The 135,348-nt window shown below is 31.8% G+C and overlaps 11 protein-coding genes and 2 pseudogenes across 21 annotated transcripts; 8 read left to right on the top strand and 5 right to left on the bottom strand.

Annotated features, from left to right (window-relative positions):
• The first annotated feature begins 2,898 nt into the window (after positions 1-2,898).
• On the top strand, positions 2,899-7,351 carry LOC118057208 (ubiquitin-conjugating enzyme E2 10). The gene is made up of 5 exons (XM_035069711.2): positions 2,899-3,056; positions 3,194-3,293; positions 3,738-3,865; positions 4,989-5,093; positions 7,065-7,351. The coding sequence occupies exons 2-5, from the start codon at positions 3,224-3,226 to the stop codon at positions 7,206-7,208; spliced, it is 447 nt and encodes a 148-aa protein (XP_034925602.1). The 5' UTR covers positions 2,899-3,056; positions 3,194-3,223; the 3' UTR covers positions 7,209-7,351.
• A 12,709-nt stretch (positions 7,352-20,060) lies between these two features.
• LOC118057218 (ethylene-responsive transcription factor CRF4) lies at positions 20,061-21,970 on the top strand. The gene has a single exon (XM_035069724.2). The coding sequence runs from the start codon at positions 20,629-20,631 to the stop codon at positions 21,715-21,717; it is 1,089 nt and encodes a 362-aa protein (XP_034925615.1). The 5' UTR covers positions 20,061-20,628; the 3' UTR covers positions 21,718-21,970.
• A 16,059-nt stretch (positions 21,971-38,029) lies between these two features.
• Positions 38,030-44,435, bottom strand: LOC118057220 (plastid division protein PDV1). Of its 3 annotated transcripts, XM_035069728.2 has the most exons (9): positions 44,013-44,435; positions 42,393-42,909; positions 41,681-41,730; positions 41,446-41,579; positions 41,076-41,331; positions 40,908-40,944; positions 39,815-39,932; positions 39,401-39,511; positions 38,030-38,365 (listed from the first exon to the last, which is right to left on the bottom strand). In XM_035069728.2, exons 4-9 carry the CDS (start codon positions 41,515-41,517, stop codon positions 38,228-38,230), a joined length of 732 nt encoding a protein of 243 aa, XP_034925619.1. In that variant the 5' UTR covers positions 41,518-41,579; positions 41,681-41,730; positions 42,393-42,909; positions 44,013-44,435; the 3' UTR covers positions 38,030-38,227. The 3 variants fall into 3 exon arrangements, with proteins under 3 accessions (XP_034925619.1, XP_034925620.1, XP_034925618.1); XM_035069729.2 differs by lacking the exon at positions 41,681-41,730 and having other exon boundaries at positions 44,013-44,434; XM_035069727.2 differs by lacking the exons at positions 38,030-38,365; positions 39,401-39,511; positions 39,815-39,932; ... (2 more) ...; positions 41,446-41,579; positions 41,681-41,730 and having other exon boundaries at positions 42,133-42,909; positions 44,013-44,431.
• Positions 44,436-46,224: 1,789 nt separating this feature from the next.
• On the top strand, positions 46,225-47,716 carry LOC118057172 (low affinity inorganic phosphate transporter 4-like; annotated as a pseudogene).
• A 3,100-nt stretch (positions 47,717-50,816) lies between these two features.
• On the top strand, positions 50,817-55,338 carry LOC118057213 (mitochondrial carrier protein MTM1). Of its 3 annotated transcripts, XM_073404898.1 has the most exons (12): positions 50,917-50,931; positions 51,048-51,114; positions 51,189-51,323; positions 51,723-51,812; positions 51,938-52,066; positions 52,400-52,459; positions 52,575-52,745; positions 53,535-53,631; positions 53,981-54,072; positions 54,196-54,345; positions 54,652-54,710; positions 54,892-55,338. In XM_073404898.1, exons 4-12 carry the CDS (start codon positions 51,789-51,791, stop codon positions 55,025-55,027), a joined length of 918 nt encoding a protein of 305 aa, XP_073260999.1. In that variant the 5' UTR covers positions 50,917-50,931; positions 51,048-51,114; positions 51,189-51,323; positions 51,723-51,788; the 3' UTR covers positions 55,028-55,338. The 3 variants fall into 3 exon arrangements, with proteins under 3 accessions (XP_034925607.1, XP_073260999.1, XP_034925608.1); XM_035069716.2 differs by having other exon boundaries at positions 50,817-50,931; positions 51,048-51,323; XM_035069717.2 differs by lacking the exon at positions 50,917-50,931 and having other exon boundaries at positions 50,997-51,114.
• Positions 55,339-55,525: 187 nt separating this feature from the next.
• LOC118057214 (arabinogalactan protein 41-like) lies at positions 55,526-56,191 on the bottom strand. The gene is made up of 2 exons (XM_035069718.2): positions 56,083-56,191; positions 55,526-55,742 (listed from the first exon to the last, which is right to left on the bottom strand). The coding sequence occupies exons 1-2, from the start codon at positions 56,189-56,191 to the stop codon at positions 55,669-55,671; spliced, it is 183 nt and encodes a 60-aa protein (XP_034925609.1). The 3' UTR covers positions 55,526-55,668.
• A 2,243-nt stretch (positions 56,192-58,434) lies between these two features.
• On the bottom strand, positions 58,435-61,822 carry LOC118057215 (uncharacterized). 4 transcript variants are annotated; one of them, XM_035069719.2, is made up of 4 exons: positions 61,687-61,822; positions 61,020-61,469; positions 59,396-60,494; positions 58,435-59,040 (listed from the first exon to the last, which is right to left on the bottom strand). In XM_035069719.2, the coding sequence occupies exons 2-4, from the start codon at positions 61,465-61,467 to the stop codon at positions 58,839-58,841; spliced, it is 1,749 nt and encodes a 582-aa protein (XP_034925610.1). In that variant the 5' UTR covers positions 61,468-61,469; positions 61,687-61,822; the 3' UTR covers positions 58,435-58,838. The 4 variants fall into 4 exon arrangements, with proteins under 4 accessions (XP_034925610.1, XP_034925611.1, XP_034925612.1 ...); XM_035069720.2 differs by having other exon boundaries at positions 61,020-61,561; positions 61,687-61,808; XM_035069721.2 differs by having other exon boundaries at positions 61,020-61,575; positions 61,687-61,785.
• Positions 61,823-66,261: 4,439 nt separating this feature from the next.
• Positions 66,262-71,606, top strand: LOC118057223 (dihydrofolate synthetase). 2 transcript variants are annotated; one of them, XM_035069736.2, is made up of 11 exons: positions 66,262-66,662; positions 66,848-66,945; positions 67,083-67,233; positions 67,666-67,728; positions 67,972-68,133; positions 69,089-69,280; positions 69,443-69,542; positions 69,973-70,104; positions 70,325-70,456; positions 70,841-71,086; positions 71,240-71,606. In XM_035069736.2, the coding sequence occupies exons 1-11, from the start codon at positions 66,393-66,395 to the stop codon at positions 71,371-71,373; spliced, it is 1,680 nt and encodes a 559-aa protein (XP_034925627.1). In that variant the 5' UTR covers positions 66,262-66,392; the 3' UTR covers positions 71,374-71,606. The 2 variants fall into 2 exon arrangements, with proteins under 2 accessions (XP_034925627.1, XP_034925629.1); XM_035069738.2 differs by lacking the exon at positions 71,240-71,606 and having other exon boundaries at positions 66,263-66,662; positions 70,841-71,235.
• A 3,587-nt stretch (positions 71,607-75,193) lies between these two features.
• Positions 75,194-75,714, bottom strand: LOC118057171 (tRNA-splicing endonuclease subunit Sen2-2-like; annotated as a pseudogene).
• A 6,652-nt stretch (positions 75,715-82,366) lies between these two features.
• Positions 82,367-84,527, top strand: LOC118057212 (transcription factor SPEECHLESS). Its single transcript, XM_035069715.2, has 3 exons — positions 82,367-82,807; positions 82,927-83,460; positions 84,232-84,527. The coding sequence occupies exons 1-3, from the start codon at positions 82,370-82,372 to the stop codon at positions 84,295-84,297; spliced, it is 1,038 nt and encodes a 345-aa protein (XP_034925606.1). The 5' UTR covers positions 82,367-82,369; the 3' UTR covers positions 84,298-84,527.
• A 13,344-nt stretch (positions 84,528-97,871) lies between these two features.
• On the top strand, positions 97,872-101,529 carry LOC118057239 (RNA polymerase sigma factor sigE, chloroplastic/mitochondrial). Its single transcript, XM_035069755.2, has 6 exons — positions 97,872-98,023; positions 98,652-99,410; positions 99,521-99,667; positions 99,842-100,078; positions 100,569-100,826; positions 101,104-101,529. Exons 2-6 carry the CDS (start codon positions 98,712-98,714, stop codon positions 101,299-101,301), a joined length of 1,539 nt encoding a protein of 512 aa, XP_034925646.1. The 5' UTR covers positions 97,872-98,023; positions 98,652-98,711; the 3' UTR covers positions 101,302-101,529.
• Positions 101,530-102,839: 1,310 nt separating this feature from the next.
• On the bottom strand, positions 102,840-109,423 carry LOC118057262 (MYB-like transcription factor ETC3). The gene is made up of 4 exons (XM_035069779.2): positions 109,265-109,423; positions 103,832-103,993; positions 103,577-103,664; positions 102,840-103,088 (listed from the first exon to the last, which is right to left on the bottom strand). Exons 2-4 carry the CDS (start codon positions 103,893-103,895, stop codon positions 102,953-102,955), a joined length of 288 nt encoding a protein of 95 aa, XP_034925670.1. The 5' UTR covers positions 103,896-103,993; positions 109,265-109,423; the 3' UTR covers positions 102,840-102,952.
• A 13,552-nt stretch (positions 109,424-122,975) lies between these two features.
• LOC118057222 (bidirectional sugar transporter SWEET3) lies at positions 122,976-124,965 on the top strand. 3 transcript variants are annotated; one of them, XM_035069731.2, is made up of 7 exons: positions 122,976-123,108; positions 123,230-123,266; positions 123,363-123,585; positions 123,833-123,994; positions 124,210-124,329; positions 124,432-124,617; positions 124,764-124,965. In XM_035069731.2, the coding sequence occupies exons 1-6, from the start codon at positions 123,072-123,074 to the stop codon at positions 124,606-124,608; spliced, it is 756 nt and encodes a 251-aa protein (XP_034925622.1). In that variant the 5' UTR covers positions 122,976-123,071; the 3' UTR covers positions 124,609-124,617; positions 124,764-124,965. The 3 variants fall into 3 exon arrangements, with proteins under 3 accessions (XP_034925622.1, XP_034925623.1, XP_034925624.1); XM_035069732.2 differs by having other exon boundaries at positions 124,432-124,630; XM_035069733.2 differs by lacking the exon at positions 124,210-124,329.
• Positions 124,966-135,348: the final 10,383 nt, after the last annotated feature.

Here is a 135,348-nt window from a genome sequence, read left to right as displayed (position 1 = left end):
CCGCCAGTCGGCCGAAAACACTTAAGAGCTGCTTCTCCCCCTGTCGCGTCTATGCAGAGTGAATTAATTCACCTTATCACTATTCACTTCAAGAAGTGAGCATTGCTGAGGTGAATTAATTCACTTGGCATTGTTCGTGTGAACAATGTTTTCACTGTTTCTTGGACCATGTCCGATCCGGTAAAAAAAATTATTTTTTTAAATCGTGTTTTACTCGAAAAACTAGTATTTAATATTATTTAATAACACTACATAAATTAGAAGGAGATCATATGATGACATAGTATTTGTGAAATTTGATCGCAATTCCAATTTTATTTCTGATAATATTTTATCTGATTTTGTTGCACGCTCAAAAAACCATGAAAACTAAGAGTCCTTGTCGAATAAATTTCATATGTGATGAAATTATAGACAAGTTAATGGAACAATAAAAATATTTGATATAAAGTATTATTTATTTAATGATATAATAATGGTAGTTAAATCTACAATATTTAAATTAAAAACCATCAATATTAATATATATCTTTTTTAGTTATTTTATAATTTCAATTTGAAAAGCATGTTTAATTAAACATATTAAACTATTTTTTATTCAACCTCAATTTCAACCACAACTTTAACCAAACATATATAAATACCAAACCAATCTCAACAAAAAATACTTTTTATAAAACAACTTTTTTCAAATCATAACTACAAAAACTACCATAATACTAAACATACTTTTATAGTGCTAAACAAACCAAAGAGAATTCTACATTGAGGTGCTAGGATCACTATAGGAAACCTATGGATTATATTATTTTAGTTCTTTTATTTATTTTATTTTAATATACATTTAGTTACATTTAAATAAATAACGTAACTTCATATACTCAACACATTAATCATCAAAACACAACAAATAACATATTTATCAAGCTTTTAAAATAACATCTCAAATATTTCTTGTAACAAATGCAAAGTTGAATGATAATTTTTTAGGAAGATGAAAAATTTTAATTCTTTTTGTTTCTATTTGACAGAGAAACTTTTATTAAAAAACATATAGAAAAACCCTTTTCAACCACTTAATAGAATTATGAAGCCCAAATACACATTTATTATACATAAGCTTTAAGAAAGAAAATAGATAAAAGTAAATTATAATAACCTATTATTATGAATAATACATGGATTTGAGGTCATCTCAATAGATTAAGAGAATATTAATGTCAACTATATGGATGATGGGTAACCACTACAAAGCCTATTAAAGAGTGTCCAATAATAAACTTTAAAGGATGTAATTTTATTAGTTAGGTCTCAGGCTTGCTCCCAACGAGCCTTTGATTCAAATATGAAAGTATCGATTCATGTTGTTGAATGATGATTAAGGGTACATAAATTGACCTTTGTGTTTGCACATGTCAGGTAGCCAAAAATATTTGAACCCTACCCTTCTAAGAAATTGCAAAGAATTCTAGCAAAAATCACATTAATACAAGATCAAAGAATGCTATTGTATGGCAAGTCTTTTATGTTCTACTCATCTAACGAAGTGATATTCAATGTTAACGCTAAATGATGTAGCTTAATTGGTCAAGCTTTAGGTTTGCTTTCTAAAGGTTGCTAGTTTGAGTCTTACAAACCTCAAGGGCACTGAAGGTTTACATGATCGTTAATTTAAGGGCCTGTGAGATTAGTCGAAATGCACGCAAGCTGACCCGATCACCCACATTAATAATAAAAAAAGAGTGTTCAATAGTGAAACATGAGGGGTGTAGCTCAATTGGTCAGGTTTTGAGTTTGCTACCTAAAGGTCACTAATTCGAGTGCTACAAATCTTATGATTACTGGGAACTTATTTGGTTGTTAACTTTAGAATCTTGAGGGATTAGTTGAGGTGCTCGTAAGCTGGCTCGGACACTCATGGTTACAAAAAAAAGAGTGTCCAATAGTGTATTAACTTTTATTTTTGTAAGTGTTATGAAAGTATATTTTTCTTAAAAAAAACATCAAAATTATTATATTATTTTTTTTTATTATTTTGATGTACTGGTATAAAAATTAAAAAATAGATATAAAAAAAAATTTAAATATTTTTAAATAAAAAATATTTTAAAAAACATTTCACACCATGATACCAAATAACACATGAAGACTACAAGTAATAGAATAATTTAAGTTTTGAGCAAGAGTAGTCAAAACTCCAAAACTCTCTGAAAAGAAAACTTATACTTTAATAGAGTTCCATTTAGAAAAGACTAGTAAAATTTTCATAACCTTTCTTTTATTGGCAAGATAGAGATACCCATTTGAAAAAATGAGGTAAATTACTCTTTAAAAAAACATTTGAGATTTCTTTTAAAGTAAATCAAAAGGTAGAGATAAAAAAAAAATTTAAAGTAGAAAAAAATGCTAATTCTTATTAATAGGAAACTTGAATATTGATTTCTTGCAATCTTGGTGGTACATTTGCAAAGAATCTTTAGTTGGATGACCAATTTAAAATATTCATCATATTAAGAGGACCAACATGTAATAACAATAAAAAAAACAAAAACAAAAAGGCAAGATTATATTCGGCGGCTACTTTCGGCGAAGAATAGAGGGCAAGGTAACGTATAAAGAACGCGAAGTACAATAGTAGCATGGGACCATCCCCATCCGCGGTTTGGGTGTTTCAAATAGTTTTTTCCTGAATTTTAAATTTTTTATTTTAAATTATTTTTAAATATTTTAATAGGCTAATATTAAAAAAAATAATTTTTTCAAATAATAAAAATATATTTTTAATATATTTTCAAATAAAAATATATTTTTAAAAATAATCATTACTACGCCTTTACACAGTACGATCACAATGTACACGCACCTTATTTATTAATTAATATTAAGAATAAAAAAAAGGACGGTCCACAAATTAATATAAAGGCCTCTACCCTGCAGAATCCTTAAATTTCATTCTTTCATTTTCTTCTCTCTATCTCTATTTTTCCTCTGAACAACCAAATCTCATAAATTATTTTTAAAAAAAACCGTTGTTTTCCAGAAGGAGGATCAATCCGGTGCGCCTCTATTCAATTTTTTTTTTTTTAATCTTATGGTGATGATGGTGGTTTAGAGAGGATCGATCTTGAGTTGAGAGATTTCATTTGTTGTTGATGATGATGGTGATGAATTGTGTTGTTTTTTTTTTTTGTAGGTTTTTGCAGGTGAAGAAGAAGAAGAAGAGATGGCATCGAAACGGATCTTGAAGGAATTGAAAGATTTACAAAAGGACCCTCCTACTTCATGCAGCGCCGGTATTTCAACTTTTTTCGCATCTATATATTTTTCTTTATTTTGTGTTTTTTAGCGTTTTGGTTGATCTGATCTCTTCGTTGCGTGTTAGTTTTTTGTATATATATTTTTTTTTTCTGGAATTTATGACGATGATGATTTTGTTGATAGTCCAAGCATGCGTGCAATTGAATAATATTGGCGATGATTAATTCTGACCGATAAGCTTAAGTATTTAAGGCTAAAATCGATGCTTTTAAGGGAAAGCCAAAAATAATGTTGAAATTTGGTTGATTTTTAATAATTATGGTTGAAAACCGCAGGGTAAAACATGAAGATACATATTATATGTTTGATTTGCTTTTTCAAGGTGTATGAGTATGAAGAATTAAAAGCTAAATTGATTGATTATTTTCACTTTATGCTTTTTTGTTGATTTGTTTGCTTTAATTATGGGAATGTTGAAGGTCCTGTTGCTGAAGACATGTTCCATTGGCAAGCAACAATTATGGGTCCTCCAGATAGCCCTTATGCTGGTGGTGTTTTCCTAGTTACTATTCATTTTCCTCCAGACTATCCATTTAAGCCTCCCAAGGTAAGTTTTTGCTTGCTACGTGCAAGGCATAATGTTTTTCGTCTGAAGAAGTTCTTTACTTGTCTACATAATAAAGTTCATGCACATTTAAAATATACTTGAAATTGCTGATCCGTGTAAACTTGAATTACTTTCGTTGTCCCTCTGCTTTTTCCTTAATTACTTGAATTACTTGAATTCCTAGTGTCCCACAATCATGCTTGATGCTTCATTGGCACCGATTTCCCCCTCTACCTTGCAAGATGTCTCGGGTTCCAGCTTCCCCTTTGTATAAGAAAAGGTGTCATGCAGTCGTGGAATAACTATCTCCTTGTTTCCTCCCTCACCTCTTTTCTTTCCCCCCATCATCTCTTACTCAATTTGCAACAAAATTGAAGAAGGATTAGTATTGAATTTATTCTCATCAGAAGCTGATTCATTTTGACACTAAGGCATCTCGTGTGTGAATATTTGCAATAGGTCAAATTTTTTATTTTTCTTAAATCAGCAGCAGAAACAGAGGGGGCTAGATGAACTATAAGCATGGAAACCTGATTTCACAGTATAAGCATGAGCCAGTTTAATAGGACCTAACTAAAGACATGATACAATTCTATGCCAGGTCCTCATAAAATGAGATAAGATGTGAAGTTTATGTTAAATGATACAGCTCTTGCATCAAAGGCTTGTGTATCAAATCTCGACTTTTAATGTGATTTCAGAAAAAAACAGGTCTTGTTTTTTAATCGCCCATGAAGGAATTCTAGCATTAATGAGGGTATATCACCCAAGCTCAAGTCAGCTAAATATGAAATAAATGATATTTACATAAAAAGGTTGAAGATATAAACTGCCCTGATTGAATGGTTGTGCCTCTGGTAACCCTCCCTTCCATGCACAATATGAAATTTAACTTTAAGTTACTTCTGTTTGTTTGGTGACTTAACCTTTGGAGTTTATATGACATTCCATTTGTTGGTATTTGCTGAGTAGTTTGAGCTTCCTTCTTTTTGTGAACGCCTCTTGGTTCCTGTTTATGCATCTCATTCTATGCTAACTATGACTTCTGCGTAAGCAATTGAGAAGTCAATCGTATCCAGTTCTCTATATGTGTGTGATTTTGTTACATGTATGCATCTTGTAGGTAGCATTCAGAACAAAGGTATTCCACCCAAATATAAATAGCAATGGAAGCATTTGCCTGGACATTTTGAAGGAGCAATGGAGCCCTGCTCTAACCATATCCAAGGTTCGAATTCTATAACCCTTAAAGCATCTTGGAGTTGAGAAGAAAGCGTCATTATTATAACATGTTTGTTTTTACGTTCAAAAAGTGCTTTTGAAAATTTTATGATTTTTTTTTGTTTTAAATTATATATTTTTTAATGATTTTAGATTTTTTTGATGTGCTGATATTAAAAATAAATTTTAAAAAAATAAAATTTTTTTTAATGTATTTTCAAGAAAAATTTACTTTGAAAAACAATCATTATTATAATCCTAAACACTATCTTAATGGATTTGTGTAAGACCAACATCATTTTTGTGCAAGAAATGGACAATTGTTTCTTACCAACCATTGATGCGTTAATGTATTAAAAAAATCCATCACAATAAATAGAGATAAGAGGAATGCTATCACAACATTCTCTTTTTGGGTGTTTATTTTGTTATTACTTTCTAATATTAGAAGTCTATCCTATTGGTTGTATGGGTTGTAATTTAGTCTTTTTTATTATGCAAAACTATAAAAATTGCGTGAAAAACATTGTGCACACAAACACAATTCATGCTCTCACAATTTACTTTAGACTCGTTGTGCAAAATTTTTCCTTTTCTTTTAATTTGGGTCCTCAAATTTTTCTTTTGCACGATTGTATATTTTTTGAGCCAAATTAAAGGACAATTGAATTAAATTTGTTGACGAAGACCAAAATTGAAAAAAGATGCCAAAGTAGAAAAGACAAATACAAACGAGTAATGATTTCAAAGTTCTCACAAAAGTTTAATTTAGTCCTCAAACTTTTTAAATTATACTTGTTCAGTCCATTAATATTTTTGCAATTCAATTTAGGTATGAAAGCTTGTTTTTATTATTTTTAGTTCTTAATTTGAGAGAGAGAGAGAGTGGCAGAGATAGAAAATAAATATTGATATCAATTTTAGTCATCAAAATAATTGATTTTAATGTTAATGAGTTATATTTGATGATGAGAGTTTCATCTAAGTATTTTTCATCTTGAAATTACCTAAAAATTCAGATATAAGCTCCATAATTTTTTTTTTCCAAGTTGATTTTGGTTTTGCGTGGTTTTTTAAGGCTATTTATGGGTTTGTTAAGATGTTTAAGCTCTTTTCTAGATATTTTTTGTCAAAATAGGTTGAAAAACATGTTTTTATAAAAAAAAATGAATCTTTATTTTGGTGGATGGAGTATGGGAAAATACAAAGTGTCATCGCTTTTATTTATTTTTTTTTGAAATATTTCTGGGCCCATTAGCTTTAGGGCTACTATGTGCGGGTCTTTTCTAAATGGGTCATGCGTGTTGGCCTTTTTTATATATATATATATATTTTCTATTTTTACTTTTTTTAAAAAAAATGATATTTTTTATAAGTTTTTTTAAATATTTTTTTAATTTACATTTCAATCAAGGTTTTTTCTTTTGTTTATTTAGGTTTTTATAAATAGAGATTATTCTAATTCATTTATGAATTTTGTTTTTGTTTATACATATGAATTTTATTTTTAAAAATAAAAAGTACTTATTTTAAAAATAAAAAGTACTTACATTTCAATCAAGGTTTTTAATACAATACGTGCATTATTGCATAATATTTTTTTATTCAATTAATGTTATACGGATCTATTATTTGATTTATAAAAAAATAATTTTAATAAATAAATTCATTAAATATATCTGGATAAATGGTTTGTTTGTTTTAAGATTAAATATTTTATTTGTTTTTTTGATTTTTTCAATAATATTTTTAGTTATCATTTATGAATTTTTTTCATTTATTAACTTAAATGATTCTTGATATATATATTTTGATGCATGCATAGGCTTTTCATATTTAGGATTACAAGCCTGCCCATTCTAGTTGCAATTTAATCTTTGTTTAAAACCCCCACTTTTTTTTTTTTTTTGTCTTTTGACTTTTGAATTGCTAGTTCTTATTGGTGATGATGCTAAGCGTGTTGTCTTTCCGTGTGTAGGTGTTGCTCTCAATCTGTTCTTTGTTGACGGATCCTAACCCCGATGATCCACTGGTGCCGGAGATTGCTCACATGTACAAGACCGACAGGAACAAGTACGAGACAACTGCAAGAAGCTGGACCCAGAAGTATGCAATGGGCTAAACGGACCTATGATGTGTGCAATGGAGAGCCCCCCTCCCCTTCTCTTTGTTTCTTTTCCCTATGTATCAATGCTTGCTGCTTGTTCTCTCTTCATTCTAAACGGGGCAAAACTGGCCCTCAACAACGTCCCAAATTAAAGAAGAAACGACTGTGTTTCTTTCCGTCCCATGGATTAATCTGACACCATGAATCGTGTCTCTAATTTAGTGTGTCTCCCTGTAACCTCTAAAATCTTAGTGGGTTCTCCTGTTTGTATGATTATTTCCTTTCTTCTTTTGTTTTGCCTCCTGACATGCCCGCATCCATCGCTTTGGTGGGTTTTTCTATTTGCTTGTCTTGGCTCCGATTCACGGCGGACCGTGGCTGAATCCAAGTGGCGTTGATGCCACCACTTGGCGTCCATCGGCATGCGCTGGAGGTTTCAGAAAATAGGCTTTATACCTTACCCTCAATTGGGCCTCCGGCGTGCCTGACATTGGTTGTTGAGTTAATTCACGGGTTATTAGCTCAACTCATATATATATATATATATATATAGACTTTGGATCACAACGTTTGAGTTAAAAATTCTTTATAAGAGTTAACCTATTTCACCAAAAGCCTGACTGTATAAAATGAGTTTTACTAAAGAGTTTTAATTCAACTTGAAGAATTATATGTGTGGTGGTAGTTATTTTTTAAAATATTTTTATTTAAAAAATATTAAAATAATATTTTTTTTTTTTAAAAAATTATTTTTAAAATTAACGTTATTTGATATAAAAAAATATTTTTAAAATTACTTTGAAATATAAAAATAAATATCCCGTTTAATATTTTACGTATTAAATTCCGAAGAGAGTTAATATCAGTAAATTTTAAAATGTTAGCTTGCATAATTCAAGAAAATGTTTGGCGCAGGCGCGGGTACAAATCAATGTTCTTTCCATCATATCCTACATTAATAAATGTTGTCTCTCCCATGCTCATATAATATAGTTGGTGCATGGAATAAATTTACCATTTTACAAAACAGTACACGCTTTTTAATAAAATTGTAACGGCTCTAGTCAAAGACAAACCTACAGGCAGCATTAATGACATTTTCTTGGCTTTTAAACCCTTTTAAAGGGCACTTAACCTTACATCTGTTTTTATATTTTAAAAACGATTTTACAAATTTTTGTAATTTTGTAATTTTTTATTTTAAATTAATATATTTTTTATGTTTTTAGATCATTTTGATACTTTGATATCAAAAATAATTTTTAAAAAATAAAAAAAATTATTTTAATATATTTCTTAGTAAAAAATACTTTAAAAATTAATAATAATCACATTCTCAAAGAGGCTTATATCTTATTGGCTCTTAACCTTCTCTTTTGAGTCCTACAAACTTTGTTAAATCTATACAAAACTTTGTTAAATCTATGTGGCTAGCATTGATCGATGAGGTATATATATATATATATCCCTCTTTTTTTTTTCTTACTCTTTATATAATTAACAATAAATCTTCTTCCAAAGTTGTCTATCATGTAACTAGTTGAATATTTTTTATTATTTATTTATAGTGATATTTTATTAGTGTTATTAAATGTATTATATATCCTTTTAAAGAACTCATAAAATTTTCATGCATTGTGAAATCTTGAAGTACATTAACTCTTAATTAAAAATAGATATATAGATAGATTGACCCAACATCTATCATAGAAAATCACTTCTTTATCACACTGCATGAATTTAAAAACTAATAAATTTAACAAAGTCAATATTCTTTCTTCTTCTTCTTCTTTTTAGAATAAATATCAATAAATATGATCTTGAGTAATCTACATCGAGTTCTTCAGTGAACTTTCATCTAATGCAGATGCATGATTTTCTAAGATTGTATTTATGATTCTTGTCCTTACAATAATAAGTGGATGATATCGAAAGGCCAAGGTCAAATTCTGGCACGTAATTAAGATGGAATATACCAAGTTGTTCCTTCTTCACTGTGCATGCATATCATCACCAGAGATCTTCATCTTTTTGAAGATCTTGCAAGTAAAAACGAATGCTGGATCTTGAATTGTTTTCGTTAATCAATTCAAGATTTGACTAACTAAAACTCATACTTATAAATTAAGATTTTGCTACGCCAAGGAATACTGTAAGAAAAAGAAGAAAAAAGAAAGAGAGAATTATTATAAATTAAACCACATATAATTAATTTAACACCATATATATGAACTGTATAACCCATGTCAGCTAGCGGTCATAAGCAAGTCCAGAAGGTAAGAACTGAAAAACAATGCTTTGGAATTAAAAAAAAAAACCAATATATATATATATATAAATATTATATGTTCTTGTTCCCCATAAAAGACCAACCCCATATAACTTTAGGGTTTTTTTAAGCTAGGTCTCGTAGGACATGGTGATCCATGTCGTTTATTATATGTTTGTATGCATTGTTTTATATTATCAAATTATAATACGTGTCAGGTCTTCAGAACAGACAAAAATGAAAAATCTTAGTCCAAAGTCCAGCTCTAGCAAGCTATAGAGAAGATTAAAATAATTCCTCCATGTAGGTCGTGCCCACGAGTGGGAGAGAGCATGGCCCCTGGAAATCTGGTTTTATTGAATATAATTTTAATCAAATCTGAGTTTGAAGAGACCAAAAGAATAGAAAACAGGAAGAGGTATCTGAGTTTCCATGTACTTAGAGATTTTTCTCTAGTGAAGACAAGGCACAGAGCTGAAAATCATATATAATCTAATATCCCACTAAAAAAGTTTTTGGCTGTGGAAATGTTTTCAGCGTCAGATTATGAACTTAATATATACTTTGGTTGCAAAGAATCTTTAATTTAGCTTCTAATTAGAGTTCAGGTGAGTAATCACTCACTAATTATTGTCTAAAAGTTTTCAGAATGTTCGGTGAGCAGAACATTATGGCTTATAAATTATAATAAAATGCTAACTAGATTATGACACATTATTTGTAGAATATAAGAGGCTTTAAAGCAAAAGCCATGACATTTTTAGTCTAACTGACCCACTCTTTACGATGATTAGTAGAAGTTCATAAAGAAGTTTAAGAAAACATTATTTACCAAAATGGAAGTTCAAAACATAACTAAAAAGTTGGACTCTCTTGACCAATCCAACCACTCCCTATTTTTAGGGCTTTTTGGATATTTAAACTATTAATTATCATCAACCCAACATTTATTCTCTAATCTCTTAATTGTTGTAATTAGAACTTCAAAAGAAAAGAGCGAGCATGCATAACAAATATATTAAAATAAGTGCATTTTAATTTTTACAAATTCCTTAATTTTGGATGATCAGTCCTAACCAAACTTATTAAATTTGACTAAATTTAAATGTTAAATCACAGGTAGAAGGTTAATTCAGAATTATATTATTTCAATATTAAAAATATATTAAAATGATATTGTTTTGAAGATTTTTTTTTAAATCAAACTATATTTAAACTAGGTTGATTAAATTATAAGTTAATCTATTAGATCAATTGAATTGAATCAACTAGATCAATTATAATTTGAATTTTTAAAACCAATTCTAAAACAAATTCATGTTTAAAAGTTACAAAACTAGAATACATTTTTTTATAACTTTAGTCCCGACAAATTACCAAAAAGTGCAACTTTACTAATGTAAGCTAATAGGCATAAATAAAGTATGTTTTTTTATTTAATTATGTTGGGTATAACTTAATTGATTAGGTACTGAGTTTACTTCTTAGAGGTAATCAATTTAAGTCCCATAAATCTTAGTGCTACTGGATGTTTACATAGTCGTTAACTTCAAGGTAGATGAGATTAGTCAAGGTACGCGCAAGTTGACCCGGACATTCACATTAATAATAATAATAATAATAATAATAATAAAAATAAAATATATCTTTTTAAATAATTTTTATATAATTGATAGTAATAAATAATAATAATAACATTCATAGTTCCAAAACTAGAGCCAGGACACCCCACATTGGCAAGCAGACGTGCCTCTCTTTGGTCTTCGAGTGAAGGCTTAAACGGAGCCGGTCACCGGTTATTCAATAGTGTCAACGTCGGTCTAGCTATTATCATTGATTCTCGAGACACCTCCACACAAAAGCTTATAAATACATATATTTACCATAGCTATATCTTATTTCTATGTTTCTGCTCCCAGACTATCAGTACAAAATCTTGGACTCATTGGTGATGGATTGAAAAGGTTATTATTTTTCTCCTTTTTTAATTAAATACAAACATTTAATACGCTGACCACGCACTTGATAAAGAATATAACACCCACATATATTTAGAAGGATCGGGTAATATAAAGAATTAGATAATACTATACATTGGTGAATTCTTGAAAATCAGCTAAACAAAATATGGTAAGGAGGTGTATATATCGGTTGATTAATTTAATTTTGTGCAATGAATCTTGTAAATGTTCTATCTATGCATGAACAAGCATATTGATAGCCTCCAATATCTTTTAAGAACACGATGCTACCACTTACTTTATAAAGAAGTGGGGAACTTATATTATTATATTTTGGAGTTATTTTGTGTTTCTTCTTCTTCTTCTTCATGGTTACTCAAAACCAAGAAAGAAGAGCACGTGAGTTTCACTTTTGACTCTCTCTTCTTTTTTTTTATTTAAATTTATTTATTGGCATTGCTGGCTGGCCTGGAATCATCAGAATGTATAAATATATGTTTGTGTAACAAAAGATGTTTAATTTAAAGATCAGTCATGCCATACGTCGACATAGTTTTCTTTTCTTGGTCCCATTATATTTTTAATAATCAAGTGGTTTTAATCTTGTTTGGTGACTCTTGCGGGAAATTTTATGTTCTATCAACCAAGTAGATGATACCATATTATATTGTTAATTTCTTTGATTTCGATGTAATTAACTAGTTCTGCATATTATATTAATTAATTTTTTTTTGCATTTTTCAAGCTAGATGAAATCATATATCGTTTCTTGGATTTTCTTGAATATTTAGTTTTCAGACCCGAGTCAGATAATTTTTTAAATTGATGCCTTTTTATTGCATGAAAAAAAAAATACATAAAAGAAGCTTTTTTCCGCCGTATGCATAGGCGTAGCAACACCAATTTTTAGCCAGATACATTTCTCTATATTTATCGTCACCGTATCTCGATCCACACACAACATACAAAGGCTCTTCCATTCTTTTGATTTGCCATAAAGTCTCACCTTTTGAATTAAAGGCACAATCTTTTACCTACACAGAAGAAGAAATTAAGAAATTAATTAAGAAAGAAACTCTAGAAATTTGACTGAGAAATTGACCCATCTAGTGCTCGATCACCTAGCTAAAATCAAGCAAGAAGCTTTCATGTGATTCTTCTTTCTGCTAACTCGCAAGCTAAAAACTCATGTGATATCTTCTCTTAAAGGGTAATTAATGATGATAATAAAGGATTTTCATGCGTTTAATTAAGATAAAACTAGTTTTTTTAATAATATAATGGACTTTCTTCAATCATCACACGTTAGGGTTGGAAAGCATGCACAAGCATGGCAAAACGTGGCGAAGGGAAAGAAAAAGACCAACATTTCTTGCTTCAAATGGAAGCTTGCATGACGAGAGAGAGATCAGTCGCTTCACTCTGAAGATTGTTTCCACTTCAGACATTAATATTTTAATATGGGTTCTGATACCAACTAATTTCGAGTTTAAATTGTTTGTATTAATAAATCACAAGCTTAAGACAGACATGGTAATAAAGCTTCTGTGGTGTGGGAGGTGGCCCATCTTTTTAGAATGGATCTTGTTCCTGCTTCTTATTTTATATTAATTAATTTCTAGGGTTTAATTTTTCAGAAACTTGGGGATTAAGATATGGTTCTCCTCCCGCAAATCCAATCCTTTTTTTTTTTCAAGATAAAGAATTTTGTTTTTGTAAAAAAACTCAACTAATCATTCCGCATTCTGATTATTTGAAATTATTATTTATTTGAATAAAAAATGAATTTTAAAATTTGATTTCTAAACAAAAAAACAAGATCAGAGTCTATCTTTTATTTCCTCCGATTTTTAAGCAATCAATATCTTTTAGCCTCTTTTGAAAAAAAACATTTTAATATTTTGTTTCAACGTGGATTTTCTCTTGCTGCATACCAATGAGTAGTGAAGTCTTGCATCATAAGGGGCAAAAAAAAAAAAAAAAAAAAAAAAACAGTGCAAGCTTCCATTTGAAATTCAAATACCGTTTAATTACTATTTCATAATAAAAAAGTATAAAAATAATTAGGATAAGAGATATTCAACAAATGATAAAAATTTTCTTTAAAAATATTCTAGAAATAAATTTATTGTTACGTATTCATTTATTTTTTAAAACAAATAAGTTTTAATTTTTTCTGTATTAACGGACATTAAATATGCAAGTTTGTTTTATTTTTTTTTAATCACTCGTAGCTAGTCAAAAAAGCATGATAGGAACTTTCTCTTGATTTTTTTTTTCTTTTCCTGTTGCATGTCAATTTACATACAGTAAAATAAATAGAAGCCTAGCAAAAAAAAAAAAAAGGGGGGGGGGAGGAAGATAAGAAATCTGAAGACAGACACAAATTTGCCACGAGGAAAGATAATAATTTGTCTCATTGTTGACTTTTTGTGAATGCATGACCTTTTGTTTACTTTTATTTATAGCTTGGCATTTAGTTGTATACATATATACATCTTCATCCCGTGACAAATCCTGGCTTCAATTCTTGTCAACAGATGATTGGAATAAAAGCTCCCTTTCTTCCCCAATATATATATATATTAATTTACATTATTATAATTAGTTCTTTATAATTTGAAATGGATCGTGTTAATTTATCTTAGAAATTAAGTGATGCAAGTGGAAGCACATATAAAATAGCAAAAATCACATAAAAGTTTATTTGATTGATTATTTTTTTTTATAAAAAAAATGAATATTTTGTTTTTGATCGACCTTTTAGAGAAGTTTTTAATATTTATTTATTTAACTATTTATATAGATTATTATTAAATATTTGGATAATTTTTTTGATTCATATTTTGAATTTTTTGAAATAAAAAGATATAAAAATAGTCTGTATACTTGTAATTTTCTAAAAACAATTTATGATCCACGAAAAAACACAAATTAAATAGCTAATAAGCATAAATACCGGTTGCCCTCGAAACAAGGGTTTCTAGGGCGGAGCTGATTAACGTACCCATGATTAAAGACTAAATAATAGAGTACGTATATGTAGAGAGCACCAAGCAAGGATCTTGGACTTGATGCTCATTGACTCGTGTTCTTCCCTAGCTAGCCGTCTTTCGTTCGCTTGGCTCGATGGAGGGGCCAATGTCCAAGAAGTTTGCTCAACTTTGATGTTCGTCTTTGCTAATCCATATAGTTTTCGCTTTCTAAACCATCAATGGGATCTTTAAACATCTATTGTACGTCTCTACAGAACATACACAATTGTAAATTAGGCCTTAATTGTTTTGTTAATCCATCTAAACCTTGATGACAAATGAACCGGCCGGGTTGATCATGCCGTTTCGTTTCAGATACCAAGTATTAATAATAAGCTCAATGGATTCTAATGGATGATTGAGCAACGATCATCTTTATATACAATGTTTTTTTTTGCCTAATAGGACTTTATAAATTTACTAACTATAACCGTTACCATCATATTCCACTCAAATCACAAGATCTTGGTTCATGAATTTATCAAATAAAATGAAATTATTTTTAAAAAAAAATTCATGAAATTAACCCAATCATGTCTCACTTGGATTTAGTTAAGTTAACTTAATCTACTTGATTTGATTGAGTCAATTTGTGTTTGATCAAATCAATTTTCAGATCAATTTGAAATAAAATTCAACCTAAATTAGATTTTGAGTTAATAAATTACTGAGTTGGATTGAGTTTAACAAAAATAAATCTAATTCTTAATTTCAGATTTTAGTACCAACCAAATTAAAGCACAAGTTTAACTTCCTAATTAATTAAAAAAAACAGCATTACAATTTAGTTTGCATTTGATTTCTGTGATGCAGATCCCTTGGATAATAATACATCATAAGTGAGCTTATTAATTAAAAAAAGATGATCACTTATCCACCAAAGCTATTCCCACTTGTGTGCTAGCTAGGTGCAATATCATTCAACTCCTTGTCCTTAATCCACCATTTATTGTAAAAGACAACCATCAAACGACATCGTAGGAACTCTACAGCATATAGAACCCACACACACACACACACATTTTTTTTCTATGCTTTATTTATTACCAGAAAAAATAAGGTTCAAATTCCCTAAGCAAAAAAAGAAGGAATTATTTTGATTTAAGTTAAAAAAACTCGTCAACATTGATCTTTCACCACTTGATTAATCTCTTAAACGATGAATTTATAATTAATAATTAATAATCACTAGTTTTACCTTTCTTGGGACAGAAGTCCCTCGTGCTTACATGTTTTAGATCAACAAACATTACCTAATAATAAGATCCAAACATATGCAATTAAATCCTTGAACCTCCAAAAAATATCCAACATGTTGTGCTCCAAAGAAGAAAGAATTCATGTGAACATATGCATATAACTAGTACAGAACATCAACATCCTCATGTGAGGGCACCTTCTTCCCATGATTAGTGCCATATAGCCTCTCAAATTATTGGTAATATTGCTACCAACCTGTGACCGTGGGGGCTTAACAACGAATCATTGGCCAACACAGCAGCAAATTAAGACATTACATAGCTATGAGGGCCAGGTCGCCACATTTTTTGGGTACAAATTGAGTGATTGTTCTTCAAAGTTTGAATTATAATTGGGATTGTAAGCTTCTAAACATATGGCTGAATTAATTGTAAGGTACGGCGAGCAAGGAAATTAATTAAAGTCTTTAATTGGGTCAGAAGAAACAAAAATAGTCGGCCTTTTTGTTTGATGTAGTGTAGAATTTCAAGTTATACAAACAAATTATTCTTTCATTTTCAAACTCTTCAATCATTTGTTACTTTCTTGGCTCTTTAGGGTCTTGCTTAAGAGTCAAAAGCTTTTTATTTTTTTTTTATTTTTTATGAAATCAATCCTGTCTTCTTTGTTGTAGCCAAGAAAATAACGTAAATTTTATTGTTTTTTATTTGTTAATTTCTTGGCTGTTTTGGGGGTTTTGCTTAGGAGTCAAAAACTTCTTTTATGGGAGAAATCCTTTCTTCTTTATTGTAGCCAAGAAAATATAATAAATGTTATCATTCTTCTTTTGGTCACTTCCTTAATTAGTCATCGGATCTTTACATGGAGACTCGATGTGTGGTGACAAAATGATGGAATTAACCTGGCAAATATTAGTATGATTAGTTGCTAATGATCAGACAAAGGGAAAAAAAATAATTCGATAAATGACATGATTAATTATATCTAGGATGGAGGATGCACCAAAATGAATTATTTTAGTTGCATGAAATTGCTTCTTCTTCTTATTAATTTTTATTTTAGCTTTTCTATACATGGAAAAACTTTAAGATATTTATTTGATTTTTTCTTAATTTAAAGCATTACAATGAGAACTTTTTACAATAAGGTGGAGCTTAAATAAAGATTATTGAGTGAATTACTAGATGCTTAAATCAGAGCTTCCGATATTAATTTGGCATGGATCATGATTCCATATTATTAATAATTAATTAGTTTTAAGACTTGGAGGACTAATTATGGTGGTCCAAAGATACCCACAGTTACCCTAAAACTATATATTAAGTAGATATTATTTAATTAATCAGAAGCACAACATTCAAATATTTAGTATGAATCAAATTAATAATACTGTATTATATATATATATATATATATATATATATATATATATATATATATATATATATATGTTTACATTTTGCGTTTCTCAATATTTACTGTTTCTCCTCTATCTTCTTTTTCTCGTGTTAGCACTATCGTGAAAGCAAGCTTGAAAATCGAATCCTGAGACACTCATAACAACCTTGTTTTTTTCATTTTTTATTATGATCTCCTGTCTTCTTGTTTGTTTTCCGAGAATTTTGAGACAATTTGGTGTTTTTCCCCGGAAAAAGAACCACAAATTGCGCCAATAACAAAGCAAAAGAAACTTCTTTTCTATGTGTGGCCGCACATTGATTTGATTCAAATCTGAAAGCCGCAGTTCATGTTGTTGAATGATGATCAAGGGTACAGAAATTGACCTTTGCGTTTTCACATATCAGGCTGCCAGAAATATTTGGACCCTACCCTTCCAAGAAATTGCAAAAAATTCCAGCAAAAATCACATTAATCCAAGATCAAAGAATGCTATTGTATGGTAAGTCCAAGAACATGCATATATATATATATATATATGAAGTGATATTCAATGTCCATACACCCTCTTGTTTTTTCAAATACAAAAAGGAATGGGGAATTTTATATAAATAGTATTTTAAATCTTAAATCTAACAATTTAAGTTTTAAGTTGATATTTTACTATTCTATTCTATTTAAAAAGAATTAAGTATAAAATAATGTAAATTTATATAAATTTTTAAATTAAAAAACTTTTCATTTAAGACGGGCCTAACCTATCTAGTACTTGTGTATGTATATAATTTCTTTAAGAAAAGGATCTAATTGACCTAATTAATTTTTACTCAGCCATTTATTTTTTTCCTTATATATTTCTTTCTATCTCTTGTGCTAGAAAAGATACTTCTCTTTAATTGCAATTTTCTAAGAACTTGAAACACTCACTAGAGACATTGGAGTAAATTCATGACTCAAAATAAAATTATTTTGGAAAATATGATTTGTATTGGTTAATTTCCCAACTCATTCATTCGTTAAAAATAAAATTCTTTCTATTTTAATATATAATAAAAACAAAACTTCATCATCATCATCATTATAAACATGAATACCCTTTTTAATTATTTTTTTTGTGGTTCCTAGCATAATTGTTAAACTTGGTTTGACATAGGCTGATTTAAAAAAATACATGATAAGTAATTTAATCCAAGTTGAATTTTAAGTTGAATTAGTTTTAATATTGACTAGATCAAACTAACTTTACTAGTTATTTAAATGACTCGTTTAAAATTAATTTAGTTTAGATTTGTTCAAGATAATACTATTTTTTTTATATAAAGAAAATTAAGATATTATTTTAAAAAATAGATTTGAATTCATCCAACTAATCTAATAATGGAGCATATTTATGGGTTGGACAACGAAACAAATGTGACAACTATGGTAGCAAGTAATTACCATACAGGGAGAAATAAAATAAATAATGTGATTAACTATTTTTGAAGCCCCGTGGTTGACACGTACTGCCAGGGAAAGTGAGACAAGCATATCTCGGTTGTGCAAACAGGAAGAGGAGAAAAATGCCCAGAGATGTACAACACAGAATTTATAAAAGGCGGCGAGTTCTAGGTTGCCTGCCACGTTAGTTCTGGCTGTAAAAAAAGTAATTTCCTTTTTTATTTTCTTTTTTAATGCAAATCTCATTAAACAAATAAATAAACTCAGCCTGAAACTTTTTTAAGGGTAAAAAATTAAAAACTCACCTCAAGCAAGCCAGCACAATATAGGCTGTTAGTCATTGGTGTTAAATCTATGTTTAGAAGTATTTTAAGTACATTTGATTTGAAAAAAAATATTTTTAATAAATTTTTTGATAATTTTTATATGTATATGTTAAAAACAAAAATAAATCTAAAAAAATTATTTTAATAAATTTTAAATAAAAATTATATTTGAAAAACATTATAAAAACAAACATAATAGTATACACCATCCTCACATCTTCGCTCTAACATACCAAACCATCCTCACATATTCTTCACATTCTTCACATTAACACCACCACTGATTTTAATTATAAAATTTCTCCTAAGATTTTACAGGTATTTTCTTACGTGTTTTGCCTTGTTTAATTGATAATAATTAATTAACTTTGTTTCATATAAATTGACATCAAATCACATTCATGATTCATACTTAAAATAGAATATATATATTTGATATTTTAGACACTCAAATTTTGAATCATATTCCTATGTTTGGAATATTGATTAATAAATTTGGAATATTAATAAGTGAGTTTAAAATTAAAATCAAGACACCTAATTTCTCGAAGGGCTAACACCCTCAAAAAATAAAATAAATAAATTGCCTTAACAATAAATAAAAAGGCCGATTGAAGAAACATAAAAGAAGAAGAAAAAGTTTAATTCTCATATTTTAATCATGAATTTTAATTTTGTTTTAATTTATTTTTCCAATAATTACCAGAATCAAATATGTGGTCATCACAACCAAATCCAATCAATAAATAATCAAATACCGAAAATCTTTGGTATTAGACAAAAAAAAAAAAAAAAACAATGCCTTCTTTAAATAGTCAAGAATTTGACCACAAACCAAAATTAAACGGACCCGGGTATCTTGGGCCTCACGTGACTGGCATCACACTAACCGAGACAAGACTCGCACCCCCTGATTCAGCACCTAATCTACGTCTCTAATTGGGCCTGAAACTAGTTTAGGCCCACAACACCACGTGTCAGAATCACACACGGTATTGGGGATTTGGCAGGTCGGGCTACTGGGAATCTTATGGCACTCCCCCACCGGTGTCTTATGACCTGCCCCTGGCTACTCACTACCCTGATTAATTAATTATATATATATATATATATTGTTTTAAAAAAAAAAGAAATATAAAATGTGAAAATGAGATATTTTAATAATAAAGTTTTTCCAATTTCGGCTGTTGGATCCTATAAGACAGAGATTTCAGTGTTATAGTCGCCACTGCAACGAAAACTCTGCTTCTCTCATAGTCTGTTGCGTTTACTCATAAACCCACTGTCTCTCTCTCTCTCTCTCTCACTCTCGATATTTTTGGCTTCCAATACCTCAAGAAACCCACCATTTTCTTCTTTGCCTTCCATCTGTTTGATCAATCAAGATTTGATTCCTTTTGCTCTCTTCACAAGAAAGATTGAGGATTTTTCAAGAAATCAGAGTGATTTCTTGTTTTTTCCTATTCTGGTTTTCATTTCTTTGTTAGTTCTGTTGATTCTTGGTTTTTTCCTTTTTTCTAACCCTTGTTGATTTTAAAAGGGTTTCTCTCCTCTTCTTTTATCACAGTTTGTTTTGGGGTTTGAGGCCTATCTCTTAAATTCTTTAAAGGGTTGTTCCTGTGTCTTTTTGACAGATTTCTGAGTCATCCTTGTCTTGGGTCTATCTCTCTACAAGTAGCAATCTTTTCCTTCACAGCTGCTCACCTTTTTCTTTCTCTTTATTTGGCTCTCCTTTTCTCTCTCTATGCAGTTAGGGAGGCTTTGGAAGGGATAATTAGAAGAGAGAAAGGATAAATCCCAGAAAAGATGATAGACCAGAGCATCCTATGTCCCATAAAATACACTGAACACAAAAAAGTTACAAAACAATTCACAAAGCCATCCTTAAAGCCTAGAAAGTTAACCTCCGATGACCGGTGCCGCTTACTAGAACCATCAAAACCACAACCAAGGCTCGTCAGAGTAACAGTTACCGACCATGATGCCACAGACTCTTCTAGTGATGAGGAGGGAGGGTTATTTGGCCGGCAAAGGGTGAAAAGATACGTGAACGAGATTAACATCCAAGCCAGCTGCAAAGAAACTAACGCCATTGTTACTGCTGTTGCCAATAACCGGAAAAGAAGTGTCGGTGATATTCCTCAACGGCCAGCGAAAAAATCTGCTCCTCAATCAACAAACAATGGCAGAAAGTTCCGTGGCGTTCGGCAAAGGCCTTGGGGTAAATGGGCTGCAGAGATTAGAGATCCTGCAAGACGTCAGAGGTTATGGTTAGGGACTTACGACACCGCTGAGGAGGCTGCAAGAGTGTATGATAATGCGGCCATCAAGCTTCGTGGGCCGGATGCTTTAACAAACTTCATCACACCGCCTAGTAGGGAGGAGGAGCAAGAACAAGAGAAAAGTACAGTGGAAGAACGAGAAGGAGAAGAAAAGAAGCCAGAAATCAATGTCGACACAGTTTCTGGCTCCGGTTATGAATCTGCTGATGAGTCTCACTGTCTGTCATCTCCAAAATCTGTGCTCACGTTCAGATTACCTTCGGCTGAATCAAACAAACCACCGGCCCATCCCTTCCAAGAAGTTGAAAAGGAGCCAAGTTATCAAGACAGTCAAGAAGCGTTCGGGGAGAGCAACTCGACTGACTATTTACCACTAGACACGCCGTTTCTTGATGATTTTTTCAATTTTGGAACTTCAGGGCCTACACTCTTTGATGATCAAGTTATGGCGACGGCGACAACATCGGTTTTTGAGGAGAGCTTTCTGTCTAATCAAGATTTTGGTGACATATTTCTTGACCCACTTGAAGAGTTTAGTTCACTATCATCGGTCTGCCAAGAGGATGATGATTTCTTCCATTTCTTAAACTCGGAACCTCTGGCGGCACTTTGAGTTCGTCGCCGTCGGTTAATTACTTACCATTTCACGGCAAATTTTGTACGGTGGTAACTGTTCTGGCCAATTTTGGTGTTAATTAGTATCATTAGTAATATTATATTTATTTATTTAAATATCCCCGTTAAAACTAACGGAGGACCGAGTGAAAGTCTTCCAAGATTTTGTACTCTGTTAAAGAAATAATTAGTGGCTGGTTAAGCGTGTAAAATTTGAGTTAGCAATGGAAAGCTACAAGTTATTTTCCTTATTTGTTTTTGCTATTTATTTTATGTGGTCAATAATTCTTATAACGCCAAAGTGTAGGTTTTTTTCGCCGCATACAAGAGCATGTGTAATTTACACGTGCTGCCGGTCAATCAAGTCAAGTCACCACACGTGGGTGTGCCATCGAGATTAGCTTTAGCAATTTGATTTTATTGCGATTTCGCAGTGGTTATTTTTTAAATATTTTTTTGTTTTAAAATATATATTAATAATATTTTTTTTATATTTTAAAAGTTATTTTTCATATTAATATATTAAAATAACTTGAAAACATTAAAAATATATTAATTTAAAATTAATAAAAAAATAAAAAAATTTTAATTTTTTTTAAAATATTTTTAAAATAACAAAACAAATAAATATTTTAATATCACGTTCAAATAAAGTTGATAATGATATATTTAAAAAAACTCTTTTAGTTATGAAATTTAACGTGGCAAGTTCACTTATTAATATGAAATTTAATATCAGACATCTTTTATATATATATATATATATATATATATATATATGTCAAGAATTAAATGTTTTAGAATTTTTTAGAAAAAAATTTAGTTCTTTTTATTTTTACATTTAAAAAATATTTTTTTTTAAATTTTAAAATATTTTTATTTATTTTAAATTAATATTTTTTAATATTTTCATATTATTTTAATATGTTAATATTAAAAATAATTTTTTTAATACATTAAAAAAATATTTTAAAAAATAATTATTATTATATTTGGATTAATTTTGAACTTTGTTGATACACGACGTAGAGCTGGATATAGTTTAAAAAATATATAATAATGATTATTATTATTAGGTAATGAACATGCATAAGCTTGGCGTATGTGGCTGGTGATTAATTATAGGTAAGTGGGACGTGCAAAATGTGGACCATATAGGGTGCCAACTTTGTTTGCTATTGAAGACAGGTTTAAAAGGCATGTTAATAATTGAGTTGGAGCGGTACTGAGTTGTCCGAGGGGAGATTAGATTAGATTAGATGGAAGGCCTAGTCTCTTAACGGAGGAAAGACAAGAGAGACTAAATTAAAACTAAAATTTCAAAGAGAGTGGCTTTTAGTTTTACGAAAAGTTTGTGTCCATTTTTCTTCTACTTTTTGGAAACTAGAGAGCAAACGAAAGGGATGTCTTGAATTGCTACCTTTTGTTTTTATCATGAATTTTCTACGAATTTCAACGCTTTATAAACTTTCCCATCATATTTAATTGTTTTACTTGATCATTATTTTCTATGGTGATGAAAGAAATCAAAATCAAGGATGGTATCGAATTACCAACGAATTAGAAAATAGTAAAAGAATTACATCACATAATACTTTATAGAAAAAATCTAATCAAAATAGAAATATAATTTGTGACAGATGAAAAAACACGTTACTGTATTTTTTTACATTAAAAGTCCGCCAATAATTCTATCAATATAATAATCTGTCAACAAGATTTTTAACGGGTATAAAATACCCGATAATGATTTAACCAACAATATTATTCTATTTTTATTTAGAATATAATTAATAATTAAAATGCGGATCAATGTCAAGCATAAAACACCGATGAAATATTCTATTTGTGTTTAAGAATTCTCTAGTTGGGTGATTAGACTAATAAACAATCGGGGTCACCTTAATTCAAATGTAATACATATATGAGCACGACTAGTCACATTTGTTGCTGAATATACCAATTAATGCCTTAATTTCTTATATTTCCAACTATATTTGACCGAGGTCTTATTCGAACTTAAAAAACAAGAAGAAGACCTCAATCGTTTTCCTTGCTGGAAAAAATGAAACGACGCCACGATATTGTAATTGGTGTGTATTTATTATGAAGATTCAAATAGAATGTGTGTTGGGGGACCTCATGCTCTCGATGACAAGTAGTTTTACATAGGAGGGAGTCTATTTAAGCGTAGCTACTGCCTTGCTTGACCAATATTCAAAGGGGGAATTCCAATAACATTGCGAAAGGTCGCCATAAATATATACTTCCGAAATGATCATAATATCTTACACATATGCATGCATCTCTTGCCATATATGCCTATATTTCCTCTAAAATAGCAAGTTTCATCGAATTCTAAGACAAGATTTTTTGTTAAGATCAATCAAGTGGTATTAATTAATGGTGGTACTGTAGGTCATTTGTAAGTGGGAAGTATCTATCCATTTGAAGTAATTAGAACGGAGGCAAGACCTGTAACAGTACTGGCTGCTTCACTATAAATCAAATCAAGGAACATTGGAAGGGAATATGCTTGAAGTCCTCATGATTATGTCTGAATCCATGCGTATCTTGAACTCCGACGTCGTGCATTACGCACGTTCAGCGTAGGTCGAGGACAGAGTTTTTCTCAGTTATGTTTGAAATCATCGATCACATGATGGCTGATCTCCATTAGAACGTCAAATCCAGTTCTCGACATGGTGATATATCAGCTACATTCATGCATGAGATGCAATGAACTCAATGATACCTGCAAACAGTGAGTTGACGCGGGGAAAAAAAACCACAGAAAGCAAAATGGATAGCCAGCTCCTCGTTAAAACGGCCCCCTTGCTCCCAATAGAAAACGACATGAACACGCGCTGTAAAAAGCATACAGATAAAGCAATATATGGTCGACAATAATCTATACATCGACACCAAGCATTACTGTTTGCTCAGTAGTCACTGGTGAGGGGTCCTCTCGGTGGCTCGTGCATGCCGTATTTGGGTCAAATAAGTGTCTTGGTTAGGTTACAAGTGTGAACCATCTCACACGGATGCAAGTCCGCGCTTGAATTCTTGCTTGTGGAAAATTCGAACCACGTTTTTGTTCTTCTTTCCTTTCACACCCTGAAAATCAAATAAAACTACTCGAGGGATTTAGATATAAGATGGAACTATTTCATGTGGTTCCCGTCATTCTTCACACATTAATTTAGATATAATTATTAAACTTGGCCTAACTCGTTACTTATTCAATAGATTTTATAAAACTTCATTTATTTATATGGGTTTTTAGTGATTTAATTGACTTAACTAAACTTAATCTAAACATGATTGGATCAATATTTTATTAAAAAAAATAAAATAATATCATTTTAATTAAAATAATCGATTTAGATGGGTATATTTACCTACGAGCAGGACCAGCTTTGTACTAGGGTCAAAATGATGTGTTCAGAATGGTGTTTTTGCACGTATTTTAACCATAAAGAAAGTTTTGGTGCCTTCAAAACTAGAAATCTCCATACACTTGAGAAACTCCAAGATTTCAAGATCATGCCCCTTGCTTCACTTTTTTACTATCAGTAAGTTGGAAACGTGGCTCAAGATTGTCCAGCTTTCCCCTTTTTTCTACCATCATGAAATGACTATGCAAACTCCAATTAGCCACTGAAGATTTGGATTCATTAGAAGGGTAGCCTTTTCCATCGACGCTAGCTGTTTTTATCATAGAGGAAAGTTCGTTGGTACAGTAAAGATCATCATTTATGGTCAATTATTACTTTCTACGAGGAGCAAGTGAAATCTACCGTCGGAAAAGCACAAGAAAGTTCAACAATAACGGCGCAATGTCAAGAAAGAAGCCTTCCATCTGCATAACTAAAATCTTGTCTGCAGATTTTCCCAAGAACACACTGTGTTTTTAATGAAAGACATGTGATGTTGTTTTTGCATTTCAGTGAAGTGGACGTTGCTGATTCTGACTTGTAAATTCTCACTCCATAGCTTAATGAACTTAGCTCAAGAATGGAGGGCTTCATCAATGGACCAGACCTACCTTGATGATACAGCATGTTTCAACGCTTAAAATTTGAGTTTTTCACTGGAAAGTTTTAGGTTTAAATCTCAATTGGTAAAAGATGGAGAATCTAGCGACCAGTGAGAAGGATCTGAGATAAAAGATATGGGATGTTATAACAATTTTAAAGCATTTTTGGGTTTGGGTCGTCCCTGTGACCGCTTTTCGCCTGGCGATGAACAGAGTGGAAGAGATCTGAGATAAAAGCATTTACTTTTACCCACTTGACGCAGTTGTTGGAAAAGATACCGCAGTGAAATGAAATCACTCTCTGCTCGGTGGAAGAGAAGACATCAAGTGTGTGGTGACACGAGGAGGTCTCTACAGACTGGCAAGCTCACAGTGTTGTTGCCTCGGCAAGACAAAAGGGCCATGAAATCATCGCAATATGATTGCAAAAGTGATCTTTATGAATTAAATATTATTATCTTTTTGTGTTTGACTTCCATCAGTGCTTGGTACTATTTTCAATTTTTTTTTTAGGTTAATATTTTTAAATTGTTTTTATTTGTTGAAATTTAAAAACTAAATACAATTATTATTTTTATATTTAATATTTTAAAACATAATTAGTACCAACTTCTCTCCTTCACATGAGATAATAATCTTTAATCTTTCATTTGCCTTCCCTTCCCGTTTCTTTGATGGGTGTTTGGCTTTGTGGGATTAAATTGTACTTTTATAATTTTTTTATTTATTTATTGATATTAAAAATAATTTTTAAAATAAAAATATATTATTTTAATATATTTTTAAATAAAAAATATTTTACAAAATAATCTATTATTTATACATATTGGTGTGATAATTGATAAAAGTTCTTTGTAATAATTGATCAACACAGAAATCTTAAAAAAAAAATCAAAAGATGTTTAAAAATAAATATTTTAAATTAATATAGTGTGTTTTTTAGTAGATTACTATTTTCTTGAATTGTTTCCATTAGGTAAAAATCTAATTTTCAATTTATACTAGTTTAGGACCAAATAATTTTATATTTAGAGTTTGTTTGTTTTACATAAAATGTTTTACATGTAAAATGTTTTTGTTGTAAGATATTTTATATAAAAAACATTTCTCAATGACATTGGAGGAAGAAGAGGTGATGAGATAGTTAAAGTTATTATTAGTGAATTACTATTTATAAAATACTATATAGAATTTTATAAATGAAAATATTTTCAGTAAATAAACTAAATTTAAGATTGATTATAAAATATTTTTAATTGATCAATTTTTTTATAAAATACTTTATGAAAACAAATATTTCTTAGAAACAAACGTGAGATAATTATTGTTGGATTGAATGGTTGTTGGAGAATGCCAATTAATTTAGTTACATGTATAAACATGAATGTGTGATGTTTTCTTTTTGGCCTATGATTATAATTATGATTATACTTAACAAAATAAAAAATAATGTTTATGAAATTTGATTTTATGTATATTTAATATTACGATGCATGATATTTTTTTAATTTTTTTTTAATTGAAAATATATTAAAATAATATATTTTTTTTAATTTTATTTTTAATTTTCGATATAAGCACATCAAAATTATATAAAAAATTTTTAAAAGCATATATTTTTAGGCAAAAATGCAATCTTCTTTGCTATAAATTGGGTATTTAAGGAACTTGCATTATTTCATTATTAGCCACCAACTTATTAAGTACAATAATTAATGTTTTCAAAATTTTAGGCTCTTCAATCTGCATTATTGCTAATAAAATTCCCAACTGATGTTATAAATGCCAGACATTGATGAGCAGCCTGATGGTGTACCAGTGTGGTTGGAGAAGCTATTCATTGAATATGGTGATCTTCTTTTATTATAAATCGGCTATTTATGGTATCTGCTATCATTCGATTTTTATTTTCATGCCCAATTAAGTTGGTGTTAATTACTGTGCAATATCAATGTTTCCAGAATTACTTAATTGCAATCATTAAATTTCTTTTATTTGGTAAAAAAAATGGGTCAACAATCACGCATATCAAGCAAAATATACCAAAAAACAAAGTTATTAAACTCAACTTGAGTAATAAATTGAGTGAATTGACCTAGATTATTTCAATACGATATAATTTTAATAATTATTTTTTTAAAAAAAAGTTAAAATAATATTATTTTAAGAATATTTTGAAATTAAAAAGATTTAAACCAAATTATAAATTAATTTATTAGATTATCTGAGTTAATTTTTATCTATTTTTTTAAAACCTAACCCAAACCAGATTTTAAATTAACTAAATCTCAAATTGACCGTTGAAAGTTAATAGTACTAGAAATAACTTATCCTATTTTGGCTGTAAAATGGACAGCCCCATTTTGTCATTCATGCATAAAACCTTTAATATATTTTTCTAAATCAGAAAAAATTTCACAGAAGAGCCAAAAAGTATAAATTTTTTTGGCTGCTGCCTAAACATCCATTAAAAAAAACAGAGAAAATACAAAGCATGAACACTGAAAACAGTAGAAGCCTATAACAAAATTCTAAATTCTGCTGAATGTATCATGTGCTCTGTAGACACTGTTCACTGTAGAACATTAATGGTGGAAGACCTGAGGGCACACACTCCCTTAACCTCTCACCCCTTAATATTTTTATTTTATTTTAAAGTATGATAGTGATTGCTTTTAAGATATTTTTTTGTTAAAAAATTTAAAGTATATATATTTTGTTATTAAATCATTGTATTTATAAGCAAATGACAAGATAATCTCTTAATTTCAGCTTCAAAAATTGCAACTTAATCCCTTGACCGGAACGGTTAACAAATTTGTTTTTTTTTTTCACGTAAGACCTAAACCGATAGATAACTCACAAAATTGACGAACTTACAAAATTATAAATGAAAATATAGAAATAGAAAACGATGGTTTTTGAACTAAACTACCCAGGGGACTAGGATAATAATCTATTAAGACAATAATTAAGGACTAAGTTATAGTTTAGAATTATTTAGGGTTTAGGCCATGTGGAAAGGTGGCATAAATTAGCTTCTTTTTTCAGTTCAGATCATAAACAGAGGTTGCTGGTTAAGAAGATGAAAGTAGCTAGGTGAAGGGGTTAAGTGGTAGGGTTGCAGGCTTTAAGAGGACTCAGAAGCGAGCTCGCCATCAGAGCCAACTTGCATATATATATATATATATATATATATATATATATATATATATATATATATAGAGAGAGAGAGAGAGAGAGAGAGAGAGAGAGGGAGGGAGGGAGTCTGCAATATGTTGCAAAGAAAATTAATAAACAGTGACAGCACCTCAACCTCTTGTTTTTCACTTGTTCTTGGTTTTGGCTCTCCTCTGTTCTCAACTTTGTATTTCTCCAAAGCTCTGTTTTTTTTTTGGTCCCCATCTTGAGAACATCACTATCCCCTGATACTCTCTTTTTACATGCATTTCCCTAGGCTCCTCCTCTCTTTGCTTTCTTTTTCCCTATTAAAAAAAAAAACGTAATTTTTGTCTGTATTTATACGCTCATGTTATTTTATCCGGCAATGAAGGTGTTTGATCTTTAATGTGGTCTTGTTATTTTCATGTAGTTCTTCATAATTTACTGTTCAGCTTTTTCACTCCCCGGTGGCCATGGGAGGATGTTTTCCCACTTTCACAATTGGATTGACATATTTATTTATTTATTTATTTATTTTTATTTGTCTTCAACTTTTCCTGGGTTCAACCTAGAATGATTACTTATAATGTGGATTAAACTCATGGTTTCTTGAAGACAAAGATTTTGCTATCCGTACATCAGCTTGGATTGATTATTTTTCCCCTCTTTTCAACTCAAAAAAATTAGACGAATCGGAAACAAGATTTTGACGATACGAGAAAAATCCTGGCCTTGGCCCCAAATACGACATTACCCAAATCATGGTCAATTAACAATCACTAATCATTACAATTTAGCTCAGAGATCTCATCAGAGGTTGACCAATCAAGTGGTTGTCGTCCAATCTCGCTTTTGGGACCCGCAAAATCAAGCCTTTGGTTTGCTACCATGAGCCCCCATGCACATGCGAAATCAGACTTTCGGCCATTACGGTGGGCCCTAGACATCTGGCCCAATATAAGGGGTAAGAAAAGAGAAGACAATCGGATGGTGGAACACGTGAAGGGTGTACGGGACGACTGTACCCCATTACAGTCGATTTTTCTTTTTCCACCGCGGCAGTCATGATTCAATGGTCAAACACGGCTAATCATGATACACGTCGCTCCTATCTATTATATACAGTCATAATAATCGTGATGCTAAATTATAATCGAGCAAAATCATTTCTTTTGTTGTAACCATAGTTTTTAAACTCAGTTTGTAGCCGGGTCTAAAATTTGAGTTCTGAATTTTAACTAAATCTCTAGATTTTAAATGGGTTATCGGGTTGTCTGAATTAATATTTATTTTTTTTAAAAAAAATCAAAATGATATTGTTTTAATAAAACAATCACTGGGTAAATCAGTCGAGTCAACCAAGTCACATTGGGTTATGAATTTTTTTATTTTTTCTTTAACCCGGTCTGGTTCCAACTTTGTGTTGGCCGAGTCTTGGGTTAACCTGCCAGGCCGGGCTAGGTTTCAAGGTTATAACTAGATACTTGTACAATTTTAACATGCTAAATTACCATGCTGATATGGAATTTTATTGATTTATAATATGATATATTTTATTTTAATTTAGATGGGAAATTGACTCTATAAAAACCTGGATAAGATCCAATTAGATTAACTCTAAATTTATTTTTAAATTTTTATCAAAATAATATTATTTTATTTTTAATTTATTTTCTAAAACAACACCATTTAATTAAATTATCTTGTAAACATCAAAACCTAATACAATTACTATATATTACAATCGATAGATTCCGAGCAATAATCTCCTAAAATCATGATAATACGGGTTGAAGGCGTGTTTCATTTTCTAGCTAGGTTTATCAACCAATAAAAATTATATAATTATAAATTCACTACCGATTAATCACAATAAGATAAACTTACATATATAAAAGAGGTCTTATAATCATAATCATGATAATTTCTTGGTTTTAGTCTTATATATATATATACACTTAATTTATTCTTACACACGAAATGTTATTGTATTTGATAATGTCATAAAAAATACATTTTATTATTCTTCTATCAAGATATATATAGATAATTTGTTCAGTTTTAATCATGAATGAAAAGCTTTAGTCTCTGTTCACTGAATTTTTCTAATTATACTTGCATGTTCATATATTACATGCAGGTGTATATATCAGAAGACCAAATAAAATCACAAGCTGCTCCTTATTAAAGAATCATTTTAATTAATAGTTTAAGCTGTTAGATGGAGTCTCATAATATGATTTATATTATTTTCTAATACACCTACTCAAATAAAAGTCTTTTGAGCTTGAAACTTGTATATGTTCATATTACTTTGTGTTTAACTTTTACCAAATAAATAGAGATTATAAGATTTGAATTCGTGACCACTCGGTTATCAAGACTATGATATCATGTTAAAAGAATCATTTCAACTCAATAATTTAAATTATTAGATGAGATTTCAAAATATAATTTATATTATTTTTTAAAACCTATAGCAATGAGGATCATCATAGATATCGAACTCCAAGGACGGCCACTGCAAGGTGATCTGGTTATGGGGCCTAAGATGTTCTTATAGTTTTCCATTGACCTGCACCTAACAAGTAGCTGAGCTCGTCGGAGAGGATTTTGAAGATTTTTTCTCCATGGATTTTTCTCACAGCTTTACCATTTGTCCGTGAAGATTTCACTTTATGATGGTGGGAACTCGGAGCATGATTACCAGGTGAGAAGGTCCTACAAAATTGTGAAAAATCAAAATTATTCATGCTCAACGCTGTATGCAAGTTGCATCCTCCGTCTCTTTTCTAAAAAGAATGATTAAAAAGATAAATATTGCAGATAAAAGGGAGAGACGCAACCCCTGGTGCCCACGGTGGGGCTTCCTTGACAGCGGCGCTGTCGATCTATACGCTGTTTTGTCGACCATAAATTAAAAAGGGTTCTTGCCAGCTCGTTTTCCTTTTCCTTTGAAACATAAAATATTATTTAAGAAACGTTATTTTTATGCTGACAATAGTTTATATAAAACCATCAATGAAATTCTATTTAATAGTTTAAATATTTAGTTTATAAAACTCATAAGAATAGAGAAATTAAAATACAAAATTATTATTTTTGTTTAAGAAATTAAAAGGAACGTCCCATTCATAGGATGAGAATCTTGAAAGTACAATTAATCAGTACAAGGAGATTAGTTGTGTGAACAAGAAATAAAATCTTATCCACAAAATTTCGCAACTTCCTAAAGGCTTTACATACTTCCATGTAGATAAGCACGTAATCATATCTAAATATGAACCCAACATTAATTAACTAATTTCCTTGCATTAATATTTTGCACACAAGTATAAATATATAGTGAAAAAAATAAGTTTAATATATGAAATGCTATTTATTTTTACCTTTTAAACTGTTTTGGGTTCGTTTCAAAAGTATATTTAGCTTTAAAAAGTATTAATTTGATATTGTTTAGTGTTTTTTGATGATTTTTATGTATTAATATAAAAAAATTAAAAAATATATATCTTTTTTTATTTTAATTTATTTTTCATTAAAAATACTTATATCGTACTACTAAACATTAATAAAAACAAAATAAATTCAAAACTCACATGCCATCTCACCTCGGACAAGCTAGGAAGACAGGCTGGCTTTGAAGTCAATGAAGATTTGTATCAAATATTTGACACAAATATATTTACATTTTTTTTTTATTATTATTTTTGTGTCAAAATTGACTCAGTTGAAATTCTAGAGCACCAAGAACACACGATATGGGAATGGTAGCATGTCCCACATAGGATTACATGAAAGATTTCGAAGAGGGAGAAAGTAGGACAAAAAAGGGAGCATGTTTTGCTGTTGTCCTCTAAGACTTCGAAAGTGAAATTATTTTTTTCTTCTTCTAAAATGGAGATCTGGATCATGCATCCAATTAGAAGTCAAAGAGAGTGTTTAGGCGACAATCGTCCAAATTATAAGGCTAATTATGTGTTCATACTTTATTTTATTTTTAGTTCTTTGCCTATCAAAAGTGTTTACACAAAACATTACTTTCCGACATTCCTTTTCATTACCGGCTCCTTTGACTTTTGACATCCTATATTTTGCTTCACGGTGTTGACCATGAATTTTAAGAAAGTGCAAGCATGTCGATGTACATGTATTATAGATATCTGGGTCTGTATAATTTTAACTTTGGTGGCTTAAAAATAATATAAATTACAATTCTAGCATCATTTGATATCGAATGAGATGTCGATGTCAAATTTTAGATTTTTAATTTTCAGCGCAATTTGAATCTGTATAGTGTATCCTTAGAGATTATCTAATTTAGTAGATATTTGCTCTAATCAATTATAATCTAGTTTTTTTTAAAAAAAAGTTTGATTTCTAAAACAATTTGGATATATTTTCTAGTTTTTTGCTTAAAATTATACTAAAAAAAGATTTGTTTAACTCATTTTTACATTTTGTATCTTCATAATGCTAATTTATTAGATATAAAACATATATAAAAGGCTAAGAATAACATGCTAAAAATACATAATAATTCGAGTGTGTCAAATTTCCCTACACTTAAATCTTGTATATCTATAAGAATTATAAAAGTCAAAAGATAACAAAATAATAAAACATTATTACTCAAATCTCATATTAAGCTCCTTAATATGAGATTAGATTTGAGCGTGTAAAATTCCCCTACATTTAGATTAACAAAAATTAAACTATTGTTCGATAACATGATAATATTGAAATCTTAATAATAAAAAATTATTATTTTAAATCTCACTATTCTTATCTTCTTTATAATTAAAATTAAATAATAATAAAAAATAATATAATTATGTATAAATTTTAAATTCAATTTTTTTTTACTCTCTATTATAAAAATAATATAATTATATATTAGAGTTTCATCTCATAACTTAAATTTTTATAATAAAATTAACTAAAAAAATCATTCATTGTGATATCAAGAAACTAATCAATAAACATGAATGCTAGCAACTTTCAAATCTAACATTATCTTTTGCCCAAGACACTCGAGTGCCGGGGTGATGGTGGGAATTTTTTTGAATTCTTGCACGACGGCGGCATTCCAATGTCGGAATGTGTGTTAAGCCACTTCAAATTCCAGTTTGACCAGGTCAGGGACGGAGACATAGCTATTAGCCTCCAATCCACGCAATGCATGTTGGGTTGTGAAACGTCGTCATGCTACATGAGCATGTTCTCACTGGGAAATGTCCATGGCCACCGTAGATTGGTCCAATGTGGAAATCAAGTGTCCCTGCCATTGTCACGCCTTCTGAAAGGAACGCTTGGAACTTTCACCCTACAAGGTGGCTTCTCAAGTATTTCCTGCTAAAAGTCTTTTATATAATATTCAACCCAAGAATTGAGTGATTAATATTGATCACCACTGGTAGTTTACCTGAGTTAGCTTTAAGATTTGTAAGAATTAGTTGAGGTGTACATAAGCTAGTCCAAACACCACATTTGAATTAAAAAAAAAAAATTAAGTGGCTAAAACCTCGAGAAGTAGCTTAACTAATCAAGTATTGAGTTTGCTCTCCAATAATTACGAGTTCGAGTTCCTTTAGGGTCACTGAAGGCTTATATGAACTTCAGGTCTTGTGAGATTAGTCGAGATGCATGCAAGCTGGTTCAGATATCCACATAAATAAATAAAAAAAGAAAAAAGAAAAAAGAATTGAGTGGCTAACTTTGAGGCTGGTCCCTTGAATTGAAAGCTGGAAATGCAATGAAACTGCTGGGGAAAGGCCCTCACAGCATCTCTTAAAAGGACCTTTCGAGGCCAGATCGCAATAGTATTAAAAAGTCTGAGTTTGAAACTTTTTTTTATAACAAAAAAATGTGTACAAATATTTTGTAAGACAAAAAAATACAGGTTTTTAAAATATGCTGGATTAGAATTGTTATTTTGATGCAGTAGTAAATTCTTTGATAATTTGTGCTGTATGACCCGGAAACCGGGCTGGACGCTTAGGAGGTCCGATCCTGGGTCATATAATATCTAGCCTGTCATCAACCTGACCCGGGCCAGCGTGCCATAAAGAACAAAGTGGGTGCAGAAATCCATTTATGTTCTTGGGAGAGTCTGGCTGGGAATCCAATCATGATTATGGCGGCCATTTTTGATTTGATGGTAATATTAAAAAATGGTTACAGAAGTGATCATTTCGTGTATGCTTGGCAGTGAAGTGTGCAAAGTTTTTTTCACGGCCAATATAAAATAAAATTCACACAAAAAGTACTTTTAAATCATCCTATTTTCTTCTTCTTCTTTTCATCTCAATAGTTTTCGAAATGTTAGTTTTTGTTCAAAAAATTATTTTATTTATTTTCAATTCTTAAACTTCACAAAAAAAAAGAGTTATTAAAAGACAATAATAAAAAGAGAAAGTCATAGTCAAATCATATTTTATTAGTTAAAAAAAGTCAATCTCGATATTAAAAGGTTTTATTTTGTTTTTTTATTCAATTGATTTTTATTTTTTAAGTAATTTTAGGGTTAATAAATGTCTATAAAGGTTTTTATTGTGTGTTAGTTGAGTATTGAGATAAAAAGAAGCTAAAAATTGGATGCTTGAGTTTAAAAACTTAAATCCTAAGTTTTTCAATCATTAATCAATATTCGTTTATAATAGGTGATAGCTCAGTCATTATTGTAAGCTATATAAGTGACATGTCATTTTTTTCTATAAAAAAAAAACAAAAGTGAACAATGTTGTTCACTAGAGAAAAAAAAAATTAAAACTCGAGCGCAGGTGTGAGCTTTCAAGACCAAATATGACTGAGAATTTTTTTTTATCAAGGCAAAACATGTGGGCTTGATCTATTAGCACTTGAAACCCCCCCCCCCCCTTTATATTATTATTATCCCTTTCAATCATTTGTTTTTATTTAAATATTGATTTATGTCCTTTATCTTATTTTTTAAAAATGATTGAATTTACTTTGTTTTTTAAATAGTAATCAATACTTTTACTATATTTGTTTATCAATATATATATATATATATTAATTTATTTTATTAAATATAAATAATAATTTGTTTTCTCGTTTTTTTTTTTAAATTATGATATCCAAAAATGTATTTGTTATGGTGGCATCTTTTCTTTTTATTAAATATTAACTTGAAATCCTACCAACATAGTTATACGGATTACACGAATAAAAAATATTTAAACCATCTCATATCTTAACTGGCAAATCAATTTAAAAGTAAATTTTATTATATAGGATTAGGTTTTAAGGTTGGTCAGATCATGCTCAACTATAAATTGCTTAATGATGACATCTTATATATGCATCATAACTTGTTCTATGGGTAGTTATAAGAAAAATTAAAAGGCTTGGGGGATTTACCATGCATGATTGCATTATAAATTTCACAAAACACTGTGGATTCCTGTTCTATATGTTTTTTTGTCCATTTTATTTATTTATTTAGCTAGCCCTTATAAGACAAAATTTGTAGGCCAATTTATACTAATTTATTAGGATATGATAAGATTAAAAGAAAAAGAACTAAAAAAAAAAAAAAAAAAAGGAATGAATAACTTTTTAAACTTTGGGAGAAATGTTCATGATAGTTCTCATACTTTTCTAATTATAAATATTGTGTCCCTTCAATTCATTTATTTTTTAAAGTTAATTTTAGTCTAAAACTTTATTTTCTATTTCATTCGTAAGCTTCTAGTTTAAGCAAAAAACGAGAATAGCTTAATTTTAACAGTAGAGAGAGACAATAAGCATTAACACCGATTCCGGCCACTAAATTGGTCGACGAAATCTATTTGGTGATGGGAGTCCCTCTTAGGCATTTTATCACCTTAAAATTGCCTAAAAAACCATGTCTAAGCTTGTGAAGGTTTTTGATTTATGATTGATTTTATGCTTTTATGTGGTTTTGAGGTTGTTTAAAGCTATTGATGGGTTTATTTTGGTGTTTAGGCTCTTTCTATTTGTTTTGTGTAAAAAAATAAGTTAAAAATGAGTTTATATTCCAAAAAATCATGAACCCTGATTGTTTGGCCATCACGATAATCAGAATATAGGAAAAAACAAATGACACCTAGTCTATTTTTATTTTTTTAAAAAAAAAAAGTTTAGGGTAAACGACATGTTATCCATTTCATTAGCATTTTTCTAAAAAGTAAGCGCCCATGCACACAAGTCCTTTCCAACTAGGCTAGCCATACATACCTGATTTTTTTTTTTTTAATCTTTTTTAAATTGATGTTTTTTTTAATATGTATATTTTTTAATATAGTTTTTTAATTTATATTTAAATTAATACCTCTTATTTAAATCAATACCTCTTCTCTCTTAATTTTTATTTTTTTTATTTTTCCTTTTTTAAAAGTGGCTGTTTTTTAATTAATTTTTATGTATTTAATTTTTGAAGAGATTATTATAATTCATATATAGTTTTTTTTTTTGTGTATTTATATATGCATGAAATTTAATGTTTAAAATAAAAAAATATTTATTTTTGGATAGTATTTCTAATAAGTGTAACCTTGCATAGTTTTTTTTTTCTTTGATTTTATTCAATTAATTTATGTCAGTATTTATTTTTATTATTATTTGATCAAATAAAAATATAATTTTAATAAAGAGAGTCATTGAACACAAGCAAGTAAATAATTCATGCCGAGAAATTAAATATTTTGATCTACATCTATTTATTGATTTTTCCAATTACATCTTTAGTTATCGCTAATGATTTTTTTTTTTTCATTTATTGACACATAATTCTCAATCTACATAAGTTTTTTATTTATACTTTTAAGATTTTTTTATATAAAAATACATGTCAAAAAAATCTGCATATTTAATTTTTTTGTTAGAAAAATTCTGACCCATAGGAGCACGGATCAAATAGCTAATAGATGACTAATAAATCTACTACTATCTATTACAAACAATTTTAGTGGTTTTGTTTGGTAAAGTCATACAAGCTGGTTTTGAATTAGGATAAGTTTATATATTAAATAAAGAACTTCTCTATCTTATCCATAGAAAATGAAAAGAAAAAAATCTAATAATCAAGTTTTTAAATACGAGTCCATGTAAAAAACTTGTCAAGTGTGAAAATGTTAAGTCTCAAAAACGTATTATTCATAGCCAAAGCATGAATCTTTAGCAGAGTAAAGCTTGTCACAATCCTTAATTATAATGCAATAATGGTCAACAAGAAGAACTAGTTAACACTCACACAAAATGAAGATCCAAAAAAAAAAAAAAACATGATTATAGCTCTTCTGATCTCTATATCAACATTATTTCAGTTCAATTGGGGCACTATAACATCTTGCAGAGCTACAAGTTGTGCTCGACCACCAAGCTCTTTGGGCAAGACCTCCTCACCAATTTTTTTTACAAACTCGATTCTTGCTTTTTCATCATTCTTCACTATCTCAATCTGCAGTTTCTCGTCACAAATTAAGGTAGCCAAAGTTAATATAATAAGGAAAACGATCTCTGCTCATAGAAATTTAACAGGCTTTTGCATGTTATAAGATTTGATTGGGATGAACATCAGAACATGAGTTGATGATCTTCGTTTCTTCAAAGTGAAATTAATTAGGGAATTCAAGAGAAACTCTGTTTATTTCCTATTATTTGATTTATTGAAATATAAATTGCCATTTGAAATCTATATTATTTTACCCGACCTTACATGTTAAAGTTAGATAATATGAATATTACAAATGATAAAGGGTCAGAAAAATCTAATAAATAGATATTACAGGTTGAAAGGTGGACCTAGATTTTTGAAACCTGACTAAACATGTATATTCTATAATAATAAACGTAATTTGTTGTTATAGGTTCCTTCTTTTAAGTCAATTTATTCAATTGATGTATTGAGTCTAAATTGTTTGTTACAACTTATAGCAAATTTCAACTAATTTATTGAGCTCAAATATTAGTTTTAATTAAGCCCAACTCATAGAAATTAGCAATATAAACCCAACCCATGAAAGTCAATAATATCCACAAAATAGTCAGTCCAACCTGATATATTCAATTCGCTCGGGTTTAAAAAAATTAAATGAGTTAAGTTTAAGATTTATGAAATATCAGAAGTTGGATTGAATATAATTATGGACCAAAACCCAACCCAATTATATCCATGAACACTTCTAAAAAACTCTTGAAATGAGGTGTTGATAATAATAAAAAAAAACGTGTATTTTTTCACTAACTCAATTCAAGTTAAGCTCTAGTTACTGCGTTGACCTACTGAACCAAACCAAGTATTATAACACAACTATTAACTACTAGACTAAGGGGGAAAATATCCACAAAAAAAGTAAAAAATAGCACGAAAACAATTCTGCAATTAAAAAATAGTAACACACACACTCTCTTAAGAAAAAAAAGAAAAAAAGATTAAACTACATCACATGAATAACAGGAGGTCCAATGAGCTAAAAATAAATAAAATCCATACCTTTTCTCTTATTCCTTTGTCGAGGTAGTGGCAAACCATCTTCCAAACACTTTGAAAGAATCGGGGCATGAATAACATGTACAGCTTTTCTAAACGCTCAGGATAGTAAGCCTATATGATTCAGAGTGGCAGATGATGTAAATGTCTTTCTTGGAACACAAGGAAAGCAATTGGAAGGATGAAATTGAAAAATTAAAATGAAACAAAACGCACTTCTTTAACACATGTTATTTTTTAGCAAGTGATTAAGATTAGGTTAAATAGTTTAACAAGTGAATTAATGTTCTTTTGTCAAATACTTTGAATTATCACTAATTAGGTCATGCTTACTTAACAATTTTCCCTTCCCCCCTTCATCACATTAATGGATTTTTCCTTTTTTTGTTTTAAAAAGAAAAATATAAGAATAATTACCTGCAGAAATTGCACAGCATTGATTAATCCGCGAGGATCAAAGTTCTTATATGTTAGTTGCCGAAGATCAATAAGGCAAATGAACTTTTCATTTCCTATTTCATGCTCTTTAATTGCCCTGAAACGGCATCAGCAAATATTCTCTATGAAAAACCAGAAAATGGGCTCTACATTTTACCTTTCTGATCACCAGAAATTACATTGTACGATGAATGGAAACATTTTATATATATATTTGCAATGAAAATGCAATAACGTTTGTAGTTGTCAAGATCAAAATTGAGGAGAATCAGGTTTCAGGGGGTGCAACTCATGAACAAGTTAAACTGAAGATCAGAGGTAAACGAAAGCAGCCAAAGGATACTAATGAATGGATATATCAAATGGATCCCTAAATAGCTTGAACTTATTACATGACGAATCGGTTCGATAGCATTTTCATGTTATCAGGAGATATCACCTTGAAAAATGGAAATGATAAACTCGCGATCACTTAGAGGTTATGGTTTCAAGTCATGATTGTTAAACCCGGTTTGGTTTAGCAAGCTATCCAGGAAAATTCATAACCAGAAGCCTAATCCATACCGAGTTTCAAGTTGAACAAAAAAACATTGACATAGTGAAACCCTACTAACCCAACCAAGTTTTTAGTCATTCAATTGACTATATTAAATCTAGTTTAAACCTAGTCAAATCAATATCAAAGAAATTTCTTTACTAAAAAATAATGAAATTACATTATTTTAATAAAAATAATCAATCCAAGTTGATTCGTTGATTCGGTTAGCCGAGAGTTAACTTATAACTCAATAACCTAGGTCTTTTTTCAAGTCAGTCATGTGCTGGTTTAATATCTATGGTTTTTAAAAGTTTATTTATTTGTTTTTGCATTTCAAAAATGTTTTTGAATCAATTTGAATTTTTTTTATTTGTTTCAAATTATTATTTTGTGTTTTCATATCATTCTAATATATTGATGTCATAAATGAACTTTTTTTTAAAAAAACCTTTATTTTAATATATCTTATCAAAAATTATTTTAAAAAATAATTACTACAACAATAATACAGAATACAGAGTTTACCAATTTCACCTTGCAACAGCTTTGTCCAACATATATACCACAAACCCTGCACCAAAACGAAAGCAGAAGAGGAATCATATGCCTCGTGCTTGTTAGGTAATGTCACATATCACATGAGAGTGACAATACAGAAAAAAGAAAAATTACTAAAATGAGATGGGAATTTTGGATACATACTCTTGCATTGAAGGTGATCCTTGCAGGGAAAATGCCTACTTCCTTTGAAAATTAAAACTGGGTAACCATCTTTTGATAAACCCTGCAAATACGCCTTTCTTGATTCCAATTCATCAGGAATTTGAGATTCAGGAATAAACCCATTTGGAACAAAACTAGCCCTCCATGTCTGCCACTGCACAAACATTTTTGCTGCCTTTTCCGAGTCCATTGATCTTGCCTTCAAGAACCTTGTCAATGTTGGGTCCCCATACCTCTGCCAATAGAACCACCGCGTCAAAAAGAATCAAACCTGAACTCCAATAAATAGGGCACAAAGTTACATTTCTACAGGATATCGCGGTGCATATTGCGTGGAAGACATTCATACCTCAGTAGAGCCACCGAGTTTTTGGACTGATTTTCTCATCCGGGCAAGTGCAATTTCCTCTTTTTTATCCATTTGGCAAGACAGCAAAGCTTGCTCTGTGTTGAGGATGAGGTTGAACGAGAAGGGGTGTTGACCTGTTTAATTTGAAGAACAGTTTTTCTGGGGTTAGAGTAGCGTACAGGTAAAGCAGCAAACATACAGGAACTGATATTTAATAAGAAAGAGAAAACCCTACTTTTCTTTTGATGTGAACGGTCCTGGAATTATGGTGCCCCGACATGGAATCTAACATGGACATTTGCACAGGTTATAGTTATTTTAGTACTGTGATTATCAAATAATTTTTTTAAAAAATTTATTTTTAATATTAACACATCAAAACAATTCAAAATTATTAAAAAAATAATTTAAAATAAAAAAATTCAAAAGGGCTGCAAAAACAATCAAACATGTGTTAATTTTGGAATTTCAACTACAATATTTAGAAAGATGAGATCAGGATTTGGGACAGGGCTAAGCCTGTTGGGCATCCGAGCGAACCAGAAAAGGAACCATATAGCAATGTCTAACGCTTGCTATAACAGGGACTAATCCTATAAATACTTCCCTCGTGGAAAACTGTGATCTACAAAGCAACTTTGACGCGGGAGAAAAGTAAAATAGTAGCGCAAAGGATAGGCATTCATATCAGAAAAACTTGGATGGCATCACGCACTTGAAAGATAAACTTGGTTAGATATTAGGATATACACAATCGAAACAAAGAAATTATCAACAATGAAACTACTAGCTCTATCTCAACAAGAATTGAGCTAGCTCCTTTCTCGACATCTCCAGATTTGCGTGGGAAGAAATCCGCAAAAACAACGAAGCGAAGCTTTTTCAATCACAACAACGACATAGCTTCCACCATTTAACTAACTGCAAGAAAAAAGTCAGCCTTTTACCTCAACCCCTTGCTAACAGCACATCCAAGTGGTTCAAACTACCATTGGATGAAGATCCTTCCAGCCCGGAAACTTTCTTCCCATTTCTATTGCTGTAGAGAAGATCTTCTTGCTTATTGGGATGGTCCTTGTAGGCTACCTGATGCAGATGGAGCATGGCAATCATGCTAACCGTGAATAAAGCAGCATTGCCCAATATGCCACCCATAAGATCCAATTTGAGGGATTTCTTTGCGAATTCAAAACTAGAAAGGAGAACTTTGATCACCGTGTTAGGCCCCTTCCCTTCATGCCTAACCAGGTTCTCACCTGATGGGCTTGTAGGCGAACCATAAAGGTTTTCACGGGACACAAACCGACTTGCATCATTTACATCCCCAACAAATGCCAGAGCTTCTTCAATTACTTTGTACTTCTTACCATGGTGCTCAGCCAATCTCACAGCCAGAATAATCCTACTTTGTTCTAATCGAGCAATTGCAGCATCTCTCTCAGCCCGTTGATGTATTTGTACAGTCTGCATAACAGACAAAATGACATATACATCCAATGATGCGTAAGTTGGAAATGTGAAGCAAATAATTCCACAAACATAAATTGAAGCATGAAAAACAAAGACCAATATAGTTGAAGAGCATCACTATTGGCACCTATAACAACTCAACATAGCATTGCCCCAAACATTCTGTTCATTACAGGACCAGATGACTTCTGTTTACTTTAATCAATCATGTGTGATTGCCAATTCTGTTTCTCTCTGTTCTCTTTGAGACTACCACTTGATACTATGTTGTCCCTAACACCAGCAGGTCTTTATCATATCTAATGACAATCAATCAGATCTGTTTACCCCCTCCTTACTGGTGGTTATAGCAATTTACATAGCACAACTCACCATTCGTGAACTGAAAAGAACTCAGAAAGCTTTATTGTGACCAGGCGCTGCTCAAACAAGTCCTTTTTGTCAAAGCAATCTTAACTGTAAAACAGTTGTATCCGAAGAAGTTGTACACTTGCACTCTACGTGGTCTTATTTAACCTAGAAAGAATCAACAGAATACTTATCCTGTTCCTAAACAACTCACTTCCTCTACTCTTTTGCACAACTTCCAGTCATTAAACACCCCACAATATCTAAGTGTATAAACAATTCACGAGCCTTTCAATCACCTCAATTTCATCTAATTACAATTAAAAGTGGATAACACACTCTTTCAAATTAAGAAGAAAACAAATATCAAAATCGAGTCAGCAAGCGAATTTATCAAACAGGCAAAACAATCAAAATCAATCAAATTAAACCTCCAAGGATAAAAATAATTTCATGAATTCTCTATAAAAAAAGTAGTGACCGAAGAGTCAATAAATAAAAACCCATTTGCTTGTGAAACACACAATTAGCACCTAGTTCACAACAATCTTTCAATTTTTTCACCTACAAACAAACAAATCCTAGATTCAAGATTTCTCTTTCTTCCCATGACTTCACTAACAAATTATTTTATACCATACCCAAAAACGAAAAACCTCAAAAAGTCCCACAAATTCTTCAAAATCAAAACAAAACCCACCAATCAATAAACTAAACAAATCCCATAAACCCGTAGCACCAAAACTCACATGAAAGAACTCCAGCTGATCTTCAAGATTCTCAAGAGCAGCCCGAATAGAGTTAAGACTCTTAGCCTCTTGAATAGCCGACAAGTCATTGTCAAAAACCCCAAAGTCCTTAACAAAAACGAACCCAGAAGCCCTACTGTTGTTGTTCTCTTCAAACCCGACATCGCTTTCGCTGTTCAGTTTCTTGTTGTTGGTTTTAAGGGATTTGATTGAACTGAGGAAGTGAGAGCGTGAAATTGAGTGAATAGCATCGCTTAATTTGTCGTGTAAATCCCATATTTTTTCTAGCACAGCTTCTATTACTTCGACCTCCATCTCTCATTTCATTGAAGAAGATAAGCAAGGTGACACAAAGGAAAGGTGTGAAGATGGAAAATGGCTTTTTGTTCAATTTTGGGTACAATAAGTTTTGGAAAAAAGAAAATTTGCTATTTGGTAAGTTAATATGAAAAATTCGCAATTCAAAGCCTTTTTTTTTTTTTAATGATTTTGATACGTGAAAATTAAATTTAAAAACAATATTTTTTTAAAAAAATACATTTCACCATATTACTAAAAATACACTTAGTCTAGTTGGGTTATTAATCATATAGATTAAGTTTTTAATTTGCTAAAACTTGTTAAGTTTAGTTATTTTTTAATAATCTAAATGACATGGTAAAGTCAAATAAAAACATAGTTATAAAATCTGAGACTTGATTTAAGTCTAAATCATAATTCAATTCAAAATAATATTATTATTTTAAAAAAATTAAAACAATATGGTTTTGGAATATATTTTTTTTTCTGTAATTTTATAGTCAAATCAAATTTCATGTAGGAAGTTAATTTACAAAACTAATTATGTTTGAGTGAATTAATTTTTATTTTATTTAATATAAAACCCAATCCAAGTTTTAAAACACTTTAATTGAAAATGATTCTAAGATTATGAACTATTATAGAAAAAATCTTTAATTTTTTTTTCTCTTTTATTTAACACTTGGCTCGAGATTTACTTGAAACAACATGCAACAATTTTTTCCATGTAAACTTCATAGTGGTGGGATAGATGATTTGCAAGCTTGAAGCATGCCTTTATGCATATAGATTTCATGTTATAGACTTTAGAATTTCATTTTAACAGCAATCTACCTAACAATTATTTTTATATAAGAAGTGATGCCCATGTCTGGATTATTTTTTACTTTTTCTTGTATAAGAAAATAATCATTCTTCCTGATACTTTATACTAGCAATCAATCAAATTATACAGGATTATACAATTATCATCTCATGTCTATAGAATTAATTAAATAATTTTCTATATAATAGCAATCGAACAAACAAAGATAATAATGTTATTTTCATTTCTCTTGTATAAAAAAGCAGCATGTATTGATTTTTTATGCTGATAATCATTATGTTATTTGTCCATGTACCCATCTAGATATCCTAGACGTGATTGAGAGTCTGAGACCCTAATCCTTTTTAAATTAAATAAAAAGTCGTGCAACAATATATTAAAGATTAAAAAAAAGAGAGCTGTACGGATAGTGTAATCACTGCAAAGAAACAAACAGCATGGACAAGCTAATAAATGCTGATCAATTAAAACATTTAGCATGTAGTTTAATTATTATTTTTTAAAAATTATTAATTTGAGTGTTATAAATTTTATAATTATAAGAGATTTGTGTGGTTATTAATTTTAAAATTTTAAGAAATTAATTGAGGATATATATAAATTAATTTAGATATTAAAAATTAAAAATAAATAAAGACACTGAGATGTTTTTAACTATAGCAATTAAGCTTGAAGGGACTAATGCCTAAAGAGAAACATGAGTACCTTAGCTCGTAGCAGCATATATATATATATAGAAAAATAAAGAATATTCGAAGGACATCTGGTCATGGTTTCAGAAGACATTGCTGGATTTCTTGCTAGTTAATTAATTAGCTCCGAAAATACTTAGGAATATCCCAGAACATTAAATTTGACCCTAAGTAGAATGATTAGCATGGAGACGTTGCATATTGATCTCTTTCCTTGAGACAACAGAGAGAGGGACAAATTTCTTTCCTAATATAATTTAATTTGTATCTTCGTTATAACTCATACTTATGAGCAAGAGTGTGTGAAAGCTAGCTTAGCCATACTTGTTTTCAGTCATAATTATTTTTAAAAAAAATTATTTATTTTTCTAAATTAGATTAATTATAATTCCAAATGGGTATATCCTCAATATTCCCTTTCTAATTTCTTGTTATTCTCCCATGGCTTAGTTCATCGAGCTCGACGTGCATTATTTTTTCTCAATCATATTGCTTAAAATACCAATTATATATATATATATAATATATATATATATATCCATGAAATCCTAGGCAAGAAACCCACTCCCGCCAAATTTAGCGGTGCTTGATGCTCTTGACAATGCTAGGATACAATTGTACCATATCACTGCGATTATCATCGCAGGCATGGGATTTTTCACCGATGCTTATGATCTTTTCTGGCATCTCCACCGTGTCGGAACTCCTCGGTCGCCTTTATTACTATGATCCAATCACAGGCAATCCAGGAAAGCTTCCAACAAATGTCAACAACGTGGTTACTGGTGTAGCCCTAGTTGGTAAGCTAAAAATATATTTGACAGTATAATAATGGTTGTTTTTTAAATAATTTTTTATGCTAAAATAAATATTAATTATATTTTTTTTATTTTTAAATATTATTTTTGACATCAATACATCAAAACGATCCAAAATATATAAATTATATTAAATTTTAATAAAAAAAAATTTAAAAACATGATTTACACGATGTTTCCAAACACTTTTTAAGTGACCAACTAGTCTTTATTGGGCTGGTGACAAGCTAGGCCGCAAAAAGGTTTATGGTGTCACTTTGATTATCACGGTCATCTGTGCTATTGGCTCACGCATATCCTTTGGATCATCAGCCAAATCTGTGATTGGCACACTTTGTTTCTTCAGATTTTGGCTAGGGTTTGGCATTGGTGGTGATTATCCACTTTCCGCGACGATAATGTCTGAGTATATGCAAACAAGAAAACTCGTCGGAAATTTATAGCTGCGGTGTTTGCTATGCAAGGAGTAGGAATTATCTTCGCCGGGCTAGTGTCAATGATTCTTTCTAAGATTTTTCTCTCTCGTTATCATGCTGTGCCATTTAGCAAAGATCCTATATATTGTCTGCGCAACCTCAGGCGGATTTTCTTTGGAGAATTGTGCTAATGCTTGGTGCTTTGCCCGCCATGTTAACATTCTATTGGCGGACGAAGATGCCGGAAACCGGTCGTTACACCGCTCTAATTGAAGGGAATGCTAAAAAATCCGCAGTCGATATGGGAAGAGTTCTTGATATTGATATAGCATTCTATAGCCAAAATTTAACACAAAAGGACATATTTCCAGCCATGGGATTAACGAAACAAGCTGCGGATGTTAGTGATTATTTGTATAGTTTTCAGTCAACCCGACTCAGATCAACTGGCCACGCGTTGAGCGCCGCTGCCGGAAAGGCTGGAGCCATGATTGGGGCATTTGTGGTTCAAACATATACTTTGGATCGATGGGGATGTTACCAAAATAAAGCGTGCTTTGTTGGCTCTGCCCTTTACCAATATGCTAGGGGTTTGTTTCACGTTCTTCCTGTCGGAGACCAAAGGGAGGTCTTTGGAGGAGATGTCCGGTGAAGATGGTGGTCAGAATAGGACGAGAACTGCTGCTAGACACTCAGCGAGTTGGCATGGCCAACTTAGGGAAGTTATACGAAGGGATAAATTTGCTTGCCTGCATATATATATATATATAGCTAATAAATGGGGAGAAAAGAAGGTTTTGGCTTGATATTCTTGTTTTTATGCATGTCCTTATAATAAAATTAACATATTGTAATTTTCAAGCCCTAAAAAAATGGCCCCGGAAAAAAGTAAAGAGAAATGTAAACATAAGTGTAAGTAGTAAATATCATTAATTTTGTGCTAATTTGCTTTTATGTTTTCAAAAAAATTAATTTTTTTGTTTGTGTTTAAAATTATTTTTTAATGTCTTAGGATTTTTTTTATGTATTAATATAAAACATAAATTTAAAAAAAATTAAAAAAAATATTATTTTAATATATTTTCAATTAAAAAATATTTTAAAAAACAACAACTAAACATAATATCAAACATACTATTAAAAGATTGCACAGTGCACAGGCCAATTACAAACAATATTCTCCGAGGCTTATTTGACATGTCTTTATTTTTATATCATCGAGATTGAAATATAATTTTATTCACAAATAAATTATTTTTAAAATATTGTTTACTGTTAAATTAAAAAATAATAATAAAAGAAATAAGATACAATGAGATGGTTAAAAAAATTGATACATTTATTAATTACATTTTTTTGTTTTAGTCCAAATTAAATTGAACAAGGTTTAAGTAAAATACTTATAACCTATTGCATCACAAATGTTGTGGTCTCACAAACACCAAGAGAAAGCACTTGACGAAATGCCATGCACTCTCTGAAAGTACCCCATGAGAGCTTCCCTGCCTATTTTAGTGCTGTGACGAACATAATATTATTGTCAGATGACTCAGATTCCATACTTTGTTGATACGAATCAATTATAGGAAATTATACAATATAGTCAATAGGAATTTTTTATATACACATATATATATATGTATATATATTTAAAATAGATAGAATTAAAGATGGAATTTAAAATCCATTCCCTCTTATTTTGTTAAAGCTATCAATACAGTTATTAAATTAAGTTATGTTCATTTCATATCAATTTTATTTATTATTACATAAACATTTAATTTATAATGCAATAGCTTCATTTAAAATCGCATTAAGTGAAGTTTTTATTTGAAAGAATTATTTCAATATTCATATCTCAAAACTATATAATGCCTCATTTGAAAAAATAAAGAGGTTTTTCTTTATGTTGGACATTAGACTGATAGCAATAAAAAAGTGTTTGGGAATGCGATACAAATCGCGTTCTCACTAAATTTGAATTTTTTTTTTCTTAAAATTTAATGTGGTTTGTACTTTTTGGATCGTTTTAATGTGCTGATATCAAAAATAAATTTTAAAAAAATAAAAAAACATCATTAGCATGTATTTCAGCATGAAAAATTATTTGAAAAACAACCGCTATCATACTATCAAACACACTTTAAAACTAATGAGATAATAATTATACAATAATCTAGTGTGTACTTGTCAAAAACGAACATAGAAGTATATCTTAATAAAGAAATAGTTTTTTTTATATAATGAATGAAGAAATTAATTAAGAGATATTTGTTTTGTGTAAATTATTTTATGAATAAAAATATGTCACATGTAAAATCTTTTTTCAAAAATCATCTTACAAGGAAAATATTGCCTATGTCTCTAGAAATTCATATGCAACCCCATGTCTTCCCAATAGTATTTTTATTAGCTTATTCTCCTAATAAATTTGATCATCTATCACAATGCTTCTTATAAAAGAATATATATGTTTGTCAAAATTTAAAAAATAAAAAACGAAAAATGAGTTTTGTCTAAAGAAATATGTTTTTCTACTAAATTCAAATCATTTTAATTTTCATGAATATTTATTTTCATTATTATAATAAAAAAAAAATAGTTATGAAAATTGTCTCGACATCGCGCCATTTGAACAGTATATGCTGAAAGAGCAACAGGGTATAAGTGTCCAGCTGTAACTTCGGTAGCGTTGATTCTAAACGGGAATCGCGCCGCGGCTTGAGGGCCACGGAAGAAACTAGAAAACCCTGGAACTTGTTAAAATTAACGGCGCCCCTGAAGTCTCCAATAAGGCCCTGTTTGTTTCCTCCTTTTTTATTTTCAATACGAAATGCAGTCTTTTTCTTTTCGCATCATTTATCTTTCTTCTTAACTCAGGAAGGCAATTTAGCGAGTTTGTTCGGTTTATGTAACCATTATCGTATTACTATCACAATTTTTTTATTGTATAATTATTATTTATTTTCAAATTGTTTGTGATAACTATTTTTTTCTAATTAATTTGAAAATAAATGTATCTTGTTAAAGGTCTATTTTGAAACATGAGATTTAGAAACTATTATTGTCTAATCATTCTCATGAATGAAATCAAAATCATTTTTTTATTAAAAATAAAATGAACTTCTAATTTATTAGAATATTTATTTTTCACATTATAAAATTTCTAACAATATAGTTAAATTTAAAAACTATAATTAAATGTTCTGAAAAATATAGAATTAAAATGATAATTTTTATCCTCGATCATCAACCAGATGACAAATTGATATTTTATTTATTTATTTTATTTTATATTTTATATAAAATAAAAGTTTTATTTTGATAATTAATTTTATAAAAACTTATTAATACGAGAAATGATGTTCCATCTAATTTTCTTGTATTTATTTTTTTATTGTTATTTTTTCAGATTTTCACTTTCTAAAAGTAAATTATAAAATAATTAATATTAAATTATTAATGTTAAATTAAAGATTCATAAATCTAAAATAAAAACCGAATGAGAAATTATTCTCAAACCTTTATAATTCAAATTAACCAAGGAGACGAATCAATCATTAAAAAAAAAGATTTACCCCAATAATCAATTGAATATTTTGAAGTTAGATCAACTTGTGAAATTTATATCTAATAAACCACAATAAATTAACAATACATTTTGTTTTTCTAAAAAAACTGATATTACAACCGCCAACATTAGAAAAAAAAAAAAAAAAGTCTAAAAACCAAAGGCAAACAAAACCCTAAAATAACGCTTCTTTCGGGAGGAAAAAAGCCGTCTCCAAACGTGGCCTAAGTATAAACACAAACAGGGTTCTCTACAGTCTACCATCTGTGTTCCTTTTCCTGCTCTCCAAGGAAGCGGTAAGAACACAAAAATCTCGAGAAAATGCTCTCTTTAATTAAGATCAAAAGCCCATTATTTTTTTTAGCTATAAACATCTATTTAATCTCTCAAAAATTTTTCTTTTTTTTCTTAGATGATGGGGGCAGAGATAACTCAAAATCAATGGGAGATAAATAACGATAGCAGCAGCAGCGTAAACGGTCATGATTTGTTGGCTCTTGATGGTAATCATGATCATGGAGGATTTTCTGAGAGAGGATTCTGTGATGCGCAGGTGCAACAAGAATCGAATAGTGCATACACAACAACGACGACAGATGTGAGTTTAGGGATTGGAGAAAGAGCTGTGTCTGCTGCTGGTGCGGCTTTTTTGTCTGCTATTATTGTTAACCCTCTTGATGTTGTCAAGGTAATTATTTACGTTTTTTTCTTCTTTTTTTATGGGTTTCAGTTTTTTTTTTTTTTTTTTTTTTTCAGTTTCGGATATTTAGGTTATGTCAATATTGTTTAACATTTTTTTTTATTAGTGTTATATTTGTGCTTCATGTTGATCTTTTTTGGGTTTTTTTATAAATTGAAAATAAGGTGTTCTTTTTGTTTGATTTTGTGATTTTGGGTTGTTAATCTATGCCAATGTTGTTGATAAATGATATGAGTTTTGTCTACAAGATCCATGGGTGTTACTTGAATGCGAGTTTTGATTCATTTTTTTAATGGGATATGATTTCTGTTTTTTATGTTATTTTTAGTGGTTCAAAAATTTAAAAGCATGGTGATTGCTGAATTATTTCATGATCTTTGATTTCAGACAAGGTTGCAAACACAGGCAGCTGGAGTTGCATACTCACACCCCTTAAGTAACATTATAAGTAGAATGGCATATTTTGGGCCAACCATGGTATGGACTTCTCTCTTTTCTTTTCCTTTCCTTCCTTTTCGTTTTTTTTTTTGGATGTAAAGTTGTATAAATTCTTCGCACTGCCAAAGTTTGCAATTAATTGGGGATGTTTGGTGTTGGCTCAGATGTTCACTGATTTAAGGTGTTCGCCATCATGTACACATGCTGGGGTTCATGGAACGGTGTCAATTTGTCCTCCTGATTGTTTTCAGTATAAGGGAACTCTAGATGTTTTCTACAAAATCATACGGCAGGTTGGTGATTTGTTAGTAATTTGTGATAATATAGAATTGTAAATAATTCTATGGTTGAAACAACGAAAAAGAACTGATTGAACAGCAAGCAGCATGATTGGACAGTGAAATGCTTGTATTTGTATTTTGCAGTGGTCATCTCAGATGCTGATATCAAAAGTTTGACATAGTGTTGGGTGAACCAGTTGCAGGCTTGCATATTGATCTTTAGTATTGTGAAAAGATTGTGATTTGCATATTCAACTCTAGGGTTTTATCCATAGTGACTCTGGTTTTGATTTTTCTATGGGCTTGAACCGCTATCAATTGTTTAATTGGAGGAAAATTTTGTAGGAAGGAATTGCGAGGCTATGGAGAGGCACAAATGCTGGTCTGGCTCTGGCTGTACCAACAGTAAGTCCCTCAATCAGCAAGGAAATTTTCAGTTGAGAGATGGTTCTATTGCAAGGTTGAAATATTTTGTAGTATATCAGCTCTTAGTTATGTTTGTTCGTACTCCCTCATGCAGGTTGGGATCTACCTACCATGCTACGATTTATTTCGTAACTGGCTGGAGGATCTAACTGCTCAAAATATTCCTGGTGCCACTCCATATGTACCTTTGGTAGCGGGCTCATTGGCACGTTCGTTAGCTTGTGCAACTTGCTATCCTATCGAACTTGCTAGAACCCGCATGCAGGTAGATAAATGATTTCATATATATATTTCGTCTGTGTTATATTGGGAATGAATCCCCCTGTTGGCATGGTAAAGAAATGATTTCATCTTTTATACATCTCCAGTACCGATACAAGTATCCAGATTCCAAGCTCCCTATCCTACAACTAGTAGTAAACTGTTGATGTCATTGTTTCAACATGATGCTAGAAACGGAACTGTTGATGTCTTTGTTTCAACGTGATACTAGAAACAGAACTGTTGATGTCACCTGTTTAAGTAGATATGATTTACCATGGCATTTTGTAATTTCTCCCTCTCTCTCTTCCTGTATTCTATAATTGTATTTGATCTCTAAGTCACCCAGCGTAGTCTGGACTGGTGCTATCTGTCGGAAACATAGAATTTGAGATGATTTCCATGTCTGTTTTTTGTGTGTTTATGTATATATATAGTGTATGTTCTTTCTTTTCTATGAATTACAATTTGGTGCATGGATCTTTGTTTCCAATTAATTATGCAGATAACAATTTTTTACTCACTGTTCTCCCAAATTCCATAATGCAGTACAACTAACATGATAAGATGTTATTAGCAATCTTCCTTAATACATTAATTTATTTTGTGACAGAACATATTTAACTGGAAATTACACAATTTCAATGATTTAGTATATGTTTTACCACCCTAGACATTGTTTAAAAAACTAAGTTTATAATATGAAATTGTGTTTGCTTTAATACTTGATCCTGGATTGTTGTTTATTTTCAGGGGAGCTTCTTACTTGACTTGTTTGTTTCTTCAACCGTAGGCATTTAAGGCAGCTCAAACTGTTAAACCTCCAGGAGTTTGGAAAACATTAGTCGAGGTCCTCTCCCATGTCAGAAGTACAAACAATGTTCAAAATGGTAAATGGTTCTTTTATCAGTGCATAATTTTGGATCTTCCTTGGATTGGAAATTGAAGGTAGTGGAATATGTATCCTGTTTCATGCCTCATTTGAAATTCACCTACACCAATATTTTCCTGCTGATTGGCATTGGCTCATTAAAATCCATACATACCACCTATAAGAAACCTGTGAAAATATCTCAAATATAAAAGGACAACGTAGAATTCCAGTTGGAAGATAAAAAAAAGGCTGAAAGTGAAGGTCTCCAAAGTCAAAGAGTGTCTCTTTTAATGTATAGTACGGAATAATCAACTTACTGTCTTGGAACGACTTATTGCGATAACTAACACAGTTTCTTGCAACAGTGAGAGGCTATCGCATCTTGTGGACAGGCATGGGAGCACAACTTGCTCGTGATGTTCCATACTCAGCAATTTGTTGGTCAACCCTTGAGCCAGTAAGTAGCCATCTTCTTGCATTTCTACAAAAAAAAAATGGCTAATGGACTTTGGATGTAGTTATTGTCTATATGCTGTATATTTTGCTGAGAAATGGAAAATTCTTTTTTTTGTTGATATAGATCAGGAGAAGGCTTCTAAGTTTGGTTGGTGAGGACCCCAATGCTTTTAAAGTCTTTGGAGCAAACTTTTCTGCTGCTTTTGTAGCAGGAAGTCTTGCTGCTGCTGCTACATGCCCTCTAGATGTTGCAAAAACCCGCCGGCAGATAGAGGTTATTGCTTTCCCCTGCCCTTCTGAATGCAATTTTATGCAGATGTTAGCCTCCAATCATGTGCTAAGGTGTTCCATGTAGAATGTAATTTAGGGCTAATGAATACTGGTTCGGAATCAATATTTTGAAAAACAAATAGAAGTAGACAGTGCAAAGAAATATATATATTTGTCTCATGAAAATCAAATGAGAACAAAAGGAACCAACTGAATTGGATTCCAGATTGTGGCCTGAAAATTGAGTTTTATGCACTGCTATCTTGACCTACAATGTCTGACAAATTTGATATCATCATTTGATTTTCAGAATGATCCTGTTAGAGCATTGAGGATGACTACCCGGCAAACATTGAAGGAGGTTTGGAGGTGCCTTCCTAATTTCATGAATGTATTTGTTGATTAAAGCCCATCTTTTTTAATCCATGATGCCTAATGGTTGTTCAGTGTTTTTTGGAGGCCGCTGGCATGCAAACCACTTGATTGCATTGCCATGACAGATCTTCTGAACTTCTTATTTATGTATGATTTATTTGTTTGATTGAAACAGGGATGGAGGAATGAGGGCACTTTTCACAGGTGTTGGTCCTCGTGTTGGCCGCGCCGGGCCATCTGTTGGGATTGTGGTTTCGTTTTATGAAGTTGTGAAGCATCTTCTACATCACAGGCATGCAACTTCAGAATAAATGGGATCGGTGTACTGCTACCATTTTTATTTTATTTTTTCACAGAAGCAATGCTCGGTGATGGCACGGGAGCAATACTTTTGACATTGGAAAAACAGTCAGTAGTAACTACGTGAATAACATACAAGCAGAGAAGAAATGCAGTTTAATCATGGTTAGGTGCTTTATCTCTAGGCCTGGAAGAGTAGGATAGAATCTGTTCATCATCCAATTTTGTTTTCCAGGTTGTCCATAACGTGTACTGCTCTAGAGGAACAGAAATTTTTCATACTTTTGGAGATTTTCCCTGATCAAAGATTGTTTTTTTTTTTTTCTTCTTCTGTGGACCTTACATGCTCTCTTACACTTCTTCCGCCAGTCTCTTACATTTCGAGCTAAATCACTGAATGGAAACAACTTGGGCATTTGAAAATAATAATAATAAAATAGTTAATTTGTCACATTTTCCATCCCTAAATTTGCTGTAATAAAATGAGACAACACACTACTTCTTCCAAGACAAAAAAAAAAAAAAAACCTGGATGGTCGATAGAAATAATCCTTCAAGTTTTCAACAAATTACATATGGAACTAGCTGGATCTTCAAAACATACCAAACACAATTCTTCTTCAAAGCAAAACAACATCCTCCGGTTTTTGAATCAGTGAATAAGGTATGTGAGCACCAATGCCACAAGCATCAGAATACAAGCTATTCCTTGATCTATTGCTGTGCCTGCAAACACAATATATAACAGGAAAAAGGGTGGGTGAATTTTATTTTTTATTAAATAATATTCTTAGAAGGGTAGATTTTTATTCAGTTTCCTAAAATTTGAAGACCAATATCATAACACTGAGCCTTAATTTAACCCTAAAATAAGCAAGGCAAGGGAAGAAATAAAATTGTTCAAAAAAACAAAAAAACAAATTTCTACGAAACAAGATTCAAATTGACAATATTTCACGAAGCTTTTTTTTTTTTTTTTTTTTTCTCGTAAGTTTAGCAACTTCATATCTGTCCATTTATTTATATGTCAATGAAAGAAGCTGGCAACAAGAAGGAATAGACTCACCATCGCTTGTGGGTGATGGAGCAGGAGCTGAGGATTGGCCATGAGCCAAAGGCATTAAGATGGCAACAATGGCAGCTAAAAATCCAAATGAAATGTTAGAAACAGCCATTTTCTTCTTTCTTCGCTACTTTCTTTAAAAAAAAAACTCCCTCTCTTCGAAAAAACAATAGAGAGGAAGTTTATGGAAATAGAAAGACAAAGAGAGAAGAAGCAGAGAATATTGGAAAACAATGGTGCTAAATGTAGAGGTGACGAGGGAATATTATTTATAGTGAGAACATGCATGGATATAGGGTTTGTGCCCATGTTTACATATATATTGACGTAGTCTATATATAAATTATATTTAATAATTTCTCATGAAAAAGAATCAATGATACTAAATTAAGGCCATTAATTTACTAAATTTCTCCCTATATTAGTGAAGTCTCCCGCATCTTTACTTGGTGGACAGTCAAATTTTGTTCTAGTCACAACATTTCAACCCTTAAAATAGAGGTGCCCAAGAAAAAATTGATGGAGTCAAGTCTAAAAGGTCCCTATTAGTTAGAATTGTCCTTAAAAAAAAAATAAAAATAATTTTAAAACGCAACAAAATTTTAAATTATTTTTATTGAGGAAAAGATTGAATTATTAACCCATTTTTCTAATAGATAAGTGTTTCTCAGGCATGATAATATATTCTAGATTGTGGAAAATTAAATTCTTTGACAATCAAACCTAAATCACATGGCGTTGTTTACGATTCGAGCATGTTTATTTCTGTGTTTCGAAAGCGTTTTTAAAAAAAATTTAAATTTTTTATTTTTTTATTAACTTTAAATTAATATGCTTTTAGTGTTTTCAAATCATTTTAATGTGTTGATGTCAAAAATAATTTTAAAAAAATTAAAAAAAAATATTATTGACATATATTTTGACACGAAAAACTATTTGAAAAGTAACCACAACCATACTATTGCACAAGCTCTTCTGAAGAATCAAGAGTTCCATCTAAATAATGATAATAGATACATTCAGTCTTTTCAAAATAATAACATTGCTAGTTTTAAAATCTGATTCGAAAATTAATTTGATCTAAATTATAGATTGAAATAGTTACAACCTGGATCAACCCTGATTGATCAATTTTTTTTTAAAAAAATAAAATAATATTATTTTGATAAAAAAAATCAATGAATTAATAACTGGTTTTTTCATTTTTCAATCCGGACTTGTCTAGATCTCAGATCAATCCGCCAGGTCAATCAAGATTTTAAAACAACAGTGGGTGCTAAGATTGGTTATTTATTATTTATTTGGTTCCATAATGGTAATTATATCATGAATGTGATTCTACGAAATGATTATTTATTACATCATTGCAATTATATCAATTGAATGTGATGAGATTCCCATTGAATAATTTTAAAAATAAATACAATACCATGTAATCCTAAAATTGTGGTAAAATGTGAGATATTTAGTACTCTCTAACATTACTTAGTAAGCTAAAAAAAAAAAAAAAAAGGTTTGAGCTTAATTGCAGGTAACGTGCGGGGCTTGATATACAGGCTCTGTTAATTTTGTTGCTGTGGCTTATGGTATTTTGAAATTTGCTTGCATGCTCCTTCCATGGATTGAAGACCCACTTATACTCCATGTTAATTGCAATTGTATCTCCTCTTATTTAAATACAAGTCAATCTCTTTTCCCAGGCGTTGGAGTTTCTATGTTTTTCGCGTCATTACTTATAATAATAATAATAATAATAAAATTTAATTTTTGTTTTTAATAAAATTAATTTTTTTTTAAGTTTTAAATTGTTTTAATACGCTATATTAAAAATATTTTTTTAAAATAAAAAAATATCAATTTGATATATTTCAATATAAAAAATATTTTGAAAAACAACTATAATTACACTTTCAAAGAGGCTCTTAGACCATAATTATGAACAGATATAAAACTCGGGTTATAACTTGATTGAATTAATTTACCAATGCATGAGTTAATTAATTTTTTTTTTTTTATCATAAATGAATTAAGCCAAATTAACATAAACTAATTGAGGAGGAGAATTCATTGTTTCTCTCCTCTCAAAGTATTGTTCACTTGAACAATATTTTTCATGATGGTCTATAAATTTTTAAACCAACATGATACAGTTCTTGTAAGCATAGCGGAGCCTTGCTCTACTGTATCGCAGAACTTAGCATAGACAGTTTTGATTTTAAAAGAACAAGAACTGAGCAGCCTCACCAGAATTTTCGCCCCCTTTTTTCTTCTCATATATACCTCAAAAAATGGCGTGCATAAAATGATTGGAGATCTTTGAAAGAGAAGACAGATGGCCATCATCCGCACCAAACATTTGGAAACTCCCTCAATAACAGAACTGAGGAGCACTCGTATCATCTCATGTCATCAAAGAGGAATGAAAGTTCATGGAGAATTACAGACACAGATGAGTAATGCAACAAGATCATACCCAAATACTCTCCTATACAAGTCTGAAGGCCCAAACCTAATTACTTAGGACTAAATATGAACATAAATTAGCAAAAGATGGAAGGAGATGGAATGGGTGGATGTTCCGCTGACACATGCAAACCTATAGAGGCACGGTGATAGAATCTATTTATGCTTACAAGTTATATATACACTTCACAAAAACCAAAAGGATTAACCTGCTAGCAGAGGATGGGGAAACAACAAAATACCATTCTCTTACCATTCTAGGTCTATCATCTATGTGAGTTCTGTTTCTACCTGTTTCATTGACTCGCCTGGTCTTGAGGGAGGAAAAGAGGATCCTCTTTGTTCTTGTAGATCTGAAACAATTGTTTAGAGTAGTGAGTAGCCAATTTTCGGCACAGTGTAACACCTTTCGAGTTGTAAGCTTGCAGCTCCAGGACAGATTTCTTTAGATCACCAGAGGGATCTCCATCAATGAGAAACTCAGCCAACTTACTGCCCCTGTAAGATTTCTCAAAAGGATTAGCAGAATGATCAAAATTTCAGGTAACTTTTAATAATACATCCTAAGGAAACATAGAATCTGAGGGCTTATTTATTGATTTTTTATTAGCTCATTGAGACCGAAGGGAGAAGGAAAAGGAAAAGGGAAAGGAACTTTTAATCATACATCCTAAGGGATTAGTCAATGAATAAGCAAAACTCGCAGAATTCATGAAATATTGAAGAAGATGCTATGACTTGATATGCGCATGGGCTGCTTATATATAAATCAAGTGGAAAGACTTTCATAAGTGAGTTTTTTAAACTGCTGTTGGCCAATATAAAAAACAAATTGAAGAATCTAAATTTATACCTGGGAGCATCAAATTTGCTAAATCCTCGACCATTGCCATGCAATGTTTCCTTGTTAAGTTTTTCCTCATCACTTTGCTGCCGATAGAGAGCACACACAGCTTTCATACACAGTTCAGGATCTTTACCAAAGTCTGAGAGCATATCTCCCTCAAACTCCCACTTGAACTTGTGATCCTTGCTCCTTTGAAATCTAGACAAAATCATCCCAAAGTCAGCGTCGTCATCTGATCCATCATCTGACAGGCCAAAAGCATCATTTCCATCATTTGGTTTCTCTTCTGACTCGCTTGAAGTATCATCAGCATCAGATGCATAGGTGTCATCACTCACAATAAATCCATCCAAGCTCCCACCTTCACTGTCTGATCCAGCATCATCAGATTCACTATCTTCAACATCATCTGTTGTAGGAATTCCTCGATGGTAGTTGGTTTTAGAGGTGTTTGGAGAGATACTTGCCTTAACTTTTCCTTCATCATTCCTCAATGTTGCTAAACGCCGCCTTGAACGAGTTACAGGACCTTTAACATCATCAATCTTGGGAGGCACACTATCCATACTTACTACATGAGGAATTGATTCCTGAAGATGCAACCTCTTTAGTTTAGATATTGGAACATTGTCATCTACATCACTCTCAGTATCACTAGCAATAACATTAGCAGCTCTTTTTCTTTTGGGAGTCGAAACATGTGGAACATTATCATGGACAGCATCCATATATTCTTTGCGAATCTGGTTGCAAACTGCCCCCTTTAAATTGATCTCTGAAATCTTTCGGGTTTTACTATCTGGAGTTCTCTCTAGTGGATGATCCATTGAAATGCAAACCTTTCCATTTCCCTGGCCATCAGATGTAAACATTTGTATACCGTTGGCATCAAATTCATCATCACTGTCACCAATGTTGATAACATTTCGAGCAGCACGACGAACATAACCTGGGGTTGATGGGGCTATCTTTTTGCTTGGGCTTTTGCCTTCTTCAAATGATAAACTCTTTCTAACTTGTCCACCACATTTCCCTTCAGAGTCTAAATAGACACTTGGCTTTCCGCAAACAGTGTGGCTACGCATAATGTCATTGAAAGGTGTGCCTACCTCAACAAAAAGAAAGTTCAGTCAAGGAAAAGTAAATAAAGCAGCTTTTCCTATTTAATCAAGGAACAGAACAGCATTGTTTCTTTTTTTCCAGAAAAGAAAGGCTGTATTCTGGTATGCTAATGGCAAACTTCACTATAAGAAATAAGTTGATGCAACCTTTGGGAGCAACAGAATAAAATTGAAACTGACTCAAGAATTCTATGATAAACCTAAGAAATTGATCTGCAGGAACACCGGCTCCTCCTTTGTCATAAACAATTCTAACAATGGAAATGGGACCATGCCCTTTTAGAAACTCTCATAAGAAGGATCAAATCACAGCCAAATTGCATATACGATCAAGAGTTAATTCCTCCAAAACATTGCCAAATATATAGATAAAAGACTCAAAAGATCTGGATTTGATCTAAGATATTTAAATTCACCAACAAGAAAATCCAGCATATTAATTCCATCAGCCTAGATATTACATACTCTCGATGTTCAAATCAACAATGTCAATGTATAAAAGCCTTTACCTGGAGTATTGCAAGTAGCATCTGCGCCATCTTCACCTCGCTTCCCACCTTTCAATACCACACCACCATTCAGCTTCAAAGCATACAACTCCAATTCCTTGTACTTTTCCTTCCAAACTTCAACTTCTCTTGCAGCGCTTTTCTTCTCGTATTCCAAAACTTTGTTCTCAATCATTAACTGCACCATCTTATCTTCCTCTTCCTCCGCGGTCAAATCAACCACACCAGCCACCTCTTTAACTTCACCAATCTTTGCCCTCAAACCGTTTACTTCATTTGCAAGACCATTTTTTTCCTCTCCAAGTTCCTTAAGCTTAGCTTCAAGTTCATGATACTCCATGCTTTTCTTTTGAATCTCCCATTCTAATTCTACTATCCTCTTCTCAAATTCACCACACTTACAATTCTTCAAGACTTTGATTTCCACTTCCTCTGCGCTCACCTCCATGTCTAAAAACAAGAATCCAACACTCAAAACTCAGATACAAGATTGCACCTTACCAATTACCTCAATGAGCCCATTTCAAACCCTGCATTCAAAACTATCACACACACCCTAAAACTAACAACAATGAATGAAATTTCTAAAAAAGAAACAATTTTATTACCAAAAACCAAAAAACAAAGGTATTTAAAGAAAACCCCAAGAAGAAATAAATCAACTTACCATAAAAGTTGGTAGTTAATAATTAGAAAGCTTGAGTCTTGGAAGGTCGCTTCTTTCTACCTCTAGGGTTTTTCAGGCTTTCGTAGATGTTGAGAGAGTGGAGACTGTGTTGGACGAGACAAACAATTATAACTGAGCAGCTCGATGACGTTAGGGAATCTTACTAGATACGCCACGTGTACAATACACCAGTCAAAATACTATTTTCAAGGTCAACGGATAAAATACGTGTGCAGACACGTGGATCAAAATTCCATCGTTTGGACAGATGGACCTTTTATTTTTTAGCACTTTTATGAGCTGGGATGGAGAAGCATATTTTATAAACATATAATTGTTTTTAAATTTTTTTTTAAAATATAGATGAAAATAGTATATTTTTTATTTTTTAAAATTTATTTTTAACATCAGCATATAAAAAAAATTTCAAAATTTTAAAAAATAAAAATTTTATAAAACATGATTTCTATAATAAAAACAAACTTATACTAAGTTTATGAAATAATTATCAAGACCAAAATATTTATATCCATAAAATCTAATAATAAAATATTCATGCTAAAAGAAACCCAAAATGAAACTCACTTAATATATTTGAGTTTTTTTGTGTATAAAATTTTTATTCACTCATTTGAGGAAATTATTTTATAACCTTTTATATTTGGTATTATATTTTAAAAAAAACATATTTATAATTATAATATTTACATTATATATATATATTTATATATTTATAATTATAATAATTTTTTCATTTTCATTAATAGATTTGCTGATCCTCTTGCTAATATAGGTGTTAACTAGTTTGTATGTCTAGTTTTGTAGAAAATTCAAAAAAACAAAAAAGTAAAAAAAATCCAAGTTTTAGTGAATTCTTTAACATTATTATTAAACTAAAAAATAAAATTATTTTGATTTTTTTCTATTAAAATAAATTTTTATATTAATATATATCTTGTTTATTTTAGGGAACACAATGTTTTAAATTTCAATCATTTTTTTATGTTAAACAAATATGTTTTATAATTGTTAAAGCGAGTTAACGAAAAATATTTAAATACTATGCTTATATTTTATGTGTGATTGAAGGATAAATAAATTATAAATATAACAAAATAATATTCAAAAAATAATTAAATTTTTTATAAAAAAAATTGAATTGAATTTTTATGAATGATTTATTATTAGTATTATTATTTTCATATCACATACATAATAATTGAAAAATTATATTGAAATTCAAATAAATATTTGTAATAGCATTTAACAACCATGTAAAAACTAAAGAGTAAGTCAATCTAGTAATTTTTTTAAATGGTAAAAAAAGATATATAAAAAAAAAAAAAGAAGTGAAGGGTCAGCTCATGCTTGGCCCCTAGTAGCAGGCTAGGCGTGTGTGGTCCTGGAGGCTAAGCCGGCTTGCCTAGCCTTGCTTTGTGTTTTTTTTTTTTTTTGTCATACACCCTTTAGTTTTAAAGAAAAGAAATACACATATGACAGGTCATATGTTACCTGAAAGAAGATATTATTGTCGGCATCACTTACCCTATGACCTCTAGTCTTTGATCCACGCGCTAATCAACTAGGCTCCAACATGAAATTATTATCAAAATGATTAAAAATATGTATTAACATTCTTTGATGTTTATATGAACATGAACAATGAAGCACCAAAAAAACCTCAGTTGTTTTAGTAATATAAGAGGATAGATCTTTTAGTTGTGTGTAATTGTTGATACAATCCATGTAAGTGTTGAATAATCAAATTCATATTGTAGCATAAATATTACCTATGATATGGTTTTATGTTAATAAGTGTAACTCTCAAACCAACTATTGGATTGATTTGAAATTTTTTCTAAAAAAAATTTCAAGTCAATTAGTTATCAGAAAGACATCATGATATAGGTTAGAAGGTACTATATGAATTTTATTATTTATTATTTTTTGACTTATGGACTTTTTGTAATCTTGTTTTATGAAAAACTAAATTTATTATTTGGGTTTTGTGTTATGTTTATTATTTTGTACTTGTTTTAGTTTTAGTTTGGACTTTTACTTTAATTTGGGCTCATGACAGTCTATTAGTCATTGTTTAAGGTTTATTAAGTTTTAATTTTTTGTTGGGACTTGTTTTGAGCCTCGAGTTTATGATTTATTAGGGTTATTAAGTTGTTTACTGTTGTCAAACTTCAACAACCAAGAATTATTAAATAGAATTGGTGTTTTGCTTTAAGCAACACATTTTTTTTTTTTGTTTAAACAAAAAACAATCGAACTTATCAAAGTATAATTGACTTTGTAGCATTCTTCCATCTATTTTTTATTCATGATTCGCTAATTCTTGGGTAGAGATTTATATTCCAATAGTGTTGATGTCTATGTTCAAGGTAATTGTTGTGCCACTCTTTTATTAAATTTGATTTTTAGCTTTCTAAGATCATGTCAATCTTATGAGTTTTTGAATCTTTATATCCACGAGGTTCATATCAGCTGTTATCTTCTTTGATGAGATTTCTAGTTTATTTGCAGGTTTTTTACCAATCTTAAAACTTTTATTACACACACACATTAATTAGAAATGCTATTTTTTCTCCATAAATTGGTATTGCTACCCTTTATTTATTTTTGTCACTAGTTTTATGACTTTATTTAGTACATTACTTAATTACTTAAAAAACTTTATAATTTTATATTCTAAAACAACTTAATTAACATAATGAAAAGAATAAGAATATATTTTTTTCAAAAATAAAATATTAATATATCTTGATATTTCTTAGATGAGATATAAGTATTGGTTTAAATTTATTGTTGTTTTTCCAATAAGAATTAGCTTTAATTACAAAACTACAAGTGGGGACACTCCATAATCCTTGTAAAGTTAACAAATAAAGTAAAAATTCCATAATTAATTAGTTGACCTCTTATTATAGTTAGTAATCCATTGTCCCGCGGTCCACTATGAGTTGGACAAAATTTTAAAATAAAAAAAAAATATTAAGAGCATGAAGAATTTTTTTAACTGTGTTATAATATCTAGCTTAATAGGTTAATCTTGAGACTTCACAACTTAGCTCTTTGCCTAACTTGAGTTTCTAACTAGACCGCGCGGGAATTAGCCCAAATTAAATTGATTAATTTCATTGGTTCAAATACAATTTTGATAAATAGTAAAAACATAATATAGCTTTTAACAAAACTTCAAGATAACAATATTATTGAAACAATGACAGATTAAATTGATCATAGTCCCTCAACGACACGTGTCATGGATTATATTAAGTTTAATAAATTTTTTTATAAACTTCTTTTTAATTACATGATAAAAATATATGCTTACAAAATTAAACACCAATCTCAAAATAAATATTTATTTGAGATAGTGATAACCCTATAAAAAATAATAATAAATAAATCATGCATTTTATTTCCCAACTAATATAATATTGAAGGATAAAATTGAGGTTTTTTTTTTTTTTTTTTAAAAAGACCAAAAACAAAAAAATCATATTAATGCAACGGGTAAACTCATTAAATCTGTGAACCAAGTTATTTGGGCTAGCATGCTGAACTTGTGAACTAGGTTATGGACTTTAGCAAGATTATAATTGGTTTTGTTTTTCAAACTATCTTTTATTTAACTATATGACAAAAAAATAGACGATCGTTAAATTAAACATCAACCCAATACTAAGATGTTGAAAAAAACAAAACAAAAAAGTTAAACATGTTAAACTTATGAATTAGGTCAACTAGCCAAACCTATGAACATGTCCATGGATTTTATAAAATTCAATAATATGAATTTCCTCTTAAACTATATATATATTTTTTTACTATATGAGGAAGAAATTGACGAGAAAAAAAAAGTTATGTTTAATTAGAATAAACAAAAAGATAGCTCACTAAACTTGTAAATTAGGGCAGCCTGAATTACCCTAACAAATCCGTAAGTCACACTAACCTTATAGAAATGAAAAATAAAAAGAAGGTTGACGTTATCATTATTATTATTGTTGTTGTTGTTATTAGCTTCACTAGCATTATTATTATTCATTATTATAACTATTAGCATTACTACTACTACTATGAATCAAATTATACAATGGAATCACGATTACAACCACCAGGGTTAGCTGCACACGCCACAAAAGAGGCTAATGTGCTGATGCATGCAAGACATGCCTTAACAACTTTCTCGTTTTATTATTTGTATAGAACCAAAAATATCTTTAGGACTAAATAATAATAATAGTAAACAAACTATAATGAAATTACAACCAAGCCTTTAAAGCGAAAACTAAAAATAAAAGACATATTAAGATTTTTTTTTTGGAACTGTAATTAAAAAATAAAAAAAATCCAAAGCCATTAAATTGTAATCTTCATGTGGGATTCAATGGTAGTTACCATTGATGTAATTAATCATGTGTATTCTTAATTTTTTTCTTAACATTTAACATTAACTCATAGGGTTAATATTGCAAAATCTAATACTGTAGAAACTCAAGTGAAGCGTTTCTCTATAAATATGTCCTAAGACACACTTTACAAACAAACCACGATGAAATTGTCCTATTTTTGACACACATGAAAGTACAATAATTCAATAATTAAAATTCCGAAACAACGTTAAAAACTTTCAGTTGACTCCACTTCCCCTCACATTTTCCCGGGAAACAAACAGAAAAAAGTACAAAAAGATGAGGTTTTTGCCACTTCTCAACCAAACCTCAAAACGAAACCATCCAAAAAAGCCCATAATCCATTCTCTCACTATGAAAAGATTCCTCTTTTCTAAATACACAGAGGAACCAGAGCCAAAAGAGTTCATTGATTACTTGGATTCTCTTAAAAATTATGAGAAATTAGGTGTGCCTAAGGATGCTGGCACTGATTCAGATGATGGACTCGATCTGGGTCGGATGCGGAGGCTCATGGACCGGCTTGGTAACCCACAATCCAAATTCAAGGTCCAAGATTTTATCTCTTTTCTTTCTGGGTTTCTTTCTTTCAATGGTGCTAGTCAAGTTGTTGTTTTCTCTTAGGCATTGAATGCACTTAGCATGAAACTTGATTAAATGATTGTTTTTTTATCTGGCTTTGCTATTAAGATAGTGTATTGAGCGTGATTAGTGCGAAACTGGATTATTTACAGGCAGTGCATGTTGCTGGGACAAAAGGGAAAGGATCAACAGCTGCATATCTGTCAAATATTTTGAGGGCAGAAGGCTATTCTGTTGGTTGTTATACTAGGTATGCTTGCGACTTATTTTATGATTTGGTGATCATGTTAAAAAAATTACTTCCAATCATGTACTGGTTATTGTTGTTTTCAACTTTCAACGTTCATTTTGTTTTTGATGGAGGGTTTTTTGTGTTTTTTTGAGCAGTCCACATATGATGAGTATAAGGGAAAGGATTTCATTAGGACAATCAGGCAATCCAGTGTCAACAAAGACTTTGAACAAACTGTTTCACATGATCAAACCAAAACTTGATGAGGCGATTCAATTAGAAAATGGGTCTCTGACGCATTTTGAGGTATTGAGTTGACTATAGCATTCGTATTTGAAAGGCCCTTCTCTTTTAATTTCCTAGCCTTTCTAGTCTCTTATTGAGGATCCTTTTTTATGCTTTGTGTAACCTTGCTCTGTTTCTTCATTAATAATTTTTTTTTGTTTCAACTATTACAGCTATATTTCGTAGTTTGGTTGTCAGAATGGTATATATTCCTCTCTGTTTAAAGCTTCGTATTTGAAATTTGATCTTGCAACATTGATCAAATCATGGGTGGAAATTGCACAGGATGTGTGTGGACCTTGCTTATTCATAATTCTTTCCATCGTTGATTTGAATGTTACCTTATTTTTCATGAAATCTCTGCATATTAATCCTTGTCTTTTGTATGCTTGTAACCTTTCTCTCTAAATTATAGTTTCCCATTTTTGGCACTCAACAATGAAAACTTTTCAGGTCCTCACTGCTACAGCATTCACCTTAATGGCAGAAGAGAAAGTTGACATTGCAGTCATTGAGGTTATTTCATTTTTGTCCTTCCAGTCTTTACTTGTTGGTTTGTTCCAATATATTTTTATGCATATTTTTTGTTAATGTTTGGCACTGTGATTTTTGCTTTTCATGTGTTAAATATGTGAATATATGATGTTTTCTATTTCATGTATTTTGAGTTGGTAACTAGTTGTCTTGTTTCTTCTCATAGAAAAACTAATTTAGGGCTATACTAAAAATATTGTATTTATCTAACTTTCAATTTAACAGGCTGGGCTAGGGGGTGCAAGAGATGCCACAAATATCCTTTGTAGTTCTGAACTTGCTGCTTCTGTTATAACAACAATTGGCGAGGAGCACTTGGCAGCACTTGGTGGTTCCTTGGAAAGCATTGCTGTGGCAAAGTCAGGAATCATTAAGTATGGTCGCCCAGTTAGGTTATTCTCCCTTAACTATTCGTTTTCTATTATTTTTCTCTTTTCATGCTTATATGAACTACATTCTTATAAAAATAACTGAAGTCATCTACTCTGTAATTCCACTGGATTCTATCTTTGCTCTCACCACCAAAGTTACCCTTCTCTGCAATATCTGTGCGTCTGTGTCCGTATTTCATAAGGCCTTGATTTAGTCACACAGTATGTCCTGTTTGGATTGATGCTAGTAAAATTTGATTGGAAAATAGCAGCCATTGCTGCCCTTGAGGTAGATTGTTATCCATTTTTGCTGTTGTGCAAATGAGATTGATGCTTCCCTGGAGCTGGCTTTACTCGCTTTTCTTTGTGGTATTATAATTTTTTTCCACAGCTAAATGTTTTCCATGTACTTCTTTAGTGAGATTTTAGTGGTGAAGATTTAATTAGTGAAAACTTGTTGCGAATGAATAATTCAAACCCCATCTATCACTCTATCCTTTTTTTTTTCTTTTGGATTGAAGAAGAAAGTATTATTAGAGAAAATAGAATGGATGAACAAGATATCCTCCCAGTTAGGCCCTCTGGATATCAATATGAAAAACCTCCCTAAAAACCCCACAGGCGTTACACAACAAAGAAGCGAGAAATGCTATCCTATCACACAACAATTGGCTTGAGGAGAAGTGATCCTTGAAGATTCTACCCCTCCATCCAAACATATGCACAAAATGAGCACATCACATGGTATTAAAGTGAATGGAGTAGTACAGGCATGTAGCACAACTAGAATTTAGCTGTATTTTTTACATCTGTAAGAGTAATTGCGCAGAATTGATGTTGCATCCTGCAGTTTCTCCCACTTAATGATGTAGCAATCCAATTGTTTGTTGCATAGCCATGAGCACTGAAGTTTTTCCAAATACATTGATGTTTTTCCATCATTCACACTTCTGAGTGATTTAAATTCTCAGGTGGTTCTAGGCGGTCCTTTTCTTTCACATGTTGATCGTATACTACGTGATAAAGCGTCAGTGATGTGTTCTCCTGTGGTGTCAGCATCTGATGCTGGAATCAGAACTTCCATTAAAGGTCTCATCATACTCGATGGTAGACCTTGCCAATTGAGTGATATAATGATACAAATTGAGAGGGATTTTCCACTGGTATTCCAATGAAGCATTAGTCTCTGCTTAGTTTGAACCTTTCTACTTGCCTTTAATCATAGCAAATCAGATTTTTGAGTCTCACATTCTACAAATTAGTTTTCTGTTCAAATTGGATATTATTTCCGTTATTAATTTTTATGAACTTGTAAACCAATGCAGTTCATTGAGTTATCAGATGTGAAGCTGCGCATGCTTGGAAGGCACCAACTTCACAATGCATCATCTGCAGCATGCGTGGCGCTCTGCCTTCGTGATCAAGGTCACTTGTGTTTTTTGCTTGCTCTGTTTGGTTTTAGTGCTAAACAATACTGAACTAGGCTTAAAATTTTTCGTTTGGTGGCTGTAGAATCATGTTGAGGACTAGACAATGAGTTTTTTGTAAAGTGGAATGTGCTTACCACTATTTTTCTGTCACATGTCTGTCTGCTACCCTTCCCCATTGCACTGATTCATATCTTTTTTAACCTATGACTGTCAAAGGGAAAAATATAGCTTTTTTTTTTGTCCTTGATATAATTTCCATTAGTTTTATGTTTACCATTGGTTGTTTTGGGCCTTTTCTGCTCTATACCTTAACCCTCTATTAGATGCGCCAGCTCTAACTGTGTTAGTGTCAAATTTACTATTCACTAGTACTAGTACTACTACCACTACCACTACAAGTCATTGTTTCTATTAATGTGTTTCAGGATGTCGAATTTCAGACAGATCTATTAGGGCTGGTTTGGAGAATACATTCTTGCTTGGAAGAAGTCATTTTCTATCATCCAAAGAAGCTGAGGTGCTAGGACTACCTGGAGCGACAATACTGCTTGATGGAGGTGAATTCTCATGTTAAGCAGCTTTCAATACTTGTTAATGCTTTATGCTGCATTGTTTTTTTACTTGTGATGTTCCAGATTGGTAACCATGCCTCCTATACGCCTTCTAAATATTGTTTTGGGGTCCATTTTTCATTTTGCTGGTTGAGCGTGCTTCAAGGAGGTATTTCTCTACGGAGGTCTACTCTTCTGTTAATTGCAATTGTAAATACTCTTTCAGCTCACACTAAAGACTCTGCTAAAGCTTTGGTGGACACAGTACAGATGGCATTTCCAGATGCACGAGTGGCTCTTGTAGTTGCAATGGCAAGTGACAAAGACCATTTAGCTTTTGCGAGAGAATTTCTTTCAGGTGCTATCTCCTTTGTATTTTGAGTTTCTTTTGTACTGGCTGTCTATGATTAGTGTGGAGGTGGACAACATGAGAAAAATGAGAACGTGCTATTAGAATTCAGAGAACTTAGGGATTTGTGGGAGTTACTAAATCTTGAAGAGTTCTGGATACAATTCTAGTTGAGGTTATCGATGTTACAGGTTTTCTTAAATGACAACTGCTTTTTTTTTTTTTGAAAAAAAAAAAACAATTGTGGAATGACTATTTCTGCCTGCCATCTTAGATTCTCTATTTCTGATAACAGGTCTTAGTACATGTTCTTTAGTTGAGCGATGCTCGCGAAGAGGTGCAAGCAGGAAATTCTTTGGAAGGTCTAACTAGGATTTTGTCACACTTTTCCAGGTTTGCAATTAGAGGCTGTCTTCCTTACAGAAGCCGACATTGCCGGGGGGAAATCTCGAACAGCTTCAGCTTCCTTGTTAATAGATTGCTGGATTCAAGCTTCTGAAGAATTGAGCATCAATACTCTTCATGATGGAATGGAGAAGAACCGAGAATTGTTAGAGGAAAACGAAATCATATTAGCTACTGAGAAATCACCGGAGGTTGCCATGAGGGCTGCAAATGAGACTCTTAGAAGAAGAGCAGGTAACCGTTCCAGTGTTATTGTAGTCACAGGATCGTTGCATATTGCCTCATTACTATTAGCTTCTCTGCAAAGGTAAAATTGCCTGTATTTACTTGTATTTGTTCTGAACTCTTTTTTTTTTAATGCACAAACATTGATTATTTTTCTCTCAGAGGAAATTGATACCAGAAATTCAACCTCCTTGTCTTTACAACCTACCCTTACTGTAAGGAGCAATCAAATGCTTTTAAACGTCCTCGCTAATCAATTCTTATCACCATTACCACAAGTATTCAACATATGGTGACTGCTGCAAGTTCCTTAGATTGCAATGCCAGTGCCAGCCCCTTGCTAGAATTTTCATTGGTAAGCACTTAGATGAGGAGAAAAACAAAAATTCTTTGTGATTTTGAGTAATTAAGGTCCCATACGTTCCAGACATTCCTGCAGCATGGAGTGGGCCTGAGCACAAACAATCACAATTGCATTTGGCCACCCACCTTCATATTCATTTGTCATTTTCTTCAATGAGTTTTTGAAGCTCTAAATTTTGTTTTGTACTGGAGGCGAAGTATGTGGGTGGCATCTTTTATTCCACATTTACAACATCTGGTTAACAGGGCTCTGTGTAAGAGGGCATGTTCCATAATTCAGACGGAGGGAATAGGTACAGGCTCAACAACTCATGGCCCATTCTCATAAATCAACCATTAAAAAACTGCTAGAGAGAGACATAGAGAAGGTGGGTAGGCTGAATAACTTCGCCCCCTTTTATTAAACCAACCATATACGAAGACAGTTCTTCTGCAGAGGTAGGTACAAGCTAGCTAGCTAGCTAGCCAAAGGGCCAAACTATCTTGTCACTTCCGAGTTTAAAACGACAAGAAAAGAGCTAAATCTATCTGTGACAAGAAGTGTGGTGTCTGGTGAATTTAAACATTATTTATTAGCATCAAACCTGCTGTACTGTTTCTTGCGGTCCTCCACCGCAACTCGTTTTTTAATACTCTAAACTCTGAACGCCCCCATACTCATTGGTTTCATGTCATCTCTCACTTTTGCCATGGATGGTTTGCCTTCACTATGGGGCATGGGTGTGCTAATATTATTAATTAAAATCTTCTTAAATTCAAACTCAGAAAGTCTAGAAAACATTAAACATCTATCATGTAAGAAATTAGAGGAAGTTAAAATTATGACATGTTGCTTGATGACAACCTTTTTTCTTGGGGCAAAGAACATATGTATCCCCCAATTAATCGAGTCCCAAAAACAAAACGATTCCATGGACACAACCCAATTAACCCTATCTTAAGATTTTTGAAGTCTTTGAAATCATAAGAAAAATGGCATGATTGTCTTAAGAAAAAGGGTGTTTTTTTTTTAAAAGAAAAAACCCTAATAGTGAAGGTTAATTGGGAAACTTTAATTGATAGATGGGAGATCCAAATGATAATTTTTTGTTTTGTTTTAATATTTGGTAGCCCTCCCCTCCTAGCATCTTTCGTTGTCTAGTAAATGTTGATTTCTCTTTTGGCATTTTACCCTATTTTGAAACAACAATAATAGTAGGAATTTGCCAATAAATTCCACCAGTTGATTCCCATGGTTGACTTGGCACCACTATATATCCTTATAGACAAAAAGGTGTCCTCCTCTCTATCACTTATTAGTTGACTCTCTCCGCCAAAAAAACCTGTTTTGGCCTCGACTTTCAAGAAGAATTCATGAACACACACACACACGCACGCATTTCTACTACTATTGTTAATTTTTTTTTAAAAGGAAAAATAATTTAAAATTAGAGAGAGTGAAGATCCTGACGAGCTAGAAATGCAATAATCAGTTTTAAAATTTTTTTTTTCGTTTTTTTTTTCTCTGTGTAGTAGTAAACAGTATTCATTTTAATTTTAATATTAATTTCTTGTAGGTAGGACCCTCAGTTTAACGCCTGTCATGTACTGGACGGGAATACACCATTGCTTTCGATCATTTACTACAATAGCTTTTGAGATAGATACCAGAAGATTTCCTAAATTATAATAAGAACTGAATTTAATAGAGGGTGGTAAGGGGGAGCTGCACCAAAGTTTGGCCTCCAACGGTTCTCAGCCAGGATGGGGACATGACATAAAAAATGGGGCATAGAAATCTAAATATACAATCAAGTTGGTGGGTCCCCGTCCCGGCCACCCCCGACAGCCACCCGGTAGCTCAATTTCCGAGGAGCACAACCCTTGCCACCGCGGAAGGCGACGGATTTCAAGGGGTGTTATATTGTAATGATCATAGGAGTAATGTTTTGCTCATACATTTCGTGGTGCAAGTAAATGAGGTTTCAGAGAGGAATGTAAATGAAGCTGTGCTAGGTCCCATCTTATTAATTTTCCAAACTTTGTCTTTAAATTTTGTCCCACATTCCCATTCACATGTTACATGACATGGTAGGCTATAAATGATTATAATTAAGAGTCGTGTGCTTGTATTATGCTATCATGAGTAGCTTTTATACACACACACTACGTGCAATGGAAAAAGAAGAATGATCATTGATGCATTATTCAAGCAAAGAATGTACAAGCTTCTTGTTGAAATAATTAGGAGCACAAACTTCCTCACACAAAATATAAATATACTTTTCAATTCGAAATCCTACTGGCTGGTTTGTACCTTTTGTTTTTGAGATTGTTATTTGTGAGTGAGATAGTGATTTGTTTTTTTAAGTGTTTTTTTATTTAAAAATATATTAAAATAATATATATTTTTTATTTAAAAAAAATTATTTTTGATATTAACATATCCAAATGATTCAAAAACATATAAAAAATTAATTTTAAATAAAAAAATTAAAATTTACAAAAACACGATTTGAATATTGTCACCTATCTTTCCATGGTTTTGTATACTAGATTCTTTTCCTATCATGTTAGCATAATGACTTGCTTCTCACCGGTTCTTATCAATAAATAATTCAATTATTATATACATGAATTAACATCTTATGCATGTGTATGAGTTAATTACCAACACGGCAACATGTGAGTTAATTTATAAAATCTTAATTTAATTGGATTCAATTTTAGATGGAGAGTGGATGAAAGAGTATGATAAATAGATACAATTGGTGAAACATAGAGCATTGATCATGACCCTATAGGCGAAGCATGTGCATTTATTGTTAACCAAAGACAATGATGTGATTTTCACAAAATATATATATATATATATATATATATATATATATATATATATATATAAAATAAAACTTAAATAACATCGTAATTATTTTTAAAAATTATTAAACTTTCTAATATCAAGCAATTATTCTACACGTGTATTATTATTTTTTATATAAAAATTATCTCGTAAGAAAGAATAAAGAGTGAAATTGACACAATAAATTCTATGTTTTAAAATAAATTTGAAATAATATTGTTAAGATAAAAAAGTGACTAGGCCATCGTTTCTCTTTACCAAGTGATCAACACTTACTGTATGAAGAAAATCACCCGTGCATAGAACATACATAACGTTGTCCAAAATGACCAGATTAATTAGAAAAGTTGGTATTTAGTTTATAATTATACAATATTATAAGAGCATGGTAATTTATTAATCATTATAAAAGACTAGAATGTATACTAAACATATATACAATTAATACTTAAATAAAAACTAAATGTAGGATATTTGTTGAAATTCTTAGAAAAAAAACCCATGTTGAAATTTTATTGTTGTAAAGATTAATTTTTTATTCTTAAGATTTTATTACTTATTGCTTAGTATAAAATAATTAACTTCAATAAGCCTTTGAAGATTCCAACATCAATGTTTTCTTTATTACTCATCAAGATTCCAACATCACCCTTTTTTTCTTTAGCTACACCTTTAAAAAACACCTTATTTAAATCTATCTCTAATTAAGGGTAAACAAACCTAAAAAACTCTACTCAATTATTTGTCTGTAAAAATCAAACCTAAGCTCTAGATTATGAGAAAAATAAAGATCATAAAATAGAGCTTAAGACAAGAAGGAGTATGATGGAAAATTGAATGCAGGAAAAGTAAATAATTATGTAAAAAATTTGTCGGAAACAGGAAACAGTGCAGAAAAAAAAAACAAATCTCTACCAAATCACTAGACTCAGCGCGCAATGAAAATCAGACCACCCCTCAATCTCCCATTCATGTCACCATCTCCTTCTGATAAAACAATCACAGGTAGAGATGGTGGTGATGATAGGTGACAAAGTCTGTGCCATACCAGGATCGTGCCCTCACAACCCAATTTTACATCCGAAAATGAGAGTATGCCTTGCAAAAATCAAGGAAATAACTCATTTTTTACACAATTATCTTCACCAACAATCTTGAGGCAATTTAAACAACAGCCCTACTAAAATGCTTCCTCAAAACCTAATTGAAACCATTGATTACCCTTCTCAGCTGTAATAAGGGGTCTTCCAAAACATGCACAAGCGAAAAGTTCAGTCTTTTTTGCATAGACTGCAAGAAGCACAACACATCCAGAGAGTGACCTGCCAGCATTTGATTGAATAAGAGGAGATTGAAGCTGGTAAACTATCATTGCCATGGGATCTGCGAGAGCTTTTCTTTCTGCACCTTTTCCTTTCCATCTTGGCCCCGTTTAAAAATACGAACTGACCGTTAACAGACTGATAAAATCAAACAGCAAACGGGTACTAGCAAGTCCTTAATCCGCTTCTTTCAAGATGGATGATTTAGTTTAGGGGGTTTAGCGAAAAAAACCAATAGCAACTGGCAGACAGCAACCAGATAACATGAGTCCAAGTTGCAACCAGTAAAATGGACTTAATGAACTTCAAAAATGAGGTCTTTCAATACAAATATTAACTAAATTCAAATCTTTGGGTCACAGACAAGCATACAAACATTTTAAACAAAAAATAAATAAAATCAGGCAACAGTACAAATGAAAAAAGAGACGTGGGTTGTGTTTATTTTGCATCAAATTTATTGCAAAAGGAACTCACTTGAAGCAGAGTGAAGACAAAGGAGCTCAATAACTTGAGAACCGAATGTGAATGTGGTTAACCGGTAACTGCACATAAAATAAATCATACATTGTATAAGAGACAGCCACTATAGGGAAACATTGGATTCAAAGCTTTGAACAGCACAACTAGCTAGCTAGACTTATGAAACAGGTGAATTGAAAGTTATTTCCAGATTATCAGATTCGAATGATCATGCACCAAACTATTGTGATCAAGCCATGTACAAGGAATCTATTTCCCCATCGTTCTTTGGATTTTACCAAGAACCAAGTATTTATATTTCTCATGCACGTGGCTAGAGATCATTGAGCATAGAAATTTATGCTAACAAAATATTTGAAAAAAAGTGTTTTTTAAAAAAATCTAGAGTTAATTTGGGCTAATCTTTCAAATTTAAGACATGAATCATAAGACCGAGATAACACCATTAAAAACAAATCCAAAAAAAATAAAAAAGTAAGATTCTTAATAAATAAAATAAATAGTAATTAAAAGAATTAAGATGAAATTGAATATAAAAAAATAAAATAAAAAGCAAAACAAAATTCTTCTTTTTTTTTTTTACAAAAATGAAAATGCTGAATAAACAATAATTAATTAAACTATTCATTGTAAAATACAATTACTATAAGGTTACTCGAACATCAAAGGTTAGATTTTTAACTTTTATAATAATTACACTGTTATCAAAAAAAATTAAAAAATAGTATTACTCCAAACAAATAAAAAACGACAAATTAACCTCGAAACCCTAATGCAAGCCCATTTAATTTTGCAGCGAAGAGGAAATCCACTGATATAATCAAAGGTGGTCCAAAAAATATCCACAGTAGTTAACATGGGTCGCCATTCATTTGCTTCAAGCTTTTGATCAGTACGTTAAATGATGGCTAATTAAACTAGCTTGCATCTCCTTTTGGGATAAGATTCCTGTTGAAGGATCATATAAGGTCAATGATGTACAGAGCAGTCCCCTGGTTTCATACATAACAACGGCATCCTAAAAGAATCTCTCTGACACCGGAAAACTTGAACCTGGGGTTTTATACTGTTCATAAAAAAGCTCCAGCAGCAGAATAACTACGTAACAGCGAGAATTTACACAGTTACATAATTTTCACGGCTGTTATAGCTTCTGGTTCAGCCAACGAAAATCCCGTCTGCACTAGATCTCCATCTGTAGACTAGAGACTAGAGACTAGAGAGAGAGAGAGAGAGAGAGAGAAGGGTTTTGGTTGTTGAGGATGGTAAATGTTGGAAATTGATGGGTTAGAGAAAATGTTTGTATCTACTCGGAAGAAATATTAATTGATTGTGATGACACAAGTTCATGAATGATAAGGACATGTTCATCGCAATCCCATACTGAATTTGCATTTACTCCTCCCCTACAATCTCTGCCATGTCGTATGTGACCCCTCAATCTCAGAGAAACATCTTTTTTTTTTTTCTTTTTCTTGTCTATGATCTTCGGATCAGTTTTTATACATTAAAATCTAATTTAATTAATACTTAACATAAAATTAATTTTTACGGATAGAATATTCTCTGTTAACAATTAAGCTATGTGTTTTTATCTATATATAAATCATGTATAGGTTTATGATGGAAACCTATCCTCGGCAAATTTCCTGTTAAAGATATCAACTTTAATCTGTAAAATTATTTATTAATAGAAATATTGATATAATATTTGTTTTTTATAATTTTACAATTTTATTACCAATGAATCAATGACAAAATATATGTAGGAATTGTGTATCACCGATGCAATCATCAACAAAATAATTATATTGATGTATCTATCGGTTTATATCAAAATATTTCACAGCTCCATGTAATTATTTTTTTAATAAATGTAAAATTTCACAATCGAATCTTCCAAGAGTATTATACATAAAAAACGATAAAAAAACTATATAATATATTTTGGATATAGAGCAAGAAAATCATATCATCATAGCAGGCACGGAGATGCCGTGTCTGCGCATTGAAAGCTAGGTCTCCATCTTTGTAATATATCAAATATTTTGAGCAGACAAGTTGCTGACTTTTGTTCAGCACTCGTCTTCATCATCATCTTCTCCTATCATTTATTTCTTCTTCTTATTTCTTTTAACAAGTTCATCCTTATGTTCACTTTGTCGTGTTTAGAAAATGTTGTTGTTAATATTAAAGCTAGAGCCAACCAAACATGTTTTTTTTTTTTTGGTAGAATTCATTGAAACAATCGTTTGAATTTTGTAATTTCCATTGCCTCCATATCATGCCAGTCAAGCTATTTACAATTTTTCTTTTCTTTTTCCTGAGCAATGATAATTTTACTAAAACTAATTTCCCCCAATCACTACTCTAAAAATTCAAACTAGTTGCACCATAAATAGATTATTATTATTATTAACATTATTAAAAGACATTTACATTTCACAGTAGCAAATGATGAGGTAAGATTTTTTTTTTTAATTTCAAGTTTTTTTTTTTTATCATCATCCAACAGGTTTACTGGGTATGAAATTTTATAATTTGTTTTGTTTTTTATTTATAATTTTATCCATATCTCATGACAAAGATTGCGAGTTCTGTAGGTTAGTCGTGTTGACTTGAGAATTATTTTTTTCATTTTTTAAATTAATTTTTTTTTCGACATAATTCTTCAACATTGGATTGATTGAGAATTGAGCTTTATATTTTATTTATTTATACGAGATTATCATAGTTTTATGACCTAAGTCGTAAGTTTTGCAAGTTATTCATGTTGACTCAATTTTATTTTTCCCTTTTTAATTGAATATATATTCAAATTTATCTTTCAAAATCAAGTTGATTAAAAATTAAAATTTATAATTTTTTTTTCGATTTGCTTTTTATGAAGTTATTCTAGTTTTCTAACTCGGGTTTAGCAAATTAATCTATGTTGACTCAAGTCTTTTATTATTGTTTTTTTTTTTTCCAGTTTAATCCTTCAATTTTGGGTTAATTAGAAATTAGGTTTTCGTAATTATTTTTTTACTTGCTTTCTATGGGTTATAACAACCTTTATGACTTGAGTTGCAGGTTAAGCAGGTTGACACATGGTTTTTTTTTATTTTTTATCTATTTGTTTTTTATTTTATCATTTAATATTGGATTGATTGAAAATCAGATTTTATAATTTATTTAGATTTACATTCTATGAGTTTATCCTAGTCTCATGACTTGGGACCATAGTTTTATCGGTTGACTTGAGTGATTTTTTGTGTCATTTTTTTTAATTGATTTTTTTTAAATATTATCCTTTAACTTTGAATTGATTGAAGAATTGAGATTCATTAATTTATTTCTATTTGCTTTCTATGGAGTTATCTTGCTCTCATGACTTAGGTTTGGTAGGTCAACTCGGGTTGATTCAACTTATTTTTTTAATTGAATTTTATTTTCAATTTTATCATTTCAATATTGAGTTGATTGAGAATTTTGTTTAATATTTTTTTTATTTTTTTTATAGGGTTATTAGGATCTCATTCTCATGACCCGTGTAAGCGAATTTGATAGGTTAACTCAAGTTGATGAGTCAATTTAACATATTATCGTTTTAATATTAAAAAAAAAAGTATGTCGTCTATAATTTTTTTTTAATCAAATTATATTTTTATTAATTGCCTTCATTGTCTTTAAACTTATCAAGCTAACTAGGTTATATTAGGTGAATCTCCTCTTAGTTTTATTTTTTTTTCCTGCTAAAAAACATATTAATAAAATCTATTTACTTTTTTTACGTGAAATTTTTATTTATCTAGCGCAATAAATTATTTAGCTGTTTTCTAAACAATGAATCAGTAGTCTAGTTATCAACACTACGGCTTTGGAAGTTTTTATGTTTATTTATCTTTTTGATACAGAGTCTTTGAAAGTTGGAATGTCAAGATTTAAAATCACCTCCACTCGAAATATTAGGGAAAAAAGGAAATTCATTCTTCAGTTAATTATATGTTAGTACCTATATGTGGGTTGTGAATTAAATAATCGGGCTTTTGCAGTGTTTTTCCAAAATCTGTTGATGATATGTGCTTCCAATGGTCTTCTATGGTTCAAAATCTCTCATGGCAACTTCTTTTCTCATGCGTTGTTTGGAATCTTTTTCATCGAAATGATGTTATTTTTAATGAAACCTTCAAATCTGTTTCTCCATGGTGCGCCAAAGTATTGCTTTATGGCTGAGGCTTGACTCCAACTCTTTCGAGCATCTGTTCTTTTTTTGTTGCTATCCCTGTTTCATGTCTGATGTAAGTTAGGCTACTATCTTTGTAGCTTTTTCCTTTCAATAAAATTTCGACTATTAACAAAAAAAAATTTCACGCATTTTTCCAAAATACTCTGTTTTTGCTTTTTGAGAAATAGATTAAAAAGAAAAGAGAAGTAGATAAGATTTGAAATTTTGATGAGAAGATCAAAAGGCATTTTTAGGACAAAAAAAAACTTCTGAACTGAGGATGCATATATGGTTAATGATTATCAAGGAATTATATATTTAACTATTTTTGATACTATAATGATTAATTATTAATTGGTTAATGACAAACCACAGTAACGACTAATTGAGTTATAATCAACTAGTTCATAATTAATTAACATGACAATTTGTATTTTTTTTTTTGAAAAAAAATAAATTTAATCCAAAGAAAGTGAATGCATGGTGTTTGCTTGCAGTCTGAAAAAAGTATGAAACTTGCAACTTCATAATACATACGAAAGTAAAGCTATAGATTGCTTTCTCTGCTACAGTAAATGAGAGATTTTCTGGAAATTCCCTCAACTGTTTGTAAAATAAAAGCGAATAAATAGGGTTTGTAAGGCACTCTTTTTTTGGATATATATATATATATATATATATATATATATATATATAAAGCCACGGCATTCATGGTTCCTGAGAGAAGAAGTTACTCCCCTCTTTTAAGAGAGCTTTCACTGCCTTCTTTGACCCCTGCATTTTAAGGAAATTCGTCTTAACAGTTTGTCCTTTCAAGATAACACGTAACTGCACAAATTATGAATCATCTCTGTGCAAATAAAATAAGACAAAGTGAAGAAATTAATGAAACTTAATTGGGGCATGCAGCCTATAAGAGGCTTGTAAGTCTCCTGACATGCATGCATCCTCGTTTCTTCTTCCTCGAAAGATATGGGATTTGAGCCCTTCAAGACCAGAAAGAAGAAGAAGAAGAAGAAGAAGGTATCCATTACAATGTCTAAGCATGTCTCCATTATGCAGAACAATTGAATTTATAAATTTCGTCAAATAAAAACAATCTAATATTTATATTGCAATATATTGTTTTTTTTTTATTAGTTATACTATTATGCAGCCTTCAAAAATATATATGAAACACAATCTTATCTTGTTTTATCAAGTTTAATCTTGTTTTAGTATTTAATTGTAGTCATAAGATGTAAAAAGGTGTAAATAATGAAGATAGACATAACATGCTCTTCATTACCAAATGATATAAATTCTTTTTAAAACTATTTTGAAGACAAATTTATTTATATTTATATTTATATCCGTTAAATTAAATAGATTTCTACTATTTCCAAAATCATTAACTAAACACACACTTTAAAACCATCTCCGTACCAAGTACACTTTTAATTTCCTTTCGAGGTGACATCATGCTTGTCCTTCTCCTTGGATGCAATGGACATCATTTTTCAAATCTCATGACATAATATATAATCAGCTTCAACAATGACCACGAAGCTTTAATTAAAAAAAAAAAAAATTTCAATACAATCTCAACAGCTTTTCATTGACATTCTCATCTTATTTAACCCCTCTTCCCCCATCGCTCTCGCTCGCTCTCTCCCTCTCCCTCTCCCTCTCCCTCTCTCTAAGGGCACCTCGTCTTCTTTTCTGAGTTTTCAGTCCTTTGGCTTTGCATGCGTTTTCTTGGGATTCTGTGCTCAGTTTCTGCCCTGCAGCTCCTTGAATCCCAGGTAGATCGATCCCCAGAAACAGACGGCAAAGATCAACGTAACTTTCATATAAGAAACTTAAAAAGATAGCAATGATGGTGATAGTTTAGTACCTTTCACATCACCTCTTATATTTACTCCTTTTGGCATCCTTTTCTTGATCTTGACAATCTTATAAAATACAAATACTATACTACTTCATGACTCTCTTCTTTCCCCTTTAGCCCTTCATTTTTTCCCATCACTTTCCCTGGAAAATCCAAGAAAAAGGAAACTCTTTTCAAGAAAGGAAAAGCCAAACGTTCGTTCAAAATGAGTGAGAGTTTGTCTGATTTTCTCGAAGAAGTACAACCTGAATTTGGCGACACTGCCTTTGATGGAGACGATCTGTTTGCTATTTTTGAGAGTTTAGACAGTGTAACTGATTTTCCGCCAGTGATTCCATTAGATGAAGTTGTTGCTAGCTCAAAAGAAAGCGAAGAAACGAGGCGGTTAGTCTCACAAAAGTCTTCATCTTCTAGTGCTCGGCAAGATTTTGATGAGACCAATAATGAGCTTGAAACTTCACCAAAAAGTAAGAGACAAAAGATTGCAGCTTCAGCAGCAGCCATAGCTTCTTCAGACCAGGAAGTGAACCCAGATGGGCAGCAACGTATATCTCATATTACAGTGGAACGGAACCGGCGAAAGCAAATGAATGAGCACTTGTCCGTGTTAAGGTCCCTCATGCCTTGCTTCTATGTCAAAAGAGTAAGTTTTTCACTTGTAGTATTGTTCTTCTCTTTCGATGTTCTGCTTCATCTTCCTTGACTCCTAGTGTTTTTTTTTTTTCCTGTCTTAATTCTATCTTCTTGTTCTACTATGTTTAGGGAGACCAAGCATCAATAATTGGAGGAGTTGTTGATTACATCAATGAGTTGCAACAAGTTCTACATTCTCTTGAAGCCAAGAAGCAAAGGAAAGTTTATAGTGAAGTTCTTAGCCCTAGGATCGTTTCAAGTCCAAGACCTCCACTTAGCCCTAGAAAACCACCACTAAGTCCTAGACTTAATTTGCCCAATAGCCCAAGAACGCCACAACCATGTAGCCCTTACAAGCCAAGATTGCAACAAGGTTACATTTCTCCTACCATGGCCAACTCACTCGAACCATCTCCAACTTCTTCGTCCTCCTCCTCCATTAATGACAACATTAACGAGCTCATCGCGAATTCTAAGTCAGCAATTGCTGATGTTGAGGTTAAGTTCTCTGGTCCAAATGTTCTATTGAAGACTGTATCTCCTCGGATTCCTGGTCAAGCTGTGAAAATAGTCTCTGCCCTTGAAGACCTTGCCCTCGAGATTCTACATGTGAGCATTAGCACAATAGATCATGAAACTATGCTTAATTCCTTCACAATCAAGGTAAAAGACGTCACCTCCTCCAAATTTAATTTCTTGCACCATTTTAATTATCATTTGATATATAAGTTCAAATTAATAATGGAGAGAAAAAAAGAAAAAAAGGAATTTATGCTCCAAGTAAGCCTCTTAAATTATATGTACGAAGACAGACATACCAATTCCTCTCATCAAGTTTCGTTCTCTCTCCCCCTCTCTCTGTCTTTGTTAGCGGAAGAAGTGGGAAAATATTTGTGAGCAGAAGTACATAGAATGTCATGACCTGTGAAGTGATTATTTATGTTTTTTTTTTCGAAGAAATTATTATCTCATGTCCATGAATGGAAAGCTAATTTTATTTTCTTCTTTTTAACAGTTCAATTTTCTTGGAAGAAAAAACAATTAAACAGTATTACGAATCAGCCACGCCTCAAAATGGTAGAATTGATGAATTGAAAAGGACATGACAATTCACTAAATAAATGTGGGATTTATTGTCGTAAAAATAGTAAATATATAATTGCCATAGTTGTATAGTAGTAATTTCATGTCTATTCGTGAGAAAGAACCTCATTGTACCATACACTTGTACTGACTTTGAAGTTAATTATTGCATGTCTCTTGGAACCCACAGCATTAAAACTAGGGTATCTTTGCAGCTGCTAGCCATTTGTCTTCACTGAGTTTGAGTCCTCTAAGAATTTTGTTTATGTCTCCTTGTGCTAAATTAAATTTATTTAGAGCAGCAGTGATTCATTGAAGCTAATGATTGCAAGTTACTGCTTTTCTTGACAGATTGGAATCGAATGCCAGCTTAGTGCCGATGATCTTGCTCAACAAATCCAGCAAACATTCTGCTAGCTAGCTAGCGTCGATCCCCCCAGCCCCGTCGTCTCCTTCCTTGGAAGGGCAGCCATGAAGAAGCTGAGGAGGGCATTTAGCAGCATTCCTGCATAATTAACTAATGTAATTGTAGAGAGGAGACATGACTGGTTGTAGCTGGCTAGCTAGGATATGACCTTTGTATTGCTCGAGTGTTGTCAATTTCTCAAACTTAATTTATTTCATCGTTCGATCGAATTCAATTTCCATTTCATGGTCAAATCAAATTTCTTGTCTTTCTAGTAGTGTCTACTCACTAGTGTCTGCCTATCTCCTCTTGCCCCTTGTGCTTTCATAGTTATGATTGGTAGAGATGAAGAATTTTAGTACTCTAATGGTTGGATTTTCTCGAAACAAAAATCCAATCGTCAACATATATAGATTAATTCCTCATATGGATAAGATGATGTACGTAAATTTTTATAATCAGAATATATATATGTATATATATTTGAGTTCAAGCATTATATCAGCGAAAATGGGAAATTTTCCAGTTTTCTATAAAAGTTTTAGAAGAAAGAAAACTATAGAAGATGAATTTGTTTTTTCTTAAAGCACGAGTTTTCTATTTATTCAACATCGATACTATAATACATGAGATCATAAAAAAAACTGTTTTTTTCAAATTCTGTTATAAGAAAATAAAACTAAGTCTTTTTTTGTTCATTTAATTTTTTATTTTCATCATTTTATTATTTTAAATGCAAGTTAAACAGACTTTTTTTTCATGTTAGAAAAATTGTATCCAACAAGAATCATTAATTTTATTTTGAGATTATTATTATTATTATAAGATATATAAAGGAAGTTACAAAGTTAATTATGAAGTAAACACTACCTTCGTTTCTCCCCAGCACGGAATTTCTATGCTACTATTTTAGAAGTTCCAAGTACAATTTGAATTATTTTCCTCCTCTTGGTGAGGGAACAATATCCATTAGTTATAACGAGTCCTTTGCAATATTGAGATTTCAATTTTCAAATTAGAATTCAATTCTTTCATATCTTGAAAAAGGTGAGAAATTTAAACCTGAGAGATGATAATCTAATTTGGCCATGTTTGTTTTTGTATTTCAAAAATATTTTTTAAAAAAATTGAATTTTATTATTATTATTATTATTATTTACTTCAAATTAAACATTCATTGCATAGCCCTAGAAGAAGTAAGATCCTCTTCCTTTCTCTCACCAAAACATTTCAGCTTAAACCTCAATTTGTGCAAACCTTTTTAATTATTTTTTCCTAGTTTTCATTTATATGGATGATGTTTTTATCATTGTTTTGTTTATTTTGTACTGTTAGAACTTGATTTTTTTCAGATCTAATTTGTAAATATGACTATTTTTTGAATGAAAGTCTTATGTTTTGGGTTTTTTAAATAAAGATTTTGAGATTTTATTTGTTATTGAGAGGGATTGACATTTATTAATAGTGTTAGGAAACTAAAATCTTCCATTATTGAGAGGGATTGCTCTTTTAGAAGAGTACTTAATTAAGAATTTATATGGGTTACTTATCAAGAATATAAGTTTTAAGGAATAAAAATAAATAAATAATTTCTTGAAAGTTAACCTTTCAAACACAAATATATTTAATTAAATTAAACATAATGCAACTTTCTAACGCAATCGTTATAGATACGTGCACACATACATACTCACCCACCATATAACATCAACGTAGATGACCAAATTCTTCAAAATCTTCTTGAAAAAAAAAAGAGAGAAAAGATTAATGCTTGATATACTCTTTCTTTTGTATATGAAATGTCCGTTCAATATTTTTTATTTTAATATCAATCATTTACTTTGTATTTTTATCATTGTTTTTTATCCTCGCATCAGTTAATTTCATTAAAGCTGTGGGAAATTTACACATCTCATGTGCTCACAATACATTTTTTTTTTTGCTAATGTATATTTTGGTTCTTAGATTTTTTTTAAAAAATCTTATTTTGGTCACTATATTATTTCATCTTACAAATAAGTTCTTCATTGAATTTTTTTTGTTATCATATTTTATAGTCATATACAATTTAGTTCCAAAACAATTTTATTTCTTAAAAAAAAAAGTTCCTACATGCGGTAATCATAAAGTTAGGCAAATTTAGTCAAATAATTAAAAATGAATTGATGAATAAGGTAAGATTTAAGTGAATTTAAATAGGTATACCATTTTTTTTTTTTAAATATCTCCTATGATATCACATCTATTGTTATAATTTTTTTTCCTTTTTAATTCATTTTCTTGATTTAAATCTAAAACAATTATCATAATAGGTATATGATATGATAATTTTTCCTTACCTTTTTTTTTTCTTAATATAATAGTCATACTATTTAAATTCACTCAACTCTTACCTTACCCATCAACCTATTAATTTTTTTTTTTACTAAGTTTATATTTGATATGCAGGGACTTAAATTTTTTTAAAAAAAATCATTCAAGGACTAAATTGTATATGACTGTAAATTATGATGACCAAAAAATCTTAACTAAGAAATGATTTGCAAGACCAAAATAAGATTTTCAAAAAAATCTAAAGACCAAAATGTACATTAGCAAAAAAAAAAAAAAAAAAACGTTGTGGACATGAGACACTCGTTAATGACACTGTGTGATTGGAGGATGTGAAAATGACAAAAATTATAAAGTTGGTATTTTAGATAATAGATAATAAATGGATCTTTCAAGACAAAATAAAATAAAAATACATGGATATTTAGCCCTGAAATTAGATGTGTCCTTCGAAGTTAAGAAGTGGCGTGTTTGAGAGATGGAAACATGAATGGACCACTAGCCAAAACTTAGCGGGCAATTCTAAAATTTATTTGCTTTGGAAGTATTGTGAAAGATATGAACAGAAAGTACCTTTTTCTTTTAATCATTTGAGAAAAATAGGTATTTATTAGATTTATATTTAATATTTATGGGAACACATCCTTTTGCTATATATAGTTTCAATTCTCAACTCATCCCAAACTTATATATTGACAAAAAAATTAGCTTAAGAGCTTGGATCGCATCAAATATGTAGGGTATTGGTCCCCTATAATCTTCGATAGAGATAGCTGCAGGGAAGCTAGCCAGAAACTGCATGAATGTCTTAAAGGGTCATGGACCACAGGAAATGGCTCGCTTGCATTTGGAATTGAATATGAAGGAGAGAATTTATTGTTCTTGTTCATATTTGTTTGAAAGAACTGTACACGGTGGTGCTGTCATCGGAGTGTAACCGGACCACCTTGGTGGCTGTAACTAGGCATCATTGAGGCTCCCCAAGCTGCAAGCTTGGGGCCTGGTCAGGCCTTGCACAAACTCTCTTTAATGGCCAGTCCAGTGGGATAAAGAAAAGGCTAGTTGGACCCAAGTTCGTTTTGTCCTGTAAGCCGGGGGGGTTTAACTCCCAGAAAAAAAGGAAAATGATGGGGTTTTGAATTTAATAGTAAATTATAACGTAGCTGTTATACTTTAACAAAACTAAATGATGAATTAATCCTCATAGTATTGGAAACTATATATTTAGTCCCTATGTTGCTCAATCTGTTTATAGCTTAGTCCCTATATCGATTCCATGTTCTTTTTCAAGTTAACTTTTTCTTATATAGAAATATAGCAGGGGAAAGAGAAGAAGATATATAAGATGGGAAATTTGACTAGGAAAAGGGTGTTTTTTTAAACTAAAAACAACCAAGTTAAATATAGTCAATGCTGGCCTCCTCATGAGTAATATATATTTAGTACAGGGAGTAATTTATTAGTTTTATGAAACTGAAGCGATTAATTTATAATTAACTATAAATTTAATTTGTGAATAAATTGTATATAAGGTACCATATAAAATAACAAAAAATAGATTAGTTATGGATTCTTATAGTTAAATACTATAGAATAAAGGCCAAGTTATTTAGACCGCAGAGAATTAAAATCTTGAAACTACAGTCTTAAACTACCGAAAAAATATACCGAGTGCAGTATACAGATGATTCAATTTAAATTATAACCAAAGGATGCACTTGCACACCCTTAATAATGGTTGCAGATACTTAAGAAGTTAATTACGCAATTTAAACAAAATTAAGTTTTACAATATATATAGTTACAAGAATCCTTCGGAAATTAATACCAATAAGATAAGACTTGGATTTGTACTGCAGATCAACTCAATAACCTATCAATTTCTAGTCTGGCTCGACGAGTCATGGGGTGTTTAGTCGACTCGGAGCCTACCTTGATTCAGATTATAATGAAAAAACTCAATCTCTTTTTTAATCAAAATAACAGCAATCTCAAGGGGTTTTCTAAAAAGAATTTCAAAGTTTGGCTTAATCCGTGGATGTTGAAGGGAGAAAACACAGAATTATTTTTAGGCCTGACAATGGATGTTGAAGGGAGCTGGATATGTTTGTTGATCGTGAGAGTCCAAGTCTTCAGCTGTGACTCTAAGCTCTCTGCGAAAGTTCAAGAGAGTAGCTCTTGTGAACGTGGATTATGTTCTTCGTGGGGTTGAAGTTCTACGTGTTACATATTCTTGATTTTCTTGGGGTCGTGAAAGGGGAAGCTGCAAATGAGAGGCCTGAGTGCAAGTGTGCCTTCCGCTGCCGGATCTTTATCGGATCTTTGCACTTGCTTTGTGGCTAAACAGCCACGGACATTCCGACGAGTGCATCGATCTATAATATCCTTTTGTTATGAGAAAATACAAAGCGTTTGAGTGTTGCGAGCTATTAGAAATTAAAGAAAGAAGCCTAGGGGCCACAGTTAGGAATTTCCAATTAACATAGGGTTCCCCTCAACTATTTCGAAGAAGAAAAACGAAAAACTACTTTAAAGCTTTATTACAAGTCATCATAGAAGGTACTCTCTGGTTATGACCTGAAAAAGGAAAGGGAAAAGGGGTTTTTTTGCCCCATTGCTAGGACATGGTCACAGATATGTACGAGAAAGGGACTTGCTATGTTTTGCAAGTGAATCTAGGTAGAGAATGTCATTTAATTAGCACTATTTCTATATTAAAAAAGAAGAAGAAGAAGAAGAAAAGGGTAACCACTTTAGATCAATTACATAATTCTCCATAGGATAAAGGATGCCGCCTTTGATATTTGGTTCTTAGTATATCTTTATGCCCATGCCTTTTTATGCTAGTTCGAACCAGTAAATATGAGTTATTAAGTCTGATTGAAGCGGATTTATAGTTGAATTGAGAAGATATTGATTCGATAAAACTCGTTTGATTTGGTTAGGTTTTTAATGATCTAGTTAACTCGATTCAACCTGATTGGATCAATAGCTAAGGGGAAAAACAAACAAAACTTCGTTGTAACAATAAAGACGATTAATCTAGGTTGACTCAATAATTTATGAATTGACCTAATAACCCATGTTATTTTTCAAAATTAGTCCCAGGATCATGTTTGACATCTATTCATGTGTACTTCTTGATTACGTGGTCAAACAACTTTTAACGAAGTAGATAACAACCTGAAAAGTAAAAAATCAAGTTTGATAGAACCTTGACCTAGAGGTAACCTGATGTAGGGAATTCCGACCAGTGATGTACTGATATTTGCTCATAGGAGGCTAAGCACACTGACACAATATTTAACGTGGTTCGGCAAATCACCTACATTCACGGGAGAGATCGATATAATTAGAGATAGAGAAAGAATACAACACATGGAGGAGGATCACATCCACTCAATTAGGTGCCTCTGCAACATCTCATTTTTCCATCATTGTATGCATTGGAAAGGTCCTCGCTTGTTGCCTTTATCAAGAGCACAAGAGACTTCATGTTGTACACAGTCTCTGCTCTGAGCTTCATCTGGGAACTCTTCTTCTCCTTGCACTATTGTCTCATAACAGTACCTCGTTGGATCCTCCGGGTACTCCTGCACAATCTCCGTGTGCTCTCGTGCAATTCCGGTTCTCCAGATTTCTCCCTATTCTTTGCTTTTATGTTTGACAGCAGCTCATCCTGTCACAACATTTATCCAAGTCAAAATAGGGTGCCAATCTTTATCTCCTTGTGTATTTCTCTTCCATTATAAGGGTCTTCATCAATTCTCCCCTCGAGAAATCACAGTCACTGAATCTAACTTCTTTGGAGAAATCACCACTCCATCAGATCCTTGATCATACGGAACCCAATTGTTCCCTTTGTGCCGTCATCCTGCTAGTCTTCAACCGTTTCATTACAAACTGCTATATATACGAAAATAGTACCGTATGGATAATCTTTCCACTAAGCAAGTTCCCAGGAAATATTGGAGGGGTCACACTGGTCCCGCTTAAAACCTAATCTCCTAGACAGAACTTCTTAGGCCATATCTATCCATCGTACTGTCTCTCTGTATATACAACCATTTGCTAGCTTTGTTGCGGCTTTCCTTTACAAGTGATCTGGAATATACAGGTTTAATACATGATTTCTCAACATCTAGCGAGACTACTAGTGTTTAGATTCGTCAAGATTGGTCTTCGTCAATTTTCACTCTCCACCTCTAATTGTCCACATAACCGGGTGTCCAGAGTATCCCAATTTTTCCTTCCATCAAGACATTACATTTTCCCATTTAACAGTTTAGCACGTGTATGCATCTTGCAGCTCTTCCAAGCTTACCATTTTGAGAGCGTCTGTGGCCAAGTTTACAGGTACTCGACCAACCTTTCAATCACCAGAGTCACCAAAGCACACCTTTGCTTACACCAAAGGATCACTTCAACCAGATGGTCTCATACATCACATCTGAAGAGTGTTCACGCTTGTCTCTGGGACACAACATTCCCCTTCGAGCGTATTAACCATGCTCGGTCCGGAATGATTTATCAAGCCTCACACCAAGGCTTACAACACCCCCTCAAACGGAAATTTCAATTTCTAAGTGCGATAGTCATTATCCGAGTATCTCAATATGATCACGAGCTCACCACTCTTTCAAGAGTCTACTCATCCAGGAGTTGCGCCTGCCCTCTGTTCCACCCTAGGAACCACGCCTTACTTCTCCATGAGTCTCCCGCTCTTAGTCTCAAGAGTCCAGGTAACTCTCCACCTTTACCTATGGGGGCAGCCCATTAAAGGTTGATCCACATATGTCTTGATACTGTGAGTATTACAATGCCTTCACCAAGCTCACCACCTTGACAAGAGTCAACTTGTTCCAGGAACCTGTGCATGCCCTTAGCTCCTTTATAGCAGTCGCGTCTTAATGCTCCACAAGTCATCCACTTATTGTCCAAGGCAAATGTCTTCTAGCTCATTGATCTTTAGCATGGGGGCAATATCCATGAAAGTCAATCATGCATTTGTCTTCATACTCATCATAGCCTCTTCATTGGCTATACACTTGTCCACTTATATCCAGCCATCATATTGGCTCTGGGGCTGGGCTCTTTTCATGGCCCTCACACCTTCTCCTGAGGTGTCTCCGCTCGTCGTCATGCGGCGGTATGAATCTGAGCTAATATTGTAGCCCTCACACCTTCCATCCGAGGTGTCTCCATTCATCATCATGCGGCTTCATGTCCCTCACACCTTCTCCGAAGGTGTCTTCGCCCATTGTCATGAGGCAGTATGATCTTGGGCTCATATCATGGTCCTCACACCTTTTGTCTGAGGTGTCTCCACCTGTCGTCATGAGACGGTCTAAACCAGGGCTCTAATCTTAGCCTACACACCTTACATCTGAGGTGTCTATACTCGTCATCATGAGATGGCCACATCCTCCTTCATATGGGATGTCTCTGGTGGCTCCAAGATTCTCTACCACCATGTGGACTTGGGAGAGATCACTGCCACTGATCACATAGAAAGAGAAAGTTGCGGTGCACTCTTCGCAATTTTCCATCTCATTTTCTATGTTTGGAGCTTCTATGCCTTTCTGTTTGATAGCTCCACCCACATCAACTCTCTTTGGTGTCTTCGCCTTTCATCATAGGCGGTCGCACCTAGGGAATTCCGACCGGTGATGTACTGATATTTGCTCATAGGAGGCTAAGCACACTGACACAATATTTAACGTGGTTCGGCAAATCGCCTACATCCACGGGAGAGATCGATATAATTAGAGATAGAGAAAGAATACAACAAGTTGAGAGCAAAAGGTGAGGAGAGGAGAGGAGTGTGAGAACGTGAGACATGTAGAGAGAAAGAGAGAGCTGCAAGGGCAACAAGAGAGCTGGGAGTAGAGTGAGTGAAGTGATCCTCCTTCTTCATGTGTGTTGTAATCCTTTCTCTATTTATCTCTAATAACATTGACTCTCTCCCGTGGATGTAGGCGATTTGCCGAACCACGTTAAATATTGTGTCTTAGTGTGCTTACCCCTCCTATGAGCAAAGATCAGTTCATCACCGGTCGCCGGAAACCCCAACACCTGATACCTAAGAACCAAAGGTATTGAAAAAAAACTTAGACTCCGAAATAACATTGTATCTAAGAACTCTAAGTATGTGAATGACATCGCAAAGCCAGTTAATCTTTGATAAGTCAGTGTATGATTTTTGTACATGTAAAGAAATGTTGTTTTGTCACAAACAAACAAAATAAAAACTTGTATTTATTCTCCAACTTATTGATGAAATTTACAGCTAAAAAAAAAAACATGATATGGTTTCCTCTAACTAACCATAATGGACCTCTTTTAGGTTGCAAACTAATAGATCCCTTTTGGATTGTAAATTAATGGGCCTAAACTAATAATCAACTAATATAAGTTCAATAATAAAATAAACCTTTAAATAATGTCTTATAAGCCAGAACAAACTCAAATTTAAAATAATTATTCAATATTAAATAAAATAATAAAAATAAAGTTTTCATGCTAAAATTCCTCCTTTTAGCTGGAAACTTTAATTTTCGCATATTTTTGGCAGATTTTTAGTCTTGACTTCAAAACACATTATTTTCTCTCATACGGATGAATCACTCGGCCTATTATATATGGTTGAAAAGTTTGAGATGTCTAGTTTTCATCCAAACTTGATTCGCAAAAAAATTCCATTTGTAGCTACACATGTCACAAACACTATACAAAGATCTAGTTTGGGGTATTTGACAAGATTTATCTAGTCATTTTTACCCTCTATAATAATATGTTATTGATCTCCATTTGACCTGAAAATTTACCAAAACATACTTCCATGTATCCAGTATCTTCCTGTAAAATTTTAGCTCGTTCCGATGTATATTTTAAAAGATATGTTCGATTTTACAAAACTAATCAATAAATTTTTTAAAACCATATTCAGATCTCTCTCTATTTGTATCATCTATGCTTTCTCCAACTAAATCCATCAGCAAGAGGCCCTTTCAGTCCCATTCCTGGGTTAACTCTCACTTGTCCTGCCCACCTGATCATGCTTCTTCTGCAATCAATTAACATTCCAAAAATCTCGAACTTATACCGCAAAAGCATTTTTGTAGACAAACACTACCTTGAACCAGAGCCAAGATCTACCGGTCAGAGTCTTCACTCCGAGGACTTCCGCTGCGTGAAGGCGGCGATCGAGAATTCCAAACGGAAACTCCTCCTACTGGATGCAGCTCTCCCACAAAGCTTCTACTAGGATTTTGCGTCGAAAGCGCCTTTTCGCAGGAAGTCAAGATCTCTTGGACCAACCTTCCACGGGGTTCTCTTAAAAACAAAAGAGCACGTTGAGATGGACCTGAAGTGGTTTAGCCATCTCCATCGACCCCTAGTGTTAGCTTATTTACAGGATTCTTTTGCTCCCTCCCAGTCTCCCATGTTAGCCATTTATAATGGCCGCAAAATGTTATACAGAGATGACTTGCCTAACCGGGGAATAACTCGAAAAATGGCCTAGGGATATGAATCCTAATATTGCAGCAGTATCCATATGAAAATTCTAGCCATTGATTTCTCACTGCATTTGTATTCATGGTTTCATACTTCTGCAGGACACCCCCAGAATTGTTTGAAGGAACAGGATAATGACTTTCATATTCCATTAAGTAAAAGAAAAGCAAAATCTCACTTTCATGTTCCACTGATATCACAAGAATTTTTTTTCCTGGCCCGAACATTTTGGGCTAGGCTGGAAACGGGTCCATCCCACTAAATTTAGAAAGAAAGTGCCATTTGCATGCAGAAATTATGCATGCAAATGGTTATGTGGCAGGTTTCAAGGTAGCAGAAGGAAGAGCAGCCTTGCTTGGCTGGAGGTGAAGAGAGGCTAGGGGCGTTCCTGGTGTTGCAGGAAAGATCTTGCATGATGGGCGGAGGTGGTGGCATCGCCAGAGGTGGGAGAAAAGGAGGGGGGGAGTGAGGCCGCCGGAGGGGAAGAAAAATCTGGAAAAACAATGGTTTTTTCCCAACTTTACACACTGATTTCTTCTTCTTCGGGAAATGGAATCCACTTTTAATTATAAAAAATGAAAGAGGGACATGTTATCTTTACTGGTAATAAATATTGACCTTTGATTCGACCCAAAATGATCCCAAATATTGGTTTAAAGTTGCTAATCATGTCCTGAAAAAGTTGATTGCTAAGGGTAGTCGGGTTGGCTATAAAACACATTTCAAGGGAGTATAAGGAAGAGCAACCTTACTTGGTCGGAGGTTAAGAGAGGTTAGAGGTGTTCCTAGTGTTGTAAGGAAGATCGAAAAGTGGTTGGTAGTGAAAACGGTGACTAAGATGTGGCAGTGGAGCTAGCCAACATGGTAGTCAAGAGGGGGAAAAGATAAAAGAAAAATGACAGAAAAAAAATAAGTAGATATTATTTTTTCTCAAATTTTACTTCTGATTTTTTCATGCTCAGGTCATGAAATTTAAATTTATTTATAAGGAGTGGAACATGAAAAAAATATTTCTTTAATGGTGTCAAATCTTAGCTCTTGATTTAGTTAGGATGGATCATATCCGTTGGTTCAAAGTAGATACCATGAATTGTTAAATCTGTTAGTTGAAGGCTGCTTGAGTTGGATATTTTAGGCAGGCACTGCAGCCACCTTGGTGTCATTCAGCCTAAATGGACCACATAGGGTTGTAGAGAAATATCAAGTGATCATTTACATGCAAGTTTGGTCAAATTTAGTGGAGAAATGAGGTATTAAATGCATTTGGAAAGTAACCACCGAGTCAACTTTTTGGGCACAATTTAGAGAAAAATGAATACTAACCAAACGACGCGTAGTGTGGTTTTTTTCAAAGTTCAATTTAGTCCTCCATCTTTTAATTTTGTTTAATTTCATCTCTGATTGATCTTAAATTTTTGATTTAATGCAATTTAGCCCCTGTCAAATTACAAATCAGCCCCTAACTTACACAGCTTTTTCAATATGGTCCTTAGTCTCATATTTATGCAATTTGACCCCTAATTGACCCCAAAAATTTAATTTTCTTGCGAGTTTGCCCCCTGATTTTAGTCAATTAACTTGGTAAAAATTAAATTTGTTCTTTTAAAATTTGAATCTTCTCAATTAAGCCCAAATTAGGCTCTTAAACTTAATTTTCACCAATTAAGCGCCTAATAAAATTAATATGATCCTTTTAAAGTATAATTAAGTCCTTATACTTAATTAAACCCTTTAATTGGATGCAAATTAATTCTTAAACTTAATTAAAATTCAATTTGGTCTATGATTAAATCAAATTGACCTATTTAAAATTTAATTATATCCTTTGACTTAATTTTTATATAGATTCGTCCAATAATCATTTAATTTAACCTTGAATTTTTATTGTTTCTTCATTTTTTAGCATGATAGGGTACAATTAAGCCTCGAATTTCTTCTAAAATTACAACTTGATTTTTATGTGTATTTGTTTTGGAATCTTTCTCCACATCACTGGCTTTTATGTTATTTTTTTATTTTTATTTTGAAAGGAAAATGTGTAATTTTAGGGAATAACCTAGAAATGGGCTATGACAATGAGGAAGATGATAAAATATTTCTAATAAATTAGCAAGATAATAAAGAATAAATTATAAGAAAAGATAGTGCAATGAAAAGGCATGACTGAAGGCGGAAGCACCAGTTAAAAATAAGTGACATTACCTTGAAACAATGATAAACATGACAAATAAATAATGGAAAATTTAAAATGAATATATTCCAAAATAATAAAATGAACCTAAAGGTTTAGAAGGATGATTGATATGATTTATATGAGGATTGAACAAAAAATTATGGATTATTGACGAAAAATCATGAACTGACTAATTTTACATTAAAAAGCAGAACTTTCAATCCAATCATTGGACCAGGATAAAATTTTGCATAAAATCTATTAATATATTGTCCTACTTTGGTTTAAGATCTTAATCAACTAGGATAGCTCGATTTTATTCCGACCTATAAAGAGTTATCTAACCTTTTATTATTTGATTAAATTATACCAGTTTTGTCTTTGTTTAGTCTGGTCCATGCCCAAGTCATGTTTTTAAATTCTTTAAAGCATGTTTGCATTGTCTAAATATATTTTTTTTTAACTAATAATAATAATAATAATAAAACTATTCCAGCTCACGACATAACATATGTCCAAAATCTAGTTGATTAACAATAAGAGTTGACTTCTTTTTGCTATCTCAAAAAAAAAAAAAAAAAAAAACATATAAGGAAATTGCTTCTAAGGTAAAATCTAATTGATTAACTACAAGAATTTGCTTCTTTTTGTAAAGGAAATTGATTCTGAGGTAAACATTTGTTTCCCCTTTTCTCTTATAATGAACTTAAATAAGTGGTTTGTTTTTAAATAGTAGAGTCAAACCAACCCTAAGCACAAAGCAATCCAAATACATATCTCATTCTATTCTACAGCCACAATTTAAAAGTACAACCGTTTGATATGTTAAAAAAAATAAATAGTGAAGGGATTAAAATGATGCAAATTTCAGGATTTTAACGTAGCATTTGGTTATTATTTTCATATAAAAGAGATGAAGATAATAAAAATGAAATATATATATATATATATATCATGTTTTATTAACATAGAAATTCTCTTTAAAATTATCATAAATATATTTGTTTTATTTTTCTATTTTCATCTATTCAACAAATTATTTTTTTCTTATTAATTTTATATATGTTTTTTGGAATTTAAAAAATTAGATTAATGACAAGGATTCATTGTCTCTTAATCTTCACACACATTAATTTGCTTCTAAATTCTGAAATATAACACTTTTAAATGGTCACAAACAAGAAACGTAGAGTCCCCCTAGACCACCACAAATTGTCAACATCTTCCATCCAATCAAAACCACATACGTGTAACAAACATCATCCAAAATTTCTTCTCTTCCACTCCATACTTCCACATGGGTCCACCATAGATTCCAGCTTCACTTCTCGCCACGTCATCCTTTCACTTCCACCCCTCTGTCCCACTAACATTTCTTACAAAATTTCTGCTCTTCCGCTTCATAATTGCCACGTAGGTCCAACTAGATTCCTGCTTCACCTCACGCCACGTCACCCCTTCACTTAAATGCCCATGTCCCACTAACATACCTGGATACTCCCTTACCGTTGATTAGAATGACCCCAATTTTCTAGCTGTTGATTATCAGGAAAATTAACTAGTGGACACCATAATTGACGAGCTTATGTTAAAATTTGACAGTTTTTGAATATTTCTGTGTTACTTGTGTGTTTCTAACGAGACTTGCCAGTTACTAAACGGGAAGATTTTGTGCCAGCCAACTCTTACAGGATACTACTGCTCTGTTCACATAGGTAGCTTCGATTTTTATGTATTAGAATGTTTTGATCCTTGTAGTTTATTTATGGGATCTCTTGTTTCTTTTGTTTTATCCTCGCATAGTTATTGCAAACTAAAATGTTGTTTCTGTGTTTGATGTTTTATTGGTGATGGCATTGATGGTATTTTGTATATACTATAATTATCCCTAGAATGCTTAGCCCGGGGGTAAGTGGGGTGTTCTTCGAGGTTTTTTTCCTGATGTTTTAATGGTGATTTGGAACATTTTGTTGGAAATTCTGAGACCTTTCAGCTGGGTTTATATTTCTTGATTTGCATCCGTTTATTTACTGCTAAATTTGAATGATCAGAATTTGTTGAAGGTTACATGGATGTCAATGGAAATTTAGTTTTTGATGGTTGATATTCTTCTTGATGTTTGTGATCAAAGCAGAACTAGCCATTATGCATACAAATAAATGGTCGGTTCACTCAAATTGATGATTTTGTTTTCGTTGAGACTATGCTGGCACCGTTTGGTTATGAGAAATTTGAACAATTTATCGTAAATCAAGGACCTGGGTATTCGAATTATGTGTTTGTGTGTGTGTTGCAGTGAGTGAAGAAATGAAATCTTACTAAACGCAAATTTTTTGTTTGCAGTGTTTGGGGAGTGAAAAAGTTCTCGTACACTTCCATAATCTTGTAATAACACAACTTGGCATGGGAATTGTAAGTGTTTCGAGCTCAGCTTCTTGGACACCACTAGGATTCAACACGAAATTTTCAACTTGTAGATCTACGGCAAAGAGGCCATTGATTGTGGCATTTAAGGCAGACAAATCCAACGAAACAGCTTTGGTTGCACCCCAAGAGCAAATCCCATTGCCCATAGAAACAACAAAGGAGAAGAAGAGACATGGTAAAAGCAAAAAATCTTCTAATCGATTAAAAGCTGTCCGTTCTGAAGTCTCTCCGTGCACCTTGGGAGTGGATTACAACGAAGCTGCTGCGAAACTCGAGAACATATACAAGCTTAGCCCTGGAACTGATACTTCTGATTTGGAGGATGTAAATGGTGTGATTAGGAGATGTAGGCAACGGAAAAGGAAGACTAGTGAATGTGAAAAGGAAGATGACGGTAGAACTAGCAAAATAATTGTGAGGAACCAGGCAAAGAAGGCTAAACGATTGAGTCTTCAGAAAAGAATTGCACTGAGGATCAAGAGTGATGATAAATTGGTCACTTCAGTTGGGAAGAGAAAGGGTCGAAGGAGTGAAAACGAAAAGATTGATGAACTTGTGAGGGAGTATTCTTCTTCAACTGATTTGGCCAGCTTGGACTGGAAAAAAATGAAGATCCCCCCAGTCCTTACTCCAGCAGAGCATGCCTGGTTATTTAAGTTGATGCAACCTATGAAAGTCAGCACTAAACCTTTCCCATGATGTCTTTAACTTTTGCAAACAGGTTGTGTTTTATTTCTGCTAGAATGGTAGTTTTCTGGTGCTCAGTTCCATTTCTTTTATATTAGGCATCCCTTCAAGTGAAAGAGCATTTGCAAGAAAATTCAGGGAGAGAACCAACTGAGGGTGAATTAGCTGAGGCAACAGATATGGATGTGCTCCAAGTGAGAAAACAAATAGAGGTTGGTCGAGCTGCAAGGAACAAGCTTATTAAGGTAATGATTTATTTTCTACTGGTGGCATTGAACACAGGATTGTAATGCTTGATGAGTGCTTTTGTTCCCTTTCATCTTCAAGTCAGAAGGCATTGTTGGTATCCTTTTTGATGCCTGAGGACATATTTAATTTGGAGGAGAAAAATTTACAGCAAATTCTCAATGTTGTCGCAGCACAATCTCCGGCTTGTGTTGTTTGTGATCAACAAATATTTTAAAGACTTTGCAAATGGGCCAAGATATCAAGATCTTTGTCAGGCAGGAGTGAAGGGACTTATGACAGCAATTGATCGCTTCGAACCCAAAAGGAGATTCCGGCTCTCCACTTACGGGCTGTTTTGGATTAGACATGCCATCATAAGGTCCATGACACTCTCAAGCTTTACACGTGTTTCGTTCGGCCTGGAATCGGTATGTTCTCTTTGTACATAAACTCGGTTTTCTTCCCTTCTGAATGGCGCAATGATTTACGCTTATCCCTTTGATTCTTGCTGCAAGGAAGCAACAGATAAATGTTGAAGCTCTTTCCCTCCTTGGAGCTGGTAGAGTGGTTAGAAATTCATCATTCAATGATATAGGGCACTGCAATCCATTTAAAATCGGGAACTAGGCAGTTACTATACAATGCAAGAAAGGAATAGGAAGCTTAGGATAGCACCATATATTTGGATTTTCTAAAAGCCAGAAATAAGTAGTAATTGTATAGGGAATGTTTTAAATTGCCATGTTTCAGTTCTTCACTTTTAACTCTGCATCTAATGTTGCTGTGTTTAGTGAGTGTTGAATGGAAAAGGTTACATTTATTCAATCCTGAACTAGGACTTCCGTTGACTTCAATTTAAAAAGCTTGTGTTGGATGCTTGGCAGGAGCATGCTATAACACAAGCTTCAACTTGTGCAGATAAGATCAGAAATCCAGAAAGCAAAACTTGAATTGTGGTTTCAACTGCAGAGGAAACCAACGGGGGAAGAGATTATTGAAAAAGTCGGGATCTCCATCGAGAGGTACCATGAAGTGATGAGGGCCTCAAAACCTGTTTTGTCTCTCCATTCGAGACACAAAACAACGCAAGAAGAGTTGATTAGTGGAGTTGCTGATGTCAATGGAGGTGATGACCGGAGGCAATCAGCTCTTCTCAGGCTTGCTCTTGATGACGTGGTAAGCACTCATTTTTTCCTCTGTTAGAGTTTGTACTGCATTGCTTTCTCTCTTTAATTGTTTACCCTTGTTTGCATCTTATGAGGATCAAAATCCTTTCATAAATAGAAGCGAATTTAACTCTTCATGTTCTTGCACTTTATAGAAGGGCTTCTAGGAGCATCACTTAATTGAAAGGACCTCTAAAGCAGAAAGTTCAACTAGCATAGTTTCTTTGTGTTGTTAGTTTCAATTCTTTGTCAGAAACAAATATCTAATCTCTGAAAACCCTCTCCAGCTCGATTCTTTAAAACCAAAGGAAAGCCTGGTGGTCCGTCAGAGATTCGGACTGGATGGTAAAGGGGATAGAACACTAGGAGAGATCGCTGGGAACTTAAATATCTCAAGAGAAATGGTCCGGAAGCACGAAGCTAAAGCACTCATGAAGCTCAAGCATCCAACGAGAGTGGATTATCTTTGCCGCTATGTTGTCTGAATTGATCAGCATCATAACAAGTCTCTGCCTCTTGATGACTCCTCATCACCAGCCATTGTTGCATACTAATGATCTGTATCATAGACATTTTTTAACCACATGAAAATAGACAAGATCTCATATCATGTGATATGTATTTTTTACAGAACTTGAGATTTCAGATCACCACATATACATGTAATCTTGTCTGTCCTATATAATACAATAATGTCTTACACAGTTCACAAATGTACTCAACCTTTTAGACAATATACTGTATTCTGCTCGTACAAGCCTGAACTGCAATGCTCAAAGCTCTTTGGCTCTATGGTTTAATGGTGTAACTCCGGTCACTCAAGCAGAGGTCAAGCTTAGGTAACAGTACAAAACATGAACCATGATCTAGCGAGCGCTGTCATCCACCATACTCTCACAGGCCTGGCACCTTATTAGACTGCCAGGGGCGCATAAGCAAACTGGGTCCAGGTTTCTGGCACCATTTCCAAAATCCTAAGACTTATTATGTGTGCTGTGTGCATGTTCAGTTGACCATTAGTTCAACTACTGTCTCGTCTGGAGAAATTGTGATCCAATAATTCAGTTCATTAAGCTTGCCAAAGGTTGTCAGAAACCAATATATTTTTCTATATCTTCCAGCAGATTTCCTTGCAGGCAAAACTTGCCAAAGGTTATCACTTCAGTATTTAGCTCATCTTTTGAACAGTCATTACAAAATCTTTTGTCAAGATTTATTGGTAGAAAGGTTCTGAGGGCTTTGTCAGAGTGAGCACATGACAATTTGTTGGATCATTTGGGAGTTGGGAAGGGAAAACCCCAGAAGAAAGTGATTGTGGAAAACTCAATTTAGCCCTTTATGTATTACCTCATTGCTAATCAAGTCCTAAATCTTCTGATTTATATCAAATCTTCCCTAAACATAATCAAAAATAGACAATATCACCACTCGGTCCATCAAAAAAGTGTTATAAATCTTTTGATTTTATCAAGTTTTCCCTAAACTTAAATCAAAATTAGACAGCATCACCACTCAATCCATCAAAAAAGATGGAGCAAGATTGATAAAATTAAAAGGTTTATGACTTTTTATAATGAGGTAATATGTTAAGGGTAAATTGAAGTTTTTCCAAAAACATTTATGCTGAAAATGGTTTGGTGATGGGGTGGCATTTTTTTTTACAGACTTGGGACAATGATTCTTGCCAGGTTATCACGGCTTCAACTACTTGTCATACATTTTTATGTTGATAGGAAAAGTTGGATGAGCCCCATGAAAATTTGCACCATTGAACAGCTCTGGATAGCATGAATATGATTATTTACAAATTAAATATAAAACTCTTCAATCCTGAGATGAGAACCATCCATCTTATTGCAGTTTTTTCCTCAATTTTAAATTCTGAGCAGCATTTAAAGAACATGTGTCTTGGAGTTGAAGGCCATGCCTGCCTCAATATGCTCCTACTCAAATATGCAAGCCAATACAAGGATTGATCCTTGAAAAGATTAGTTTTGTTAATTAATTCCATTGGCAAAGAAACTAAACAAAACCCTGCACAAATTTCAGAAGCCAAACAACCACAAACGAATACAGAAGGAAACAATCAACAAAATAAAGAAAAAAAAACTGTTTAAAACCATTGCAGGTTAATGCTCAACTAGAAGTCCTAGACTTCACTTCGTTATACAATTTTCCGTTTCCAGCAAACCCTTCGCGGTGTTTCATTATCCAAAACCTCTCTATTTCTTCTGCTTTTCGGCCAGGAATCCTTCCAGCTATCAAATCCCACCTGCAGATTAGTCCCATTTTATGATATTAAGAATCAATCAATGTAAGCATCAACATGACTATACACAAGTTGATGTGCATTGTTGAAAGAACAGACAAATTTTGAGTATGAAAAGGTGAAATGCAAGAAAGTGCAGAAGGCATCTTCTTGTTAATCCACCAGGTGGCCTGGTCTGGTCATTTAATAATTAGTAGTGGCATGGTCTTAGGATAAGGGCATCGATCCATAAATGCTACACTAGCAGAATGAATTCATTTTTGCAGTATACAGTCATAATTAATGAGCAGCAGCAACTTGGAGTTGCTTCCTTGTTTTCCTTTTTTCTTTTTCTTTTTTGGATAGGAGCAAATTAGAGTACTCTTGCTTCTGCATAAACCACCCTTTGAAGGCCAAAACGATAGAATAATCGATTGCTCACATACCAAAAAGATAAACTAGTTGAAGATCATAATAGAACAGATAGCCATCAGCAGAATGTGTTAGCATACCTTTCACCAACAAGTTTATGCATTCTGTAAATGAGGTCTTCCTCTTGCTCGCTCATGTTTATAAACTCCCATTCAATACTACTGACCTCTGCATAATAAAGAACATGAAGAAATTAACAGCGAGCTAAATCTCAGTACATATAGACTCTACAAAGAGAGGCACCTGTAAAAGAACAGAATCAACTGCTTCAAGGGATAGAAAAAAAAGCTGAAAGCCAGAGCTTTTTACCAAAAATATAAAAGTTCTTAACTTACCTTCAGACTCAGAACTGTTAATTTTAGGTTGTTTCCGGCGCCGGCGGCGGTCCATACTTTCCATCCAAAGAAGCAGAGTAAGGAAAAAGATAGTAGAGAGAGCTAGTAGTTTGCCAAAGTTGATGAGGTACTATTTGATGCAAAGCGAGCTTGGAAGCAATCCTGCCCTGTAAATCGAATAAGAAGAGATTGAATCTGCAAAGTTATATTTTATTGAACCTTTGGAGAGAAATATATACAGATGATTACATGAGTAACTGTTAAAAATAATAAAGCTATTCAATGCTACAATAATGCAGAATTCTAAGAGATTTGATTTACATTTAATGAATCATAAAAGGAAATAAATACATGAACAATAACTGTTAAACATATTGCAGCAGATTAACCTTCCAACACTCCCCCTCAAGTTGGAGAGTGGATGTCTTGCAATCCCAACTTGCGGACCATAGGAATGAAGAATTCCTTTCCCAATGGCTTAGTCAAAATGTCGGCTAGCTGATTTTCAGAACTCACAAATCTTGTTTCTACAGAACCATCTTGAATCTTATCCCTTATAAAATGACAGTCCATTTTCTATATGTGTCTCGTCCGTTCATGAAAAATAGGATTCGCTGCAATGTGTATCGCGGCCTTATTATCACAATACAATAATGCTGATTGTTGATGCAACACACCCAAATCTTTAAGTAAGCAACGAAGCCACGTTAATTCGCAACAAGCTCCTGTCATAGCACGATATTCTGCTTCAGCCGAAGATAGAGACACTGTCTTTTGTCGTTTTGATCGCCATGAAATCAGTGAGGGACCTAGGAAATACGCAGTATCCTGTGGTCGATCTTCTCGTAAGTGGGCATCCTGCCCAATCAGAATCAGAGTAAGCTCGCAGTCTGAGATCACTGGTTTGCGGAGAAGAAGAGGCCTTGACCAGGAGCAGATTTCAGATATCTCACCACCCGTAAAGCTGATTCCCAATGATCCTTTCGGGGTTGGTGCATGAACCTGCTTAATATGTGAACAGAATATGTAATATCTGGCCTTGAAACCGTGAGGTATATCAACCTCCCAACCAATCGCCTATATCGCTCTGGATTTTTGAGTAACTCACTTTTATCAGACAATTTTAGGTTGCGTTCCATAGGAGTATTGATGGGAGCTGCTCCCAGCAAACCTGCATCCTTAATAATTTCCAATGCGTATTTTCGTTGAGAGATAAAAGTACCAGCTTTGGATGTGGAAATCTCAATACCAAGGAAATATCTCAGTTTACCAAGATCTTTAAGATGAAATTTCTATGCAGGAATTTCTTGATATCAGCTATGCTCACGGGATCATTACCAGTAATTAAGATATCGTTCTACATATATCAAAAGAACAGTAAATGACTTGCCTTGCTTTCTGATGAAGAGAGAATAATCGGCTTTTGAACTGTTCATAAACCAGCTGATTGTATGGCCTCGGAGAATTTGGCAAACCATTTGCCGTGATGCCTGCTTCAACCCATACAATGATTTGTGTAGACGGCAGAATAAGTGTTCCTCCCCCTGTCTCGAAGCTCCAGGCGGTGGGAGATCATGTAAATGTTTCTTCGTGAATGATCACCGTGGAGAAATGCATTATTGACGATCAAGTTGATGAAGTATTCCATCCACAGGGCAGCAGCCAGAGCTAATAGACACCGAACTGAGATGATCTTGGCCGTTGGGAGAGAAAGTATCCTGATAAATCAATGCCAGCTAATTGTGTGAAACCCTTCGCCACAAAGCCGTGCCTTGAACCGTTCAATTGAATCCGTCTGAGTTATGCTTGACCTTGAAAAACCCAACGACAACCAATCGGGGTCTTACCAACTGGGAGAGGGGTGAGTGACCAAGTGCCATTGCTTGGAAGGCTTGTAGTTCGGTATTTTGCATGGCTTGTTGCATTCGGGATGAACAGCGGCCTCAGAGTATGATTTTTTGGTTCCGTGACAGTTTTCAATTTTTAGCCCACAAAAAGAGTGATAAGCAGGAATTATATCTGTGGTATGAAACGAAATTGGACAGTGCGTATCGTTGTACCCTTGATCGGAGCTGGAACGTGAGGACTGGTCGATTGAATCGGGAGTAAGCAGCGGAGCAGAAGTAATCGGCGAGTTTAATTGGAGGAACAATTTGGCGGCTGGAGCGACGTGGGGCTGCTGGAGGTGAAGTTGTAGGTACTGGAGAGGTGTGGGTTGGGTCAGAGTTCAGGCGAGAATCAGAGGGATCGGAGGGGTATTGGTTCAAGCGGTGGAGACGAAGATTGTGAATTGGATTTGGGGAAGTTTTGTGTGGATGACAGGTCGTTGGCTGGAGAGGGCGTGGACTCGGTTTGGATAAGTGGAGAGGGGCTGGGCTGAAGGTGATGATGTAATGGATCGGGAGTTTGAGCTGAGGTGAGGGTTTCTGGGCTGGGCCGAAATTGAGGCTCAAAGGGATCATGGGGCGGGGCTGGAAGCGGGAGGGGTCCAGATTTGTGGGTTGATGAGTACAAATTGGGCAGAATAATGGGGCACATGGGAAGGGTTGACCGTGGCATATTGGAAAAATATTTTCATGAAATTTTACATCCCGGCTAGTAAAGACTTTTTTTTGTTGATAAATCAAATAACTTGTATGCCTTTTTGACCGATTGGGATATCCAATGAAAATAGAAGGAATGGCGCGTTGGTCAAATTTATGAGAAGTGTGAACATTAGTGGCATAAGTGAGACAACCAAAAAACGCGAAGATGAGAGTATGAGGGTGGTTTGGAATAGAGAATTTCAAAAGGTGATTTTGAAAGAGATAACCGGTGAAGGTAGCCGATTAATTATATGGACAGCCGTGAGGGCACATTCTCCCCAAAATTGTGAAGGGAGTTGAGCATGGAATTTTAAAGCACGGGCAACTTGTAAGATGTGTCGGTGTTTGCGTTCCACTACTCCCATTTTGTTGAGGAGTGTAAACACAAGAAGTTTTGAAAAATGACACCTTTATCTTGAAAAAAAGATCGAAGTGAGATAAATTCTCCACATTGTCACTTCGAAAAATTTTAATTGCGAGATTCAATTGAGTGAAAATATAACTGAAGAAATGTTGTAAAATTGATTGTGCTTCAGTTTTTGTGACGCATTAAAAATATCCACGTAAAACGTGTATAATCATCAACAATGGTGAGAAAAAATAATTAGCGCCAGAAATAAGATGAATGTCGATAACGACCCCCAATGTCACAATGTATAATATCAAAAGGCTTGGTAGATGAAATAGTACTAGTACCAAAAGATAGACGACTTTGCTTAGCCAAAGGACATATGTGGCAAGCATTTTTTGACTCAACGGAAAAAATTCAAAAAAAAATTTAGCGAGAAAACTTAAACGGGAAGGTGAGACATGTCCTAGACGATTATGCCACAGGTCGGTAGAGGAGAGGGTAAGGTAGCATGCAGGATGATTCTGTGGTTGAGGAAGGTTTGGTAAGGTTCTTTTTTTGTCGCTAGTGCCACCAAATAGTATAGGCCGTTTCGCTGCTTTACCCAAACCAATCGTCCCTCCTCGTAGCCCAGATCCTGCAAAAATACACCAATAAGGGAGAAAAGTCACTGAACAGTTCAAACTCCTTGTCAAACGACTTACTGACATTCAAGTCGACTTTGAATGTAGGCACAGATAAAACATCATGCAGATAATAGACTGAATTTAAGGGTAAAGACCCTTTTGCAATAATATCTGCTTTGTCTCCACTAGGTAACAGTACAGGTGGTAGTGAGCAGTCCTTATTTTCATTCAATAATTCAGATGAAGATGTGATATGGTCGGTAGCCCCACTATCAATAATCCAGTTATGGTTAATCAAGTTCAGACAAACCTGGCTTTGTTACTGCATTGCTTTTGGAGCTAGAACTGTCCTCATGATTATTTAGGAGTGACAAAAGTTGCTTGAGTTGAGTTTCTGACAACGAAACCGTGGGCCTTACCTCATCTTTGTGGGGACATTTCAGATACCTGGTTAGCTAAGGGAAAACCATTGTGTTGATTTCCAATTGAGTGCTGATTTCCAATCGTGCTTTGATTTCCAATCGGGTACCCATTCATCCTCGCTTTTAGGGTGTCTCGGTGGATACCCATTTAACTGGAAACACTTTTGCACCCCAAATGCCCCATTTTCTCCACAATGGGTGCACTGGGGTCGTCCCCTTCCTGACCCAAAACGGCGCCGATCCTGGTTCAAAACGGCGTTCTCCTTGTGGTCGAGTATCACGAGGCTGAGAGAGGCGATTCACGGAGTGTTGTGGGCGATCTGTTTCTGAGATAAAATTTCTTTTTCCTTGATTTATTATAACGTACTGCCATGGCAGTACTCCCACCCATCTCCGTTTGTGCAACGCTGAGAAATCGTTGCTTTTCTTCTTGACATACCGAAGAATAAGCTTGGCGAATGGATGGCAGAGGATTCATCAGCAAGATTTGGCCTCGAATTGCAGAGTAAGTGTCATTTAAAACCCATTAAGAACTGCATTAATCTTTGTTGGTCTGCCTGCGTTCCATGTGTTGTGTCTGTGTATGAAGCCAATTCATCCCACAAACCTTTTAATTTCGTGTAATATGAGGAGATGGAGAGCTGCTCCTGTCGAAGATATGCAATGTCCCTCTGAATTTCAAATATGCGAGGCGCATTGCTCTGTGAAAAAACGTTCCTGTAAATCTTCCCAGACTTCATGTGCGGTGGGATAATAGATTACACTATCTGCAATTTCCGGGTTCAATGTATTGATGATCCAGGAATGGACCATATCATTACATCGTGACCAGGTAGCATAGCCTTCAGGATCAGTCTGTTCTGAAGGAATTTCAATTGAGCGATTGATAAAACCGAGTTTGTTCTTGGAGTTTAGGGCGAGAGTCATAGCCCTTTTCCACCCAGAATAATTATCTCCATTCAGTGATTTGGAGACAAGGATGAGGCCTGGATGATCCGAGTGATGGGTGAAATATGGGTTTGAGATGTCAGATTTGCAGAAGTTTGATGCAAGGTCTGATTTGGACGAATCAGATGGAGCAGCGATGGTGCTGGACTTGATAGATTGATTTCTTGATTGGCCATGACAGTGAAGGCAAAATTTTCGTGAGAATGTTTATGAAGGATTTTGAATGCAGAATTTTTGATTTTTAGAATTTCAATTTACGTGGGCTCTGATACCATGTAAATCGAATAAGAAGAGATTGAATCTGCAAAGTTATATTTTATTGAACCTTTGGAGAGAAATATATACAGATGATTACATGAGTAACTGTTAAAAATAATAAAGCTATTCAATGCTACAATAATGCAGAATTCTAAGAGATTTGATTTACATTTAATGAATCATAAAAGGAAATAAATACATGAACAATAACTGTTAAACATATTGCAGCAGATTAACCTTCCAACATGCCCAACCTCAAGTCCAGAAGACTAAATTTATGTTGAAGAAAACACCACATATGCAACCCAACCAACCAAGAAAATTTCTGTTTGTTGACTTTTAGGCATGCAGTAGACTTGTAGTTGACAACCTAAAGTAAATAGAGAGATCCTCTTTCAAAATTGGAGGGGAAGAGGGACGGGGTATTTCAGGAACTTTGCCCTTTCAAATCATGTATATCTACAGTACTTAACATGTTGGCAAACTGTTGCTGATTATCAACTAGCAATGTTTTCTTAAACGCAATCTATCTTCACGGGTCAATTCCAAACAAGATAAATTTGAATTTTGGTTTGTGTAAAAGTGTGGTTATTGTTGTTTTTTAAAAAAAAAATTCGTGCTGAAATTTATTAAAATAATATATTTTTTTTTATTTTTTAAAAATTATTTTTGAAATCAGCGCATCAAAAATGATCCAAAACACATAAAAAAAATTAACTTTTAATAAAAAAAAATTATTTTTTTATGAAACACAGTCCAATTAAAAACTTATTATAGCGGATGTGAATATGCGATCCGATCAACTAGTTAAAATTAAATTTAATTTAATTTAAAAAAAAATATTTTCAAAACAATGTTTTTATATATTTTTAAAAAAAATTCTTAATACAATGTTATTTTTAAATCAACCTAGTTCATATAACTTAAGATAGGTTTAATAACTTTAATATATGTAAAGCAACGACAACAAAAGAATCTAAGCACAAACCAATGACCAATTATAACAATAGGATTTCCGCAAGCTAACGAGGGTGAGAAAACAATATTTTTTGTACTCCTTTTAGCTTAATACTTAAAGTATATAAATTAATGTTATATAAAAAATATGATGTTTTATGGGAACTTGGAGTTAATAATTTATTTTAATTTAGTTCTTATATGATGTGTTTATAGAAATTTAGAGTTAATAATTTATTTTAATTTATCTTTTATATGGTTATCGCAGTATTAAAAAATATATCTTAATATCGGGTTGGTATTAGAAAAATATTTTAGTATCGTGGTATGGTTTATTTTTTCAAAAGTTAGGTAAATAAAATTTTAAAAAATAGGTTATTAAATTTTACGGAGTAATGACCCGATTTGCAAGTTTGGTGAGGTAACCTTGATTGTCCCAGTTTACAGGTTTAGCGAGGTATCTTTTTTTTAATTAAATTAGATTATGTAATTGTTTTTTTTTTTCTATCATATAGTAAAAAAAAAAATTTTGGAAAAAAATTTGTTATTAAATTTTTAAAAGTCTATGAGTCTATTGATGGATTTGGCGAGTTAAACTTTTGTTTTTTAATTTTTTTTTTTATCATTTGATATTGGGTTGATTGAGAATTTAGTTTCATAATTTATTTTGTTTTGTTTTCTATGAATTATCATAATCTTAAAAAAAAAGTCTCAGTATTTGTTTGATACTTAATTTTACGATTGTTTATTTTTGTTATCATATAGTTAAATAAACAATAGTTAAAAAAATAAGTTATTAATTAATGGAGTCCATTACTTAGTTTGCGGGTTTGACTTGCTGACACGAGTTACCCGATTCACAGGTTTAGCAGGGTAAACCTAGTATATATTTTTTTAGTTTTTAGTCCTTTAATTTTTCTAATTTTTTTTTATTTCACTCTTCTTCAGTATTTGTTTGACTTTTTTTTTTTTAACAAGTTATTAATTAATTATGGTTGATGTTTGATTTTACAAGCATCTAATTTTATCATAAAATTAAATAAAAATAACTTAAAAAACAAAAAAATTATTAAACTCATTGAAACCATAATTCAGGTTATAAGGTGATTGAAATCGATCAAATCTAACATCATTTTAATTTTAAAATTTAAGTTTTTTTTCTAAAATAAAATCTAACCCATAGTGGAGCTGGAGCACGAGCGAATAATATACTAGTATACATATATATTTTTTGTTTCTTGCTAGATAAAAAGATGAAAGATATGACATGAAATAGTGTGTGTGTCTTATGTGTGTGTGTGTGTTATGCAAAATAAAAACAATAAACGGATCAAATTCATCGGTCCCATTATTTATTTTACTTTTGTGTCTTCAGCTGTTGTCATTTCTCACAGCATATGAGGAATAATACAGTCATCATAGGGGGACAAGTTCAGATGCTTTAAAATAAAGAGGATGCATGTCGCTTTCTTCCCAGGGGTCCAGAACTCCTGAAGCCAGAAGGCAACCCATGACCTCAAATTTATGGATGTAGCGTGCCCTGAACATCAAATGTCTCTGGTAAATTACATTAGGTGGTCCTCCCAAGTCTTACATTTTTTTCAATTTGACCCTCATTCCTTAACTTTCAAGCCTGCCAACCCTTGCATTTTCAAATTCTCAGTCACCCATGATTCCCTCGTCCATTTATTTATATCCATATGGTCACATAGTTGCATGGGGCGACACGTGTGGCCACGGATCAGAATTGTGGGGCTTTCTCTGTCAAAAACTAAAGTAAAAGGCTTAAAAAGAAAAAGAAATAAAACTTTAAGGGCCATGTAAAAATGTACTCAACCCCCATTGTGCCCCTGTATACATGGGGTTAGATTGTACTAGACTTACAAATAGGTAGATAGAGCGGTCCTTCGTCGAGGGCTATGGTCCAACATTATCTAGGAAAACGATATACAGAATATTTTTAAACAAATATATCCAACAGAATAGAAAGATTTATCACATTGCTTTTCTGTTTGCTATATATATATATATATATATATATATATATATATATATTTCAAAGTTGAAAGTTCAAACAAATTGAAACCCAAGAAAAAAAGAAAAGAAAAGAAAGGGTCCAACCTAACATTTTGGTTGAACACAAGTTTTTGTCCAATTCTTATGTGCCTAGCTTGTCTTAACGACAAGCACGACTCGGAAACACATGGACTTGGGAATAATGTGAGTGTAGAGATTCGTGACAAGAAATGTCAAACCTTACATTAGCCCAAGAAAGTGAGTATGCAAATACTATTGTTAAAAGAAACACTACTATCTTGGGAATTTGGGAGGCATGGGGTAAATGGTACGGTTAATAGTTATTAAACTTGAATCGAGGTAAATTCTACCTGGATAGATGAGTTTATTAAAAAAAATTAAAAATCAAAAGATATTGTTTTGACAAAAAAATCAACGTATTTTAATCGGATTTTAATCGGTCTACATGATCAAGTCTCCCCCGGTTTTTTATAAAAATTAGTTAGTATTATACACTAAGTTGACCTGTATAGCCAATCCGGTTTCTTACCTATAGCATGGTAGAGCCGTTCCACAACTACCACCAGATTTTCAAGTACAATCAAATCTTAGGATTTTTTTTGATCCAGGGTTCGTTGCGTGGATGGGATGAAATTATGTTTGATTGAAGGATTAGATTTGTTAAAAGATAATCATTGGAACATTAAAAAGTAATCATATATGAACCATTGAATTTTGACCACAGCCAACGGTTTTCGTCTAACTCTGTGGATCTGTTTTGAACCGGAAAAATTGTTAGATCTACACGGTTGACTCGAGAAAGATTGACCCGATTTGGTTGGACGGATTTTTAGTTTTTAGAAAAAATTTCTAATTCATTAAAATAGATAAGAGATGAATGTGACCCCACAATTAAATGGGTGAATCACTGGCTTAAGCCTGTGATTTAACAAGCCAAAAACTCTTTAAATATAGATAGTATTTGATGTTGTAGTAATGATTATTTTAAAAAATATTTTTTAAAAATAAAAAAAATTTAAAATATTTTTTAATTATAAAAACAAATAAACTCTGAATTTAAATATGTTAACACTGCCTATATGCTTGAACTGGTGGTATTCATGGCCTCTAACACAATAGATAATTTTTTAATATGTACAATGGATGTGACCCGACAAATAAATTATTGAATTGATGGGTTGAACTTGTAATTTAAGGAGCCACTTTCCTCATGGTTTAATTAAATTTTTGTGATCAAATCCTCATAGCAGTGGACATTTATTATAATTAGTTTTTATTTAAAGTTGAGATATCATAATTAAACCTTTTTTTTAAATTAAAAAATTAAGAAATTAAACAGATTATTCATATCTAGATTAACATATTTATAAAAAAAATTATTTCTCGAAGGGATAATAAGGTGGGGGAACAAATCTATTTATTACTAATTCTCTTAAATCATTAGTATTTTTAATCAAATAGTTATTAAATAAACCAATGATTTCCAATGAGGTTCATTACTCACAAATGACAAATGTATACCTTGATATTAATCAAATAAAAAGAATTAAAAGAAGATGTCCCATAATTTATGCTGTTAAATCATCTATTTTTTATTTTTTTTTAATATTCTGATTTTCGCAAGGTTGCTTCAAGGATGCAAACAAGACCTTCAAGACCCGTAATCACTTGAGTCGTGATTGAAATGACAGACACCGATGTGATGTTCATGTGATACAGTTGTGCGTATAAAGATTAAACACGTAACTTCACAGTCATAAAACTTGAAATGATTTCCTTTCTTTTCATATATATATATATATATATATATTTAAACTACTAATTCTTTAATTACACGAATAATTTTAAGGTCACACACATCACTGGTGTAAGAAAAAAATTGAAAATATCAATTAAATTGAAAAAATAATTAAAAATATTGAACTGTAAAAAATATTAATTAAAATTTAAAAAAAAAACTAACCAGTTTGGTTTCGGTTTTATAATCCTAAAACTGAAAAAATCAAACCGAATCCAAACCCAAAAAACTAAAAAAAAACCGAGCCAAACTAGAAAAAAACCTAAAAAAATAGAGCCAAATAAAAAAAACTGGTTTTTGTTTTAAAAAACTGAACCAAAACCAGTCAGTTTAAATAGGTTTTGGTTTTTTTGAAATAGGTTTTGGTTTTTTTGAAAAAAAACCGGTTTAGTTACTTTTTTGATAAAAACTGAACCAAACCGAAAATAATTACCCCTAAACACCACTATATCGTTATTGTATATTCAATAAAAAAAGATAACATAAATTTTAATATGTTAAAATTTATTTTAAATTGCAATTAACTTATTAATAAGAGCGCAAGCTGATCTGAATATATATATTCATATATATATATATATATATATATATATATATATATATATATAATATTTGAACTTTTTTAATCACCAAATCACCCTTTAATACTACATTCATTTCCATTTTATTAAAACTTATATTTCTTGAATTAGCTGAACTGAGCAAATAATGCAATACTGACAAACCCAATGATTAAAAAGTCAATTATTTGTTATACAAGAAAAATTATGCGAGTTTTTAGTACAAAAGGTAATGGAAATTACTAATTATACTTAAATGGACCGTTTTAATTTCATCATGAATTTGAGTTTTGTCATTCATAACTAAAGAGGTTATATTTTTTTTTATAATAGTCGAGATTTTATTAAAAAAAAAAACTAGATCACTAATAAGTTAATGGAAATTTGGTTGTAGAGAAAAAAATTATAAATATATTTATATCTGATAATATTGTTTATAAAAAATATTTGTTTATATATTCTCTTGTTTCTTTGTTTTGAAAAATAAATAAAATAATTTATTTTATATTTTAAAATTCTTATAAAAAAATATTTTTTTATTAAAAAATAACAGAATCAACTGCATTGTAGTATTCTTAAATTAAACAAATCTTTATATATCTTAACAATTAAATAAATGTTATAATCAAAATAAACATGGCATAATAGCGTTCAACACCAACATTTACCATGTTGGACTAACTTTCATCTATTTTCTTAATTAATTTCATGTGATGCTCTAGGCGTGTGTGTATAAAGATTAAACACGTAACTTCACAGTCATGAAAGTTGAAATACATCCCTTTTCATTTCATTTTATTTTACGATAAATTAAGATATATTTGAATTAGTTTGTACGTTGATTTATACATTTTTCTTGGAAGATTTTAAGACCGCAACCCGTATTAAAAGAAGTTAATATCTCCATATGATCATAAATCTAATTTATAAAAAGAATCTATAAAGTTTTGACCAAATGCAGAGAATTTGATCATATCAAAGAAAAAAACAAATACATGAAGGGACCACTTCATCTTTGCCAAGTCATAGCTTATCTGTTTCACAGTACATTATTACTTAATCCTCACGCCTCTGTGACCTGTAAATTTGTACAGGAGGAGCTATCTCATTCAAGGATTTATTTGTTGATTTTACTGTCTCGTAAGATGATTTTAAAAATAATATTTACTTAAAAATATATTAAAATAATTTTTTTAATTTTTATTTGAATGTATCAAAATCATAAAAAAATATTAAAATATATATATATTGAAATATTTTTAAAAAACAAAAGGCACTGTATTCTCAAACACTAAAAATGTGGAACATTAATTTTAGCTTTGATGATTACAAAATCGAATAAGAGACTTAATTTGATGAATTCTTTGATTGCTTAATGTAAAGTGCAATTAAGAAAGATACACGTTTTGCAATGTTGGCAATTATGAAGAATCTAACTTTAAAATAAAATAAAATAAAATAAAAATCACCAAACTTCACCAAGGAAGATTGCTCAATCTCTACGCAATGATTCTTTGACTTTTGTGGCTTCATTTTCTTTAAGCTCATGCATGATAGATTTGATTTTTTTTTTTTTTTCAAAAACAAATTCCAATATAACTTTATTATAGAAGTTTTAGATATTTATGGATTTTGATTATTTGATTTCCTCCATGGCCAAGATTCTCTACTTTGTTAGAAAATTCACGAGCAGGATAAATTCTTTGGCCATATATTGTTGTAGAGATATTTTTTCAAGAAACTTGACATTTGAGCATATAATATTTAGTTTACAATTATGTAAAATTATAATTTAATTGTAAATTTGTAATTATAGTGCGTGTATATATATATATATATACATATATATATATAGAATAAATATTAAATCATATTAGCTGGCCGATTGCTACAAAATATTAAAGATATTAGCTGTAAAGTGACTCTAAAGTCTCAATCTGCCCTGTTTTTATTTTATTTTTAATTATATCTTCCATTTTGGATGAGTGGCTCGACAGATAAGGATCAGTAACATTCTCCAAGGTCTTGTCTCTTGCCATTACAGAAATTAAAAATAAAAATAAAAATTGTACAAGAATTCAGTGCTCAATCTTCATGGACAACCCAGAAGTGTTATGAACAAGGCCATATTATCCAAGTTTAAATTGACACAAAGCACACATTAGGTTATAACCAATCAGGAAATTTTAGTAGTTGACTGTGAGCTGGGGTTGACCGGGCAATTTTTTCCCCAAATTTTGTCATCTTATAAGAATTTGAGTAATTTTCTCAATTAATTAGGCTGAAAAACTCGTCGTATTATATTACAAACAGACCGATGATTTAATAAATATTATAGTAATAAGAGTTTATTATTATTAAAAGATTTATATTTCTTTGAGTTCGAATCCTATAATTACCAATATAATAGCTATTAAAGATTTACATAATCATCAATTTTAGAATTTGTAAAATTAATCGAGATGGGAGTAAGTTAATCTGAATATCTATATTAATAATAAAAAAATAATAAATATTTTTTTTCTTTGTTATCGACATGCAATTTGTAGCCACCTTTTTAGACTGAAACAAATCATCTACATTTAAATTGATACGATCTCACTAATTTTTTTTTTTTTTTTGTCTTTTATAAGATTTAAATCTTGTATAAGAATACAAAAAATTAAAGTAGACGGCAACAACACAATAAAGAAAAACAATCACGACGAAAGAATTGTTGAATTCCATACTTTATAATATATTATTTTTTATCTAATATAGTTTGTCTCTTTAATAGATTTTACACCTCTTTAAAAACGACAAAAAGAAACCGATTCTTATAGAAAAATCAGAATCCTAAGTTAGATAAAAATAAAAAAAACATAAAACCTAAAATTAAAATAAAAATTAAAAAAAATAAAATGAATTCAAACATCTTATTTTAAAACTTTCGATCTCTAGCAGAGCCCATCTAGCAGCTGGATGAGATTTTTTTTTTTTATCAAATTGTTCATCCAGCACAAACTCTGTCATACTAATCTATAAATAAATCTGTTTATGTTTTCTGCATTATCCATTCAATTCTATAGACTCGCCTACGTAGAAAAAACAAACACAATCATTTCTTGGGCCAAGCCTTTGGTATGGGAATCATACAGGCCTGCATCAGTAAGCTCGTATGGAGCTTGGTTCAGGCTAGCTTACTCCTCTTACCTCTTCAACAACGTTATTAAACCTGACCAAGATAAGAATCCAGTTAAGCTACTATACATTTCTTTGGTTCAACCAATTAGGTTATCAGTCAGACCAGACCAGGTTGTTCGTATTATACAATATATATTGTTATATTTTTAAGGTATTTGAGAGTGTAATTATAATTATAATTTAAAATATTTTTTATTTAAAAATAAATCAAAATAATATTTATTTTATATAACCATCTACAGGATCCTGAAAGATTTGATATTTGGCATCTGCTATGCCCCCACCTACCCCACCCCACAACTAGTATTGCGTCCAGACGCATGCATGTATCCAAGTGAAAGCAGCAAGGGACTGTCTCTTCTCTGATGCTTCTCGACATCATATTACGCCCTAGTTGGTTCTTTGGTTCAAGTAATTAGGGTAACACCAAATATTAAAAAATAATATAAATTTTATTTAATAATTTAAGTTTTTGGGTTGAGATAATTCTTTGACATGGTATCAAAACCTTGATATCTTAATAGTCACGAGTTTAAATCTCACCATCTTCATTTATTTGATAAAATTAAGCACAAGATAATATGGGCCTGTGCAAGTTTCAAATCTAAAAAGCTTTTACTTGAGGGAGTGTGTTAGAGAATAATATAAATCATATCCTGAAATCCCACTTAATAGCTTAAGCTTTTAGATTGAGATGATTCTTTGACAATCGATCAGACCAGATTGTTCATATTATACAATATATATTGCTATATTTCAGGAGTATTTGGAAGTATAGTAGTTGTTGCGATTTAAAGTGTTTTTGATTGAAAATATATCAAAATAATATTTATTTTATTATTTTTAGATAAAGATATCAAGATCAAGTCTTGTAAGCTGCAATCGTCCAGAGTTAAAAACAAAACTATAATTTAAATAGCCTGAATCTACCATGGATGGATTAAAAATACTGAAACAAGCAAAACTGTCCATGTGTTTCTTCCATTTTATATATGCATCTACTAGGGATCCTGAAAGATTTGATTTTTGGCATCTGCTATGCCACACGTACCCCACCCTACAACTAGTATTGCGTCCACACGCCTGCATGTATCGTGAAAGCAGCAAGGGACTGTCTCTTCTCTGATGCTTCTCGACATCATATTACGCCCTAGCATCAACCTCTTTCTGGGCTAAAGAAATCCTTATACTGCTTGCACACTGTGATTGGAATGCTTTGAATAACTTATCCTCCACAAGTTTTAATTATTTTCCCAGGTTCATGGCAGACAGATTACGTAAAGTGGTCCTGTTGTCCAATCATATCATGTGTAATTTCATTTGTTTACATGGTAAACTGGAAAAGATACAGGTAATTGCTGCACTGATAGTGTATCCAGCAAAAAATGATGTGACTTGGTCTAGTTTAGTTGCCTCCTCCACTCGATCAACTGGTGAACCAAATTAATTGCACAATCTTAAGGGTATTCGTCAGACTCAATTACACTGAAAAAGATGTATTTTTTTAATTATTTCCAATGCAAAAGTTATTAAACCCAACTTGAATGATGACCATACACAAAGCCTGGGTCAATCAAAGTAGTTTTTTTTTTTTTTTTTTTTAACAACTAAGTCAATTCTAAGTTGATTTTTTTTTTTTTTAAATTTGATTAGGTCTAGTGCTGGTTCTAGATTGAAAGGTTAAACTGAATTTAATAACTATATCAAATTACCTATGAATTATTTTAAGAAGAGATGTATTTTTTTTTAAAAAAAAAAACTACCTCCAAAATAATCCAACCGTGGCTTGGTAAGTTGCAAATCTTGACACTTCTAACAACTTGTGATTTTCTTCATTAGCTTTTGTCCCCTTTTAGTGAATTAAATTGCCAACACAAGTCCTCAATCTTTTTTTTTTAATTACTCATATATAATCTTTTAATTTCCAACAATTGAGGGTGATGACTCTATGTTCTAATATGCACCTCTTGTACATGGAAATATACCAATTTTTATACATTGTCATAATACAGTACTTGCCTAAGTTTATGATGAAAAATTGTAAACGTATCATAAACACAAGAAACAGTATGTTCTGTATCATAAAGAGAGTTTCTTTATTTGATACTAGAAGTCCTGACTCTTCTTATTACACATGTGCAGATTTATCAGTGGCCATTTTCAAGCATTTTATTTTAATTTTAACATATACTAAAAGAATTTGATTTTTTTACTGTAGCAATGAATAATATAAAGCTAAGCCTTCTTTCACTTTGATCCTCATATTTGTAGGAATGTTTTTTTTATTTCAAACTTGGTTTTTTTATTTATTTTATTTTACCCTCTAACATTGGATTAATTAGGTATTAAACTTCATAATTTATTTCAATTTACTTTATATAGAGTTTTTCGGTCTCATGTTTTAGATTGTGAGTTTTATTGGTTAACCATGTTGACTTATATCATTTTTTTGTTATTTTTTAACTCCATCCTTAAACATTGAGTTGATTAAGAATTAAGCTTCATAATTTATTTTGATTTGCATTTTATGAGGTTATTCTGGTCTCATGACTTGGATCATGAGTTTGATCGTTGACTAGGGTGTTTTTTTATGTCTTTTTTTTTTCATCCTTATTCTGATTTCATGACTCAAGTTTGATAAGTTAACTTGGGTTGACTCAAGTTAATTTTTTAGTTGAATTTTGTTTTTAATTATATCCTTCAATATTAGATTGATTGAGAATTGAGTTTAATAATTTTTTTATTTGTTTTATGTAGAGTTATTATGGTTTCGTGACTTGAAAAATAAATTTAACAGGTTAATCCGAGTTAATTCGAGTCGATCTAATATGTTGTCGTTTCAATTGTTTTTTTTTTAAAAGTTGTTTTTGAGTCGAAACTATATTTTTGTAGGTCATTCGAGTTGTCTTTGAATCTGTAAAATTGACTAGGTCATACCATATTAATCTTCACGTGGTTAATTTTTTATTTTTTTAAATATATTAATAATATTTAAATATCTTTTTATGTTAAAAAAAAATAAATTGATTTGACCAGCATAAAATAAATATGATGTGCTTGACATGACAAGAAGAAGAAGAAGAAGCACAGGCCAGTTATTTTTGTACAGAGAATATATTCTTAACGCTAACACAATTTGCCCTTAAACTCAACTTATATAAGCTGCTCTGCCTCATTGAGTGACTAATATCTATAAATGGCGACCAAAACCATCCTCCAACTTTGAAGGAATTGAACTATTTGCTGTCCAAAAAATAGGAGTTTGATAGTATAATTTCAAATCATGGACAGCAAAAATGGTTGCCAAAAGCAATTAACAGCGACCAGCCTGTGTAATGTAAACTAGGTTATAAATATAGAATCTGGACCCTGTCGAGCTTTCATCTACTAGAACCATTACTAAAGCGTTTGGGAACACTGTTCAAATCACATTCCCACTAAATTTGAATTTTTTTTTTGTTAAAATTTAATGCGGTTTGTATCTTTTGGATCGTTTTGATGTACTAATGTTAAAAATAATTTTTAAAAAATAAAAAAATATCATTAACATGTATTTCGGTACAAAAAATTATTTAAAAAATAATTACTATCACACTGTAAACACGCTTAAAGAATATAGGATTTTAATGGTTTGTTGGAGGCAAGAAAGAATAAAAATGGAAGACAGGCAAAAGGATGCTGAGATCACCATCATAAACAAATAAAAAAAAAAAAAGTCTGTCTCTTTATCACATAAAATAAAATGTTGTTTAATACGAGAAAAGGGCCTTCCAGTTTTACATATGACAGGAAGCATTACTTGAGAAAAAACCTCCCTCAAACGTATCTTTTCATCAACTCATTTCCTGCTGAAATCTAGGGATCTAATGAGCTACTATGAAATATTTAATCATGAGTGCGGCAAGCTCTTCTATTCTAGTTTATAATTTCTCTTGGCTATAGCCTATATGTTCATCTGGGGAGAGATTGAGCTTTCAAGAAATAGTGAATTGGTATAAGTCCTCAGGAATTTTAATTGCGCTTATATTCATCAGTACTGTAGGAATTGGGTTCAAGCTTTCCCCAGCCCTTTCTCATCAATGGACTCTTGACATGTGTGAAAGACTGCAGTTCGTTCAAAAAATTCTTACATAGCTATAAGTGTATTGGAACATTTTTTGAAAATTAAGGTTCTTAACAAGTTCATGTATATCAGTATTCTCATGTGGCAGGAGCCCTATCAGAATAGAGTAAACTATTATTGAATTCCTATGTTTTCAGCAAAGTAATAAGTTAATCCTCTTTAGTTTTTTAAAAAACGAGTAATGAATCCCTGTACTTTTAAATTTACTTGCAACTTAGTCCTCCCTTAGTTTTTGGTGACAATTCAATTGTTTTTTCCCCTAAAATTTCCTTCATTTTTAGTCAAATTTTCCAATCTCACCTGGTCAAGGAATGGCTTATGTTTTTCAAAGTCAGAAGAACACCCAGGGACTAAATTATTATTTACTCATCAGAATTTATGAAACTATCACGGTTCTTTTTCAATGAAATGAAAGGTAAGAATTATGAGTCAAGATTTAACTCTTAGTAACATGTTTTTTGAAGAACAATTGTTTCAGAAAGCCACAGGTGTCATGAGCAGTGTACACTGCTGATGCAAATCTGGAAAATCAACTTCAATAATTCATAAACTTTCGGCTCTTAAGAGGTGGGAGCAGTGTTTTCCAAAATTTAAAACAATGCTAATAAAAGTGTGCAGAGAAGGATAAAAATATGCAGAGATCCTTTATGATGCACTCTAACACAGCACAGCAATGCTAATAAAGAAAAAACCATGTACACCTCCTCAACTATGGGTTGCATTTTAAAAAAACTTCCTTTCTTTTTCAATTTGCACACTCAGCAGTATCCCTTTATCAAAACCATCAGGAACGTGATCACCCTTGAAAAACTCTGTGATGACGATACAGGCATAAATAAGCTTTATGTGTGTATCTGTGTCACAGCTGGTGCACACACAAACACTTGTATATGTGTTTTTTTTCACACGATAAGATTAAAAGTGTATTATATACATCACCTGAGAAAATGTTTCCAGACACGAAGGGAGAGAGAACATTTAATAAACGTACTGCATGTTAATTGATTAGCCAAACATCACGTAAGAGATTTCTATCTGGTGGAGAGTGGAGTGCCATGGCATCTTCCACTTGCAACAGGCAACAGTAAATAATTTCTTTTTTCTGTTCCTCTAATCTTGTTCTCAAAAACCAACCTGATTTTATGGCAAAATCTCAATATTAGGCAAGCTGTTTCCATCTACTGATTAGATAAAGCAGTCTACAGGATTCATGGAAACGTAGCCAGCACTTCTCCTTTCAATTTTCTAATATTCTCTTTACTCATGCCTCCCCATATTTATACCCCCCCAAGGTTGTTGAACACTTCGTATGAGATACTTAACTAGTTTTTTAGAGAGTCTTCTTGTTGGGGACCATTTTCTCAACTTAGGACCATCATTGCAGAGAGAAAAACATGGGAGATACGCTGCGCCTAGCAGTGGGAGTCATGGGTATTTAGCTTTCTTTGTTTTTTTTTTTTTTTTTTCCCTGCATCAGATATATATCTACCATTACATATAACTATTCTACTAAAGCAACCTAATATATCAAATCTTCATGATTTTGTTGCAGGTAATGCAGCTGCTCTGTTGCTTTTTTCAGCACCTATGTAATGCCAAGACTCTATAATACACAAAATAGTAGTTTATCAAGTTAAGAAATTTGACAACGGAACTCAAAACTATTACTTTTTTCATGTCTCCAGATTAACTTTCTGTAGGGTCATCAGGAAGAAAAGCACTGAAGAGTTCTCATGTGTTCCTTACACCATTGCACTGCTAAACTGTCTCCTTTACACATGGTATGGGTTGCCTGTCATAAGCTGCAGATGGGAAAAATTCCCTGTGGTCACCATCAATGGATTAGGGATTCTTTTTGAGCTTTCCTTCATTCTCATATATTTATGGTTCACTTCAGCCAAAGGAAAGGCAAGCTCTTTGAACTTTATCTGTCAAATTATTGGAGAAATATTTTTCCTTACATGCTTGAATTTTCTACACTAGTACGCTTATCATAGACTTACAACTCAAGTTTACACGCGTGTGTGTGTTTCAAAGTATGCTTGTATACCTTGCTGCCTTTCTTCCATAATAAAAAGCAACACAACTCACGGGCTATATACTTGCACTTATGCATCGCAAAGAGTATTTACAATTAAATACCATGGGTGTGCAGAAGAAGGTTGCTATCACAATGATACCTGTCATCCTAGTGTTCTGCATCACGGCAGCTATCTCATTGCTTTCTTTCCATGATCACCACCATCGCAAGATATTTGTCGGGAGTGTTGCTCTTGTGACCTCTGTGGTCATGTATGGTTCTCCACTAGTGGTTGTGGTGAGGCATCTTTATCTCTTTTTAATTCACCACATAATTGACAGCTGACGCCACTACAACAGAAACAAATATGTGGCATGATTTTAGCATCCTAACTGGTGTAGCATAACATAAACACGTTCAATATCTAAGTTCTCATCTCCCTCAAGCCCTTTGGTAAGGCAAGTATTTGCTCAAGATTCCTTTTAATAAATGTCCTAAATATAAAATTGCAGAAACAAGTGATAAAGACAAAGAGCGTAGAATACATGCCATTCAACCTTTCGTTTTTCTCTTTCGTTTCAAGTTCTCTTTGGATGGTATATGGACTACTGAGCCATGATCTCTTTCTCATGGTTTGTACAATTATTCAATCTTAAGTTTGTGACAACAAGAACTTTCCAATAGTACATGCACTCTTGGATTTTCTTTTAACTTAAATTCTTGGATTTCGGCAGCTCCCAAATCTTGTTGGCATCCCCTTAGGGATCCTCCAACTTGTGCTGTACTGCAAGTACAGAAAAAGAGGAATCAAGGAAGAATCACACAAATGGGATCTGGAAATTAGGAATGAAGAGAAATCCAAACAGTTGCAGCTAGTGATTAACGACAGTAATATTAATGACAAAAGTTAACAAAATTATGTAAGAGAATGAGGTTTGTTTTGTGTGCATATCCTCCATTAGATCTCTAAAATTAATTTTCATTCCTATCAAAGTATGATTCCGTGCACATACACACACACAGTTGGCTACTAACAAAACGTTAACTATTTGCTTGTTTGTAACAGGGTGTGTTTCATTGCGAATAATTTTTCCTGAACTTCAAAGAGGCAGTAAGAGCTGCTGAAGTTAAAAGAAAGGAGCTCCTGCGGTGACAGATGTTTATACTATATAAAATTTACTAATGCTGTAAAATTAATAAAATACCGCGAAGAAAAACTAAAAAGAAGTATTGTAGAGAGGCCCCGTTTGTTTGCTGGAAAATAGTTTTTTTTTTTTTAAAGTGAATTCCGAGAAAGTATTTTCCGATGTTTGGTAGTGTAATGGAAAATAAGCTGGAAAACACTTTTCAGTGTTTGGTTATGTCATGGAAAATGAGCTGAAAAATAACTTATTAACATTTTATTTTTCTCAAGTTTATTAAAATAATAAGAAACAAATTTTATAAATTAAAAAGTTGAATGAGAATGAAATTGAAAAAAAAATATAATTTCATAAATTATCTCAAATAAAATAAATAATAATCAAAATAATAGAGATCAAATCTAAAAAATTAAAAAAAATAAAAGATGAAGAAATTAAAATAATAATAATCAACATTTCATAAATTATTTCAAATAAAATAAGTAACAATCAAAAGAATGAGGACCAAATCTGATAGATAAAAATTTTCAATAAAAAAATGATAAGAAAAAAGCAAATAACAATTATAAAAATAAGGACCAAAATTACTATAAAAATAAAATTTTAAGAGATGAAATTGAAAATAAATATTAAAAACAAAATATATATAGTGATCAAAAGTTTGAGGATCAAATTTGATATAATTAGCAAATAATGACATTTCTAAATTTTTCACAACTTCCGAAAAGTGTTTTCCCCAAAAATTTTTAGGAAAACACTTTCCTGAAAACCAAGCCAAATTTTTTTTTTACTGGAAAATGTTTTCCATTGACCAACTTTCATAATGGCAAACAAATACAAGAAAGTTTGGAAAGTGATTTCCCGGAAACTACTTTCCGGAAAACAAACACAGCTAAAGGGAAAACACTTTCCTGAAAACCAAACCAAATTTTTCATTGACTAAAATTGATTGGAAAGTATTTTCTGTTGACCGGAAAGTGTTTTCCATTGACCAGAAAATATTTTCCGTTGATCAACTTTTCTAATGACAAATAAACACAGGAAAGTTTGGAAACTAGTTTCCGGAAACCAGTTTCCTGAAACCAGTTTCCAAGAAAACAAACAAGACCTAATGTATCTGATGTACCACTATAATTGACAGTTGTTTTCCACAAATGAGTGCAAATAAAGGAGCAGCATTTTCCAATGAAATCCTAAAGGAAAATTGAGCCTGCAGATGCAACAAACTTGATCCATTCATAATTTTAGATGCCACTGAAGATTTAATGGTCTTTTATACTTGCTCCCACATAAAATATAATGAAAATCCCAACTGAGATAATATTTTATCAGTTCCCTGCATTTGCAAGAATTCCTAAACATATAAACGCCTTGAGGAAAAAGGAAACAGTAGTAAAATAATGTAGATTACAACTTTAACAAAATATCATGCACATTGATTTGGTAGTCAGCTGGGATTTTTGTATTTTCCTTTATTTTCAGGTCAGCATCACCTGAGTTGGAAACCCATAAGTTAATCACTCATGACTGTCCACTTTCTATGCAGCAACCACTTTTTTTAAATCACAGACTAGAACAGTGCCCTTCCAATGACTGCTAAGAAGGCCATCTAAAAGACATAAACAACTACTTTTATCTTTGGGGAAAATTAAGAGGAATGATTGGTGTTCAAGCACTCACTAGCAAAAGGGAAAAAGTGGCTAAACTCTGTCGACTTAGACAGATTTAACACCACGTTTATATAGGGTTTAAACAAAAATGTGTACTGAAGAAAAAGAGGCATCAGCTTTATAGCATCCTAGAGACAGAGAGATAGAGCTGCTCTTAAGTCTTACTTCTTTATATAGTTCAACAATCAATTTCTGAAAAAAGCAAAAGAAACAGTTGATCAGAAACACTGTTATAATTGTTAGTACGAGCAGAATAACAGGACCTACTTTGATGTGCATGAAGCGTAAACACAGGATATATTCCGAGAACCCACAGCCTTCGGAATTGCCAGCCAGCTGTCATTGTCCAATATCCTGAAGAATCACAGCCCTGAAACAGAAGAAAAACAGAAGTTCAATTCTGAAATATGGAATGATAAAATTTGTGATGTGGGCCGACCATCAACAAGCAAATAGATTGAATGAGACCAACTGATCATAGGTCAGAACTTGAACAGAACCATAAAAAGGAATTTTGAAAAGTGAATGCTCATGAGGAACATTTACTGCAGCAGATCAACATTGAAAAACATGAAAGTGGTTGAGGAAAGGGCATTCAAATCATAGTACAAAAGCTGTAATAAAGTAGACACTATAGCAGACTGTTCGGCAGAGAAACAGAAAGGAATATGGTATTTAACAACTTGCTCTTTTCGCATGAATATAGAACCTGGAATTAGTTATAATCAGCAATCTGCAGCTTGAATTGCTTGGAAAATGAATTTATGTCGAACACCTAGTTCTTTTGTATAATTAGCATCATTGAAATTTTTTTTTATTAGTAGACAGAAACTTAATTTAGCAACCGTGAAATAAGTCTGGCCATGAACTTATGATGCATGAAAACAATAATCCTCTGTTATTGAAAGAGAAACAGAGTTACATTAAGGAAAAAGATGTTGCGTTTGCTGTAAGATGTTCCAAAGTGTTATAAATTACAGTATAATGTGGATGGGTTCTATCTTCGACTAGGAACACATGAAGTCCAGAGTTCAGCTTAATACAACAACAGCCAGGATCCCCTGGAAAACCATCCGTTTCAAGTCTTTGTATCTCAATACCATCCGGTTCAGATATTGTCTTCGATTGAGTTCAGCTTAGCCACCCTATCACCCACTTCCATCTCTTTTTAAAACCAACAAGCAGTGAGAATAGCTACCCAAATGACAATATCTACTGCATTTGCAACTGCTTCCAGTAGTTCCCCTGCTCGACCCAGAAGATTCACCACAAATGCAAAAGTTCTAAAGTTGGAGTTACTCCATAATATTCATCCATCGAGTAGAAGAATCCCATCCCTAACCACAAGCAGATAAAATTCCCAACAAAAGTAGCTCCATTAGGGACTACCTTTTGCTCTAACAAGTTCTTAAACAGCATCACTGCTTCAGAACCAAGTCCATGGCGTGCATATCCATTAAAAAGGGCTATCCACAGAGCCAGACTAGGCCAAAGAGATCAATGACAAATATTTTCGAGCATCAAACATGCCCCCACATTTAGAATACATATCTACAACAGAAGTCACGACCTTGGTAAAAGTAAAGAAAGTGACTCATTAAACTTTCCCCATCCGAGAAACCACAAGTCATGGCGTTCCATGAAATTAAAGTTCGCTCATTCATTTTACGAACAGTTGCGAGCAAAGTTTAGATAGCCAATTTTGGCTAGTTAGGGTATAGCGAAGTCTGTAAAAACCATATGAGAGTAATGGGGTGTTTGGTAATGGTTCATGTAGTTTTTTTATGTGACTGTGCTTCCATTTACAAGGAGAGTATGCAATAGCATTTTGGAAGGGAAGAGAAGGGATTCTATTGCCCATTGTTGCTGCAAACAGAGAAGGGATTCTATGGGGTTTGGCTCACCTCAAGTTAATGTTAACATGATTATCATGTTGGTGAAATTCAAATTGTTAATCCTAAATCATTGGCATGGATTCTTCGCATAATAAAAAGATAAATAAAAATAAATTTATGAGACTATGGTTTGATGGAAATAGAGTAGGTGTAGAGAATGAGAGTAACAAAAGAATACCATCTCATATTTTGAAATAATCGTATGGTAACAAATCCATAAATAGACCACTAGTGCATCGAGTTCTTTCATTGTAAACTAAAAAAAGAAAGTCAATAAATATGAATGCATCTATATATATTAGAAGGAATATCAAAGAAAAGAAGGGAGCTATATATATACCAGCTGCAAAAACCAAGAGTACTACAAAGAAAGCCATCTTCATGGAAGATTTTTCCATATCTTCTGGTTTGATTAATCCTTGATATATATGTTTGATAATGGGTATGTTCACTTCGTTTTTCATGGAAGATTTAGGCTTCTATTTTATATATATATATATATATATATTCACATCACTATCCAACAACTCCTCGACTTATATGATCTTATAAATACACAGTACTGAAACAATATTACCATTAATTTTGGAAATTGCGAATCTGCTACCCAGATTTTTTCCCATTAAAAATAAGCTGCAAGTGCAAAAATTAAGAGATATGGTATTAAAAATGAATCCAAGTCCATTCTATATATTTTGATCATGCTCGGACTCGTAAAACGGATGTGTATGACAATATGGATAAATCTAACATGGAGGGATAGATTGATTGGAGCAGCACTTTCTTTATTATTCTTAGTATAATTATTTCTATTTTATAATTTTCTTAATTTTTTAAAAATTTTAAGTTTTAAGGAGTTCTAGGAGAAACAAACATAACTTTTAATCTGAATATTTAATTAAATATAAATTAATTGTTTAATTTAGACCCATAAACAACTGTTTTAGAATTTTTATTATGTTTCTTATTGTTTTAGAGTTCATGATCAAGTGAAGCACGAAACCACTGACAGGAATGCAAAATACAAGGCATTCATCGCTGGAGAGTCACTTTTGAAGTTCTTCCCTGTCGCAGGGCACTGATGCATGGGATTCTAGAGGATCTGAGCTCTTAGATATGAAGGTGATGCCTCTGCTAGAGAGGCAATTATACATCAAGAAATACTAGTAACGGGTGGTGAATGATTAACGTTTGTTTCTCACCGTGTTACTAAAAAATTTGAGATTTTTATTTTACAAAATTTATTTTATATTTTTATATTATTTTAATGAGTTAATGTTAAAAATAATTTTTAAAAATTAAAAAAATTTAATTTAATATATTTATAAATAAAAAAAATACTTTAAACCATCATCCTATCATAATCTCAAATAAGTTCAGACTTAAATGAAATTTAGAACTCTTTACTTTGATTAAGTTCAAAATGGCCCAAAGACCGCAACTTGCTATTAATGGACTGGGCTGATGTGAAGTAATTTAAATTTACTTGATATAAAGAAACATTCACATATATTTAAAATTTAATTTCAATAATAAAATATAAAGTAAACACGACTATATATACATTTTTAATTTTTTTTTTATAAGCAAGTGATGTTGATGTTGCTACTGGAAAGACAATAATAAGTCAATAAATACTTGTACTGCTGTTTTAAAATTGTTTACTTTGATGATGTTTAAAATAGGCACCAAGTATTTATACATTTTATTTTAAAAAACAAGAATTTTCACCCATAGTTTTGAGACCCGGCCCGGTCCAAGGCCCGGGTTCCGGGTTTTGACTAGGTCGCCGGGTCGGCCGGGTCAATATTTATTTTTTAATTTTTTTTAAAAAAATCAAAATTACATCGTTTTAGAAAAAAAAAAAAATTAAAAGTCAATGGGTTTGCGGCCAGGTCTTGCCGGGTCGACCGGGTCTGAGCGGGTCAATTCCCAAGCGGGTTTTGGCCTCCACCCGGACCGGTCTCATGCCCGGGTCGGCCGGGTCCCGGGTCGACCCGCCGGACCGGGTTTTAAAACTATGTTTTCACCTTACAGGGCCACTTCTACTTGTTAATACAAGCAGTGTTGCACACCGCTAGTCAACAATGGAGATTTGGATCACTTTTAACTCTGGTTCTTTTTTTAAAAAATATTTAATTTTGATTATTGAGATTAAAATTAATTCAAGAGTAATTTTTTTTTTCTATTATGAGAATTGTACACGTACGACTGTGGTTTCTCAAACCCTTTAGCGTTTCCTTTTAACCTATCAACCTTAAATTGTGGTCGTTTCCGTCTAAGTTAGTCAATTTAATTATCACAATAAAATAAAAAACATGCCTTTATGAATTTGATAATGAATGTGTAATACTAATACTTCGGCGGCGCATTTATTTCCAACACATTTATTAATAAAGCATGTAACAACAAGGAAGATCCAGCTTCTTTGCAAATATTGAATTATTAGCAAAGAAACTGCTTTTCGAACGTTCATGGCGGATTATTGCCGATGAGCGCTTGAGCATTAAGAACTTGTTCAACAGGATGGCAGAAACACAAGTTCATAATGCACTTGCAATGGCCTGCTGGTACGCAGTTCTTCACAGTTTTGCACGGAATATTTATATTCCTCGCTTCTGCTCCAAGCTGTGTTCCTGGTTTATTTAATCAAACAAAACCAAGATACAAACAATGAGTTGCAGAGAATCGTATATGATATATATGTAATATGTGTGTGTGTGTGTGTGTGTCTATATATATATATATATATATATATATATATATATATAAGTCAATAAATACACCAGTAGGTGTGATGTGGTGCTGGTGCAAGGTGAGGAAATAACATATCAGAGAAAAGAAGGGAGATAAATATATACCAGCTGCAAAAACCAAGAGTACGGCAAAGAAAGCCATCTTCATGGAGGATTTTTCCATATCTTCTGGTATATGTTTGATAATGAGTTTCTTCACTTTGTTTTTGATGGGAGTCTAGCTAGGAAGATTTAGGCTTATATATATATATATATATATATATAGATGCATGTATTTGCATTGTTATCTATCGAATCCTTTACTTTATTTGTTTCCAGAAAAACAATTACGGTGAACTTAAGGAAAATCAACAAAGAATTAAAAAAAAGCTTTCCGGTCAAAGAAAAAATTGAGCATTTATAAAAGGAAACTGTTTTTCTTTTCTTATTTTTGAAAAATACTTTTTTTACTTTTAAAAAAACAAATAAAAAAATTAATAAATTTTACTTCAAAAATATTTAACAAGGTTATATATCTATAATATTATATATTAAAATATTTATATTATATATATAATTATATTTTATGAAATAAACTATATATAAATAAATGATGTAATTACCATTATATTTTTTATATCTCATTTTTTTATTATAAGTGGTCAAGTTATATTTAATTTTCTTTATATATATACATCAAATAAACTTGAAAAAAAATATTAATGAGTTATTTTTTAATTTATTTTTTATGATATAATCAAATACCGACAACTTATTTTTCATGATACTGTTAAATATAAAAAATGATCTAGTTTTTATAAATTATTATTTTTTTTATAAAAATTACTTTATAAAAAAAACTATTTTTCCAGCCATCAGAGGGACTTTGGTAATAATGGTTATATAATCATATCAAAACTTGAGAATTAATTTTGGAATTTGAGAATTTAAATTAAGAGACATGAAATTAAATAAAAATGAATATTAAGTTTATATTATTTTTATCGTGCAGGGAACTTGTAACTTCAATTAAAATCATTTAATTTAAACCAATTTTGAGGACTAATTAATGTATGATGAAAATGGAAACTGTTTCTCTCACCAAATCCAATTCCAAATCCAAATCCGAATATTTCAATATTTCTCTCACCAAATCTAAATCCAAATATATATCTGAAAATATGGTTGAATCCATCATCGAGGGATAAATTACTTACCTTATAATCAAAGTCTATCGTCCTATTATGTTAACTGAATATATTTATAGGAATTAATTAAATGATAGGAATGAAATTAAAAGTTTTACACAAAGGTATTAAAAGGGAATTAATATTCTTTTGGAAAGTAGTTTATTTTTAAGGAGATGGTACTAAATATGCGAAATGACAATAAGTTTTTATTTTATTTTTGTAAATTTTATATAGTATTAATATTTACTCACAACAAAACAATATCATGGTTGCTTACACCTTCAAGGTTTATGGGGGTATATATTTTATTATTGCGGAGTTTCTTGTAAAATTTGGGTTTATTAATGGTAATTAAATGTTTGTTTTTGTCCATAAAATTACTTTTAAATGTTTGTTCATAATTCAAAATATTTTAAATAAGTTAGAATTTGGATTTATTTCAAATCCAATGGAATGTTAAGCAGGTTAACTCAATACTAGTTATTTGATTCACGCTTTATTATGTGTTAGTTACTTTTTTTTACAAAAAATAAATATACAAGCTTTTTAAATATTTTATTTTTTAAAAACAAAATCTAATTATAAATGAAAAAGTCTATGCATGCATTTAGTTAAATATATTGAGAACTAGTTGGCCAATAAATATATAAAATAAATTGTTAACATATTTGTTCAATTCATCTAATTACAGGTAAAAACAATTATAAAGAACTTATAAAAGAATAATGATAAGCTAAAAACGTATAGATACGCCAAATGTAAAGAATAAACAATAATATTTTTTTCAAGAAAAGTATAAAGAAAAAAAATAAAAATAATTTTTTAAAAAATAAAGATAAAAAATAGTGATAAATAAATCAAGTGTAAAAAAAAAAAAAACCAAGTATAAATAGAAAAAAATTCAAAAAATTTGAGATTTTCTCAAATTTATTTTTCTATCAATTTTGTTTAATGTTGGATTATATACTTATACTATAAGATACAAATTTGATATTAAAATACTTGATTTTCTTCAAAACTGTTTCTAAAGAATTTTAAAAAAACTCAAAAATTAAAAAAAACCATAAAAAAATTTAAATTAATTTCCCCTTTAAAAAAACAAAAAAAATATTTTTTATTTTTATGTATATAGCCAAATCCTAAAATATTTTCCAATGATATTTTCATAAAAAAAATTACATTTTTTTCATGTTTTTTTTTTTTTTTTTAAAATAGATATCATAACCAATTTATTATCATCCATTAGGGTTTGGCTAAAATATTAAAAACTCTTTTCAAATCATTTTTTTTTGGTTTAGATATAAACTTTAATATGTGTGGGGTTTAAAATTACACGATAAAGTACAAAATAAGATATTAAAGATGCAAGGTGTAAATAAATGCGATGCTAAAATTTTGACTATAAAATGGTTAGGATTTAATCCGATAAGATAGAAACTCTCTCACGAAGAGAGATCTGTCTTGAACCTTAGAAAAGACCAATGAATAGAAACCCGGCCTAGAAAAACAATCAAACAACAATGCAGCTTAACTTAGGTAGGGTGCACTGAGGGTGATGTATCTTCCCCTTGCACAAGTAGGGTGGCGACTCCTAAATATTAATCATAAGTTTATGATTAAATCCAAAAACCTTTCCCACAACACCTCATCAAGAGGCACGATACAGCTTTGTCGTCATCGATAATGTCGCGGCGCACCCCGAGACAGATGTGATTAAAAAAAAACAATTAAAAAAAGAACATAAAAAACAACTTGAGTCAATTCACCAAACTCATAACTTGGGTCATCAGATTGGGATAACCTTATAAAAAAAATAACCTCATTTTACCTGGGTTAACATGTCAAATCCATGACTTTGGTTTTGAGATTGAGATAACCCTATGAAAAGAAAGTCATAACAAATTATAAAGTTTGATTCTCAATAATTCTTGTCAGACCTAATGTTGAATGATAAAAATTATAAAAATCTTAATTGAAAAAATGACATAAAAAATAAATCAACTTAACCTGAGTTAACCGTTAAGCATTATTACCTAGTTATGAGACCATGATAATCTAATTAAAAACAAATCAAAACAAATCATGAATTATAATTCTCAATTAAACACAATATTAATTGGAGAAATTAGGGGGAATTGTCAATTGAAAAAACAAGAGAAAAAATAAGTCAATTAGGTTAACTTGCGACCTGGATCATGAGACAGAGGCAACACAATAAAAAACAAGTCTAATGTTAAGGGAATAATGACCCAGATAATGAGATCAATATATCATCTTAAAAAGAAAAAAAAATGATCTGATTTAACAGGTTAAAATGTCAAAATTCGTGGATCTTGATTTTAAAACCAAGATATTCTCATAAAAAGTAAATTAAAATAGATTATGAAGTTCAATTCCCGACTGACCCAATATTAAATAATAAAATTAAATAAATAATAATTAAATAAAAGATACAAAAAACAACTCGAGTTAACAGAGGTTAATCTGTTAAGCATTATTCTCGTATCATGATATTAAGATAATCTAATGACAAATAAATAAATTAAATTATGAAGTTTAATTCTTAATTAAATCAATATTAAAGGATGAAATTGGAAGAAAAAAAATAATTAAAAAAACAAATCAAAATTTCAAGTGCTTTGTGAGGAGAATTACGATAAAACCCTTTTTTTTAGTTTATAGCTGATATAGTATTTATATTTCTTTTATGATTTCACATTAACTAAAAGCAGAGGAAAAAAAGAGCTCCACGTTTTGTTTTGTCTAAAGTAATTATTTTCTCTTTCGGCAAGATCACTACTTGTCACCAACTCTACGTTCAAGAATAAGAAACTCCATGCAGGAAGACATGTACGTATCCCTCAACTCCACCCAACCTTGAGCAATCTTCTCATCTCTTCTCTCTCACGCTATTTGATCACATCTCAATTTAATTCCATCTTGATCAAAACTTTCAAATTAATATACTTTAATCTTTCTAATGTGTTACTACTCTTGAATCTCTTGTGTCTTTCTAGCA

Source organism: Populus alba, chromosome 15 (assembly GCF_005239225.2).
Source record: "Populus alba chromosome 15, ASM523922v2, whole genome shotgun sequence".
Taxonomy (NCBI): Eukaryota; Viridiplantae; Streptophyta; class Magnoliopsida; order Malpighiales; family Salicaceae; genus Populus; species Populus alba.
The sequence above is the reverse complement of the archived record's forward strand: the minus strand, read 5'-3'. Positions and strand labels throughout refer to the sequence as shown.

What these genes read in the sequence shown, in the direction of transcription:
- LOC118057208 (XM_035069711.2), top strand. Translation starts at nt 3,224, where the DNA reads ATGGCATCGAAACGGATCTTGAAGGAATTGAAAGATTTACAAAAGGAC. An exon ending in TCCTACTTCATGCAGCGCCG is followed by an intron (nt 3,294 to 3,737) that starts GTATTTCAACTT and finishes GGAATGTTGAAG; the next exon opens with GTCCTGTTGCTGAAGACATG. An exon ending in CTGCTCTAACCATATCCAAG is followed by an intron (nt 5,094 to 7,064) that starts GTTCGAATTCTA and finishes TTCCGTGTGTAG; the next exon opens with GTGTTGCTCTCAATCTGTTC.
- LOC118057218 (XM_035069724.2), top strand. Translation starts at nt 20,629, where the DNA reads ATGATAGACCAGAGCATCCTATGTCCCATAAAATACACTGAACACAAA.
- LOC118057220 (XM_035069727.2), bottom strand. Translation starts at nt 44,327, where the DNA reads ATGGAGGTCGAAGTAATAGAAGCTGTGCTAGAAAAAATATGGGATTTA. An exon ending in ATCAGCTGGAGTTCTTTCAT is followed by an intron (nt 42,910 to 44,012) that starts GTGAGTTTTGGT and finishes TCTGTTATGCAG; the next exon opens with ACTGTACAAATACATCAACG.
- LOC118057213 (XM_035069716.2), top strand. Translation starts at nt 51,048, where the DNA reads ATGATGGGGGCAGAGATAACTCAAAATCAATGGGAGATAAATAACGAT. An exon ending in AAACCCGCCGGCAGATAGAG is followed by an intron (nt 54,346 to 54,651) that starts GTTATTGCTTTC and finishes TTTGATTTTCAG; the next exon opens with AATGATCCTGTTAGAGCATT. An exon ending in ACATTGAAGGAGGTTTGGAG is followed by an intron (nt 54,711 to 54,891) that starts GTGCCTTCCTAA and finishes TGATTGAAACAG; the next exon opens with GGATGGAGGAATGAGGGCAC.
- LOC118057214 (XM_035069718.2), bottom strand. Translation starts at nt 56,191, where the DNA reads ATGGCTGTTTCTAACATTTCATTTGGATTTTTAGCTGCCATTGTTGCC. An exon ending in TCCATCACCCACAAGCGATG is followed by an intron (nt 55,743 to 56,082) that starts GTGAGTCTATTC and finishes TTGTGTTTGCAG; the next exon opens with GCACAGCAATAGATCAAGGA.
- LOC118057215 (XM_035069719.2), bottom strand. Translation starts at nt 61,467, where the DNA reads ATGGAGGTGAGCGCAGAGGAAGTGGAAATCAAAGTCTTGAAGAATTGT. An exon ending in TGCTACTTGCAATACTCCAG is followed by an intron (nt 60,495 to 61,019) that starts GTAAAGGCTTTT and finishes TTGTTGAGGTAG; the next exon opens with GCACACCTTTCAATGACATT. An exon ending in AGCAAATTTGATGCTCCCAG is followed by an intron (nt 59,041 to 59,395) that starts GTATAAATTTAG and finishes GAAATCTTACAG; the next exon opens with GGGCAGTAAGTTGGCTGAGT.
- LOC118057223 (XM_035069736.2), top strand. Translation starts at nt 66,393, where the DNA reads ATGAGGTTTTTGCCACTTCTCAACCAAACCTCAAAACGAAACCATCCA. An exon ending in TCTGTTGGTTGTTATACTAG is followed by an intron (nt 66,946 to 67,082) that starts GTATGCTTGCGA and finishes TTTTTTGAGCAG; the next exon opens with TCCACATATGATGAGTATAA. An exon ending in TGCGAGAGAATTTCTTTCAG is followed by an intron (nt 70,457 to 70,840) that starts GTGCTATCTCCT and finishes ACACTTTTCCAG; the next exon opens with GTTTGCAATTAGAGGCTGTC.
- LOC118057212 (XM_035069715.2), top strand. Translation starts at nt 82,370, where the DNA reads ATGAGTGAGAGTTTGTCTGATTTTCTCGAAGAAGTACAACCTGAATTT. An exon ending in CTTGCTTCTATGTCAAAAGA is followed by an intron (nt 82,808 to 82,926) that starts GTAAGTTTTTCA and finishes TACTATGTTTAG; the next exon opens with GGAGACCAAGCATCAATAAT. An exon ending in TTAATTCCTTCACAATCAAG is followed by an intron (nt 83,461 to 84,231) that starts GTAAAAGACGTC and finishes TTTTCTTGACAG; the next exon opens with ATTGGAATCGAATGCCAGCT.
- LOC118057239 (XM_035069755.2), top strand. Translation starts at nt 98,712, where the DNA reads ATGGGAATTGTAAGTGTTTCGAGCTCAGCTTCTTGGACACCACTAGGA. An exon ending in CAAGGAACAAGCTTATTAAG is followed by an intron (nt 99,668 to 99,841) that starts GTAATGATTTAT and finishes ATGTTGTCGCAG; the next exon opens with CACAATCTCCGGCTTGTGTT. An exon ending in TTTCGTTCGGCCTGGAATCG is followed by an intron (nt 100,079 to 100,568) that starts GTATGTTCTCTT and finishes CAACTTGTGCAG; the next exon opens with ATAAGATCAGAAATCCAGAA.
- LOC118057262 (XM_035069779.2), bottom strand. Translation starts at nt 103,895, where the DNA reads ATGGAAAGTATGGACCGCCGCCGGCGCCGGAAACAACCTAAAATTAAC. An exon ending in TAACAGTTCTGAGTCTGAAG is followed by an intron (nt 103,665 to 103,831) that starts GTAAGTTAAGAA and finishes TTTATTATGCAG; the next exon opens with AGGTCAGTAGTATTGAATGG. An exon ending in CATAAACTTGTTGGTGAAAG is followed by an intron (nt 103,089 to 103,576) that starts GTATGCTAACAC and finishes ACTAATCTGCAG; the next exon opens with GTGGGATTTGATAGCTGGAA.
- LOC118057222 (XM_035069731.2), top strand. Translation starts at nt 123,072, where the DNA reads ATGGGAGATACGCTGCGCCTAGCAGTGGGAGTCATGG. An exon ending in CCTAGCAGTGGGAGTCATGG is followed by an intron (nt 123,109 to 123,229) that starts GTATTTAGCTTT and finishes ATTTTGTTGCAG; the next exon opens with GTAATGCAGCTGCTCTGTTG. An exon ending in GTTCTCCACTAGTGGTTGTG is followed by an intron (nt 123,995 to 124,209) that starts GTGAGGCATCTT and finishes ATAAAATTGCAG; the next exon opens with AAACAAGTGATAAAGACAAA.